This window comes from Haliaeetus leucocephalus, unplaced genomic scaffold, assembly GCF_000737465.1.
Source record: "Haliaeetus leucocephalus isolate CR32 unplaced genomic scaffold, Haliaeetus_leucocephalus-4.0 Scaffold819, whole genome shotgun sequence".
In the NCBI taxonomy this organism is placed as follows: domain Eukaryota; kingdom Metazoa; phylum Chordata; class Aves; order Accipitriformes; family Accipitridae; genus Haliaeetus; species Haliaeetus leucocephalus.
Window position 1 is genome coordinate 658,930 of NW_010973255.1, and position 122,518 is coordinate 781,447.

Sequence of the window (122,518 nt, forward strand, 5' to 3'; positions counted from 1 at the left end):
GTAAGATAAAGTATTAACAAGTTGTAATTTTTAGGCCTGTACACGTGTTTAGTTTGCACACAGTCATGGTGAATCATATAACGGGCTCCATGCAGCACCCCTGCTCTTATTTTCCTCATAACATATATGCAATGCATCTCTCACTGTGCTGGTGCTATTAACAACTTGTTGCTCTGTATTTCAGTGGAAAGACACTAAATTAAAGACTTTGAGGCTACCTCTTTAAACTTACGTTGCTTTACATTCCCACTAACACTGGTGACCACAGACAAGTATCAGTTTGCAGGAACATGATACTGTTCATATGGGACTAGATAAAATCCAACACACTATGCCTTGTTTCTGTTTTCTCTAATGTAATCTGATGTTCTTGCCTTACAGCAGTGAGAGAAATGCATATCTTTAAGACATTTTATGTATATATTCTAATCAGTGCTGTGCTCCTTAATTACCCTTGAAATACATGTTAGTAAAATTCTGTAGGATGCTATTGTCATTAGAGCCAGTGGAAACACATAGGAAGAAGAAATGCAACCATCAGTGTCAAAACATGAATCCATTCCTCAGGCATCAGGATCGCTAATTATTATGTCAGTTGCTCTGATCTTACATTCTTGACTATTGAGTGGATAGGAGAGGAACAAAACTTGCCATAATTCAGAAACAACATAAAGAGTTAAAATAATACATACTTTAATCTCTTCAAATAGATTTGCATAAATGAAAACAAAGCCTTACCAGCAGAAACCGTCTCTTTATAATAATTCATGTTAAGGTTCATGAAGTGATAGAACTCAATAGAAAGTGATATGTACAAGAAATGAGACCCTAAGATTTCTGGACAACAGGCTGTGAGAGTCAGTGGGTAGCTTATGGAGGTATGTGATGCTACTGAAAGCACATCCCTGAGTTGCACGTTCGTCTTCTATTTGACAAAATTCTAGGAGCATTTTCTGGGCGCATTGTTAATGACTTCCTCATTTAAGAATTATTTTTTATATTTTTAAGAAACATGTCCCATAAAGTCACAAAAGCTAATTTTGACAGATTACTAGGTATTTTGGTACTTTTAAAAGAAAAAATAAAAATAAGGAAGAGCGAATACAACTTTTTTGGGAAATCTATCTACGGTTCTAACTGCTTTCACAAGTAGTGAGCTTAATATGCATAGATTGCTGTAGCAAGACATTTGGTACTGATGACCTGATGTCCACCCTCTATGTGTTTTAAGGACAGAAACTCTGGACTAGCTCCAGTCTGTTCTTGTTAACATTTGGATCGCATTAGGTATGCCGCTGGAATGTATCTTCTGGTTTATTTTTTATTTAAAAGAAGTCTAGTTCATATTACAAGAGTGTTCCATAATATGAACTGAAGTGCTAAGCAGAGATAACAGGAAAATTAATTTCAAAAGTGCATTAAATTACTAATGTGGATACATAGAGAACCAAAGGCCAGAAGAAATTCAGTCCCAGGCATTTAGTCAAAAATTTCTGGATATAAGTCTTCTCACTCGCTCCTCTCCCACATATACCTTTACCATAACATATTTTAGCCTGTCAATGCAAATTTTTAATAACTTTTTCAGCCTGGTTTCCTATGCATGTGTATGGCCAGTGTGTGACTCTGTATCCAGGCCGCTAAATAAGAATGTATTTCAATCAAATTATATAAAGGGGAGGGCTCTTGAAAATACAAAAATCTTGTGCTTTTCATGAAAACAAGCAACTGAGAAACTCGTCCTGTTCCTGTGTGCCTCCCACGCCCTCCAGAAAAACTCCCTGCCGAGCTCAATGACAGTATTAACTCCAAGAGCATCCCCACGTGAAAAAGCAGTAGGAAGCTGGGCTTGTTTTGCTGCAGACTGAGGGTTTCTCAGGAGCCACCGAAGTAAGGGAAGGGAAGCTGCGTACCAGGCTGCGGGGTAAGCGCACAGAGGGCTGGTGTGACTACGGGGGTAAAGGCCCAGTCAGACGCATCTGTCTGCCAGACCGGAGCATCCTGAGCTCGTTTGCCCCAAGATTATCTGAGGAGGTGAGGAAACAGGAGGATGGAAGGGAAAAGATACCCTAAAATGGAAGATATGAATTTTCTCTGCCTCTCTTTGATATCAGAATCTGGAATCTAGAGCAAGTCATCTCATATCAACTGCCTTAATTCTATTACTATTGTGCAGTAAAGTCTCGTGACACAAGTACTAAAAAATAGTGTGGGTTTGGTTTTGTTTTGTTTTTTTTCCGATTTGTCTAAACTGTTTTTAGTATTCCTGACTTATCCTATCAGAAGTTTGATTATTAAATAATTAAAAAAACAAGGTACAATGTGTTACAGAACATTGATTTAGGGGCAGAGAGGATTTTAATCTTTGATATGAAAGAAAAAATATTCAAGAGTAAGACAAGAATATTAGAAACAGCTGCTACTTATGTAATTATGGAATAAAGCATTTAATCTTGTTTTCTTCTTCAAATGTAACTATAATAAAAGTGAGACATTGTGAATATCAAAACAGCAGGACTCTGACATGTTGTCATTTCAGTAGAGATGAAAAGTCATATAGGTAATAAATTAAATACTAAATACCTAAACTTACTATTTATTTCAAGATTAAACACCATTTATGTTCCAAAAGGTTTTTCAAATTGAAGTTTTCAGAATCTGTGGAAACTTTTCAGGACCTTGTTTTTCCTTTCAATTTAGAAAGAAAACTAAGTACACAAAAATATTAGGTATTTTCTGCATGCTAGAAACTTAGCTGGTTAGTCAGCACTACTGAGCATACTTTTAATTTTCTGTGACCTACCTAGAAGGAAACTTAACACTTTGGAAAAAAAAAAAAAAAAAAAAGAAAAGAAAAGAAAGCTTGTCTAGCTGTAGTTTCTGGCAGGAACTCTGCCCTTCCTATTCCAGCCAAAAAACCACAATCAACTGATGCACTACAACAAGGCACGTAGCAGGGTAGAGAAATTAGAAATCCTATAACCAATTTTCTGTTTATTGCAACAAAGCTGTGGTTCAGCTGCAAAACCATGCAATAACTACACATGCTTACACTGAACTAAGCTAACACTCTCACATATAAGTCGCTTTTTTTTTTTTTTTTTTTTTTAAACAGAGAAATGAACTTTCCTGGTGACAAACTGTGTGAACCCATTGTGCACCAGTGCGCTCTCTCCTGACAGCGTAGGAGACTCAGGAAACAGGCCACAGGGTTTTTAACACCATTGCTACCAAAACCCTCATGCTTAGCGAACACATATGCAACAGGAATCACTTACTCGTACCCTTCACAGGAACACTGCTTTAACAACAGTGCCACCACCTTGACTGAACTTTTTCACCATTCTTTTAAGTTCACTCCCTAACAAGTACGACACCTAAATAGTCCACCTTACAACGGGCAGTCCCCAGCGCCATCAGATCCCTGCAGATTGCTATGGACAGACTACAGAGCATAACACTAAAGTTAAATACTTTTGAGCCTGCTAAATTCACATCCTCTTCTCAATTGCATATGGTGCTTTCAAAAGGAGCCCAAGAAAGGCTCCAAGAGTTCTCCTCACACCACAGATCACTCAGACAAGTTGCTTTAAGGTGGTCCCTTCGTGTCTTTTCCATAACCACAGCTAAATCCCAGCAGCTGTTACCGGTGAGATTTAATTATAGTGGGGTTAAACTTAGTTTTGTTTTTCCAAGTTTTCAGAAGAGGCAACGTAGCTGAAGTTGGGAAGGGCATAAAATACATCAGGGTTAACACTGGCATTAACATTTTGTTGCCAGTGGAACCAACTTCAGTATATACTGCAAAGTAAATATCTCTGTGGGACAGCACTTTTTGGTTTGTAAACCACAAAGTTTATCTAGCCTGTAGTCTTAATTCCTATTTGCACACTAGTCACAGAAACTCCGACTGAGTTCCAGGTTTCATCTCCAATTGGCGAGACTACTGCTTAGGAAAACACTTTTTCTTGTGCAGTGACACTTCTGGTATGGAAATATAGAATGCTAAAACAGTTCTCAGTATGGAAATGCAAAATGCTAAAGCAATTACCATTTTTAGCATGGTCAATGTCTTAAACTTCCCATCAACTTCAAAGGGACAAAGATTTCACCTGTTTTTATATTTACAGATGTATTTTTAAAACAGAAGTAGGAAAAGATATTAGGGGAGAGGAGCTTGAGGGCAGATCAACTCGCGTTTTTCTCATCATCTTCCTACAGTTGCTTTCTCTCAAAAGTCTGACCTTATTTCTCTTAATTTTTTTTTCCAGAATGATTTTTAAGAAATTCCTCATGAAAATATTGTTTGATTAATATTGACAGCTGTCACCTTTTTTTTACCTATGTGGCTTTTTTGTTTATACCCCCTTCCCTCTCCTTCCACAGCTTACAGGTAATTCCTCTTTTCCTCCATGTCACCCGCTAATCTTCTTTGTTCTGCTTTCACTCAGTCTTTTCCCTTTCATCTTCTTATTCTTGTCCTCTCTGACCTACCTTAGAAACAAACTCCTATATTATCTGTTCATAACATCCAAAAGTTGTTCTCCTCCCCACCCTGCATTGTTTGTGGTGAACTTTCAAATTCTATAGTTGAATGTTAACAGAGAGTTGCCTTCTGGTGATGGAATTGAATTGCTGCATCAACTCAGAATTAATCTAGATTTGCACAGGTTTAAATAGCTCACCTTAATCCCATGAGTCTTTTGGAAGTCCAGGCAGTGCACTTAGCCAGATATCAAATTACAATGTCTTTGCAGGCAGACAATCAAAACCAGGAAGCCCTGACCGAGACGGATCCTGAAAACTGGGACAGTTCTAGTTTAAATGAACTAAATCTATACGCGAACTGTCTAAAACACATGCCATTCATATTTTGGGCCTAAGAATATTTGAAAGTGTGTTGGAAGCGTACTACCTCATTTCACTTCAGCCCTTAAAACAATCATTTAGGCAGTAACTGATTTTTAAAACAGAGTCAGGCTGGCCCACGGTCGAACGCACCATGTTCATCTTCAGGGTACAACTGCTGATAAGAAAGGGAAGGGAAAAAAAATAATAACCAATAAATATGTGATGACAGTCCCTACATATAATTTAAACCAGGAGAGAACTAAAGTGAGGATTGATAACATTGCTGAGTTGTTCTTCAAGCTGTATTGAATTTGGGAACTGAAAGACAAACAGAAGCTCAGTTTTGTTAGTTCTGCAGAGATGCTCCTTCATTTAGTATTTTGAACATTAGGCAATAATTTACTTACAGTGAACTATTATACTCACTGTAGAGATTTAAACAAATACAAAATCTGCAATACCACAAGTTGGTCATCCCCCTTGTAGCACATGTTGCTAACCCATAGGTCTTTGGGTTTATGAGATCAGTTTTCTACTTCCAGGATCATTCACTAGGATCAACTGCAAAACAACTAATCTTCCATCTATAAGATTATTTTTAATGCATGCGTTAACCACTTTATGCAGAAATACATCTACCTGTACTATCAGTTAACATGAACAGATGAAAAGTTGATAAAGGATGCACTATAATACAAAACCAGAATAATATTTTGACATTATATTACTATTTAACTGATAGGAATAAAAAACTCCCTTTTAAAATAGAAATGTCTTTGAGAAATCAAAAGAAAAAAGAGCCTTTAAAAACATTTTATGAAGCGTTGTATTTCATTCTACATAGAATATTATATAGCCACCTAGAATGGAAAAATGTTATTAAAAAAACAAAGCAGAATAAATATTTATCAGATAAACTAACCAGTTTTACACATTCAAAGATTTTAGATTTTTAAGGAAAAAAATATTTACTTTTCTGAAAACATCAACTTTCACTTCAATTCTACATTTATAAATCAGATGAACATGGAAAGACCTATTTAATATTAGTATACTAATTGTCAAAGAAAAAAACATAGAAAAAACCCTGTGCAGTATTCACTAGGATTATCATTTTGGATCTCTAGGGCGCATGGTCTGTAATCACAGTTCAAAGTAAAAAAAAAATAAAAATCTGTAGAGTAGGTGATGAATAGTTACTTTGCTGACTCATTCCAGATGTATATACAAGTTCCAACGAAGTGAGTGCCCACAACTGAAGACAACTCTGATGGAGGTGAGGGGAACAGACCAAAAACCCTGTTAGACGTACCTCTTAGATCAACCTGCTGTTAAATCACTGCCTGCTGTCAATCAGACTGCAATTACCCGCACCATATGGGTGACTTAGTTCCGAAATCTTCCAGCAGATGTCCTCACAAGGCAGTCGTGTCAGGGAGATTAGAGATGTCACCATTTAAAGACTGAGATGGGAAGGAAAATAGACTTAAAATAAGGGTGATATAGAGATAGACATATTCAAAGTATTTAATTTATTCTCAAATGCCAAACTTAAAAACATAGGCAGCGTGTTAAAAAAATAAGGCTGTCATCTTAAAAACTAAAAGGAGAAAAAAAGTCACCTGAACAAGTACATAGCTAGCAGATCTGTTTGAAGTAGCACATCTGCTTCCAATTTGTTAAGTAATTCTTACACCTCACTTATAAACAAAACAGAAGATTCAAAAAATGATGGTGAAAAGCATGGGCACAAGGAAAACAGCATAAAGACTCTAATCCTATCCTTATCCCTTCTGTTTCATGTTAAAACTGACACTAATTTCATTGTGTGCACAGAGCTGAAGTGCAGCTTTCTGCACCACTCCCTCGTGGCAATGACATACAAACATTGTCACGACGTTGGTATTCTTGGAAGCATAAAATCCCTCGAGTATTTCAGGGGGACTTAAAAAGAACAATTTCCTTAAAATAGTGTTCCTCATCATTACTGCTACAACTGGAAAGTTTTGATACCACATTAAAAATAATTGACTTGTCCTTCTGTGTAGCAATGAATGCATCCACAGTTAAGTACCCACAGACACCTATGATACAATGTCAGTCAAGTACTGCTCTACAAACTCAAAGCTGGGATTCTTTACCCAGGTCTATGTGACCAGTCTCTCCAGCCCTCAGCCCGTTACCTGCTTTAATGCAGATGTTCATGGCTTCATACATGAGATGCCACATCATGGAATGATGAAATCAAGAAGATGAGCATCACTGACTCTTCTTCGAGAGCAGACACAGAAATAAGTGCTGATACTTGGGGCTTTTTGGGAAACCAGCCAACTGGGACATACACGTCAGTCACTACAGTCTGGCTGGTAGAAAGAACTGGAGACTGTCCCAGCTTCAGGAAAATGCTGGGAGGGTGGCTCCAATAGCTGGGACAGACTTGTCTGCCAGAGGTTCTTTGGTGGACCCATTACGGCAGTTATAGACAGAAAGCGTTGCTATGTTCTACGTGCTGAATTAGGTCAAAGCTAGCATCATCAATTATACAAACAGATTTCTTATGAAGTCTTAGAGGAGTACGGTTTTTGTCAGTATCTTGTCTGATGCTTCAATAGCATGGGTGACTCTTTTCTGCAGGCTGCTTGTCCTCAATTTCAACAATGGAAGTAAAAACAAAAAGATTTTTAGTTTGGTGTCAGTCAATGACCATGGTGAACAATACAGAACTGTCACATTTCTTAACTGGTGAACAGTTTCATGCCACAGAACATCAGATGAAGTACATTCTGCACTTAGTTTGTCCTGAGAAAAGAAGAATCCAGGTTCCACATCCTAAAAAGCATGGTAAATACAGTATTAAAGCTATTAAACTTTCTCAGCTGTCATGAAAAATTATAAAAATCTCTTTAACCTTTTAGTTGTTCTTTACTTAAATAATAAAAAAAAAAGCACAGAAGGATATTCTATGAAATCAAGACTTCCATCTAAAATAATAAAGGACAAATACAAATGAAAGATGATGGCCGGGGGTGGCTACAGTCAATTGTTACCCATTTAAGATTACTTCACTAAGCTGCCTGTCTTTGTCTTGAATCTTAAGCCCCTCACCCTTTAGCCATATGATAACGAACACAGAATTACAGTCCAAGCAGAGGCTTACTCTGCTGTTTCCAAATAAAGACTTCTTATGGGAACAAATACACATCTCAAACAAAACCATAAAAGATGCTGAAGCAATTGTAACCAGCTCTTCCTCCATAGCTCTAGTTTCATTGTGTAAACATATTCCAGTCAAATCTTTACAAACTATGTCAACAAGTCATGATTTCCCCCTCTTACCCCAGGAAAACTGTGCAAGGATAACTGTACACATGTCCAAGAAATAGAGGATGTCATTTTATTGGAGGTCCACAGGTAATTGTATCACATTAGGGAGTGGAAGAATCTCGTGGTATGGCACAACACAATACTTCACTCTAAACACTTAAACAGAAGGTTAAATGATATGCAACATGATCAAATCAGTAATTCTCCATCTTCTAGGCACCACTGATTAATTTAAAATAAACTTTAATAAATTGAAAAAATAATATAGTCCATTAATTTGTTTGTTGCACTGTCTTTAAATGAAACAGCACTTTGAAAGTCACAAATAAAAAAGCAGCACTTTCTCTTAATACCAACACCACTGTAACACATACTGTAGCGTGGCATGCAAATCCATACCTGCAGTCTTTTTTTTTTTTGTATTAACAAATGGAATGGTAATTTTCTATCTCAAATATTAGTAGCATAACATGTAAGTGCAGATCATTCTGGCCACAAGTGTGGTAAGCCTTAACAAGTGTGTATTACAAGAGCATAGAACACAGAGCATGACACTTACATCCAAGCATCTCTCTCTTTTGTACTGTACATGGTGTTTGTAACAGGCTGACTTCCAACTTGCTGTACCCCAAGCTTCAGGAAACAAGATTATTGACCGTTTCTGGTTTTGTTTAAAAATAAAATGCAGTTACCATCAAAGCATAACCATTAACAATCTGGTCAGAAAAATGCCATAGCTCCATTGAAAAAATAACTTGTCTTTTTAGTAGACTCCATTACGCGTTAAAGTTTCCATTATAGGCATGTTACGAAGTCTTTAAGTGGTACTGCAGTGTCATTCCTGTTAAGCAGAGATTTGTATAGACACCAAGAAACGGTGCAATGTTCAAAAAAGCTGTTCAAACTGAGCTAAGCTTCACGAGACCACGTACTGAGTCTTCATGCAGTGAATCCTGGCTGGCTAGACTCAGGATGTGCATTGTATGGCTGTGTGTAATAGGACTTCCACTTGGCAGCATCCCAGGGGGTGATGGAGCTTCTTCAGGAGTGAGAAACTGATGACCTTCGTGTTCCTCTTTTAATGGTATCATGTCTGTCAAACCTGTATCTGATGTGAGATTTGGCATAGAAGATGGTGGTGTTGGTTGCCCTAGAGTTAGAGTTGCACAAGGCCCACTGATAGTAGTCTTTCCTGGTAAAGGTAGCTCTTCACTAGTTATGCTTGGCTCACTCTGTAGCAGGGGGGTGGCAGCGGCCTGCAAAACGAATTTAGTGCTCTGAATGCACTGATCTTGGTCACACTGTAGAATGGAAGGGTGTCAAAATCATATAAGGCAAACAAAACAGAGAAAAAAAGGGAGAAAATGGACAAAAAGGTATGGAAAAGAATGGGATGTGAAGAGAAAAAAAAGAAAGCCATTAGTATCATTCCATGGTTAGCCACCCAAAAATCCCATTGCATGCTGCCCAGGGAAAAAAAAAAAAAAGCATGCATAACTGAGCCAGTGCTTCATATTACTACTGAAGTAAATTATGATAAACATTTAGTGTTCACTTGAGGGTTTTGGTAACCTTTAATATAATATTTTGTGAGTACTGTAATTCAAATGCTTTGCTTACTCTTGTTAGAAGCCATTTGGAAAGCCTAGCTGCACAGTCCATGTGTAACTAACTGCATCAGGCACCTCAAAACCTCTCCAGTTCCGGGTGACCTGAATCACTTCCACGCTACTCATTCTACCCTAGAGTAGCTAGCAGTTCGGACCCAGGCCCAAAAGCATAATCTAAGCATCTTTCCAAATTCAAAAACGCTAGGCAAGTGTCTTTTTTAAATTGGTCTTCACATGTAGGAATTAAGGTGCTACAGAAGATTTCCAGAACAAGAATTCCTTTGATGCAGGTGATTTTATAAAGATATAGCTGACAATACAGCCTCTATGAGCAAAAATCCACCCCCACCCCCCATTTAATACATTATATATACACTCTAGAGAATATTCGCAACATTATTCGCAATACTCTAGAGGATGTGTAGAAATTAGACAGCACTGCAGATGCATTAATTTGATATCAACTTTCATGATTTTTAGGCTGTTTCTTGATTAATTTGACAATGTGAAGAATCAAGGTACAAAACACAAGTTTTCTGGCAAGCACTTTCACAATAACAAGCCAAATTCAGAATTATATAAATCCAATTAAGTTCAGTGAGTATTACCGGGAATGCTTTTGCTCTACATCATTCCTAAGAACTGTTTATACAAAATTATCATTCATTCCTTGAGATGACAAGACAGGCAGGTGTTTATTGTCCAGCTAGCTAAGTGGGTAGTATCCCTACTGCCAAATTAAGTTTCTTTAACACAAACTGGCATGATTTTTGAGAGCTTCCAAGGACAATATATATTTAATTCATAGCCTGATCAGTTATAACACCTAGAGATTTTAAAAATCCTGTTAGATTCATTTGCCATATTACTGTTCTGCTGTGCAAGAGAAACACTACAGTCAATGAATACAACTCTATATCCAATGCAGCTAAGAAAATTTGAAAGCAAGCAAGCAGAATAAAAAGAAATATGTCCAGAGGTAAGACATGCCTATTCACTGTTGTTATTTCAAGGATTCTGTTAAAGCAATATGTTCTGCTTTATGACTGACTTCTTTGATCTATTATCAAATTACTGAAAGACATTACAAATCCAACATCTGTTCAAGATATTCCCGATCATAACCACTGCTACTAACATTACAACAATTCCCTAAAATGCCCATTTGAGTTTAATAAGCCACTGTGATATACTCTATGCAAACTCACAGAGACTTTTGCTTCCTTTAGTGTAGATGAAAACCATCACTATGAATGCTTTCTCTGATATTTTCAAGTCCTCCAATTCCACCACTCAATAGCTTAATGATGGATGCACACACATTACATGCAGCAAGTGTGCAAGCAGACTACTTGGTCACAGTAGAGAGGCAGTATTTTAAACATGTCTAAGTGGTTTAGGACTCCTAGACCAACTACTTTTTGACAGGCAGAAGTCTGATCCTTACTCAGTTACATATTTTCCAACACACACACTTTCAGAAAGATAAATGCACCAACTTCCTGTTACGTAAATTGAGTTCATATATGTTGGAAGCAATTTTTTCCCCCACAAAATGATGAAAAGCCCCAGCCAAACAACTGAAGTGGTCCCATATCATTTCAAAGGGATTACTCACAGGATTAAAGCTAAAACCTTGTGTAAGTACCTTACTAAGAAGAAAACTGTCAGCATCTTTTAAAGTCAAGCTTTCAATTAGTAATTCAGTGTGAATAACTCATTCTTGATTAATACACTGTTATTCACACCTGCTTATTTCAATTAAACTACAGCCTTTCAAACAGCCTTACTATGCAGACCTTAAAAATCTGCTAAATGAATTTTCAAACTTCAGAAAGACCAACAAAATCCATCTTATCTGAAAAGTGATAGCCAAAGAGCATGTTACATAATAAAGGAATGCCTATAACCACTGGGGTACACTGAAAACAAATAGTGTTAGCAGCTGACTTATTGCTTTTGTGAAGCTTCAGGACTGATCTTCAAAAGGAAATCATTAATGTGTTCCAGGCAATACAAGTACACAGCTTTAAATTAGCTGAAGGTAATTTACTTGAACTCGTTGTATAGCCTGAATTCATTTTCTTCTTACTGAACTCCAGTGCATTTCAACTGAATCAATATCAAAAAGGTAAAGTAGCCTCATAAAGCTCTATTAAACAGAGTGTTATAAAACTTTTCCAGGTGCTGTATATCTCTCCTTCATTTTCATGCACTTCTGAGTTCCCTGAAGCCTCTCCTTTTATTCAGATACATTTCAGGTTTTCTTTTTTTTGTTCTATTTAACAGTGATCAACATGAAATATCTTAGGAAAATACAGGCTGTCAACAGTTTTCAAAAGTGAACTAGAGTGGGGTCTATACTAGAAAAGGTAGATGTGTTCAATGAAGCTCTCAAAAACACCTGATAAAAACAACACGTACTATAGAGGTAGACCATTCTTGAGTCTAAACAGCCAACACAAAACTAAACAAGAATATCAGATTTGTTTATAGGGCTGGCATGGTGGTTTTTCCTTGATTCCATATTTCACTCTTAACTAAATGAAATGTAGGGCCAAAAGTCTTAACAGCTATTAATCACATGAATTATTCAATGCCAGCATTTGAAATGAAATAAAAAAGCCTATGATTGTAACAAAAAAGGAAGCCAAGCACTGAAATCTAAATAGCTAAAAAATCTACTGTAGAAATTATTCCACCAGTACCTTCTTACTTCAGATCTACTGATTTTCTTTCCCACTTACAATTTCTACTGTTTCAGAGCAACAGCAGATTCTGAAGGTAAGACAAGTTTAATAAGTTCTACAAGTACAGAAGTTCAATTACATATGTGCATAGAATTTTTTAGCCATCTCTGTATTTATTTGCACATCAAAAGGCACAAATTAAAGCAAATTAGACAAAACCTAAAATTCTGTGTTTATTTCACAAACAATAAATACAAACAACTAAGGAAACAATATTTTTCATTTTTTTTCTGAATAAAATCTTATTTTCTTCTAAGCTACACAAAACATACATGTTAACATAGTTGTTGTACACGGCAATATATTTTTCACATTTCAAATGCCAAAGCCAGAAATTATTTACTTTGAATTAACTTTGTTAAAAATTTTCTAAACACTAGTAACATTGAAGAATTGTTACAGTTCTCAGAAGATGGAGAAAAGCAAGTCGAATTATCTCAGCATCTCTGAATGAAGTACAAACAAGAAGTTCGGATGAGACTGACAGCACTGAATGACAGTTCTATAAGTAACAGAAAGGATGCTGAAATACCATAGTAGATGGATACAATAGATGGGTAAAGAGTGGAGGGATGGAGCTGTATAACTGTTCCCAACAGCTGTAGGATTTCACATGCAAAATCATGGTATTGCAGATACTGTGCAACAACTGAGCCACAAACCCCACCAAGTCAATGGCTCCACTAGCAAGTAGTGCAGTGCATCAGGAGTAATCTATGAAGAGAAACGCTTCTGAAGCCAAAGGGGAAACTATACCTGTCCCAGGGATTTTACTTCAGACTAGCTACTGTTTGTTTTCATGGACTGAATGTCCGTGAATGGTTAGTGCATACTGGGTGCATTCCGGGAGCACACCTTCTGAAAGATATCTAGTTCATGTGCTCTGATAGTGCTCTGCGATGTGAACAAAAATAGGGTAAATATGCGCAATCAAAAGAATTTCGTCTAAAACTTATCTCAACCCAAAGCAAAATGCTGAAGTTGATTTACTGCATGTGCCCTTAACCCATTTTAACAATGAAGTAAAATGCTTTAATGAAAAACTTCTATCAACCTTGACTGTGGTCATGTTGACTCAGTAAGAGCCCTAAGTTACTTTTCAGGCAATGATAAATTATACTTGTGAAGTATGACAGTGAATAGACAAGGAAACACACTTGTAAAACTCCCAGCGAAGTGGGGCTCCTGTTCTTGCTGATCGTTTTACTGTCATGATAGAAATACTTACTCCTAATAATGAGAATATGAAAAGCAAAGGATAAAGTATGCTAGGATGCTCAGAGTTAATATTCCCTGGATAAGCTGGATTCCTGTTTCCAGATCAGTGCTAGAAATACACATGTGAACATTTGGGAGAGGACTTTCCCGCATGTCTCGCTGTTAATGAATGTTGCGCATGCACTATTATGGTTCCTACAATTTTAAGTGGTACGTATCAGAAGAAAACAAACATTCTAACTAAAGAATTTGCATCCAGGAAAGGAAAGGAAAGGGAGAACTGGAAATAAGGGAATTTGGCACACAAGGAACTACCTAAGCACTGAAGAAGAGATGCCTAGATATGGAAGAGTACAAGCGAATTTTTTAAAAACAAAGAAATAAACCTGTCCTGACACAAAGGCAGACAGAAGTAAAATCTATCACTTTATAAGGCATTAGAGAATTCTTAGAGACATCATAGTAAAAATAAACAAAACTAATTCCTCTAAAAAAAAAGTGCATGGAGTGAGATACATTCTGTGTTTCTTCATAATGGATTACTACAGAATAAAATACCCTACGTCAAAACCCAAGAACTAACTCAGGCTTTTAAGAGAAAGCTAAGTACTACAGAAGTGCAGATCTAGGTAATGGTAGCTGATGGGTTTATGGTGAAATAAGAACTTTTTTCAGAATACAAAGAAAATAAACCTTAAAGAGAAAGAATGAAATACAGACAAAATTATGATTTCATAATGGGTGAGATACTGTGTTTCATAAAAAAAAATTCTTAAGAATGAGAAGAGAGATACTTGGGCAATCAAACTAATGAAGAGCTTGTAAAAATAATCAGCAATAAAATGCAATAGGGAAATACTTCAGAAATACCACCTCTACAGATCATGATCTCCATGTGACCATGCTTGTCACATGGATAAGGATATTAAGAAGCTGGCTAATGAATTTAGCAGATTAATTTCAAATTATATTGGAAAAGAGATTAAAAACACTGGGAATGTACCAGGAAAAAAATAATTACATGTGCTTCCAGCCTTCAAAAAAGTAAACACAACTTCAGCTCCTAGTAAAATAAGGGAGGTACTAAGGAGAGAACAGGAGAAAAAGCTCTTCTGTAAGATCGAGAAAAAAATAAAATCATAGTATGGGTCTGTGAAGCACTGATTACAGCAACAACACTGACTTTCTGAGATTGTGACAAACCGAGTCACTAGCACGAGTAGGGTAGCTCCTATATGAAATATTCAAAGTCTCAAAGGCAAAACTACCACAAATGCTGTTAAATACAAAAATAGTGCCCCACAAATGGTATCCTGAATAAGAGATAATGTATTGCACTGATAACAAGTGTCTGGCAAGTTTCAACTTAGCCTGATATTTATTTTGAGCTTAAATGCAAAAATGATGCTATGCTAAAAGATGTATTAAAATAAATGAAAGCAGAATATAATACTAAGCAACCCAGAAAGATTTAAAGAATGATGAGAGGCTAGTTGGGTGAGGCACAAGGATTGTATTTAGAAAGACACAAGTCACTGAGTAAAAGATTTGAGGGAAGGGAAAAGAAAGAAAGGAAAGAAGGAAGGGAAGGAATAAGAGAAGACAAGTGTGAGAGAAGATGCTCATTAAAATCTTCCTTTTAATATCAATGGGCAGGAGAGACATTTTAGCACGCTATATGGATTAAGTAGTATAACATCTAGACATAAAGATTCAATGTAGAGACAAGAAGATGTAAAGCATTCTGGAATAAAAGCCAAGGAGACACAACATAAAGGTGTACTGCACTTCAGATTTCTAATAAGTTACTTCCTGTACTCAAAAGTGTTAAACTTGCTAAAATAGTGTAATTATCTCTGATGACATATAAATGGCTAAACCTCTGCCTTTTAAAAAGCATTTATGGACTAAGAGTATGACCTACACACACTCTTAAGTCAAGGAATTTCACTTTGTCTGTCCTTATCTGAAACCACAATAATGCAAGCTGCAGTACCAGATACATCCCCTTCAAGCTTGCCAGTTCTTTGTGGTCCACCTGCCTCAGCTCCAAGAAAGCGTTTTTCATTTTATGCCTTTGGCTTTTTCCCAAGAGGTGTGTAACCTTCCAGAAGGGAAGACTGAATCATATTCCATCTTTTGCCTAACCTTTGTCAGTGATGACACAAGGTAAAAAGGAAACCTTTTCTTCCACAAAGACCTTCCCTTTACTGTCTTGCTTCCACTGGAGTCTTGGGCTTGAGCTAGTCTATTATTTAAACCATCAATCACCAAAGGAAATCTTGATGTTTGTGTCTGAACTTACAGCAAGAGGGATTCAGGAGAATCTTGCAGAAATTCTTCCTCTAAAAAAAAACCCAACCAAAAAAAACCAGACAATGGGATGCCACATGCCTTGTTTTACTTCTGCCATAAAATGTACTCCACTGCCTTTCACTCAAGAATCTTCCACCATCCTTTTCAGCAGAGAACAAGTGAATGGCTGGTGTTCCCAGTGCTCCTGTTCCCAAACTTCTTCAGAAAAATCTAATATTGTGTACTGGGAAAAAAAGCTGAGAGAAACGGATACTGTAAAGCCTGGAAAAGTACTAGGGGTCACTTCATGGGAAAAAGGTTTAAATAGAATGATGACTTGATTATTTCTGTCTACATTTAAATTGGAACAGGAAATCTGGTAACTGAACAGAATGGCTGAAAACAACTAAGCTAGCAGTAAGGTGAATTAATTTTGGTAGGAAAAAAGAAAGTCTGTTATGTGGATGAGACTGAGATCTTAACTGTGAAATAGGGAAATCAGTTTTGTTGTTTGCTGCTTTATGAGATAGAAGAGATGAGAACCTTAAAGTAGGCAGAGAGTCTACTGAGAAGAGCAAAAATGTTGACCTCAGAACACTGAAAAAGGGAGATGTGAAACAAGAACAAATCAGAGGCAAAGTTATGTCCCACTGCATTGTTGCCAGCACGAAATGAATTTATAATTTCTTATGCTTCAAACAACTCAGGAAAGAATGCAAGATTTTAAACAGGGAAGAGAAAATAGTGCTAGAGAGACTGGGAAACTAAGCAGGTCTTTAACAGTTTGCAACAAAGCTCAAGGGAGAAATTTTAATGCTGATAGCCAGCTGCCACTGGAAGCCAATTGGTCTTGAACATAGACCAGCAATAATACCCTGAGAAAAGTAGCATCACAGTCTTAAAGATATTCTTCCATAGCAAATATGACGTATTACTTTTTCCAAGCTTTTTCTGAGACATCATTTTCAGGAATGAAAGCTACACATTTCCAAGTGACTCTGATAACTGTTAAAGAACCCAAGCCTTTCCCAGCTAGAGTAGCATGATGTTCTAGGATATAAGAAGTTCAAATCCTTAAAGAATTTGCATAATTACAGGTATTAAACTCTAAAATCATAACAGTTAGCTGCTTGACTTAAAGTAATACCATAACAGATCTCTCCATTTCTAGAGACAAATTTAGTCAATTTTCTATCAAACTGGCACAAGATTTTCTCATTAATATCTAGTAATAATGATAGTGTCTTCTTATAATGCAAGTATAACTCTTGTAAAGTTAAGATAATTTAATGCCAGGGACTTACTGTGGGTTAATGATCCTCACAAATTAGAAGCCTTGACAGAGTCAGAAAGTTTGGGTAATCCCTGAAAGACTTTAGGCTATTTCTAAGGTTTGCTTTCTCATTCTTTCTCTCTCTCTTTAAAAAACCTTTTCTCTTCAGAGTTACATTTTCTTTGAGTAAAATTTGCATGGAGCATTACCTTGTTCTGCACAACTGCACCTCATGAAAGATTCAGAGTTAATACTGTGTCTCTAATACATTTTCTCATTAAGGAATCTAACCAATCTTCTATTTAATCCTCAAAATAGTAGGTAAAACCAGCTTAGGAACTACAGCAAAATTTTTATGCCAGTTTATCAGTGACACTAAAACTAATCTGTCTGGGAAGAGTGAGTCTTTTCTTCTTTTGTTCAAAAGCAAGGCTGAATTACGTCAGAAGGCCTTGTGGCCGCCTCTTTTTTGGCAGAGGGAGAGCGTCCATAACTCATGGCTTCTTTGACAAAGTCTTAGAACCCACATAATATGAAGATATGTGGATAACAATTCAGAAATAGGCACATATGTAAGATGCTTGCCTTTGGAAAAAGATCTCTTTCCAGTTACTCTCTTCTTCTTGGCACTGGAAATCTTATCTTCCATTATGATAGCCAATGCTACCAGCAAAAAAACACAGTAAAAACTATTGGCACAGTTTCAAAGATGTTTAAAAGCTTTTGTTGTGACAATCCAGTTGCCATTTTTTGTTCATTGGAAGTTCAGTGTCCTCCTGCTCTTTCTTCAACATACTTCTCCCCTAGAAACTCCTCCTTGTTCATCTTTGCTTTTTAAAACACATTAGTCTATGCAAAACTGAAGTGTACAAGCAAAGAAGGAAATAGAGTATGAAGAAAGTGCCATACAAATAACAATTAGCTGGAAAATGATGAACCAGAGCAAGTCCATGATACTTGAATATTCCAGTTCAAAACACAGCAGGTGTCAACAGTACAAGCCAAAATGCCAGTATATTCAATAAATCAACAGTGTAGAAAAGCCTCTCTTTTTTTAGAATCCATGAGCAACAACTATTACACTGTGTGAAACAAACATTTAAAAGAGCCTTGGGGTTTTTTTTTCCTTTACTGTTAATAAACAAGTCATTCCACCCAGAGTGTCAGCTGTATCCAGTTAGTTATTACTTGATTAGTTCACATGAAAGTGGAGAAGGAAAACATTCACAGGAATCTTGATGAACAACACTATGGGATGATTCCTACCATGTTGCTCTGAGATTGTGTGGCCCCGTACATAGTAATGCCATTTGATGGTCCTGCTAATTGCGGTGTATCTGGTTGAATAAATCCTCTTCTATCAATTAAGCTAAGGAATAATCAAAATAAAGAAAAAGTGTTAGAGATATTTCTGATCAATAACTACCTCCTCTGGATAAAATGAAAGAGGAAAATTTTCTGTCATACAACAGACCTTAATACCTTGCCAATACCTTCAAATGTCCGCTTTTATTCAACTGAAGTACAAGACTTCATTTTTACTCATCAGCAAGGTAATTGTTTCCTTGTAATACTACCCGCCACACAGTCATATGTACTGCTACTTTTCTAGATTTTTGTCATAGGCAAAAGATTTAGAAGCTTACCAGCAGGTACCACAAAACCCAAGAGTTTTAAACCACAGGTGTGAGAACAAATTACAAAACTCTGTAGTGCACTCTGAATCACTATCTATTTTGAAGGTTCTTTTGTTATCAGTTTCCACACCTCTAAGTTAAAGCTACTTTATCACAAAATTTAGAAAGAAAGAGGAGCTTTGTTTCAGACAACTTACTTGCCAGGTGTTTCATGACAGCTACTTAACACTGCTTATAGTGCTCCACTATTCTTAAAGTGATGCACTCATAAAATTTCCATATAAGAAAATGTTTTGTGGAGAAATTAATAAAAATAAGTAAAAATCTACATAAGATTATAAAAAAAATAGAATGGAATAATCTGACCTAGCTGAAGATTTTGCTAAAATTCCACATACAATTTTACTCTCAATCTGAGAACTATAAACCTCACTTAGGTTCTGCTAGTTAATACTCACAAAAAGCTGAAGGTACAGACCCAAGTACTATATTCTACCTGTGTATTAGCTTATATCACTTCCATACAAAAAAAACCCCCAAACTTTTCAACTGTTTATGCTTCAACGCATTCAAAGTTTTTGGTGGTGGTGGTGGGTTTTTTGGGTTTTGTTTGTTTGTTTGTTTTTTAATTAGATATAAGTTTCAATTATAGTTCCATACATTTTGAATCACAGGCCAAAATGTTTTTTTCCTGTGTCCTGAACAATGTTACTTCCCATCTGGAAAACTACAAATTTTACCACAGGATATCAAATTTTAACTGTAGAGTTTATAGTTCCAGTTACTAAGATATAATGACAGGAATGCCTTAAGACACCTGAGAGCTGAAGTCAGCACCGAACTGATTTTATTTGCTGATTTATAGGACCTCTAAATTCACTAAGGGTCAAGACGGCTTCAATTTTAAAAGATAAGAACAGGATGCATAGAAAAATCTAAGGCATTTCCCTTCTCCAAAGTCAATGAGGTTTCCATGATTTGGAGACCAGTTTAAGCTTTACTTGTGAACGTCTGCAGAACAGGTTTTTATGTACATTCAAAACACTTAGAAAACCACTGAGATTACAATCTGCCATGTGGAAAGCACTCCTTAAAAATCAGATTCTTAAAGTTGTATGATTTATTACACCAGAACACTAGTTAGACCTATGCTGACAGCTATGGATTAATTGAAGATCTGAAAGTTACTGTTGAGGACATGTAAAATGCATTCTGAATTTGCTAGCATAGGTTTAAAAATGAGAAACATGTTCTTTTACAGAAGTGAGAAAAGTTTGGATTATTTACAGATCCTCTCTTAATCTGCATTCCATTCTCAAAAGCAATTGAACATTTTGAATTTTAAGCTCTAATTGCTGCTAAGCCACTTTACCAGAATTTAAGGGAAAAAACCTAATATTTAGTGACTTGGGACACAGCTGAGATTAAAAGTAAAAAAAAGCAATGTTATAATTTACATTTTACAGTTAGTAAATTTTTACCATTCGTCACAAAATATCTCCCTGCAGAAACTCTACATATACTTCAGCTTCTAAATAAATTATGTTGCTACATGGAATTTAGGAAAAAATGTACAAACTCTGTTAAAACAAACATGTTAAAAAGCCTGTGTGCTGCTACTTGTATCAGCCTAAACTGCTATTTCAAATACTGTTAATAAAGATTTCCATTTGGAGTCAAACAAAAGAATTTGAAGCATGGCAATGAGATTTTCTGTCACATACTTTTATGAAAAGCAAAATGGCAAAATTAAAGGGTTGGCTTCAGGCACCATCCATATAGGCAGGAAGCAGAGACAGGGTTACTCTTGCTCACCACAGGGATTACAGTCTTAACCCAGTATGTGGAAATCTTAACCCAGTTAAGTCTCCTCCTTAGGAAAAGATGTCAGTCTCTCCTGTTGACCTTTGACTGCTCATAGAAGAACCACCTCTGATATTCATAATAGCAAAGACAGAAATCCCACTTCCAATGAAACACCTTAGCCACTGGACTATAAAGTCACTTACTTTCTTCTTCTCAATAGTTCAGATTTGTAACTACATAATTCCAGACAAAGCAAAACAGCTTCTATTGATGAGTATGCCACAAAAATAATCTACAAGATGTCAGCCACTGTCTACAGAGGAACTGGGCCTCTATTGTACATGTAGTACACCAACTATCTAACCACTTAGCATTGGAATAAGAAGAGAATTAAGTCCTTCCAGCTGCCAGTTTTATTTCTCTAGTCTCAGCTCTGTATTATATTTTGTTCAAGCTGAAAAACCATCAGCAACGTTGAATATACAAATAATTTGAATTTCAAAAGTGAAAATGTATGCAGCAAAAATTAATCCATTAATCTTTCTCTGGAATTGCTTCAGTGTAAGACCACCAAATTCAGCTCAATGTATATATGTTAACAGTAGCATAAATAAAGAAGAATTACCGTCCATTTAAATAAAGCGGTTCAGAGTGAAAAGACAAAAATGAACAATTATCAGGCTAGTTGTAGAATTAAGGTTCCTAAACTCTCCTAAACTCATGTCACATTTGTTAGATATGTAAGAGCTTAATAAACTTTCAAATCACCCATCATGCAACAGCTAACTAGTAGAAATCCTTTACTGCTAGAAGTTTTTAACTGCAGTGGCAAAAGTTCAAACAACAGATAAGCAAGTTTATTTTCATTTCAGATGTCAACCTTAAATACATTTTACTGGATCTGATGACTAACTTAGTTTAACCACAATTTGCCAACTTATCACTTTACTACTGAAGAAAAACTTAATTAAAGCTTCTAATGGACAGTAAAACAAAGTTTTATTTTTGTTGAGTAAACTCAAGCAATAAGAATATTTTTTTCATAAATAATCACATGGCTTCATTTCTACTAACAATATTTTTGATACTCTTACCTTGGAGAGAGGGGCCCACAGAGTGCAGCACAGCAATTAGTAAAGATGTTGCCATAACTGTATGGATTATAGTTTTCTTTACCTCTTTTATTTGACCATGATCCTTTAATCTGAAGAGATATGAAAAAGATGTATCACGCATAATACAATACAGAAAATGGCTGAGGCAAATTAAGGGTTACCAAAGCAGCAACATGCTACTTATATCAGAGGCAGACCAGAGAAAACCCATGATCACACTTTCCAAACAGCTTAGAGCTTTGGGCTGTTATGAAATGCTGGACCCTAAAATCTTACAAGGAACCACATGCTTTACCTCCATAGATTTAGACAACCCAAAATCTCAAAGGATCAATATAGTCACAGTAGGAATTTTAGCATCTAAACATAATGGTCTAAGCTTAATTTTACAAGTATTACAGCATGTTCTACAGGAGAGGTTCAATTGCAACATACTATTAAAGCCAGCAATAGAGCACTTCTTTTCCATACTCTTGGGTAAGTTCTCAAGCTGTGCAATACCACACAACATTATCTGCCCTAAAGTTCACAAATGGCTCTAAAATATTGTGAAGCAACTCCACTCATTTCTACCTTTTAGAACATATTGCATTTTCTTTTAGCTAGTCTTGCTTTTCTGTTTGTGAGATACTTGAGAGCCTGAGTAAAATTGTCTTACTGTATCCAACTGGAAATGTATGCTTTAAATGAAATTACTGAATAGTTTACTTGAAATTCAGACATGTTACACTGCTGCAGTTCCCTGTTATCTGACTTTCAACAATCCACAAGAGCCATTTGAGGGAAGGGGAGATAGTGAAAGCATGCTGGGTCCATCTAGAAAGACAATGTTGGCCTAAACCTAATAACTGAGCAATATCAGAGCATCTCAACTGTTTTACTGACAAGGTAGATTTCTTCAAAGTCAGGCTACATGCTCGGATACTTGATGCTGAGGCACAATTCATTGTGAGCCTGCTTGTTAAGTTTTTTCTGGTTGATTGGTATTTATTGTAAAATTTATAATTTTAACTGTGACCTTAAACAATAGCAAAACATGTGCTTGACAGTCCCAAAGATGCTACTATTATATTTTCCAGACACCTACGAAAAAAGGTGCAACAGAAAATTACAATAAAATAATTTTAAGCTTGCAGTAATTTGTTAGATTACTTGCTAAATTCCAATGAGCTTTCTATACCCTTAGCTACCTATTTTTATTTTCTCCTTTCATTCATTTTGTATTTTTCCTTTTAGTTAGGGGGACACACATGAAGCCTCCACACACAGTTAAACATAATTCCACACCAAAACAATGGAAAACTATGTGCAAAATACTACAACTGTAGAAATGAGAAAGTTGACATTTAAATTAATGATATACTCCTTGTCAGAGGTTTTAGATCTCAGACTGGAAAAGAAATTTCAAAGGAAAAGAAAATAAAGGATGAAAATTTTGTGTTGAGAATTCAACACACTTTGCAATTTTTACAGTAAGCAATTTTTGAGTCAAAGAATATTTAGGACTCCCAGTGAAAAACAGATACTGAAAATTATTTAGTAATTTTTCTACTGTATAAAATACACTTGTTTTTTTGTCTCTCCTCTTCTACATTTTCCTATTTCAAGACACTGGTCCTGTGGGTGTAAATCATAATGGACACACTATGTAACAGCACATCTACAAGCCACAACAAATATAGTCCAAAAGATCTCTTCTGATATTTTAAATCAAGCATGATCAGGTTACTTCCTTCTTTCCTACTGAGGCATTCACAAAATTATGCAGGCAGGTATGACTTCTCTCAGAATAACAGAGAAAAACCTCCTCATTACTATTTAGAAACATATATGTAGAAATACACTATGAACTTACATCCTCATTTGTTGTTTGATTGGAGCTGATCAAATACGTGTGAAAACCTGAGAGGCCAACAATGGACCATACCGAGAAAAAACACACCACAGCTTCCAGCACAGTAACTGAAAGTCAAGGAAATATATGCAAATGGAAAAAAAAAATATATCCCATAACAAGTAGTTATAATCACAAAATTCAGGGTTGTCAGCTTACGGTCCACAAGTCCCTTGAGATCTTTGGGGTACTTCAAAGGGGTCAGCAAAAATTAAACTCAGAAAAGCAAGCCTCTTGTCAAGTAGGCTTTAGTGTACAGGCCACTGAATAGCATCTACAGTAGCAAATATTTAAGGGTCTGCAGATTGAAAAAGTCTAGAAACTACTGATGAGTGGTTCTGATCTTAATTGCTGAAATTCATATTTTCATGTTCACCCTGTAAAAGTCATCATGCTTGTATTAAGACAGGCAAATTGATAAGTAACAGTAAATAACAGTTCTGATGGGCTGAGGGGAAGATCAAACACAAGAGAGGTACCCCAAGGCTAGCTGAATAGCAAAGACTGAACAGATAAGTTTGTACAAATATTTAGTGCACAATGGGAGTCCTGAGCCAGGACTAAGGGTTCTAGATCTGTGCTTATACGTATAGCAACAACAACAACCGAGTAAACTGCATCTCAGTCATATGTTCTAACTGCTAGACACTCCTGTCTTTCTTCTGTTCCTGAAGTTAAGATGCTGATAGGGATCCTAACACTAGCAAAGTACACTAGTCCAGGTAAAAAATAAAGCCCACTTGCTCTCTCAAGTCCCTCTAATAACTGGATATATTCTACATTACAACTGTGGGGGTGCCTGAATGGCCCAGCCTTGGCAAATGGCCTAGATAACAACTCCTGTTAAGCCTGTGAGTGTAAATAGTTGGGGTGGGGTTGAATACTCAAAACTCAGCAGCATTTGCCCAAAACTTACCATGTGAAAGAGAAAGACTGTCAACTCCCAACTCACTGTGCTGCTATTAAACAGTAGCAGGAGGAGGCATCAGCCCGAATTGCAAGAAAATCACAAAAAATGGCAAAAGAGAACTTGAAGTAGGAACAGCAGCAGGCAAAACTTCGTTTGGTACAGCCACAAGACTCTGCTGGCATCTGCCTAGCCCAGTCAGAGCACCCTCCCTGTCAAATGCTGTTGGTAATGTGTATCCAGAGAGCAGACTGCCAGTACGGGGTCTGACATACAGGGACTTGCACCTGAGGTACACGTATGTGAGCTCATGGGGTGCTTTTTCACCTGTGTATTGTAGGGAGCAGCACAGGTACACATAAAGCAAGAGCACCCACACCTCCAAGAGGGTAGCGACAGTTGTGCATATGCACGCGTGTGCGCACCACTAGAACTGTTCAAACTGCCTGTGTTTTCACTCCTTAGAAACTGCATAACCCAAATGTCATAAAGCAGTAACCAGGGTTTAAAAGTGAGATTGGTATACTAGGAAAGTCAGTCAGCACTCAGTGTTGCATAGTTACTACAGTTTACATCATTTCTTTACCTCTAAAGGAGTCATCATCTCAGAAATAAGACAATAAAGCTGCTTCTAAACTTTATATAACCAAGCATAAAGAGCAACTTTCTACAGAAGGCTTTCTGCCATAGTTTTTTATTTACACACAATAGCCATGGACTCAGAATACATCTGCTTTGAGAATGATATTTACTACAACACTTCAATAGTGAATTTTTTTTAGAGAATGTGAATCAACATCAGAAAAGGCTTTGGTTCCTAGAAAAACAGATAGAACAAAACAGTAGGAACAAGAAAATGGGAAAAGAATAGGATAAAAATTATCTGTATATTAACCATATATCAACCTTTAGTGAAGTCAGTTTCCAAGACAACATCAACTCAAAATATTCCAGAACAAGGACAGAGCCTTAAAACATACAAAAACATCCTTATTGCTGAACCTGCCAATAGAAGAGAAATATGACAGCTCCTCACCATTATACAGACACACAGACTGGAAAAATGCATGAATGGATGTAAGTATTTGCAATAAATGATCCTAATATTAGTTAACAGTGAAGAGTTTTGTATTGCAGGTCTGCTTTCACCTAATGAATTGGGAAATACCTGAACTGTCTGTATAACTTCCTCTAGAATCTACTTCACTCAGAGTGGTTTAAAAGCCAGAAAAAAGCCATTTGCATTCTGAGCAAATCTGCCTCAAAAGCAGCAGGATGACCAAAGTGCATTGCTGAGCAGCATGTTCACTACTCTCTCCCTCTCATCTCTTCCTCAAACTATGTGGAGTCAAACCAACACAAGATAGGAATTCAGTCTCAGCTGACTGTGCAACAGCCACAACTAAAGCAAGGAGAATGAGGGAGAATGGATAAGGAAGTAGACTCTTGTTATCAGAGGGTTCAGAAAGGTGTAAGAGAAGGGAACAGCCCAAACACAAACTGGGCTTTGAGAGGGTAGAAACCATAAGGAAGGCTGTAGATGAGCAGTGTTGGGTAGAGTCTATACACCAAGACTAATAGGAAGAATCACCAGATCAGAAAAGGGGAACCTTAGAGGGAGAAGGGCTCCCTGCAACCTCATCAGATGACAGAGCACACCACTAACAGGATGTTCCTTGCCATGATTACACTCAAAAGAGTCCTGAAAAGTGAGTTTCTCCCCCCCCCGCGTAATTCCTACCGACAAAAAAAGGGCATTTCTTTCAGTTCAAGACCTCTTTTGGTTCCCCACTGAAAGGGACTTCTTTCCCCAAGAAAGAGACTTCTTTTGGTTCTCCAAGATCCAAAAAGACCTCTAGAACAGCAGGGGTGGTTTATGTTAGATTAACATGACTCCATAAATTAAACATGAGTCCATTAATGAAAAGCCAAACACAAAAAATTCTCAATATAAAATATAACCTACTAGCATAATATGGTATAACACTCCCCTGGTATCTCACAGGGGGTTATTAGCAAGATAGAAATGGCCATGTTCTCTGTGCCTGAATTGACTGGCTTGCTCCAAAGTAGCATTCCCAATACTATTTGGACAATTTAATTTTTTACTGTCAGGAACTGTAGCCAAGCTATTAAATTGTCCAACTTATCACAATCAAACCAGGCCATTTCTACAAGATGCACTACTGAGCCTTTCAAAGCAGCACATCTCTGAATACAAATTATGAATAAGCAGCCCATTGTTCCTGTACAAGGATCCTCAAATGCATAATCAATTACCTTTTGATTTAAAGACAATTGAAAGCTATTCTCAGTTTGAAAATAGTTTGAAAGAATGATTTTTTGTAAGAAGTGACTGTAATTGTTTTAATTGGAAGCTATTGTTTCGCTATTTAGAACTGTTTGTTTGTGCTTTGTAAAATTATTTGTAAAAAAAAACCTGAACAGTGGCTTTGTTTAAAAAGGGAGTTTACAGCTCAGTGACTCTACCTGATGAAAACACACACACACACACACAAAATTGTATCTGCAGAATTTAGAGAATTTGACAGTTGGGAAAAACTACTTGGAAAGAGAGGTCTGTCCTTATGCACGACTATGAATGACAGAGTTTTTGCTTCCTACTCTTCTGTGGAAAAGAGCAAACTGTGTGAGGCACAATGGACAAAAGACTTTTCCTCGGCACAAGTATGAGAAAGAATTTTTTTTTATAGTATCTTTGTGAGAGGTGCAAACTGTTTACTGAGACACAAACCATTCAAAATGTACACATAAGGAGTGGGAAGCTTACAGTCCATACAGAAATGTAAGGGAGAAACTAAACAGTAGTTATGTCAGCTTCACATTATGTTAGCTGCTTTCAGACAGAAGGAGCCTTTTCCATTCTCACCAAGCTGTAAACATACAGAAAGCTGCCGTGAAGTGATAAAAAGAACATGGAGTATTTACAGAATAGAACCACAGAATGGTTTGGGTCAGAAGGGACCTTTAAAGATCACCTAGTTCCAACTCCCCTGCCATGGGCAGGGACACCTTCCACTAGACCAGGTTGCTCAAAGCCCCATCCAACCTGGCCTTGAACACTGCCAGGGATGGGGCATCCACAGCTTCTCTGGGCAACCTCTTCCAGTGTCTCACCACTCTCACTGTAAAAATTTTCTTCAGCCAACCTAAATCTACCCTCTTTCAGTTTAAAAACATTGTCTCTCGTTCTGTCACTACAGGCCCTGCTGAAAAGTCTATGTGTTTCTTATGAGCCCCCTTTATATATCAAAAGACCATAATGAAATCTCCCCAGACTCTTCTCCAGGCTGAACAATAGTAGTCCCTGTGTATGCATGTGTATACTTCTAAGTAACTTAACAGAAGTTGATACTTGAAAATAACTTCTCTAAAAACAGTAAATCAACATAAGAATACATTCAGGAATTGAACTCTTCAGGGACAGCTTATCGTTTCAGTTGTTCCACAATCTACTTTTTCTATTCTGACAAGAATCAGCCATTTTGGATGCTTTCTGTTGTAAAAGCAGAAGAATTACTGAATATTTTTAATGAAACCACAGCATGAGTATAGTGTGAGATATATTTAAGAATTCCATCACAAATATATGGAGCATATTTCCATCACACATAGAAACTACAGACCTTTGTCAAGAGTACTACTCTGCAAAAGATGAAGAATAAAAACCACCCCAGGCTATAGTCTCTTTCCTACCTCCAACATGTGGTGAGAAATCCTATTGTGCAGGAAGTGATGAAATCATTAACTGATAAAGTCCCAAATGCACATATCCAACAATAGCAAGAAAACAAGCAAAAACACATCTCAGATGTTATTTTGCAACAAGATCTACAATTTGTTTCAGTGAAAGGATATCTTGCAGGACTGTCCTTCAGGGCATTGAGGAACCCTGTTTGTTGAGAACCTGTAGAAATAGAACCCAAAATTACCAGCCGAGTAAGAAATTGGACTACAAGCTGTTTTCACTATAGTTAACACAATTAATATTTGAAGATCAACCAAATAATCATAGAATAGTTTTACTAATATGAATCTGAGAATATGTTGCTCAGCAGCAACAACATGGAAAAAACTTTGGGTAAGTTATCAGGTCTAACATCTGCAGGATATTTTCTCAGTCATACCAAATTGATACATGCATACTTTCCCATGAACAAGATTTCTGATCATCCCTGTTCTTTTCAGACCTAATATGGAAACTAAAAATTATAAGCTACTTTTTTGTTTTGAAATACTATTTTTCAAAGTAACTCTTTGACTTGGAAAATTTATTCTATAAACCCAGATTCTGAACTTTCCCTCCTTTGTTCTGGAAGCAGCCAAAGTTGTCTAGACTGTAATCCTGCTCCTATTGCACCTGCACAGAAGGTTTTTCTACTAGGTGCTTGTTGCCTCTAGGCAAGTAAGAGAATATCTACTACTGAAAAGCGCTCAAGAGCAGCATGATCCAATGAACTAGAGATACAGAAGCATCCACTTGGGTTCCACAACCATGAAATATTAATCAAAAAGGGTAATTTGACAATTTGCTGATTGCAACAAAAGAATTAGTTTGTAGAAACTGACTTAATGTCATATAGCTATAGGCAATTAGTTTGCATTTTACTGTATAACTTAAGTGATTTAAATGCCATCAGACTGAAATTAGCAAAAATTTTCCTCTTAGCTGAATTCATCTGAAGATTTTTATGAAGAAAGAGGAATCTTGTCTTTAAAACAAATAAGAAAAAAAAATATATGTGTGCGCATATACACATATATATTCTCTAGACCTGCCTGGTCAATTTTACTGTTTGCCATTAAAAAGGGAAAGTTACTTACCTTGTATTTCTGACCCTTTTCAGACTCTTATAACTGGTTCTTAGCCTCATGACACAAAACTAATGGAACTTCCCCTACCTTCTTACTATTTTTAGGATCCTTAATGGCAATGGCAGCAGGTAGGTGTGATCTCTATTCCCTACTGCTGGTCATACTTTTCCAAGCAGTTCCCAATACATCAGAAGGGGAAGGCTCCTCACTGCAACAAACAGTTAAAATACTGATGCCTCAAACAGAGCTGAGCAACTGTGAAGACAGACACTACTACTGAAAAAGTGTTCAGCTTGGGGAGATGGAAGGAAATCTTGCAAGACAAGACCTTTAAAGTATCTGATTTACAAATTCATTTTACCATCTTCAGTAATACCATGTGCACATATTCATAATCCTGAAAAGGGCAAATTTCTAGTGAATGCCTCAGAAAGCCACAGAAAAAAAAAAGTTAAGATGTATCTCATAACTCATCACTACTTAGGCCCACCAAAATTATAAAAATGCCAGCTGGCAAGATGTATTAAAAAAGACACAAATTTCCAAAATTTGTCTAAATCAAGAGACATTTAAAAAAACAAAACCAAAATAGGTTTCCTATGTAATCAACAATGTCAGAGAAGGAACTTCCCTATGAGGATGAACCAAAAGGGATTTTTTTTTTTTTTTTTTTTTAACGTCAATGCCTACAAATTGCTCTAAATATCCCCCAGTCCTTCCTAAAAGAATATTGTCAGAAGACATTCAGTCTAACACAGGGCATCTAGAATAAAGTGTTGCTGAAGGTAATCCTCCTAGGATTATCTTCAGAAAAGCTAAGAACAGGATTTGACTAAGTCAGCAGGACTTCCTCTAGAATCAAGAATTTTGCCAGGACTTATGGAACCACATATGGATGACTGATATGAAATACATAAGGAAGATCATAGACCCAGGTCTAAAAACTGGGACTTAATTCAGACACACTAACACGCTTCACTCTATGCCAAGCGCAAAGGTTCAGATTAAGTAACTGAGAATCCTGCTTACTGGTTAGCTGAAGAATGGCAGGACTGCAAAACAGAATAAAAATAGTTGAGTAACTATTAGAAAGGTAGATATGAGGACTTCTAGAAGCACGGTAGGCACAGAGAGAGTGGAGTGATTGATATAAGAAAACCTTATTTGTAAAGAACGCTTTTTTGGACACAGTCAAGAATATGGTAGATAAATTTGAAAGCTGGGCTTGAAGCTCAAATGTAGTAAATAAACATTGAGGAACTAATCACAATTCATACCTGCTCCCATTGCCTTTGAGGACCAACCAATCTTTAGAACTAAAGAGTTTTTTCCTGTCTCATCCAAGGTAGATAAACCTCCACAGTGAGAACATTCTACAGCTGATATACTTAGACAATTCAGCATTTAACATTTCCTATACATTATCTGTAACACCTACACAATACTAAAGTGCTTCTCAACCACATAGAGGCACAATTAATTTCTCTGCTCTTTGTCTAATTCATACTTAGAATTAGGCATGGACACTTTAAAGTCCACTGGATAAATCTACTTGACATACAGAATGCGAAATAGTGGCATAATATTATTTTTCAGCATATGAATTACCAAAGAAAAAAAAGCACTGTAGTCTTTGTGAAATAAAGGTAGGCTAGCTTCAAAAGTAGCTTTACATTGTCAGACTGGTAATGTTTTCAACTACTGAATTCTAGCAAAGTAAGATGACAGAAAAAAACCCATGCTTCCTTCTTCTTAAATGTCAAAAGTGTGCATGTGTAAGCCCACATAAATGTAAAGGATTTAACTATTAATGGAAAGTGTTCTTTTTGCGATAATTACATTTCCCTTTTTAAACAATATGTACATCTTATCTCTGCTCTTTCAACAGGTATAAGAAATGCTGTATCTGGCAGTGAGAACAGCTTGTTGATCCAGACTCCCTCAAAATTAGGTGCCCCTAGTTCTAGCTTATGTGCTAGATTTCTGAGCTAAAGGAGAGCCGCTCAGTGCTCGTATCCCTCTCTTTTGTGAGGCACAAATAACAGCAGGAGTTCTGCTTTTTAAAATACAAATTTTCCCTGCACAGTATAAGCAATTTAGGAAACTGAGCACAATCTGGCATATTTTTCAGTAAAACATTCTCTAAATATTGCCGTTATCAAGTTAGCTTTATAAACGTGTTATAAACTGAAATTATTACTTCTATCAGGTTTCCTTTTTAATACAGAATACAAAGAAATAAAAAGATCACATTTCCAAAATGATTAAAGAAATACTCTTCAAGGCAATAGCCTATATAATTAGTGAAAAGATAGAAGAGTCTTAAGCTTCTGAGTGATAGTGGGTTAAAAAACCCACACAACATACAAAAGATCTTTAAAGACAAGTCATATAACCTATCATCATAAATTAGAACATCATCATGATATAGAAGCTACCAAAATTTGCTAGGTGTGTGGAAAAAAAGACAGTACCCAAAAGAGTGTTGACCTCAAACCCAATCCAGAATACAAATAAAAATCAATCTCAAGCTCATGAATATTCATCTTCCTATAGCTTATCTGATTCACTCCATTATGAATTGGTTATTCTCACAATGTCTATGCAAATGAAAGTAACTTGTGTTTAAAAATAGGGTAGAGAAAGATGTAAAACTAAACAGCAAACAACAAAAAGCGTAAAATAGCTCCAACCTATTTCCTAGTAATTTACCTGTTTTGATGGCAAGTGACCCATGCTTACAGTTAAAAAAGCACACAAAAGTTCTTTGGGAAAATGAGACTATCTGTATACTTAGACATGCAGTATGTGTGCTGCTTTTCCAATAAATCATCCATAAAAGGACAAAAAAATTAAGAAAATTAACACTGTATTAAGATAAAGCCAGCACTAGGTCAATGACTACCATGACCAGGGTCTACTACAGACCAGAATGGTACTCACTGGGATTGTGAAGCTTCAGAGAAAAGGCAAATAAATAAATAAATAAATAAATAAACCCTGAATGATCAAAAGATTAACTTAAAAATAAAAAACTCAAGCAAATGGTTACATACGTAATCTGATTTCACCAGCATACTTACGAAGGATGACGTGGGTGATAACGAATGCAAATATAAAGACTGTCAGAAAGGACAGAGATAAAATAAACATATAAAAAAATCTGTAGTTTCTTTTCCCCACACAGTTGCCTACCCAGGGACAGTGGTGATCAAACCGTTCTGAAATGAGAGGCAGAAGAAAAAAAAATGGAAAACAATTAATAAAATGCTGTTTATTTGAAAAAAAGCTCTCTGAATACTATATTAAAACTCATGATTTAACTGGCATTTGCAAATTAGCCACAGAGAAATTCTTATTTAGAGAGGAAAAAATAGAAAAGAAAAAAAAGGAGTACTTTAATGAAACCTTACAGCTTTTAAAGAAATCAAAGGATGACTGAGGTGAACTCCTCTTAAACTAACAGCATTATTGTGATAAATCATGCAGTCAGACCAATAAGCATGTATTTATCCACTGTCACATGGAATGGTACCACCTCAATTGTATTTTATTTTTTCAATATAAGGTTTTTTTTCTTCCAGTGACTCTTACACTAAAAACTGGTGGGTTTGATGTTGTTTTATTTATGTCTGTGTCATGACTACACCTCTGACTTATGTCTACTATCATCTCATCCGTCCATTATGGTACATGAAATATTTACACGCTCTCACTTCCTTTTATTGCTTCACTCAAAATATTCTCCGTTCCAGACCACCTATTTTTCCACTTAAGAGTTGACACTGCCATACAAAATCATTAAAAATAGCAAAATCCTTCAAATAAACCATTTTTCAAATGTTAAAATTCAGACAATCTTGTAAAATTTGCTTATGCTTCTTCTGGTTTTAGGGTTGGGTTTTTTTTTTTAATAATATATTCAATCTTGCAGGAATTTATTGTAAGCCACATGGTATAAAAATTGGTAGATGTCATCTGAATGCCCTGTTACCCTTTGCAGTATAGGCTCCCTCTTCTTTTTACTAAACCAAACCTTCTCCCTTTATTTCCCCGAGAGTTTAACTCATTCAAGAGATAGGAAGGAAAAGGCCAGGGCGGGTCAGAAACAAGTGTCCCCAACATGGGGGAAATGCTCCAGTGCTGGAAAGCAGCATAGGGAACAGTTCGCTCTGTTTCTCCCCAGGCAGTCTGGACCTCCCATTCCCCTCCCAGTATGCCGGGTAATGGAAACAGAGTGGTTGTCAGGAAACAAACTGGCATTTCCGAACTTTGCTTTGGAGAGATTATACTGACAGAATTTAAAATTTTCTAATCAAATCCAAGATCGTAACATAAGACAGATGCTCTCATGCTGACTCTCTCTCATTCTCTGACCCTTGTCCAAATCCTGTTTTGTTTTCTGTGACTTTTATGCACCCATTGACGTACAATATCAAACTATTTGTAATTCCACAGGAAAGGCGAGCTATAAATTTGAAGTCCTTAAGCCCTATGTTAAAAAGGCACATCTGTCCAAGCACACCAGTTTATTTTAGCTATGGCTTTATGTAAAAGACCCACATTAGAGGTTTTCCTTGAAGGATGTATTTAGTATTACCTTCATTTAAAAAAAATAAAAAAGTCGAAACAACATTCACAACAGATTTCTGAGTTCACCAGACTTCCAGGGTTTTTTTTAAATGGTTTTGCATGACAGCTGTTTGGACCACATGTTTCTGCCATAAATCTGTTTCAAATTCCAATGGGGCTATTCAAGGTGAAGTTACTGAACTTTCTTAAGATAAGGCTTCAGAAATACTTTGATTTAGTGAGTACTGCTACAAATACCAAGAACTAAACACTCTGGTATCTAAAAGGGTAGGCAATACTACCTTCATTCAGTGCAATACAGTTGTATTCCCAAAATAAGTTCACATTGCATATGAACAGTGCTTATTTTTACATTTGTGTTTCTGAATGAGTCCTTATGTTCTGATGAGCATTTTACTTCATTTAATGGGTACCTAATACAACACATGAGCAAATAATAACACAAAGAAAAAAACAGTTACGGAGCCTTTTGAAGAGCATAATCCTAGGGTACTTTTGTACCCTACTGCTTCAGGAAAAAAAAGAAAAATCATGATATGTCTTTCACAGATGAATCCTGTATATACATATTCAATTCATTCTCTTCTATGCTGACACAGTAGAAATCAACAAATTATATTGACATAAAGCTCAGTTTCTAGCCATGAAACAATATTTAGATATACGTAGACACCTATTTGATAGATTCAGATAAATGCTGAAAAACATAACAACACACACATACACACACGCTCCTATCTATAAGCACACATACATATATATACACACATATATATTCCTTACTAAAGAGTGACTTGATTTTTAACCTACTTGTCATTCCTCTCCAATTTCTGTCTTCAAACTTTCTTGGCAAACTGAAAGGCTCTGCTTTCTCAATAAATACCTTGCCAATTATTGCGAAGCTAAGTAACTATCCAAGATGTTTGTAAAGCAGATATGGACACAAGTGGCTAGTTGGATATGAAAAACACTGCTACAGTGTTAAATCTGAATCAACTCAAATGAAAAAGGAGAAGTATTGAAGGGTTTACATGAATGTTATGAATGAATAAACTGGGCCTCATTTCTCTCAGTCATAAAATAGAAAGGCATGTGACATTTATGCTATATGCCACAAAACAGTATATTAAAAAGCAAGAGATTATTCTACTCAGCAGAGCACAAATATGTAAATCCAAGTTAAAGATAATAGCCTTTACAGCTTGTGAGCTGCTCTGCTTAGCTGTTAATGCAAGAGAAAACAGCCAATCCTGGCAAAATGAACAGACGCATACTAAGCGGAAATTTCTAATGCTGTTAAGAAATATAAACTCTCTTAAATCTACAGCTGTTTCTTCTTCTTACAAAAAGACATGGTTTAATAAGTATTAATGAAGAAATAACACAGTATCTTAAGGTTCACCTCTGGCACTCCAGATGTCTGCAAACTGAACAACCAACTTGGCTTGGACAATGTTGGCAGCAAAATTAAGATTTACCTCCACTGAGAAATTAAAAACTACCGATGCTGAAAAAAACTAGGAATTCTGGCCCTCGTAAACTTAAAATGCAGAGCAAATACAAATGCAACTGATTGTTATGAAGAATAACAGACTGTTTAGAGGTCATGGCTGTTCTGGTTTAAATTTATAGGGTATAGTTAATGTGCTGCTGTATTCGATCATACATTTGTGACAAGGTTAATGTAAAAATATTTGAGGCAAATGAAGAGAATCAAAACATTGCTAATACAAACTCTTGTTAATAAAGTGTATTAGAACTCCTAATGAGGGAGGAAGAAAGCTGCAAGGGCTGAAAAGTTTGTCTATAGAAGCATCCCACGGAGAAAAAAGTTGTGATAGATCATCCTCCTTGCACTTAATTTTAAGCAAAAGCAGCAAGGTATTTGCCTTCAGGATGTGGAATGACATTGCAGTCATACCTACCTAATCGAGAACTACTGCTAAAACAGATGGCCCAGCTTCTCCCCTTTTAGCAGTCCTGTGAACCATCTCCTGCCTGTGTGTTTATGGCTCTCCATCCTTAGGCCAAGCCTGGTGTTCATTTTACCCTGTGGGGAGCTGGTTGACAGAGCCAGATGAACTTAAATCTATGGGTAAAGTTCTGTTGCCTAGCTCCCCAGACCAGCTCATCACAGTATCAAACACCAAAGTTGGCCCAAGTGAAGCAGTGAGAACAGACTGCCAGAGAAGGGATGAAATGACCCTTTCAGAAGAAGCTAAGTGTTAATTCAGCTTAGCTGTAGCACCAACCTTACTACAGGTTAACACTTACCAGGACTGCAGGAGAAATCCAGTTTTGATTAATTTTTCAGGGTCTGAGAACAAAAGCTGAAGAAAATAAAGGAGACCAAGAAGATGTGTGAACACTTCATAAGGTGAGGTGTCAATGGAAAGAGGAGATGGGTAAATGGAGACCAAAAACGCTGCTCTAAAGACCACAAAAAACCAAAGAGGTAAGAAACCTCAAGAGCTGTCACAGTAAACCTGCAACAGTGACTTTATTTTCCTAGTCTTTCCCAAGTGATCAGCAGCTTCAAATTTGGATAATAACTTCTGAGATAGCCAGCACCACTATAACCAAATCCTAAGAGTGAGGCTTCACAAGGTAACTAAGCCAATCTAAAAGCTTAGCAGCAGTGAAAAAGTGCCTGATGAGTCAGGTCAGTTCCCTGAACTGGCAGGAAAGAAAAAATGGAATTATTTTGTTCATTGCTTAGTGAGAAAAACTGACTTACCAATGGCTGCATGTTACTAAGGGCTGTGTGAACAGGCACAAAGGAGAGAATCACACAAGTGGGGGGGAAAAAAAAAAAAAAAAAAAAGAGAGGATGAAGTTCAGATACTGTCCCTTTGGAAGCAGCAAGCTGTCAGCATGACTCAGTGCTCTCATTAACACTCGCCTAATAATATATGCTAACTGGATGACAGAAGAACATACAAATTATGTCATACTTCTAGACATCTCTCAGTTTTTACCTTCCCTGAAACATTTACATTTGAAAAGTTGCTTAAGAAACATTAACTGCTGGATATCTCAGATAAAAACAAAACTGAGAACGCTTCCCATTTTAATAAGCAACAGTCTTATACATGGAGAGTGTTTCCTTCAGAAGCCACACCAAAGCATGTTCCTTGCTGCTCAGAACCAAAGACTCAAGTCTCTACTTTTCCACAGCACAGCATGTAGACTCTTAAATCCTTAAAATTTGTTCAGCTTCCATTTTTCAATCACTACACTCTGGAAACCACATACAAAATGACCCCAATGCTTTCCTTCCTCTTTCAAAACTTTTAATAAAAGCTTCATAAATTTACAAGGAACAAAAAAAAGCATTTTTACATGGAACATTTGTAGGCCAGCTTGGCCCTTCAGTTTGCAGCTTTTCTCATCTGTTCACATTGTGATCTCAGAAATATTTATTATTATTTATGAACTGCTTCCTTTTTCCTTTGCTCAACTGGATCACTGCACACCAACATACATTTTCTAAAGCTTAATATGAAGGCAGGTCTCAAAGACAAAAAAGTCTACAGGTGCAAAAATATCTAGGTCGCATTACTAGGGGATTCCAATAAGCACAAGTTAGAATTTACTTGCTAGTTCTTCCATCCCATTCAAGTAAAGCATTGTAAGGTAAAGACACAAACCTAAAGGCATTAATTGTATGTTACCATCTTTATTTAACACATGCAAACACGCATCCAGGACTAGGAAGAGTCAACAGCCTGGTATTGACAACTTGCCTCAGTCAAAAAAATCACATTACAACTCAACCAACTGGGCCAGCATTACTCAAAATTACTTTTGATAGTAGCAGTACAACATAGGACTACAAAGTCCATTGTCGTGGATGGACACTGAGCAATTATGTAGAGATACCGACACATCTGCACATATTTATAATGATGACAATTACAGCTTTTTGTAGGACTATGATGTCATGATATGACCACATCTACTCAGGCTTCTTGACTTGATATTTTGTACGACAAATGGTACTTTCAGAATTTGGTTGCTCTTGAAACGTTTATGAAAAGAAATGAGGTTTTTAAAAGTCCATAAAAGGAATACTTTTTATTATAAAAAGTATTTATTTTCTTCTAAGATACAGCAGTCCAATCCCGTACACAAAAAGCAAATATAACTGTGGCATTAAATCCTTTACAATCAGTTCAGAATGTCTGATAATTTAACATAATTAATAAAAAAAATCTTGTATCTGATATTCATAGCATATTCATAAAAACTATCCTTAGTTCAGATGTTCAGTTCCACTGACTGAATTCATCACTCCTAAGAAAATTGTTTATTTAATAATATTAAAAAAACCCCACTGATGGGACTTGCCATCAATTGGCAACAGCAATCAAATAAATACATGGAACAATTTAACTTACACAACATTCACCTGTGTGACAGTCATTCCCCCAACAATGCCTTTGCTGTTACTTTTGTGGAATGAAATCAGAGTAGAAATTTATGTGAAAAAAATGGTGAATAACAAAAGATCAATTGCAAGTTACATTTATATGCATGCTGATGTTATTTTAGAACATCTGTTATGGACAATACACAATGGATCCTTTAAATCACTGAGCTTCAGTACTTTTGTACTCTGATCCCAAATCAAAACACCCCAAAAAAACCAAATGGAACAGAAAGAGCTGTCTAGCCTCAAGTTTACATTTGGGAAATACTCACCAAAGGTTTACTCTAGATTACATTCTGGACACTAATTTCTACAAAGTGATACAAACTGAAACAGCAATGCAACACTGGGAAAGATGGGCCTCTATTAATGAAATTAATTAATAATGTGCATGGATATCTATGACAAAAAGTCTATCAGAAACACAAACACATGGGCTACTCAACAAATACTTCGCTCCCACAATTGTTTAAATACTGTCTCAGACAGCTAAGCTATTCGGGTGTTTTTTTTTAAAGAAAATCAGTTGCAATGTCAACTTTTTCCATGCTAATCAACTTCAATAGTGTCAGACTAATGTTACTCAAAAAGAAAATAAATATGCTTAATTTTTTAAATAAAAATAGCAATTGATTTCTTAGGAAAATATACAGCTATTGCCCTAGGATAGCTCATAGTAATTAAACTATATTGTCACATAGCTCACTTCACTGCTACCTGCAATAATAAATGTTGACTAATTAACAACAAGCCCCTTTGACTGCATGCACATTAATGGTGGCATTTTAAAGGCAGCAGCAGTTTAGAATGACTGTTCTTTGATAGGTACAAAGAGTGCACAGCAAAGGACCTCATTGCTTAACAATCTCTCCTTACATACCTATTCTTGCCAATACAGTACCTTCACACACTGGAAACCAAACAAGTGCCAGATACACACCCAACCACAGAGGAAGAGTTAAAAACCCCAACTTGTCCCTAAGGGAAGCGTAATAATCCTTACCAGGTATCAGCATCCACAGAGTTCATGGATTTGTTCCTCTCTTTTCTACATGAAAGCACATTTTTTACACACTTCTGTTGCTACCTTGTATCTGCCTTTGAATTCCTTAACCATCTTTCAAATTGTTATTGCACTAAATGTAAATATTTGTTTATTTTCTTAGGTTCCTAATATTTTTTTTTCCCCTGGTAATTTCTCTCTTTAATTTTTACTCTGACATCTGAGGTTTACCACATCATTTACACAGTTGGGTATTAAGATCATCTCTGCTTTTTTTATATGCAGACCAATACATAAGCCACAACCTCTCTCTGAAGTAACCCATAAATACTATTATCTTTTTTAAAGAGACTTTGCCATATTTCCCAGGGCTTTGGCTTAGACTTAAAAACTGACACACATGCCATGCTCCCTGAATTTCTAAAGTACATCTAGTATATATATAGCACAATCATAAACAAATAATATATCACTTCTCTAAGTGCTGGTGTGTACCCTGGCAGCTTCTTGAGTGCCCCAAAAAGGTAGCACAAACAAGAAGAACCAAAGCCATTTCTCACATGTAAGAACTAGGAAGAGAAGAGGAGAGAAAAGACAGGAGAGAAAAGAGGACATAGCAGCCAACTTTGTAGTTTTAACTGTTCAGCTAGAGAGTCACTTCAAGAGACCCAGAGCTAAGGTTTAACACATTCAAAAATCAGGCCCCAAAATGAAGTGAAAATTGTACTCCATTGCAGGAAATGCAGGGAAAGAAATAGGTAAAGCTCATGAAAATGAACTGAAAGCAAGAAGGGAGTTCATAGGGTAATGAAGGAGGAATGCTACAGAATGGAATTAAACCCAAGCAAAACAAAGTCCTGACATCAAACAAATCCACGCTGATTATAAAGGACCACAAAGTCCTTGGAAAATTACTCTCAGACACAGTGTCAGTGTTAAAAAACCAAACTGTTACAATGCCACCTCTCAGCCTGTTTTTGAAGTAATTTGTGTTCTCCAGGTTGGAAGGTGGTGGTATCTGGAGCGACTACAGGGAAAGGCTTCTCCCAGAACACACTGGTAATTCTCAATCTTTGTCTTACATTGCGTGTGTTATATGTGTGTTTTAATAATTAATTCCCCATTTTAAGAAAGTAAATTTACAGCACTGGTGCCTAGTCTGGAAAATTACTTTTAAAAACAATTATTTTATCCAAATTCTGCTGTTTGGCATACTGCTGGGTACATAACACATTGCATTTTCAAAACAATAAATTAATGTAGCCTGGTCAAGACCAAAAACAAAAGGCAATGCCTACAATTGCCTGGCAGAAGTGTTTTACAGAAGCAAAGATTTAAGCAGAAAGGGGGTGCCTATTAGCTTCTAATATAGCATAGTTTCTCTCAAAATCTTGACACTTGGTCTAATGTTTAGGATCTGTATAAAAGCAATCAGACTTACAAGTGAGAGGAATCCTATCTATCTCCTACTAAAACAGAAACATCGATAGAAAATGCCAGTGTGGTATGTGCACCTTCAGCACTACTGGCATCCTGGTTCCCCATCTCAAAAAGTTTTTATTAGGTACAAGGAAGGCCAACTAGGATCCATAAAGAGCTACTGAAAAAAAAGGGAAAACCTCCAGGGTTCAAGAAGGCCTGTGCTGAAAATTTCTGAGAGCGTGAGAATATTCAGCAGGAAGAATCCCCGTGTGGTCGCCCTCTTCTCCCATTCTTCCCCAGGGATCCACTCCGGCCATGGCGGGAAATGGGCTACTGCACGAACTGAAACTTTGGTCTAACTTAGAATACCATTCTCAGGTTCATCAGTGATTTCTGAAAAATCAAACTAAATGTTTCAAAGTTAAGTTCTGACATCCAGTTTGAAAAATTTGAGCTTTGAAACCTCTGTGGAAAAGAAAAAAAAAATCACTTGTTGAAAGAAACACAGTGGAACTGGAAAAGATAAGCTATCTTTATCCATCAGTCACACAGAAATTTACGATGTACAGATTCTGAAACAAATAAAAAGGCTATATTCTCTTAGATTAATATAAATGGTGGATCTCTTCTTCCACCATACTGGATTTTTGCCTTAATCTAAATCAGTTACTTTGCTTGATAAGCAAAACTGTAGCATGTGAATGCAAGGAAGGCTTTAGACATTTAGATTATTGGACTAAGTTGATTTACTGCTTGCTAATCATTATTCACTCTTTCTTGTTAGTTATTCAGTAGTATATTTAAATAAATTGTTTGGAAACAGTCAGGTCTTCTTGTTCAGCTTTTATTATAGAAATCAAATTAAACAAGACAAAAATTATTTATTAAAACCAAACAATAAAAGGATATTACACAGTTGATGTTGAAATGACCAAAAATAAATTTTAAAAAAGTCATTTGGTCATTTCATAAGAAAGCCCAACCACTGGCTTCTTACTAGCATCACACAGTGCAACCAAAACCTCTTGTCAAAACCCAGCAATAACTAGCTTGAGCTCAGAATTTATGCCTGCTGTGGTTATTCTTTTTTTTATTTAACCTTTATCTCTTGTATTTATGTTTACATTATTTTCAATTCATTTATAATTTTTAAGCAACATAATGGTACACAAAAAACCCTTGAGGGGATAATTTCCAACTGCCATTTGCAAAGGCAGTTAAAGAAAGCAAGTCAGGAATACACCCAAGATATTTCCCTCAGGGAACACTTATTCAACCAAATTTTTGAAGGTATTACATAAATGCAACCAACTACATCTATATGAAAATCCAGATTTTTTCCAGAGACTACTATGAAAATATTGTAAAGCTAAAGGAGTTTTAAGTATTATTATGGGTAGAACTCAAATTAGTTTGTTCGTTTTTTTTAAAACTATTTCTTCACATTTTTATCTAAATATACTACGTAGCCATTTATAAAAAAATCAGTGATGAAAATCAGAAACAAGATCAAGTAACAGATATGCCGATTAGACAACTAGAAAGTTAAGATTAATTCAAAAGAGGGAAAAAACCAACAATGAATAAATTTTTGTATGTACTTACACATTTAAAATGCTGCTAAGGATTCCTTACACAATGAAAAGCTTCAACAGAAAATACAGAATGAAAGAACCTCTCTTTCACACTGCATTCATTTGCCCAGTATCATAAAACACCTTTAGGTAAAAGTAGCATACTGTTTTTTCTGAGCAGTGAGTGTTGGTTTGAAGAAAGACTCCATTCCTGTATCACATAGTCTCTGTAGTTAGTTTATAACTACACAGCAAAAGCTTCAGGAAGTGTATGGTAAAAAGGAATGCATAGCTATATTGGTAGTGAGTTGCAATCGTGAGTTACGTAAATATCCATGTGTGTGTGAAATAGGAATATTTTTGCATTGGTTTAGTTACATCAGTGAGGAACTAGCAAATGATAGTGGCACAAGAACACTCATTGCTATTACAAGATTTATTCACAAACTAAAATTAAATAAAAGCACCATCGTATAGACAATCCTACCTTAAGAGTGGTGGTAAACTGCATAACATATTCTGATTAAGTGTACGCTCTTAGACTACCTAGTTTTCCACAAGTACATGAGCAATCCGATTCTCCTGACACCTATTTTTCACAGAAGATTAGTTGCAGGTACTTGCAGATTTCACTTTTTGCATTCAGTACACCTGAATATTTATATGCCAAATACCTATACCTAATCAGGAAACAAAAGTACTATGCAATGTACCCCGAAAAAGTCATAGATTATTGTAATTCCCATTATAAATGCTGAGGAGAAAAACCACAGGAAATTCATTCCAATAAATGGATGGAATTATTTTAAAACAACTAACTTCAAATTAAAAATTGTGCAAGAGGAAATTACAATGATCACACCTCTTTTATGAGCAGAAAAGACTAATCTTGGATACAATTATCACTTATATGAGCCATTTGCTCAGACTCTTTTCTGATATACATTCATAATAATTCAAATTTGTTGCTTCATTACAGGCATAATCAGAAGACAAAGATTAAGTTGTTTCCCTGCCATCACTAATTGTATGTTTCACAGAGTAGGTTGTCGAAATTTAGTATGAAAAGGACACCACTGGATTACAGAATAACCTGTAGAAAAATCCTTCATACCAGTTTATTAAAAAACCTGAAACATGGCTTTGAAATAAGCTTCAGGATGTGTGTGTGGGAGTTGCTCTTATTTATGCACTCTCAGTAAAGACAACAGCCTTTATCTTTTATTTACTGCACTGGTCAACAACCACATTTTCATATTATCAGGTTTGCTGAGCAATACCACAACACTGTAATGTCCAGGTTACACATTTGATACATTTTTCTGAAAATGTGTCAACTGCAATTCATAAACATCCCTACTTGCCAAGCTCAATAGCTTTTACAACACTTACAAAATTCTAACACATTAGAAAATCTTATTTACTGAAGGAACCATCTACAGATACCAATCAATTGTATAGGGCCAAAAGGCTAAACTTTTCACTCTGATGTAAGTGTAGTCCCTAAATGAATATCATCTAAACATGAAACTGTAATTCTTCCAGTGACTGCTTTATATCTAAAAATATCACTGCTGAATGCTGCAATTACATTTCTCAGCTGGAGACATCTTTCTACATTATTTTCTTGAATGCATAAGATCCAGGCTCAACAGTGTGCTAATCAGCTGCACTAAACTCTAAATGTGATCTAATTAACTAGAAACTACTCAGATTTGATTGGTGGGTTTTTTTGGTTTGCTTTTAAATCCAAGCATATCTTAATCACCTTGTCTGCCCTCCAAAGAAAACAGTCATGAAAAAAGACAAGATGTTCAGGGAAAAAAACCCCCTATCATTACAAAATACCCTTAGGACCTGACAACATCTACTTACTCTCAAAATAGCATGCTTGCCCAGTAATTTCTTATGGATTCTGACTTTAAAATTTCTAGTCTTAAAACTGTTCAAAGGTAAGAATCACCAACAGTATGTATTCTGGTCACAGTGCAAGCCCTAACCATTCGAACCATGTCTTACAGTTAGTCTGTAAGGAACTGGAGAAGCAGGTCCTTGCCCTCAGTTTAGTTTGGTGAAGGAAACAATTCTGAGACTCCCATAGAACTTGGTTCTCTGCACTGGAAAGTTCATCGCACATACTATGCAGCCCTATTCAAGTTGGGTGTGTTCTTTGTCTTGCAAAGCAGGTTAGGAAAGATGTATGCATCAGAAGATATTTTTCCTTCTTAGATTAGCAACAACTATCTGTTAGGCCAAATCTCCTCTTCTGCCTCCTCTAAAATTCTTAACATTTAACAGAGCCTGTAGGAAAGAAGGGTGAACGCAGCAAGTGACCTCATGAGTTATCTTGTCACTAACTGATTCTCTTCTCTCTTGTATCACAAGTATTCATAACAATATATAAGCTACTAAATTGAACATATGCCATGTCTTTTTTTACTCACCTACGCAGTTATCACAAAGGCTGCAATGTGAGGCACGAGGTGGGCGGAAAATCTTGCAAGTAAAACAGTATTTTAATTTCACTGTCTGTCCATTGATGATCACTTCTTTTGTTCTGGGAGGGGGACGGTATCCTCCTGAACTGGAGCCATTTGCAATATCTAAACATGGAAATACAACGCATTAAATTTTTCACGTGAGCTATGGAGTATGCACAGAACTGTCCTTGATAGCAATCTATAGCAAGTTTCAAATTTATATTAACACACTTAAAATAAACAATTTTTTCCCTTCTCATTTTTCTAAAATAAGATGTAGCAAAGATAATAAATTACAAATAGCATCCATAGCCAATCAATTTGAGTTAAAGAAAACACCCAAACCCAATTCTAAAATGCTGACAGCTACCTTGATCCCAAAACTCTTACACTCATACACCCTAACAGTTTGTAGAGAATACATTAAAGACAACTATGACTATTGGTGCAGGATGGTAAAACTTGGACAAGTTCTCTTTAGGATTTTCCTGAATTTTTTAGAATTTCTGTAATAACAAAAAGTCTCTCCACAAGTGCTGCAGAAATTCTACAGCCTAATACAGAATCTGCACATTTACTTAAGCAACAGCAGCTCTGTCATTAGAGCTTGGAATATGGTAGAAATAAAATCAGTCATCACTTTGAGATCTCTTAAATGCTGTGATACAATGGAGCACATTCAGAGTAGTATTTCTCGTCTCTTGCTATTACTAAGTTTGAAAATCTAACTCCTGGTGTTACTTTTACACATCTTGGAGTTTGTTGCATAAAAAAAGTTTCCAACTACCTCATTTGGTACAAGTGGTGGGGTTTTCTTTGTTTGCTTGCTTTTATGTTAGGATATCAGCATTCATTTTTCCAGCAACTAAAAGACTGATCAGGCTAAATCATTAAAGTTCAACTTAATGTGCCCAGCCTGAGCTATACTCTGAAAGCTGAACATGTAAAAGTGGTACCTTTTTCTCAGTTTATCTGTTCTTGTGTAATCACAATCAAATCAAACCACAGAAGAGAAAAAACCCTGAATTATTACTCTTGGACAGGCAGAACAGCAAGAACAATAGGAAAGTAAAATAAATTATTTTCCAATATATGAATGAAACTACATTTCAAGGTCACAGTCACCTGCATAACTGTGCTTTAAGTTGTCCCCCTCACTTTCATGTTGGACAAGCGTGGGGCTGGATGACCGGTTACTAAAAGATCCATGACTTGTATTTGAGCTCAAATTGTTAGAAATATCACTCTCAATTACAATTTCTGCCAGCTCTGCAGTCATATTTACACAGGCTTCAAACTACACATTTTCCAAGGGGGCAACCAGAAAGCCTTTTACCTAGCACGGTATTCAAATTAGTGACAGCATAGCTGTGCTAGCAAAGGTATAATTATACAATATGCTAGATTTGACAGCAAATCTAGCTTAAGAAGTTCCCATCTGCAACGTGCTCACCCACTCCATAAATATGCATCAATAAAAGTATTTGTGGGACACCACTGTAAACTTGACCATTGAAACAACTGGACTTCAGAAAACTCTCTGGGAGAAGAAGGTGGAAGGAGGGGAGCAATAGCTAAGAATGATGGAATCAGGGTGTGAAGCTCCCAAGCATCCCTTATGAGAATGAAGTGTTGAATACTGAAGAAACAGCAGCTTAGAAGCAGCCTACTAGACCCTGATGTGGTATAGACATTTGCTTGTGTTTGATCTAAACCAACTCCTGCAAAGTCCTGTGATGCTGGGCCAGGTCCTATGATCTGTACGTGGAAGCACAGATTACCGTGTGGCTCCCATAACAATCAATAACACTGATTTTGACCTCAAGGACAATGCTACTTGACACAGCATTTTTGATTAAATAAGTATTGCGTTTTACAAGCTACTAGCGTATTTACATGTTGATGCATAACTAGACAATAAAAATTGTTTAATGTGCAATATGGACATCAGCTTGTTTCCTTTTTTGTTGTTTTTTACAGTTGTGTTGTTTAAAAGAAACCATTAATTAAATGACTGTGATTTTCAAGCACCCTAGCAGATACAAGAATTTTATGAGGTCAATAGAAATAAATTGATTTCTTCAGGTTATAGTAAAAAACATTTTATTTACTTGCATAATAGTTTATTTGTCCTCATGACACATCAGTTTGAGTTATGTAATTTTTTTATTTTTACATTTTAATTCAGAACTAAGCTGAAAAGATGTTCTTTTGAGGGCATAGCACAACTGTGCTTATACTATTTAAAGCTTTACAGAGACATGCATGATTCCTAAATCCAGAAAACAGGGAAGAAATTCTTATAATTCAGAGATTACATAAAAAAAGCTTCCACATCTACAATGAAAACTTCTTTTGTGTAGAACAAGTTACCAGAGGCTGCACAAAATGCTGAAATAACTAACTTGTAGTACTAGTACAGATCTACATAAGACAATACTTTTTAGGGGAGAAAAACACCGTAGTATGTTTTTGTTATTAGAAATCCCCTATAGCTGATTTTAGTTACTACCACTGAAAAATATAAATACATTTTAACACACTGTACTTTCAGTAACATAACACCAGCAGGCTTGTAATATTCTTAGTCCTATAAATCCATGAACCTTACAAAACACAGTGTTATGCCATTTCTGACCATAGCCTGGTCAAGATAGACTTAAATTGTGAACAAAAATGTATGTTATTAGCCCTAATTAGCTTTTTATCCAATAAAGCATTTAACATGTGCATGTGTAACAAGTTCATTAATAAACCAATGATTTCCATTTGACACTCATACTCAAATTTAGGTGCATAACTGTCAAAAATACTAACAAAGCCTGAATTTCATATAAGTGTAGCTTTCTATACTGCTAGAAATGTTGATGCATTGAACTTCCTGAAGTAACACTAATATTTCAGATTTTCTTCTTTTACAAAATCTTATTATTCCTGAATATGTACATAATCATTGAAAGGAAATTACTTAAACCAGTCGAGGTGAATTGTTTAGAAGAAAAATTATCTTTTTTCTAATGAAACATTTATGCATAAAAATGCACACTGACTAAAACTTTCCACCCACCTTTCAAGAAGTTCAAAAAGTGCACTGTATTTATTTTATTTTAAAATGGGCTCTGGCAGAATCTCGAAGGCAACTTCCCTCTTCTCTGGTAGAGAGGGGAGACTGCTGGCCAGCCCATTATACTTACAACGCTGGTTTTCTAAGAGGATTTCCTTCCAACCCTTTGCAGGGAAGTTCAAGTTCACAGGGACAGCAAATCCTAGCTCTCTGAGAAAAATTAATCTCAAAATCCAAGGGTGAAAGCTGATGCAAATGAAATTAATGAAAACAGTCTTGCTGACTTTCCATGGAGTCAGGATTTTACGCACAATCCTAAATTGCATAATCAAACCAGAAAGTCCCAGTCTTTCTGTTTATTAACAATTTTTTTTCTGGAAACATGCAGCAGGGCAAGGTCAAATGTGCTTGGATTTAATCAGATTTATCTAACCTAAATGTGCTAAACATGTCCTGATCTCACAGTGATTTTTCAGACTGTAACTAGCCTTCAATTGGACTGCTCATACTTGGGTTCTAACACAGTTAAATCTTTTAATATATGCAGTCCCTTTAAGGCACAATAAGATTAACCTTTACAGAATCACCTTCCCCAAATAAACCTGCATTTAACCAGTACTTTTTACATTTTCTCTTCCAATCCGTTACTGATGTAGTAATGCAAGTTATTTCACAGAAAGGGTAACATTTTCCCACTAATGGGATTGCCTTCCATCCTCTCTGCTCTTACACATTTTATAACTTCTCTAGCAGCATTAAATGTTCATGCACTAGGTGGGGCTCCAGCATTTTTAGTACCCTATTAGAAAAAGCCCAAACATACAATCCATATCCTTGCAGGAGCAAGGTACCCAAACTGCTGCAAGGAAGTCACTCCAAGTATTTAATGGAGGTACAGCACAGTCTAGCAACCTTCTAATGTGACAACAAACTCCACTTAGATCTCTCAAATTATTATGATGAAAACAAGTGGGAGGTGCTGTTTAGATGAGACACAGAGGCTGGAATTTTGTATACATATCGCCAGGATTCTCCTGCTCAATCAAGCATTTGCTTTTTTGGTCAATTTTCCTAAGATCCTAGGACAAACATTCTCAAGAAGGTCTCTCCACCTTGTCTCTACACAAACTTCATAATCATATCACACAAGGTTTGCCGTCAACTTTAAAGGGACACAATTTCAATCTTCAAACAAAATCATTAGAAAAGTTAGTAACTTGAAGTAGTTGTAATGTTTCCTGCTAAGAAAAACAGATAATGCAATGAAAAAAAAATCTTTATGTATGACCTATAACATCTGGAGAACAAAATGAAAAAATGTAAATCTCTAAGAAACATCTTCCTCTGTGTTTAACCACTTAAGCCTAAGCTACATGCTTAACAACAGTGGGCTACAAGAGGAAAGAGTAATTTATTTTTTTTAGGGAAAAGAACTTAAATAAAATTTTCTTGTTTCCAGACAGTAATCTCAAGGACAAACAATACTGGGAACCTGGCTTAGACTGAAACCAGCAGCTGCTAACTGCATTCTTCACATAATTCTTCATCTGATAGCCAACAAGAGATACCGAGAAATATTCCTCCTGACTTTAGATAAAAGACTTACTGCCTTGATTTCAGAAGAACCTATGTATTATTTTCTTAAGAGCAGAATTGCATCATCTTCTTGAAGACTAAAACTTTATGCGAAAGTTATTCTTGCTCCCAGAAAGAAAGAAGACTCTTTAGTGATTTGCTGAGGGAAAGAAGCATAGAGAGTAAGAGCTTTCTGAAATACTTACCTGATGCACAAAGTAATTTTGCTAGATTTATTTTAAGAATGTTGTTTAAAACATGCAATATTAGGTATGATTATAAGCCTATCAAGCTGGTATCCTATCTTTGGAGTGAAAGCAAAAACATACCCACGTTGTACCCATAAGCAGTATGTATTTGTTCAGACTATTGTCAACTCTATGAAATGCCTATGCTGTAGCACAGATTTAGTTTTATAAGGCTCTAAGGAAACCAAACTGTGCATTTCAAAACAACTGAAAGACAGGCAAGGAATTGTAGAGAAGTCTCAAATGTAGTCTTGAATATCAATGAAAATTAGACCGCCAAGACAAAAAACAACTTCCAGAGATGGCATGCTGATGTAGCTGATATACTGAGTTCAGAGCTTTTGAAAACGCAAAAGCAAGCCAACAGAAACTGTGAACTGGTCTGAGATGGTTGTAGCTCTTGTAGGAAGATATACATAAGTTAAGACAGTTAACCTGAAGAAAAATCCAAAGCATTTCCTCGCTATAGATGGACCTTTTTACAGCTGGAAGGATAAATTACAATGATCATCTTTTTATTTATCTGCATCACCTATCCAATGCAAAAAAGACGGATATTGTGGAAGAATTGTTAATCTTATATACCTCACACGGACAAACACTCTCCCATTTGTGAAACCCATTCTCCTGGGTTTGGTTATCCTTTTAAGCCTTATATTTAGAATTTTATTATCCTATAAACATTTTTCCAGTTGAGGTGACTTCACACTAAACTAACTACAAGAGACACATATCATAACTGCAAAGAGGTTACAAAATAAGGCTGCTTCTAGTTTTCATGTTCCCATAGGAAAAACAGCCCCTCTCAATACGGTATATTGTGTGATTGCAGAACCTATGCTTATATGCACCATGAAAGGATGCAACTACCATTGGGGAATGACTTTTCAGCTTCCATAAAAGTTACAATCGAAGTAAATCAACAAGTTTAATTTCCCATATGGGGGGGGGGGGGGGGGCCCTGCTGCATTTAACTGAGATTATAGCACTTTTACAGAAAATAATCCTACGTTATCTTCAGTGATTTTGCATTATACAAGCCTCATGCATCTAGTTGCTTTTGTTCTATTATGTTATATGAGAAAACACTACAGTATTTTAAGACTTATGCTCCTCCCCTCTCTTAGGCCAAATAGATATATTTCTTAAATATTTTCTTACAGGTCATGGTTTCCAGACTTCTCTGTTTTGCTGCCTTGCTCTTGAGTTTCCACACATGGTGTCAAAAACTAGACAGTGAACTGAGCTGTCATCATCACTAAGTATTGCAGAATGTCACTTCTCCTGGTTTATGTAATGACTTTTCTTCTCAAGCATCCCCAAAAGAATTTCCCTTTTTTCTCATGCTATTATGATGCTGACTCAATCTGTTTGTGGACAATACTCAAGTCCCCTTTTGCTGTACCGTTCACTACTTAGCTCCCTTTTTGTTAGTATTTGATTTCCATTTGTAACCATGCAGTTTGCATTTGTTCCCTATATTTGCTAAGACTATTTAGAGTATATTTATTAAAAAAAAAAAAAATCAAGCCAAGTGCTTGCAAATTCCCTCAACTCAGCATCAACTTCAGAGTTAAGCATACCCCCTTTTTCTTGAGCCCACAGTCAGCCTCTGCAAGATCCTACTTGATCACTTACTGTTTGCCACTAGACTGTCTTTCCAGAAAGCTGCTCACTGACTTTGTGGTAATTTCATCTAGACCTTATTTCCAAAATTTATATAGAAAGAATCCTATGCAGAACAGCATCAAGAACTCTGTTACAGTCAAAATTCAGCACATCTGCTTCTTGTTCTCCACCAAGACAGTTACTTCGCTCTTGAAATACTTTGTTGCTTGTTTTGAGTCTTAACTGGCCATAAACCCCACGCCCTGCCAGCCCCAATTCTTACAATTTGACCATTTAGCAGTTTGCTCCCTATCTTTCCAGACAGAGAATAGTGTCTACCGATAGAATAGACAGATTTCTATTAGAGTAAAATATTAGATAGACAGATATAGATGCAGTATAGTAGATTGACAGATTTTTCTTTTTCTTTTAACTACTACTACTGTCCCTCTTCTGACCTGCACTTCCTATCAGCTGGCAAGAAGCGTGCAAGTTCTCTTCTGAGATCAAAGCAGCGTTGAATCCTTCAGACTGCCCTCTGTTATTTCTCATTTCCCAATTACACATCATGCCTTCAGCTTCTCTTTCTTCCTCTGACCTCTAACATAACCGGTCCTGTTGTCTTCTACTGTTACTTGCTGGTTATAAATGACTTTATTCCCCTTTTGCCTTTCCAACATTTTCCCTATAGGTCGGTGCCACCTCTTTATACTCAGCTTTAGAAACTGTCTCCATTTCTGATACAAGTATCTTTCTGACTGCAATCTTCATAAAACTAGAAATACAGGCAGAACCGCCTCTTCCTACACTTCCCAACCTTCCTCTGTATGAGGATAGCTTGATGATGTGCACTTAATATACTATTTTTCAATAGAGGTCCCTTTTGCTTTGTGGACATCCTTTTTTTTCCTCTCAATTCCTTTCACTTTTTGTTTATGAACACAGATGGTGGCTGGGCTACTACCACCTCACCAAATCCTCAAGAAACAACTGCTTTCCATTCCTGTACCCTGGCGGTGGAAACAGTAGCATCACAGCTCTGTTAGTCCTTCATCTTCACCTGGAAAAAGGTGATAGCCTAGGTGGAAACATTTCACACTGTCAGCATGACCACCCTATTTCCAAAAAGTCACTTGAATGAAGTACCAGAAGTTTCTTTAGAAGGTCTTATTTTGAGAACTATTCTCCTTACTCAGCTCATCCTGTTATACGCTTTCTGGCATGCAAAAATAAAGTTTAATAAGCTTTAAAAGGACTTCAAATTAGCATTCTTAAATCAGAATTCCTCCTCTTGGGACATAACAGTTTCTCACCCCATCTGTAATAATTTCTGTGAGGCTCCTTCCCAAAGAAACAGGTAGGGCAGAGTAAGACTCAAGTTTATCTCAGAATAAAGTAAAAGCCACAGATTGGACATGTTACACGCACAAATTTTAGAAAAGAAACAATTCAGTGAAGGCATTATTTTTAGGTGATTTATCTGAAAAATCTCTTGCCTCGAAGTATATTACTGTTAACCTTGCACCCCATCTTTAGAAGGCACCTCAAGTTCAAAGGTACAGCAAGTTCCACAGCAATCAAACCAGAATGATAGTTTTGGAGCATGTAGAAGTTATCTTTTGAACTGCTGGAGCCATCCAGCTTTTCCTGCTGCACAGATGCCACTCCACTAAGATACATCTTTTTAGGCACATTAAAAAATATATTTTAATAGTACAAAGATGTTTTTTTCCATTTCCATTGCTGATTCCACAATCAGTTTTAGGGCAGAAGGATTTGTTATAGATACCTAGCTTGTTCCTCTCCATTAGACTTGCCATAAGCCCTCATGCTTGGGAATTTGAGCCCCGAACTCCACATTTGGTGGCAATATAGTTCCTCACTTCCTCCCCTCCATTGGCCCTTTTTGGAAGACTACTGGTTTTGCTACTGCTGAAGAAATGACAGAGGTTTTAATCAGCTCAGCAGTCAGAACCTGTGAAGCAAGTCTTGTGCTACCATTTTTAAAAAAGATTTGTAAATACAAGTTCTGAAACAGTCCCACATGGAAACTTTTTGACTCTCCTAATCAAATTTTTAATGCAATCTTTGTCTTTTTTTCAGTATCCAACTTGTATTTTTCATTTTGTTTAGCCAAAACTTCTTATCTGACAGACTCTTTCTTTAAGGAAAAATTATATTGTCTGCTGCTTATTTGAAATAAATTATTTCCTGACTTAGATTAATGTTCCTTTGAATACAGGGTAAATAATCAATTCCTTGAACAGGAACCTGTGCCTGTATTTTGGGCTAAAGCTGGTACCTTATTCTAAGAAAAGGATTTCTTAAAAGAGATGAATGAAACTAGACCGTAACACTGATTAGGAAAAGGTGCTAAATAAATGCTTCATTATATTTTTCCGTATTTTTATGCTTAAAAAAAAAAACCCAAAACCCAAACCCAAAACCAAACCAAAAAAACCCCCAAGCCCCCCAACAAAACAACTTGGTGAGTTTTGTAGCCTAAGCTATACACCTTATTCAGATGCTTAAGCAAGATGATTCAACCACTTTGGAAACTCAGATGAACAGCAAACATTTTAATACCTCTATCATATTGCAGAATTTGAAGAAAGGAGCTGAAACCTAGCATGTGCTGTAGCCTTTGAGCTTAGCATGCAACTTCTGAACAAAGTTTGGCAGAAGAATGATGGGCGGGGGAGAGGGGAGGTCACAGTTCACATATCCTCAGCAGCAGCTTGTTAAGAGCTATAGAGTTAACTTCCGGATTTCTTTACTGCAGAGCACATGTTAACTCTGTTTCTGAACTGATTATGAACACTCCATCACTGCAGAGAGGATGTCACGTCCCAGCAGAACTGGGCTTATCGGAGACTGCTACAGTCAAGCACATAGGGCAAGGAACCTGGCTCTCCCTCTTACCACCTCCACAACAAAGAGGAGGCACCTGCCCAGCCCAGAGAAAGGAAAAGCTTTCAGGAAATCCCAGCACAGAAACACAAGGTGAGTAAAAAGCAGAGTGGAAAGAAGGATCAGAAAAACAGGAAGTAGTGACAGACAACAAAAGATGCAACCAAGTAGGATCCAGGGCTGAAGAGAAGTACAGGAAAGACAGGGCAGAACTCGGGGTGTACGTACCTAACAGATGCAATATATGTAAGAGGCAGAAAAGAGCCCCAGAGCGGACTCTAAACACCAGAAAGCACAGGATTCTCCAGAAACAGGAACCAAAACCCAAAGAACTTTTTGGAACAAACTGCGGTAACTTGTTTTTGTGTCAAGGCCCTAATAACAAGAAGTGCATTGTTATACTGCTGCCTTCTGCCTTCTCTGTCTAGGTTTTCATTACTTAAGGAACAACTTACTGCTCCTTTTGGTTTTTTGTGTGTGTGTGTCTTTATAACCACTGGATTATGAAAATAATGTATCTAAACCACTTTCTATGCCAATTAGAAAGCATTCAAAATACCTCATCCTTCAAATGGAGCCAAGAACACATTCAGTTAATATTTATAGCTTGTTTATACATCTGCCATTCTATAAGAATAGAGAATTAAACTATACATCACAAAAACTCTGACGTGACTATTACACCATGTCCATTTCAAAATCATAGATACAATTAAATATTGCATATATGGGTACTTGATTTAAAAACTGAGGAATTAATTTGCTGTGGTTAAGTTGGGAAAAATCCTTTAATAAAAGCATATTTAAAACATCATTTAAGGAACACTAAAGATTTCACCAAATAGCTGGATATAGCAGTGAAAAATATCTGTCATAGCAAGATAACTAAATCCTAATACCTACTCTACAACAACTCACTTGCAATCTCATTTAGCAGACCGTCATCATTATCATCTTTATACATAATTACTGAAAAGGTAAATTTCCATTAGAAAGCCCATCTGTTTTACATAAAAAGAATAGGTTATACAAGTTTTTGTTCTGAAAACATTTTCCCTTACTACACCATCATTATTACTGGTAGATAATCAGCAAGTTAATTTCAGTAGCAGCTTCATTAATGGATTTTAATTTCATTTTCTGCCTAAGGGACTCAAGAAATTCAAAGAAACAGACACAGAAATGGAAAAGTACTGACAGAGATGACAGGGAACGTAGGACAGTACCTAGATGGATACTACTGTTCTTTTCAGCATCTTACACTCCTCTCTGTTCCTTTCTCAAATGCAGGTGTGAAATCCTCCCACTGTTTAGGAAGATTTTATTTCATTAATTTTCAAACACTTTGAGGAATTAGGACTATCATTTTTCTATAGCGGAACTATCAGCCAGCAGTGGTACAATTCAAAACACCATACCTATCTTTCTCTTCTAAAATTGACAACCATTTGTTTTCACTCAGCAAGCTGCTCTCAGTAAGGGAAGCAACATCCTTACTTTAACCAGAGTTAAGATAACTTCCCTCAAATACGTTTTTCTTCACATACAGTTACGCTCCAGCTTTTCCTTAGTGATCTCACATTGTAGTAGGAATAAATTATTCTCTCAATCATCAATACTTGCCTCATTACAGAGAAAAAGCAACAAAACAAAACAGAACATCAGTAGTAAGAAGCCCAACGATTTGTCTGCAGATCTTGCTTCTAGCCAGCTTTGAAATCCTATCCTTAGCCAAAAACAGGTTTAAAGAAATCTGTTAATACAGTAAGTGAAAGAAAGATGGCTGGTCAACAGGCTTGGATACAAACATCTCCCCTTCTAGTTCTGGTTTAAATATGCTTCATGAGTGCAGACTTCCATACAGTGTTCTCCTATGGTGGTCCAGTTTTTTGCTAATGAGAACCTCTTCTGATTAGGTACAGCAGTGCCCCACACAATGCTGCTTTTCTGACAAGGTAAAAGGCCAGCTAACACAAATGGGTTGGTCGTATGCGTATAAGTAATATGGTACATGTGTTGTTCAGTAGAAATAGGTGAAAATTTAAAAACAAGCTTGGTGTTCATCTAACAATTGTTAAGCTTTCATTTTTAAACTACCTTTAAATGCCAAATTTCATAAAGGTGAAATTTAACTAAAACATACAACTTTTTTTTCTTAATTTAAACTTTTAAAAGTATCATTCATGTTTTATTTTATTTAGAAAGCAGGACTGCTTCCTTTATTAAATGTCTTAAGTAACTCATACCAGATATGATAAAGATCTACACTTATTCTTTGGAAACAGCTTAGATTCTGTTATTTATCATTAGGACAGCAGAGAGCAGGATGATGACTGGCAAATTAAGACTACTTGTGCTTCACCACAAGAAGAGAGAAAAATAGGAGTGCTGGGATTGCTGAAGTGAAACATCTAGGAGAGGTCACAGTGGCAGACTTATGAAGTGTAAAGGTTTAATAGAAATCTAAGTTCTTCAGTTAAGTCCTATGGAAGGTTATTCAATTAGAAAGATATTCTTATGATTGCAAATATCTAATAAATATATTTACTTTCTAATCATAAGACATTTTACTGGGAACTCCAGTATTGAAACAGGCAAAAAATGTCTGCTTTTCCCCAAACACTGCATTAATAAAACTGAAGAAAAACTCCATTTAAAAAAAACCACAAAATACTCGCAAGCCGTCATAGTAATGACGGCAGTAATAAAACTGTTAGATGGGAAGCTCTATTTCAAAATGGCTCTTTCCGGAAAACTCTGAATTTTAAACATTTTTTTATCTCCAAATTAGAACACAATTTTATGATGTAAAGGGGCATTCTTTTTTGGCAACACTAAGGAATGCACCTGCCTGAATACCATCCTCCTCCCACATGTTATTCCTAAAGAGAGGATAATTTTTTTTGAGAAGAAGTAGGGGCAAAAAAGAGAAAGGAGGGGGAAATTATAACTTTTCCCACATTTCCCTTAACAGTTTTGAGATGCTTCTTTTCCCCACTCTCCATCCTTTCCTTCCCAGCTATAAAAATAATCCCATTACCCATTATAGCAACTTACACACTTCTGTGCAGCACATCACATACTCAATATTTGATTCTGAAAAATGTTTGCAGTGACAGCACTGGCAAAAGCTAAAAAATAAGCTCTAAAATCAGTCTTCCTAAGAAATCTGTTAGCTTTCCCAACAATATAGATTTGAACTTTGGCATCTGTTTTCCACATATCTGGATTCTGTGAATATTTGGCATCTGTTTTCTACATACCTGGATTCTGTGAATATTAGGAATTCTTCTATTACACAAGCAAAGACTGAAATGACTGTGTTTGAAGAAAATTCCAGTTCCTCAGTATAAGAACATTTTTAATGTTTTTTTTTAGAGTGTAGAGAGAATACAGTTCCATAATGCTCCTCCATTTCTGATTTAATTTCTTTATGGCATGTAAGGGCAGGCTGACTGAACATTTTCTTTTTAAATAATCCGGAGTCCCATATCCAAAAGTAAGCAAACAGAAAAAATTTATATAAATTTAAATACATCCATCTGGGATGGATCTATCTGGGTCATCTAGGACCTAACAGTTTTGTTCCCTGTATACTATGTACAGTATGGTCCTTGCCCAAAGCTAAGTTCTGACTGGCTAAATGTAACCTTCCTGTCATGGCAATGACAGCTGGCTCCTGGCTCTGCACAATTAGATCATACAATGTATAAAAGTAATGTATGTTTTCTTCCTGAAATGTGAATGCCAGCAGAATACATTGTTTTTGGAAAGCTATACCAGGTCTATAAAATTCGGTGAACTACACATCTCAGACTTCACACACACCCGTGAGAAAAGATTTCCTTCCCACAAGGTTCAATGACCGTGTTACATGATCATACAGTTCCAAAAGTTGCAAACCTACACAAAGAGCATAGAGAGTAAGTACAATTAGCTGCTGCACATAGCATGCTGCAAATGTGTTGATTCCACTTCAGAACTCAAATCCAAACACTCTGAAATACACAAAATGCTTTTTATTACACAGACACCTTTTTATCTTAACGTGTAACATAGTATAACAGCTGTGGTCAGGACCTTCCAAACCTGATGAAAGAAAGTGATCTCACTGTAGCAACAATCAATGAACTCATCACTATATTTTGAAATCCTGCTTCTTCTTAAAATAATCCATACCAAAGATAACGTGTGTTTCCAGAAAATAAAACAATCCTTCCTCCTCCAACAGCAGTTTTCTGAAACTGAGCCCTTCAGACAAGACTTTTTAATCGCAATGAAACCATTAGATTCAAACAACCACTGAAGTATGTACGTATTTAAAAACAAACTTGTTACCTTTCCTCTGCTAAAGGCTCATGAGAACCTAAAATAGTAAATACAAGTCATTACTTTTTTTGTTTTACCTTAAACAGTATCATTTCTTTGTCTGACAGATCTCTTAAGTGGAAGATATAGCTGCATGATGTGCTTACTGTCTCTTAACAGCTAAGTAGTAAGAGGAAACTAATGCCCTATTGTTGTTAACATTTTGCTATTTTGACATGAATTCTCCTATCATTCCCACTTATGTGGGCATGGTTCACAGCATGATTTTGGTGTGTACAAACTACATTTGATTTCTGAGGAAACTAAACCAGAACTTCTGCTCCATGTGTATACCAAATGAACTCTACCTCGCAACATGGTGTTAGAGTCTACACCAATGGCTTAGCTCCTCAGACATTTTCACTAGTGCTTTGTGGAAGACACATAGTCTAGAGAACCAGACAAAACCTAGTCTGAAGTAAACCCCTCAAATTCACACTCTACAGATGCAGAAGCATCTGCAACAACAGCTTTAGTGCACTCATTTGCTTCTACTGCATTAAATTATTTGTCACAGTAAACAAAGCCTAAGACTGTACCTTAGTATTAAACATCAAGGACCCTGCAGGTATTTTCTCCTGTGCTTGCATAAAACTGTTTTCTGTTTTTCCAATTATATGAGCAAGTGTTCCTCTGAAATTGCTTCAGTAAATGGTATTTCCATTGACTATCATATCAAAGCAGATATAGTAGCCTTCAGTAAGCTTCAGTAGCTTACTAAAACTGAGCAAATAAAACCACTGTTTATGAAGCAGCTCTGCAAACTCATCCTGTGCTTTCTTATCTAGGTAGCACATTTTAGCTATTGAGCCTATTCGTAGCTGTAAAATCTAGTTCACTCTCCTTTAATTGTGCTGGCTTTACACAGATGAAAAATAGTAACATTTTATTGCTGTTACTGAAAAAAAATCTTCCCAAGACTGCATCAACTTACAAGACTGTATATTAACAGAGACTTATCTGGCTCTTTCACAATATAAACAACATAAGTAAATTCAGTTAAACTCTGAGGTTACATTACTTTAAAAGACACACAATTGTAGAACCTTTGCAATATCAGCTTTCTTGCCAAAACCACTTTAGAAAGCATTCTCTTGTGTACCACAGAGAGACTTCTACCAGACTTGCCGAAAAGTATTTACAGTAATAACTATCACTCTCCAAGGCCAGGATTTTGTTTACTATCTTTCTTGGTGAAGAACTGATCAACCATCTTTCCACAGGAATCACTGTAATGTCATCAGACATTACAACTCCAGAACAATTACTCTGGCAAGATAGGAGTAACTCCTCCCATAAGCAGAGCAGCACACTGCCTTCACACAGTACATGCACCCTTGGGAGGAAAGTGAAGAGACAACAGACCTTCAGTGTTACCTATTTGTCTCTCTAGATCTGCTGCTTCATCTGGTGTTGCGCGTGGAAGGACACCAGGATCACTGAAACTAGTACGCAGCAGGGTCCCCATCACGAAAAAGAAAAGAATCCCACCAATTGCAGGTATAGCAGGTGTAATCTTCTCCGACAAATATGGACAACTGGAAAAAGAAAAAAGATTAAACATAATCAATAACACATAGTGCAACTTGCTCTCAAAAATTGTTTACCATTATAAATGCATATGAAGAGTTCACTTCTATCAAGACATTACTTATCTTGGAACGTTTACTGAAGTTGAAATTTCTGTTTATGTGTTCATGACACTTCTGAAATTTCTCATAATCTGTTTAATATAATAAAGGTCCAAATGGCATAATAATGACCTCACTAATATGCAGTACTCATTTACATAAGAAAAAATTTTTATTACAGGATATAAGTTCATCTATTTGTTCATCTACTGCCCAATTACATAAAGTAGACTGGAGGGGGGGATAACCTGAAGATATTCAGCAATAAAAAGCAAAGCACAAAACATGATGAAATAAGCCACACTGAAAAATGTAATTAAGTCCATAAAATGAATTTATTGTCCATCACAAAGATGGTGTTCAAGAGCTTACACCAGTGACACATTCCTTTAATAGCCTTGGTATATATCAGTATTACAACACCACCATTGATTCTCTTTCTTAATCCATTTCTTGTAGATGAGTAAACAAGCTTACCAAGTTACAAAGTAAGACCAGTGCAAATGACAGTGCAACACACCTGAAAACAAATAACCCATGGGGGTCTAGGGCAACATCAACAGCCCTTTACCAGCACAAAAAAAGGCTCTGGTTACCAGATTTACAATATACATGCAGGGCTTAAGACTGGATCACAGTTTTAGCAAATTTTCCTCTATGCTTCACATGTCATAAAATCAAAATGGACAGAAGCACTGGAATCTAAACAACACACAAATATAAATATCTCCTTACAGTTGCGCAAAAAGAAGGGATATGAACACTTAGACATTACACAGTATACCATTCCCGTTAGAGTCATACAATAAGCACTGCAGGATCATCTTAGAAAACACACAGGCTGAAGACTCTCCTCATAGCTCTTATATTAAATAGAGGTGGGCAAAACAGAGATGGCTTCATGCATTTCTCATGTCTGCATGAGAAGTCAAAAAATAAGCCTAAAACCAACATAAGCCAAAACCCAACAAGTTCTAGGCCTTATGGCTCATCTAAAACTTCCAGGTATCAATCAAGTTCAATTAACATAGTCTTCCCTGTTTCTGCTGACTGCCTTAAATGATGATTCAGACATGCAAGCTTTTGCACTGCAAGTCAGTTAACCTCACAGGAATGTTAACTCTGAGCAAGTGATGACAACGTCAGCTTCACTGTCCATCACTTCTGCCAACAGGATGGGCAGAGAATGGAACCGCTTTTCGTAACAGCTACCATGTACCAAGCATTTATCTCCCTGCATAATTCTATTAAATGTACTTGGCTGTTTCATTGAATGCCGTGGTTGCACAGACGCAGTGAGTCCAAATGCATTACACGGTGCATCATACCATCACTATGAGTGGAATTCATCTTTTGCCCTACATGAATGTAATGTTACAGGTGTAACAAGTTACAAAAGATTAAAAAGACAACTGGGTATAAAAAAAGAGGTGAGGAGCAAGAGATACTGTAGTTTCATATGATGAATAGACTGTTTAAATACTAGGAAACGTACTTCAAATGCACACTTTTAGAAAATCTGCTTCAAAGCCCCAGATTTATGAAATCAGTGCTAACTAAAGGAAGCAGCAGCAGGACAGCTGGTAGATATAAGCCTTGCTCCATTCATGTCAGAGAAGTCAGCCAGAACGAACAACCGAAGAGAATCTTTCATACCACATAAATGTCCTACTGCTCAATTTATTTCTTGCCACAAAGGATTACTGAAATCAAAACTACTGTAATATGCTCAGACAAATAGGCTGCAAAAACGTATTTTTAAAAGGATTAGAGGGAACATGTACATTAATGAACTCTAAATATAGCACAGTGCTATTATTCTTCTGTTGCATTATTCATTACACATACCAAAGAAATTGCAACTGTGATGAAGTCTGTTGACCAAACAAGAGTTGTATGTGTGTGAAAGGTACCATGAGATAATCTCAGGGCAGCACAGTAGGTGCAATACAATTTAGACAGGTACCAATGCAAAAACAGCAATGGTGTCTACCTACACAAATTCTCAGTGATACTAAACAGCATGAAAATGAGTAGCTGTGTCTTGCTGAACCAAGTCCATCTGCAGTGAAAAAAAACCCAAACAAAAACCCCCAAACATTCTCAAAGCACTGCACACTCTTCATCATAGGCAAGTGTAAGTTAATCTGCTTTGCCTAAAGGTGTTTCCAGGATTTAACAACCTGTATTTTATCAACTTTCACTTGCAATTACTTCAGCAATAATGTAGAAAAGACCGAAGATGTCATCTTTAGCAATAATAACCCACTAATGCTCCATCAATTCAGAAATTATTTCAAGCTGAGAAACCAGTCCTTACAGAGATTCAGATAGTAAGCCTAGGCAGAACCATTCAATCTGTCTGACTTACGTACAAACAGACCCTATAATATTACATGGGCCTGCAGAGAGCTCAATGATATCTATCCTTTAAAAAGGCCCAATTAATGTTTCAAATTCCTATCAATTAATTTTAAAAAAATAAATAAATCAGATACCATATAGACCATTTTTTTCATGTCTGTATAAAAAAAGGGAAAAAAATGTCTTCATATCTCCTGCATTATTAAAAAAACCACTACAAGTGGCTTCAAATTAAAAATGCAGATTTCAGCTCAAAATTGTCAATACATCTGTAGAAAAACACTTACATATTTATATAATTTATATTTGCATGCTTATATAATGAATCTATTTGTACTGCTACATTAAGTCAACATTATTTTAAACAATTTGTTTTAGTGTTACTGCTTTTAGAATTGCCAAATACTGTACACAGAAAAAGATTATTCCCAATATTTGTTCAAATTCCTTAATTAATTTGCTGCAATTAAGTTTGCATCCCTTCAGGCATCAGCTTTCCTCAGATATTACAAGAAATATCTTTTCTGGATGGTATGTTCATTGAGTTTTTAAAGTAAACTTTAGCAGGTACTTCCTGACAGCAAACTTCAGAACTTTCATGCAAAGGGACTCCCCACACAGAGGACTGCCCACCTGCAGCACCACTTACGATAAAGCAGCACAGAGCTCCAGAACAAATCTCTGTCCTACCACAGAGCAAATAGTGACAAACCTTTTTAAATCAGCACTTGGTAACTACTAGACATGAACTGACATCCTCAGTTTACATTTTAGACACAGTAAAACAATTGTTTTTAATCAGTATCTGTAATGATAGCAAGTACTGACTAGGTCCATCACAGAAAACACATTTTTAGGAAGTATTACTTGGCCACAGATCCCACTAGCAATTGTTATTCTGGAAATAGCTTCTTCAGGGAACAGTGTTTGGATTTGCACACAGTAACCAGTAACACAACCTGAAGTTTTGACTTAATTAATAGAGGAGCTTTATGCAAATCAGCCCTGCTTTTTGCTTGGCTTCTCAGCTGCTTTTCTGAAGCATCATGTGAAAGTTTGCATGCATGTAGGAGGGAAATAAAATCTGCTGGACAACTAGTCTGTCACAGCTAGATAAAAATAAAAACACACTAGTATTTAAGTGATAATTATCAAGTATCATCCCTGTGAACAAAGGATGCAGGAGAACAACAAAAGTAATTCTTACCATCCAGCAGCCCTCTTAACTGTGTAACCATGTTCCCTGTGGCTACCAAGATCAGCAAAAAAAATACACATAGTAACTCCACTGAAGAGCACACACTGTGAGAGTCCTCAACTTTCAAGCTCTTTCGTTAGAAAAGAGGAGGAAAGAAAAGAAGCCTCCTTAAGGCCTTTCCTGGAAAGATGAAGGCTTTCCTGAACAGTTCACTGACAATTATTTTTATTCACTGATGGGGAGATACAATAAATGACAAATCTTTCCAGTAGGGTAATGGATATTTGGAGATAGTCTAACTTGGAGAGAGGCTAACCCTGTAGTTACAAAAAAACATTTGTAACAAACACAACCACTTACTAAAGAGCATAAAACCCACAGGGTTTTATACCTGTGAGAAATTGGAGATCTCGCTTAATACTTGCTAACCTGGCAGGCAGAAAACAATAAAAGTACAGATTTTATGCAAAGATATAGTAGTCATCACACTTAATTACACCAATTAAAAAAAAAAAAAAAAAAGACCCCTACAAGCGTGGCTAGCAAGACTGATAATAGGATACTATATGTCAAGCTTTTCATCAACATAAAACCTCTTTGAAGCAGATATAAAAAAAAAAGTACTCTAGGAAAAGCATAAGTATAGTTGAACCAAGTAACATACAGAAAGAAATTACTGTTCATCTTCCTACATCATCAATTTATGTTTCTGCATGTACCACCTATTTAATATACCAGTAGCTATTGGTGTGCAGGTGGTGTCCAATGCTAAGAAAGAAGGCTTGCGCTGCAAACGCTGGGTTTGGTTCCACATGTTATAAGTTAACGTCTGAATGAAACTGTGCTGCTTTCCCTAAACTAACGCAAAGGTTTTGTTGTTTGTCCTTTCACTCTTTTTTATGGCTCCTCTCAGCTTCCCCTTCCTTTCAACTCCACTGCATCATTGCTACAAGCCACTCGGTCCCAAACTTCTGCCCTTCATCAGCTTCTCTTGTGAGCTAAGTTAGTTTACTAAAATGTACAAAACTGACACCATTTTGTTGACTTCTCTTTCTGCCTCTTTAACAAATCAAATACATGCTTGGAAAGAAGCATTGATACTAGCACAACAAAAAAGAGACAGAAGCACACACAAAAACTAAAGCGAGAGGGAACATGGGACAGATGGAGGAGACCTCCATTTCAGCAACGGTCAGTAAGGTTTTCATTCAGACCACTGCCTCTTGTGAAACCACATTCTAACCTTGACCTGCTTCAATTTAAAGACAGCAACAGAATACCCATATAGATAGATTAAAGGCAAATCAAGACTCTGGGCTAGAAGAACAAAAATGGCTTATAATTTACTTTTCAAATGACAAGTTACCAGTTTAAAGAAAGCAGCCAAAGACATGCACGTAGACCACAACACAGACAGTGGAAGATGCAAGGATGGGCAAAACATGAGGGCACAGGAAGAACCTGGGAGGCTGCTGGCTGACAAAGACAGTAGGATAAATGGGACAAAGAAAATGATCAGAGTGAAACAATTTCACTGTTGTAGGGTTTGGAGGGTTGCCTCTTTTTACTTGTTTTCCAACAGAATCTCAACTAGAGAACACTACATTTCATACTGCTATTAGGAAAAGTGTTGGCAGAGTATAAGGAGGTATAAAAAGAATCACAGAAACACTTTTAAAGACTGCACCGTGGATTGCCACATATAATGCAGGCTTCAACCTGCTACAGATGACTTCAAAGGTACTGCACCTATGATATTAAAACAGTTTTAACACACTCAGAATTGTAAGAAGAATGGTATAAAATTTTCCCATTGTATAGCCATAGCTACAGCAGAAAACAATGCCACAGAAAAGAATACATACTTAATTTAAAGGCTAGAAGAAAAATAAGATCAAAGAATGTTTGAATGTATCAGTTATTCAGTCAGTACTTTCCACCTCCACCCCCACCACCAAATCCCAGCATCCTACAACTACCTCTTTGAAAGGACCTTATTTTAAAGGTAAGTTGAAGAAACCTCATAACTAAAAGACCTACAGAAAGGTCTGACGCAAGAGAAAAATTATAATAGGAAACAACTTGCAGTGCATCAACCAGTTAATGGTTAATTCTTCACAAGCATGCTGTTGGCACACAAAAAATGTGATGTAATTTGAGTATAGATTAGTCCAAGTAATGTTACATGAATGCCTAACAGGATTAGCTAGGGAAGTTCTGCATTAGTTTCCTACATCTGCCTGATTCTTTTGTACAGCCTTTAAAATTCCTACTAAAATTTTCAAGAGATATTAAGGAAACCACAGACTAATTTCAATAGGATCTGAAATTTGCTTAAAAAAAAAGTTTATTTTGTTATTCTTTTTTTTGTGTTTTGAATTATTTTTTAAAATCATACACTCTCATTTCAGAATGGTCAATCAGTTTGGATAACTTATTTGATAAAATAGAAGACAAAAAACCACTGTTCTAATACTTGCTTCATTTCAAATCCAGGAAATTCGAAATGCTGCAAACATGAGAAGACTATGGAAAACACAGCAGCTAACAAACAAAAGGCAGAATGACAGCAGGAAGGGAAGAAACAGGCAGAATATTACCTCCTCCTCAATGTAGTAATCTAAAATGCTATACCCTAATCATAAATGCAGATTTATGGGATGGTTTCAGACAAGAAGCCTTTAACCTTGCTTGAATGTTTTACTAGTTTATTCTATATTTTATGGTACTAGAGACATCTTATTTTTTTTCTGTTATATTTGTTATATTGCTTGGGTGTAACTCCACTTAAAATTAATTCTAATTAAAAATAATTTTTAAGTGGGAACACATACAGAATAATAGTAATTATATTGTGTACATAAGTGTCCCAGCCTCTACCAGTCCTTAGAAATTACTACATCAACCAAAGAAGATTAATATGATGAAATCACACAGATTACAGAACAGCATGATCCTTAAACCTAATAAATTAAGTACTTAGAAGTTCTCTCAAACCTAGTACAAAATAAAATTAGCTTAATGTTACCCTGAACAGCAAAAGCTCAACAACTGGTCTTCAAAGTTTCATGTGAAAACCCGACCCAGTTTGGTCTTTAAAGCTGATGTCAAAACACATGAGCAATTACCAAGAATGAAAGACTGCAGGGACCTCTCTCTCCCCTGCTCAAACCAGCAAGTGTTCAGTAGAACTCCCTGCAGCACAGACTTCATTAAATTGTAGCACGTTACCATTGAAATCAGATTTGCACTGGCTGGATTTGGATGTAGGAGTTTAGATGAAGCCAAGCCAGCAGTGTTGATTATGAAATTATGTAAGATAACCACAAACTCCCTTCTACAAATAAAGATCTTAAGGGTTTAATGCAGCAGATAGGCAACTATCAAAGTAATAGCCTTGCGCGACCTCCCAATTTTTATTGCTGCGTGAATTAACTCTAACAATCCACTGTCAAACTTCAAAGCTGGGATAGATAAAATGCATAATGCAAAACCAACCTGTCTGCAAAACAGATGTGGTTACTGAAGCTCCTACAAGGGCATCTAAATATTGCTTTGTTACACAGAGAAGGAACTTCTTTGTGTTACAAAACACACTTTCTAAAATTTTGATTGCATCAACTGTTGGCCAGAAATTTCCAAGCAAGTTAGTAAGGAAATAGGGAATATCTAGCAAACTATACATCAAGAGCCTGAGCCTTGCCAAATAATCAGTTTCTTTATGAAAGGCCAACACAAGTACGACATATCTTCAAAAGACAAACTCAGAAAAGGGAATGGCTTCCAACCATGCAGCAAATCAAAGTCTTGCTTTATTATTGCAATTTCTGTTCGCTGACTAATTACTTACTTGAAAAGCTAAAAATATATTTGTACTGTAATTCTCTGGTTTTGCATACAGTGAAGGCCTGGTTTCCATAGTAAAAGACTACCAATTAATGAATTCCACTAAATGCACAAACTTACTATTTCTCTTAAACAGCTCATATAGAACACTTTCTTTCCTGTTATGCTTCATATTACTTCCTTATTATTTCTTATCATTTCCTGTTATGTGATTTTATAACTAAACCATCAGGTTAATCCCTAGTACTTATGAACAGAAATGAAAACAGGGACAAAAAAAGCGGAAATGCCTTATGCCACAAAAAAGTCCCTGAAGGAGTACAAGCTTCTAGGTGATTTTCCACAGGATTCTCTGGAAATTGAAACGTATGCAAGTAAGCTGCTGCCAGATAGCGGACTCTGAGCTTTCAGTGAGCAGTATTTTGTGTTGATGCTGCACAATTTATAAGGTCTAAAGGCTAGATGTAAAGCCTAGCTCCTGCTAAAGGGCAAAGGCCTGTCAATGCAATCCCTACCACTGGCTGGCCACACTCTACTATCACTTCCCTTGCATAAGCACAAGTGAGCTGGCTACCACCGAGTTAAAATGGAGGAATTGCTCTCAATCTGTTCCCTTTTCTGAAAAACACATGCATTTTCTGTTTGATCAGCTTCCTGAACAACTTCACTCACTGTATGATGTAATGAGTGCCAGTGAACAGGTAGGAACACACAGAGGGCAGGACCAAGTTGAACTGTCATTTCCAGAGGCATTCAACTGCTATGTGGACTTAGCCACAAAATGAAAACCCACCCACAGTCATAACAGCTTAAGAATAACAGATCCAGTGCCTTATAGGGATTTATTTTTTTTACTGTGTCTTTTTCCCTCCACAATTCTCCATATTGCAAGTCTTTTGCATAAAACACACAGATTAACTTTAATGTAAAATACAGGGGAAAAATATTAAAACCTTAACTTCTCAGTGGAACCCACTACAATACAAGCCTTTGCTCTTTCATTGAAAAACAGAGCTGAGCTTCACAGATACAGCACTTCCTGGGGCTCCTTTACTTATAAAGAAGTGGAGAACTGATGATCCTGCCCACACTACATATCAAAAGTGTACATCACATTGTTATAAATAAAGCACCTGGGAACATAAAGCAAGGAGGAGCATAAAAGCAAGCGAGTTTAACCTCCTCTTCCCCAAAAGAAGCAGGGCTGAGCAGTAGCAATTCAGCGACTTGATCATCCTTCTCAAAGACCTGAGAGGCCTGTTAGTATGAACTTCACAAGCGTGGGTCTCCACAGCCGTTGGGAGAGTTTTACCTGAAATGGCATCCTTTGGTTTTTCCTACTGCCTCCTCACAGTATCACAGGAATTCTCTTATCCCAGACTAAGCATTCAGTGGACAAACAGACTGGCATACCGCAGGCTACTTCAGATCAAAAAAACCCCAGCAACTAATTGGCACACATCATGCCAAATCAGTGCCAACTCTCCATATCTAAAAGTGAGTCAGTTTAAATATAAACAAATTGCAAGACCAGCTTGAGGTGAATCTTTTATTTCATGGAAAAAAATAAAGCACACAGTGCTTTAGACAGAAAGCATTACCACTACAAATATTCTGGTTAGCAATGTAATTTAAACAACTAGGAATAGCCTTTTACTGTTTTGCATTAGAACTGAGATTTGGGTGCAAGTCATGCAAGCCCAGGCATTAAAAGTTTAAGAAATACCCTACATTGAAAAATTGCTTCTGAATCGCCAGAGTTAACAATGTCATAGCATTTAATTATCTTCAGGGATGTGTGCAGAAAAGATTGCACTGTTTGAATATTGAAATACTTTTGTCTGAATTTTTTGGTGGTTTTTTTTTTTTTTTTGGAAGACATCTAAAATGCTCTGTATATACTTTTATATTAAATACTTATCAAACCTAGATAAGCACATTCAAATTGAAAATCAGTGGCTTTATTGTATTATGCTTTTCTCTGTAGTTCCACAAATATATCACAAACAGGCACTTTCCTCTCAAGAAAGGCCACTGACTGAAATTATTAATTCTATATTCCCTTTCTTAACACCTGTATAATTCAAGAAAAGTTATTTCTACCATACATCAATTCTATGATTTAAATAACGTGTTTAAATAAGGGAAACAAATTCCAGCATATTTTTTCCTAAGCCATCTACATCAAGAAATATCTATTACAGAAAAATACAATTAAAGGAAGTTATAAAAGAAACTAAAATTAAAAGCTAAGGATGAAAATCATCCATATTAATGGTTAAAAGTTGAGAGTATCACAGAAGGTTCTGTAGCAAGTTCAACAGCAAAAAAATTTCCACATTTAAGAAAATTATCTTCTTCACACAAATGTCAGTCACTTAAGAACCACAGTTACTTTACAGTTAGCTGCTATACAGTAACTAAATATTTTGACTGCTAATGTATAAACAAGACGTGAATGGAAGATGAACAAAGAAATGCCCAGTTTTTACATTGTTCCTTAAAAATATTTTATTTAAAATTCCCACTCAGTTTTAAATTTTTTTCATATGCAAATTTCGCTTTCTACTATTTCATTAAAATTTGCAAGCCTTTTCCCAGTTGAGTTGCTGCTGCAATTTTGTTCAGTAATTACCACAAACCCCAAATCTTAATGTAAATTGAACATTTACATTTCAGGATTTCAGGTAGGGGAGAATAACGAACACAGGGTATTACTGCTACCCTTCTTCAAAAGTGTAATTTACTTCTTCAATGCAACATCTGTCTCTTTTTGTCAGACTGCCAAAAGCTTTTTAAAAAGAAGCGTCACAAGAAGGTGAAGCAAAGCAAAAAAGGTCTTTATTACATCCATTGCAACTGTAAATTTCAAACTTTTTTGTTCTAACATTTTAATTATGCAACCTGTTATCACCTATATAATACGATTCCAAGCCCCTCTGAAAACGCATTTCTTTTGCCACTATTTATACGGGCACCTAGTAGATGATTTTGCAAGTGGAATAACATGATCTCTCTCCCTAAGGCAAGCCAGCTGTGAAAATCAGAGCAAAGCTCAGTTACTTCATTGTTCCCAGAATATACTCTAAGGAATTGCAACACAAGACTTGCTCTCCTTCTTTCCATTGTCAAACATGTTCTGCTGTCCTCCTCCCAGTTTCAGATGCTGACATGTAAACAGTTCTCCCAGACACACTCAACCATGCAAATACTGCTCCAACCGTTGGTCTGCACTTTGGCACTTTTGCACAAACAGGAAACTAGCAGCTAGTTAAATAGAAATGGAAATCTTTTGAATACATAAAACAATTGCACAGAAGCTAAAATAAAACCAGGATTGCAGCAACAAACAAAACACCACTGTGGGACCACTATCTTACAAAAAAAACCCCAAACAACTGGCTGTATAAAACGGCATAACATGCTACATCCTGTATCTCCATAGTGCACCATCTCCAAACGTAAATTAGTGATGTGTAACCTGTTCCACCGAGTCCTTCAAGCACCAATATCACAAGCCCCACCATTTGCCCTAGTGTTTTGTCTTTAACCAGGTCTACTGCTGCCTTTGGCCAGTCCCTCCCCAGTTCCACAGGCTCTCTCCTGGCTGGACTCTGATCACCAGGGAACAGAGGCTGCCCAAGCCCTTCTGCCAGCTCCAAATGCACATGCTCCTGGTGCTACAGGACCAGAGGGGAGCTGCAGCCTTTACAACACTCCACCAGTGTCCTGATTTATCTGCAACTGAACTTGAAGAGAAGCTGCTACCCTGGACTAATCAGCGGATTTGCACACGGCAACAGGAACAGACCCTAATCAAGAGGAAGATACAGCATTTGGTAATTCTGCAGCCTTTGCTCTTTTCTTCTAGCCTGTCCTCTGATTAAGTCCATTCTCTATGGAAAAGCTTGCCTTTCAGGTTTGCAGAACATACTACATTCAAAGAGATGAGCTACATGTAACTATAAGAAGTGTGCTGGTTATGTTACTTCAAATAGTTGCACTAAATGAAACGATTAGTGCCCAGCATGTTCCTCCTCCTTTCTTTCTGTGCCCTTACAAACATGACAACAAAGTTCAGGAGATATCAAGTATGTGCTTCATTTTTCAATAGCTTTCTTATGTAAAGGTGCAATGTAGCGGGAATTTATAGCATTTTCTGCCTACATGTGTTCAGAAAGGAGACACCTTGGTGCATCTTGCTCCTAGTTATAAACATTAAGCTAATGCCCATAATGAATAAGTAAAAAAGCAAAGTGTATGAAAGACACATGCAACACTGCAGCAGAGTAAGTAATTTCTCTTTACAAATAAAAGGCAGACCAGAAGCACAACATTCTGTTTCTTCACAGGTATAGAAAAATCCTTTTCATCTCAAAGCACAGGAGACTACTCTGCTTTACAATTAAGTATAGAATTCTTTATTGTCTGAAGGAAAAAAAAAGCAAAGTAGAATGGACAGTCAATCAAGCAATCTTAAATCAAAATACACCTGTAAATCTGATTTCAGGTCCATTGAACTTTACATTATAAGCTTAATGACATTATGTGCACTTATTCCTCCAACAGCAATTATTTTGTCCTCTTACACTCCAAAACAAAACTTCATTTTCACATCCATTAAACAATAACATACTACCTAGTGTTTCATTAGCCTGAAGAAGATCAAACCCTCAAAGTTTCACTGGTATGAAGAACACACCAAATAATTTACTGTATCACTGTGAATAAGTTCACAAATTGAAGTCCAGAAGCACTGCCAGGGAACTGAACTTCTTGATGAACTGAATACTCAACTCATGCTTGTTTATTTTTTAAAGACCTTCTTAAAGTAATAAACCAAATTATTCTTACTACTGGACCACTTCCATTCTTTTCTCATATTTGACACTTTGTCAGATACATTTCCATTCTGTCTGTAAAATTAAAGCTTCCCACTAGCAGACAGAAGATTCTAGTAAGATTTTGCTGAAAAGATGAAAAACGGACTGAAGACTACACAGCTTATAAATAACAGACAAGATCCTAACCCACAGTCTGTAATCTAGAGAGAAATCCACATTTCAAATGTATGTTAATTAAAATTGTAAACATTGCATTTTGTCCTGGACTGCAAAACAACATTAATATCCTCTACGTCCCAAATACATATTAACCACCTATTAAATTGTTTAAGACATGCAGAAAATACTGGGGCTGGAGAGGAATAGAAGCAAATATGCAAGAGTACAGAGTGCAGTTTTTCTATTCAGAAAACCTACAAACCTCAAAATAGCAAGCAGCATGGCAAATGCCAAGTTGTTAGTGTAACTGCATCCATTCTCCAAAAAGATTTTTAATGCAACTATCTTTGAATTAAAATTCATAGCTATGAATGCATATGAGCCCTGTTATTGGTGTCCAACTCCTCACAGATACTGAGAAATACTAAGATACGAGCTCTCTACAATTTTTCAGTCTATTAGAACAGTGAACAGCCATTAAAATGTAACAGTCCACATCTGCCAGCCACAAGTTCCAGGCTTGTGCTTTAGGCTCATGCACTGTGCAGAGGGTATTATCAACTCACTGTGAACATCCTTAGGACAGCACAAATCTCCCTCTTCGAATGTGAACACACTCTGCTGTTTCTCAACAGCAGTGATAATTATTCATAGCATCCTAAGCTGTATTTTGATCTGTAACCTAAAAAAATGTAAATGCTTGTGCTGCATGCCTGTCCTACACTAGGATAAGGTCCCAGAAAAAAAACAGCATTCAGGATCATGATCAGCATTGACTATAATAGGACCTAGGTGCCAATATAAATCTAATCTGTGAGAGGGTTTTATTAATTTATTCTCTATTAACCCCTTCTCTCCCTTTTCTGGAAACATACATACATACGCATGACAAAAATAATTAAAACACCCATAGGAATGAATCTACAATTTGGTGTTCCAAAACTTGTCATATCTAGCAAGATATTAAGAGAAACAAAAGGGAACACCTTATACAATGGAGGCCTATAAACTGAATGATCTGTGTTCCTACTGTTAGCTTTTAAGCAGGAGTTTCCTTGAAGCCCAGTCCCTATTGTCACAGTCAAGAACATCAGTGCATGAAGAATAATATTCACAGAAAAGCATGTTAATGACAGCTATATTAAAAACTACAACAGAGCAATAAATGAAACAATTTTAAAATAGAAGAGTCAAAAGTGACAAAAAAATTGTTGATGTTTTTAAGAAGGAAAGTTGAACAGCAGCAAATACTTTATTATTTTATTTTTACTATTTTTCTTCACTGATTACTTGATGTTCAAAGCAAAGGATTTAAGTTCTTTCCTTTGTTTTTCCTTACAGTTCTCCTTGAAAAGCTGGCACACTGCTCGTCAAAAACCTCTCAAGGTGCTTCTCACATGGTACTGAAGAGCTAAATTAAACCTTAAATCTATAAACACAATTTAAAGATTCGTAACTTGAAGGAGTATTTCTACTTTACTAAAGGCTAAAGTGAAAAAAAGAAATCTCCATGATAAGGAAGTCAACAAGTGTAAGTGAAGTGTAAAGAAAGGCCCTGGCAGCATTACTGGCCAGAGGTGACCTATTACAGTCAAACTGGTACAATAAAGTGTCTACATTACCAAAAAAAAAGTATTGAAAATATTCTGAAAATACATGGCTTAAAACCCCCAGTTGTTAATGTGCTACATTGCAACCCTACATTGCAATCATCTCTATTTTGTATATGACATTATACTACTCATGCTAAAATTAGCTAAAACTATGTATTCTTTCAAAACAACAAAGCAACATTCCTTATTTTTTGACCTACTCTGCACTCAGATGCTTGTAGCTTAGCCAGCCCTCTGCAGCTGCTTCAACATCATGCCAATGCCTCCACTTCCTCAGCCTTTCTATGCTTAGGAAAGAATCTCTGGAGACCTAAAGAATATTGCACAAACAATACCGTGTCCTCCAACTGTTGCTAAATACAATATCCATCTTTGCTTCTTTTGTCTCTCTTGAAGGACAGTGAACGTGTGCTTTGGACTTAATTTTTAGTTGATGAAATAATATTTTATTTTCTCTCAAAAAGGGCATGGATTAACCTAAGAGAAGCCCATTACAACAGAGGTCAGAAACAGTTCAGTGGACAGGATAGGACAGGAGACCAGGAATTGGTAAGGTTGTCTTCCTGGAGCAGCCAGGAATCTGTTGTGTGACCTTGAGCAAAGGCAATTCACCTCTCCATTATCCCTCTGCTTTTTTGGAGCATATACCTATCCAGGACACAAGCACGACAGAACAATTATATGCCAAACTCTGTAGGACTATAAAAATCCCCCCCAGTTATTTATTTTTATTGGGGTTTTTTTCCTGCCAATAAACACTGATGATGGTCTTGGACTCTACTGTACAAAAACACTGTCTAAGCAGCAAGCAAATCAGCTGGAATCTCTAGGCAATACTGAAATACAAATAATTACTAACAGGATACACAGATTGGCTTACACAATACAATAGGAAAAAAAAAAAAGGAAGATGACAAAATAGTAAATCCATATGTTACTATGCTGATTATTAGTTCTCATAAAAAAAAATACTGCAGTTACAAGAAATTAAGAAAATATACAGAACCAGAAGTGTTCCAGCCCCTCCTACAGAGGCAGGGTGTTTGTCTTTTATAAATTTAAATCTTGTTTTATAAAATGATACCATTCAGGTTTAGACAAGAACTTAACTAGTTTTCAAAAACATTTAATAGGAACCTGATGTTGACAGTTATGTTAGCAATAGTTTCTTTCCAAATATAGTCAGCGCATGTCTGTCCAACTTTTTAGACAATAACTTTGAGGAAATTACTTCGAAGTTCTGGGGGAAAAAAAAAGTTTCTTGAGATTATAGCAAAAAGGAGAATTCAGGTAAGTGAATGATATTGAGAAACATGCATGTTCCAAGAAAGTATCGTCATTTTAAAAAAGCCCTAGACTTTCAGAATGACAGTATCTGAGCCTTGAGACAATCCGATATTAACTGTTTGCCACTGTGAAGAGTAACAGTAGTCCGTACAGACCAAAGGAATTTCCTCCACCAACATGCTGAGAGGGAGTAACTTTTTGTTGATGGTGCCAATTGAAGCTCCTCTTCCTCTCAGCCAGTCCAGTCATTTCCACCCCTGCCTTGTGCTGACACAAATGTTCCGGGCAATGAGGAAACAGACCAGACTGATGCCCTCCCCAGGAAAAAAATGAAGAGCAGAAAATGTGCTAGAGTGAGAAGTGAGATGATTGGTTATTTTTAAAACTGTTGGTTTTCATTGTTTAGATTTGTCTGTCTCTTATTTTAGACTGTTAATGAATAGTCAATCACCAGCCTTCAAATATCTGAAATCATCTTCAGTTAAACTGTAAACACAGCTACAACAGAGAAAAACATCAAAATATTTTTAGGGAAAATCAGACACCTCCATTTAATTTGAGGCACATCATAGGACTAACTCCAGCCTGACAATATAGTAAGTATATTACATTATAAGTTACATCTGTAATCCCAGGAGTATTCTACATAAACACTGTACCTGCAAAAAAAATATCAATCTAATAACAAACTTTAAAGGAAAGCAACAGACTTTTCTAGATAATATGAATAGGCATTATTAAGCAATAGTTACTGCACTTTATAATCAGGATGACTGATGAAGGAAACAATCCAAAGCACTTAAAAATACCTAACCCTTTGAATGTTTTACTCTTGAACTCCAGAGAATTTTACAGACAAAACTTTTTCAAATAGAAGCCTCAATTCCACTCAGGCTCTTCAAAACATAATTATTCAAGTGAGGTCAGGTCATCTGCAGAGATGTGAACTACACTGATAAAGCAAATTTTACCATTAACATCATAACAAAACAAGGGAAATCTTGCTTTGCTCCTTACTTTCTTTTGTTGTTGATTTTGTTATATAGAAGTCCTCTGATTCCTAGATAATGAAAAAAATGTTGGTGTTATATGGAAGTTGTTGCTACTGAATATAAAATTAGTTTACTCTGCAATTTTCTTCTGTGTCAAGCAAAAATATTTGCTGCACGATGAGTTTACTGAGTAGAACTGAAACCTTCTTGGGACAGAATGACAGTCAAATTGTTGGAATTGATACATACTCTGCATATTACAGTATATTATTATTGCTAATACTTCAATAACTAGACAATTTCTAGGCTTAAGTAAATTATAAAATAATCCTATGATTCCATGGTTAACAATTCCCTACCTTGTCAAACTTCCTTTATTTTTTGCTTTCTTTAAATCTTGAATACAGACATCAGGCATTCTGCACCTTCTATTTGCAAGAAAAGCACATCTCCAAGTCAGTCTCTCTGGCATTTACTATTAGAAATCTTTACTTAAGAAACTGGACAAATCTGTATTTGTTCCCAATGCCTGTATCAGTTGATCAAATCAACTCCAGCAAACACAGAATAAATCACACGATCCTAATTCAAAAGCCAAATGTTCAGTGTCATGTTTAAGATGACACAAACACCTCTAAATTGGAAAAGGATTAACAGTGCAGCACTGGAGGGGGACTACAAATGGAGTAAGTAGTGAAGCTTACTGATCATCTGAGCTGGGAAGCACCAAAATGCCTTCCCCCAAAACCAACTGTTGGATAATAGCTTTCCTTAGTTCACAGCCCTTTCCTGTGAACAGATCAATCCCCGTGACCACTGTTCAAGAGTCCCGAGTGTTGCCATTCTACCTCCCATGCATGTCAGTCATGAGACATGGATAGCAGCCGTAACAACAGTGCCTTGTGTTCAGGGTGAAATGCATCTTTTAGAAGACAGCAACAATACAGCTGTCCAGGGAAGCATCCTGATAATCAATTCTTACAAATAAAAATGTAAACTTTTTTTCCTCCTAGTTAGGCAACAAGCCTCTCCCAGCACTTCAGTGCTCCAACACTGCAGACTCCAGCCAGGGGACCATTCCCTTTGCTCAACAGAGGAACAACTACAGAGACTACTACACCTGAGAGGCCCTTTATACAGAAGAATGTTGTAACTCAGCAGTTTTAATGATCTCAATCTGGCAGGAAAGAACGATATCCCAGTGTTATAAACCTATAATGAAGAGAGAAAAATCATTTTGGGAGGTAAGGCATTTTCAATGCAGCACTGAATGCTTCATTTTTGTTCCTTTCAGCACTGCTTCTTTCTCCAACAAAAGCAAATTCTGAGTGACAGAAAAGTACATTTCCCTCTCTGCCCTGCAGCTCACTCCGTGACTCTGCAATCAATGGCAAAGTCTGAAATGGGGAGGGGAAGGGGGAAGAAAAAGAAAAAAAAAGTGCAGTGAATGATGAATACCATACAAAAATGTATGTCCTTGTATGGCCTCAAGCTTCAAAACAAGGAAAGTAAGATCTCTGAAGAAATGCAAACATTCAAGAGACAGACAATCCTTTGTTACCAAGATTCTTCTTTTCTGTTAGGTATCCCTGGCAACTATCTGCACACTACCACTACCATTTTATTAAGTGACATGATACTGAGTAAATTGGATCAACACAATGAAAATGACCAGCAAGTGTCATCTTCTTGATAAAGTCTACAAAAATATGCTTCTTTAAAAAAGTATATTCAGATTATGACTCTTATATGTCATACAGGTGACACTCAGACTAGCTTTTAAATTATTTCAACTTTAGTAACAATTCTTCTGGAGCTCATTTTTCCCTCGGTCTAACAATGCAGAATGGAAAGACACTGTCAACTGCACTTTGGATTTTAATCAGGCCTCATCCGCACTCAGAGTTGCATCATCTTAATTAAAGGCAGAATTTTAAGCAAGTTGAAGTGGCTTTATACCCTATAGGTAAATCACACAATCCACTTAGGCTAATTTATGTGTAATTCTGCAGACCAAAGCAAAAATGTCTGAGTGCACCATTAGGTAGAAATATGGAAACTCCCTGTGCGTACAAGCTTAAACTTAAACCTGTTTTCACATGAAGTCAGTACCCTGGAAGATCTTGAATCCTTGGAATCTAAGAGAGTCATAGCGGAGTTTTGGTTTCCGCACCCAAGCGAGGTTGGGGATACACAAACACAGCAGAGGATTAAAGAATTCTCCAGCTATAAGGACAGCAGAGGGTCTGATACGGATGGGAGCTGTAGTCACTGCAGTAGTTCATGAAAGAACTGAAGCTGAACTGGCTCTTTCAGGAGAGGTTAGAGAGCACAACAGACATTTGCACTTGAATATATGAAGCCTGGAAGACACAATGTGAAAAATTAGAAATACTGGTTCAGGACATTAAATTCAGCATGTTAAAAAAGACTACAGGAAAAGATAGTGGAATATCCACATCAAAGCTGAAGAGTAGATGGTATTCAGTAAAGTAAAACAGAAGTAAAGCCAGTTGGATATGGAAGTGCATTAGTAACATCTTGCCAATTAGAAATACAGATTCCTTAGATAACGGAGAATTGGCTTTGCTCAGTCATTTAGGGAAATGATAGTTTGAAAAGGTTGTATTTACAGTACTACTAAGGGTTTGCAATAATTGGGCTGGGAGATGAACAAACATTAATGGAACAAAAATTTCCTCATCTTGGAAAGACTATCTTCACAATCCAAACACCAAAAATCCAACAGTAGCTTAGAGACAAAGACTTCTTCAATCAAAAAGCACTGCTCTAGGAAGCAATGCTAATTAAAATCTGGTTTTGGATAGTAGAAAGGAATTTACAGATGAACAGGTCATAGAAAATAAACTGATAATAAAGTGATTCAGCTTTTTAAATACTGAAGTTAGATGAAAGGATAAAACAGTCAGTAAATAGGTATTTCCCCACGCCTTCCTTCCCACAACTCAGAAGGACAAAGACAGTAGAACTGGAGAACACAAGAACCTGGATCTGAAGGAGGCTTTGTCATTTCTTAAGTCAAAAAGCACAAAAACTGTCCAGCTGGGGGTAGGGGCACAGAGAGAAACAGGTGCCCAAAATCCAAAATTAGCTGTACAAATAAGCATCTCAAGAAAGTTACCAGGACTGAACAGAAAGTCAACAGAAATGCTGAGGGAAGACATACTGATACAAGACATTTACATCCTGGAAGTCAAGAATTGTTTGCTTAAAAAGAGAACTGCTCAAATAAACATTTGAATTAGGAAATTGGAAAAAAAAAAGTACAATTTTGTCACTCTTCTTTAACTGGGGGGTGAGGTGGGGTGGAGGGGGCATAACAACCCCAGACAAGAGAAGAAGCGTGCATTCATGCTATATAGAGATCAAAGATAACTTAAGGTGAGCATCCAAACAGATGTCTTGCCTCTGTTTCCAAGAAACAATAGATCAACAAAAATAGAGGCATGGAAAGAAGGCTAACAAGACTGAGTGGAGAGACATGCAAAGGCCCACATCTTATGTGAAAGAAACCTAGAGAGCATGCCATGCTCCACTGTGGGAATGATAATCCAGAAAACTGAAACAAGAGGCATATTAAAGTAGAAATTAAGTAGAAAGATTTTTTTTAATGGGACTATGAAATTAGCTATATGTTACCATATAACTAGCAAGCAGCAAATAACTGCATTTGTGAAAACAATTCAGGCAAATATAGAACTCTGAATTTGCCTTAAGTACCATAAAAAAAAGCTTTAGAATGCATTTTGAAAGAAAGAAGAAATAGAAAGTAAACAAAGATAAACTACAAAGTTTTATTCAATATCTACCTTTGATGAACTGAAAAAAGATAAGCAAACGTAGTCCATCTAGTCTATCTGGATTTCAGTAAAAAAATTTTGAAGATCGAACTCCAGCTTATCTGAATCTTTTACTTTTCATTTTAAATGTTTCCTTTAACACAATTTTATAATAACGATTCCCCACAGTTGGAAGCAATTTGCCCTAGACAGAGTCTGAGTATTAATTAAACCTAAGAATGGTATTTGTATGACTCTGAAACCAGAAAAAGAAAGCTAACTTGATAGTTTTATCTATCTGATTGAGAAATCCTATTGTATTATTTCAGTCATGGGCTCACCAAATTCTGTACCTGGAATGTCTAACATGCAGCTTTTTAAAAGTGAATCTTTTGCCTCAGGAGACATGGAATATCTTTTAAAAAAATGCAGCCCATTTCCCAAAATCTGGAGACAGAAGATTCTGAAACCATAACTCAGGTTATGGTTTGATTCAGTGCTCAAACATTGATTGTAACAGAACCAGAACTAAAAAGTAGATATAAACTTACAAAATCATATGCTCCAGTTGCTTTTGGTATATTTCAGTGCCTTGTGTCTGTGTTTGTTTTCAGGTGTGTGTGTAACTGTTTACATCTTTAATCCAGCATACTACCATGGTCATACGCTACTCTGGAAAGAATGGTGTTTTTGTCATTCTCTGCTTAACAGAAAAGTGCTACTCACATTTTTTAAATTGCTGAGAGTTCACAAAGTTCAGCTACAGATACAGAGATATCAAAATGTAAATGATGTATTTGAGGAAGTTGGCAGAAGGAATACATCCCTCTTATTTCAAGTAACCCAACCAGCAAAAACAGTGTTTTCCTTCTTTTGCTGAGAGATGGTCGGACCATTCAGCTGACACCTAACAAAAGATGAGCTATTTGTCTTTGAGAGAACCTTTCAGTTAAGAACTTCATAAACATTGAGGGTAAACAGACATCAACAATACCATTAAAGTAACTGTTGGTTTTAATATTCCTTTATGGAATACAAAGACAGGCCTACAAACTGCAGAAATTCAAAATGCAAGGCTACAAGCAAAGAGGCTCTTGTTTTTATTTCTATCCACAAGATTTTAAATATTCAGATGCTCAGTAACAGCGGCAGATACAGAACAAGGACTTAGAGCTGAAACAAAGATTGCCAAATACTCAAAATGGCACTAGCTAGTGTGTAATGCACCCACAACAGCAATGGGACAATGAAAGTCTCATGTCCCACCATTATTCTTTCCACATTTAGTCATCAACTGAGGTGAACAAATGATAATTAAGTAAACGTAAAATAAATTACATTGAAGTGACATACTTATTAACTTGGATTCCTTCACCATTAAAACTACCAAAGAAATTCCTGTGCCTTGTCATATCCAGATTTACAGTTCATGTTGTCTAGTTCAAGATCCCATACCCTTTGCAAAGACCTGCGCAGTATCCCAAAGCCTTATTCTGCTCAGGCTTGCCAAAAATCTCTATCTCGCCTAAATCATACAGGAGCTCACAATAGCAGAATGACCTATTAAAATTAAAAGACAAAGTTTACTTGTTAGAGAAGAACAGAATGAGAAGGAGACATTTCTGAAGAACATAATCCATTACTTTTGCCAACACAATCATGTTTTGATCATAGTTGCTTTTGTAATTTTGACTTTCCATGCATAAGTCAAAAAGCCAATGTAAAGTGCTGACCCTGTATTTGACAGTGCTCCAATGATTCTTTCTCAAATTAGCACGCTTTTAAAAAGCGGATTACTGATCCTAGATTACTGCTACGCTAAAGAACCCTAATTTATTAAGAGGACTGTTATGAAGCAAAGTTGATTTAAACAGACATATAAATTAGCATCACTGGAAACAGCTGTTTAAATCCAATTCTATGCAGAAGAAAAAATAGAAATAAAAATATTTTCTCAGACTACTGATTCATAATACATATGCACAATATAAACCAAGCCATACACAAACCAAAACACACACAATAATAAACCAAGCTATAGACTACAGAAAGTGACGGATCGTGTAAATTACCCCCAAACCAACAAATATAAAAGTCAGTATCTGACATATAGTAAATAAAGTGGGGTAGGGAAAGTCTAGACTTGATTAGTTATTTAGATTTACACTTTTTTGCTAAGAGATAAAAATATATTCTTGATGAACTCCTGAAAACCTGGGAAAAAAAACACATATTAAATAGTAATCTTCTTAATAATGATTAACTTGTATAAAAATAGTAAAATTCTGTCTGTAAGAAACATTCAATAATAATGTAAAGCTTCAGATTTTCATACTTTTAGCCAAAAGAACTATCCTTATCTAAATTGTTTCATTTATAGGAAACCAATAGGAAACCAATACTAATCCCTAGATTAATTTAGGCACATGATTAAAAAAAAAAAAAAAGTTCAACCAGGAGCTGAGGCAGAAAATTATGTTAACATTTTGTACTGAAAGCTTCACAAGAAACGATTTCTGCAGCTTGTTAGAAACTCATTCAGAGGATTTAGAAGTTACAATAAGCATATTGATAAGGTATTATGCAAAATATGAAGGCTAAGAAGTCCAACTCCAGTAAGAAAAATTTTAAGTCACTGAAATGTGCAGGTGGGAAGATACACGTTTAAAAGGTGAGGTCTAAAATCTGCAGGTCCTTAAAGAAAAAAAAAAGCCCATGGGGCCAGAGGTCAAGGACAGATGCACCTGATCTCTTGCAAAGCAGCTTTGGAAGGAGAGACTAGCAATATGGTTTTGAAATAGGCAAAATCAGAACTTGAATGTAGGGTGTATTTGAAAAATGACTGCTCTGTAGTATGAAAAAGCACAGAGATGTACTCAAGTCTGTTACAGACAAAGGTAAGACTCCATGTGATGGGAAGAGTCAGTTGGTGCTGCTCTGCCCCCACACCCTGCAGCTGTACAGCCCCATGGCTTACCCTGCGCCAGCACTCCCTAGGAGCCCGTGCAACTCCCCCACCCAGCAAAGGCTTGGGGAAGGGCACCTTCCGCTGCATTAGCAAACTGGAGCAAATCAGGGACTAGTCCACGAAGCATCAGAACTGGAGCATGGGAGACAGAAGTACCATACCCACAGCTGTGGGAGTGGATTAGAAAGAAGATCTCTTTATTTTAGTAACAGTAAACTAGTATCAGACTGTCTCAGCTATTAAGAGACTGCTGTATTACTCTTCCAAACCAAGATCTTACATTCCCCCAAACCTAGTTTGTTTACTATTCTTTCAATACCTGTTTTCATATTCAATCTTTGCCAAGGCTTTGCAAGTGGTTTTACAGCCACTCATTTTGATATTCTCTCACTGAGCATGAAATTCATCCCCAGTAGACAGCCAACACAAAACACAAACAACATTTAAGTTTTTTTTCCTAGTACTGCATTTGCTTGATGCTGTCTCACTCCTATTTGAAGAAATCCAGCTATAATAGTAGCCACTATTTTAAAGCAGTAAGCCATTAAATATTCATTTCTCCTCAATATTTCATTTTGCTTCCTCAAATCCACTTCAAAATGTTATTTTTTACTCATGGTATTGCCAGATAAAACTACTAAGAGCTTAGAAAAAGTGTTAATTATAAATAACACTAATTTCACTCTCAACACTACATTACATCATGCTACAACCAAAACAATCAGAAAAGTTGGCAATCACATACCAGATACAGTAACAGCATACACCAAATACAGCACAACACAGTATGTTAACCTAACTATCATCCAACCTTGAAGAACTTCTTAGCTACAGAAGTGTTAAGATCGGTCTTCCATTAAGGTTTCCAAAGGCGATGGCCAAGATTACAGGACTTCCAACTGTGATTAGATACCCAAATTGTGTATAAGAAATGATAAGCATCTTGATTGCTCTCCATAACAGGCCAGCTGCCTTGGCAAAATAGGGAATCAAAACAGATGTTCAGCACTAAAACCCATCCCCTCATGCAAAGCATGAATTAAAGCCATCTCTAAACTCTAAAATAGTTGCACATGTAAATATCACAAGCCCCAAGTAGTTTGCTAGACTTCTTTATGCCTTCTGTGTCTTGTACAAAATTTGTATTTTTCAGAATCAAACATCATATACACATATGTATAGATGTATATGTACACATGCACAATTATTCATATGCATACATGCTTATATACATGAGTGTACACACACATATGTACACATACACACACATGTGTTCTGAACCTCACGGTCCCAAGAAACTTTAAAGTGTTTCCACAGTAACTATATTTGTGGTGGGTTGACCCTGGCAGGATGCCAGGTGCCCACCAAAGCCAAAGCTGCTCTATCACTCCCCACCTCAGCTGGACAGGGGAGAGTAAATATAACGAAAGACTCATGGTGCAAGATAAGGACAGGGAGAGATCACTCAGCAATTACCATCATGGGCAAAATAGACTCAACTTGGGGAAATAAATTTATTACCAATCAAATCAGAGTAGGATAATAAGAAATAAACCCAAATCTTAAAAAATCTTCCCCCACCCCTCCCTTCTTCCCAGGCTCAACTTCACTCCTGATTTTCTCTACCTCCTCCCCGCAGCAGCACAGGGGGACAGGGAAGGGGGGTTGGGGTCAGTTCATCACACATCATCTCTGCCGCTCCTTCCTCCTCAGGGGGAGGACTCTTCACTCTTCCCCTGCTCCAGCGTGGGGTCCCTCCCACGGAAGACAGTCCTTCACAAACTTCTCCAGCGTGGGTTCCTCCCACAGGGTGCAGTCCTTCAGGCACAGACTGCTCCAGTGTGGGTCTCCAGGGGGGTCACAAGTCCTGCCAGAAAACCTGGTCCAGCGTGGGCTCCTCTCTCCACGGGGCCATGGGTCCTGCCAGGAGCCTGCTCCAGCGCAGGCTTCCCACGGGGCCACAGCCTCCTTTGGGCACCCACCTGCTCCGGCGTGGGGTCCTCCCCGGGTTGCAGGTGGATATCTGCTCCACTGTGGACCTCCATGGGCTGCAGGGCGACAGCCTGCCTCACCATGGTCTTCCCCAGGGGCTGCAGGAGCCTCCCTGCTCCGGCACCTGGAGCACCTCCTCCCCTCCTTCTGCACTGACCTGGGGGTCTGCAGGGTTGTTTCTCTCACATATTCTCACTCTTCTCTTCAGCTGCAGTTGCTGTTGCACAGGGTCTTTTTCCCCTTCTTAAATACGTTATCCCAGAGGTGCTACTGCCGTCACTGACGGACTCGGCCTTGGCCAGCAGTGGGTCCATCTTGGAGCCGGCTGGCATTGGTTCTATCAGACATGGGGGAAGCTTCTAGCAGCTTCTCACAGAAGCCGCCTCTGTAGCACCCGCCCCCAAACCTTGCCATGCAAGCCCAATACAATAACTATGGAGCAATCCAAAAGCTAATTCAAAGTTTTAGCTCTGAGGAACTAAAAAGAATTTGAGAGATCGGTGGAAGAAAGAAAAGGATTAAAGCAAAGATTTGGTGCTAGCAGTGCCACAGTCAAGCTGCTTTTTTTTTTTTTTAAACCAACTATATAGAGCTGACCAAACCCTCTACAAGAGGGAATCTGACAGAAAGGCACTGAACAAAATAATATATGAAAAGTCAATATAAAAAACCTTGCAACTTCTGACATTTGTTAGCGGTAAGTCTGAATATCAGTGGGAGTCCTTTCTGACAGAGGGTTGTACAGTCCCAACTTCATACTATGCTCCTACTAATCATAATCCAAATGGGCATTCTGAGGAACAAAAAAGATATTTGGCCTGAGCATAGCAAAGCTGGAATTCTCTTCTCTCCCAGGACATCTGATAAAGAAAACTCATTAGAAACATTTCTGAAATTGTTTTCTCTCACCAGAACTAACTATTCCAAATCTGCAGTTGGTTTAAAATGAGCACGTTTGTGGCATAGTGGCACTGATACAAGTAAGAGGAAGTAAAACTGACAGTGCAACTCCACAAGTTGTAAAAGTAATATTATTCCTTGGCCTGAAAGAATCCATTAAAAATAAAATGTTCTACCATAATATAAAGTAAGTCCATCTTCAGAAAAGGTAAAATTTAGAATTGAATTATTAAAAAGACCAAATGTATAAAAAGAAATTCTGAAACACATTTCCTCTTTGGAATAGGAGTGATGCATTCCAGAACCAATCTTTTTATTTCTTTCAGTTTTTCAAAATACCACCAGGTTGTGAAGTATTTTTTTTTTTTATGTTTTTTTCTTGGCTAAAAATAAATGTGCTGTGAATCATCAAGAAAACCATTACACAGCACTTCCTGGGCTCTGCTAATTCCTTTCAGCCAGAGAACTGCAGTTTTCATCCTTTCTGGAGCCACTTTCAATAGAGTCAAGGCACATAAAACATCATTACAATTAAAGCTGCTCTGTATGTATACTTACACAGCATTAACATACGACTGTAAATTCAAACTCCTCTATAAAGCAATTCTCCAGATCAGGCTTTGCTAAATTTGTGCCAATCTTTTACTACAAAGTATCAGATATCAGAAACAAAGCACTACATAGGAAGAACAAAATTGCCACGCTACACTCTAGATTATGAAAACAGAAAGGGAAAAACTGCACAGAGTATGACACAGAAGATGAAACTGGATGCAGACATATTAAATGGTTGCCAAAACAGGCATAATTTAAAACATTAATGCAACACTAGGTATTATTAAAAAAAACAAACAAACCCCACACTTTAACCCATATAGAAACATGAAATTTTTCTTCATTGTGATAATTATCTCAAAATGCTTGAAACTAAAATTTTAACTCTTAAAACCTCTATCTTTTCTGAAAGCTTCACATTTTTGCATGAACAGCCTCCAATCATGGATGAGAGCATATTTTAAGAACCTTGTTACATGCTGGTTCTTTTCCAACAGTGAAAACAGTGAGGAAAGACCCTAAGATGTTCCTGAATTGCCTCTGCTCTCTGCCTACCTTGTTACATCACCTATCAACAAGGTCTTATCCAAAAAGCTAATTAAAAAAACGGGCAGGAAGAGACCCACACAGTGCTGATCTGGAATTTGTTAAGAGGATTTATTTATGGCAGTATTGCCTATTGCAATCAAACACTTCCCTAAAAGATTTACATTGGTCTACCAATTATGTAGCAAGTGTTCCTTTATCTGACATTGCGCACACATTACTCTATGGACCTGTACGCAACACAGACATAAAAAAAGGAAGGGGGAAAAATACAGGGAATTTTTGCAAGCAGCTTTTTTCTGTAAAGTGAATCTTGTCCACAAACACTTCAACATCAAACCACTTTGGTCCAATTATGCCATATCTTTTTCTATTTTAAAATGTCACATACTTTGCTTTTAAAGAAAAGAAACTAAAGTTATTCCCATTACTATTCTTTTAGAAAGAACATTTATATTCTTTGCTAGTACCTGCATTAATACTGATCACGGAGATTAGTTAAACTCTTGAGGGAGTGGAGAAAAGACTGAGCAAAAAGGGAATAATATTGATTCCTCATACTAATCTTTCTGAAAGTAGAATTTTCCAAGGGCAGTTCACAGATGTCTACAATGAGCAGCTGAATTATTTTGCATCTTGATATACTTAATCCAGGAAAAAAAAAAAATCTCTGAAATCTACTTCCTTTTCTTACCTGCAGTCATAGGATGTGAACAGTTTAAGAGTCAGAACTTGAAAACAAGATACTAGGAAAACCATTTTGACATAGAACATGCATTTAGGAATAAGGACAATTAGGGGCCATGAGAAAACTGAGCAGAGGTAGAAAATATTTGGAGCTACAAAATGGACTTATTTTACATAGTTCAGTCTGTGTACTGAATGGAGAAAAATAATAACAAACAGGCTGATGAATACCTTGCTACTCTGACGTTTTAGATATGCAGAGCCTTCACAGAGAGCACAGCATGTTACAGCAGCGGCCTCTGTATGAGAGCTCTGTTTTAAATCTTCCCAACTCAAAAATCTCCTACTGGGAAAAATTTATCTGAGGAACTTAATTAACAGCACGTTTAATATAGGGTCTCTAAAGCATACTGTTGGGTTTCACACAGAGTAGCAAAATAAAAATAAGACAGACATAAGCAGCAAAGGGAATGAACTCTGCTTGTCACACACAAAATATATGCTTATTACCTCCCCCTTTCTTCCCACAGGGTGGAAGGGAGGGGTATGTGAAAACATACAGCTCTGCTGAACAGAACATCCGTCACACAGAGCCGATCCACCCTGCCGCAGGATGGTATCAGATACACTATGGGTTCTTTCCTAAACACTCAAGTTTCTTTTTGGATGCCGAAGGGGTTATTTCTGGAATTACGAAAATTTTACAAATCTCTTCCCATGACCTTTCTGACATCCAAACTTTGATGAATAGCTCCCACACTAGATTGCTCATTCTGAGAAGGAAATTTCATGTTCCTTTTCCTTAGTGCCAGATAAATTATGGATTGTCCACAGCAATGATTAAACACAGTTTACAAATACACTGGCATAGCAGGCATTTGTTCTTAATTCAAAAACACCTGACCTTTTTTCTGGCATGACCCTTTTCTTTTAAACCCAACAATGGACCTTGCAAAAATAAACTTTTAAAAGCTGTTCTGTACCATATCTCACTCATGTCATAGGTTCTGCAGGCTATTCCTAGAGTTACACAGTTATGAACAGGAACTAGGCCCACAGAATATCAAGTTGCAAAATCAAGCACTCCAAAGTCAGCAAATGTCAAAGACATTGCCAGAAACAACAGGCAAAATGCCTGGGAGCCTTAATTTGCCCTTGTCCTGTGTGTAAGCATTATGGTTAAGTTTTTAGTTATAGGATCACATCCTAACCCCCCACAATGCTGTTCCCTGATCCAGTTAAAAAGAAACAACACACATTTATGGAGTAACTACTCAATATTTTGTTTTCTTTTCAGTATCTGAAATATAGCCTGAGGCCTTCTATGCTGAGCACTACTTAAGTACTTCTATTAAGGCAGACTCCTCAGTTTCCTGGTGTGGTATTCCACAAGGCTCATTATTATATCAACTGAGTGTCTTACAAAACACTGGCCTCAAAATACACCCCTAAAATCTATAAAGCATTACCCCAAGACTTGAGATGGAAGAATTGAGGCACAGAAAGGCAAAAAATGTTCAAGATTTGTAGAACTGAAACATCTAGCAGCATGTTTTCTAGGCGAGGCAGTTTTGCATGGTATTTTTATTATATATAAAAGTTGTATTTTATATTTACTTAACACAAAATTACCATGAATTCAATTGCACCTGAGAGCTCACAGCACTTTTGCAAGTCAAATTCCAGGTTCTTAAGTTGAACCAAAAGAAAAATACAAGTAGTGACTACCTACAGAAATTCTGATTTTAAGTGAATCACCATAGGAAACCTGGGAAAGGTAGGAACACAGTCCAGCTCTCAACACAACACTAAGTTGTACTCTATAATTAAATTCTAAAATAAAGTCAATGATATGGCTAGTAGTCCCAAGCTTCTCAAATATATACTTGGACAAAAAATGTAGGTCACCATACTAAAAATAAGAGGATTACATACGAAGGGCTGAAATTTTGTTATGGAGGGCAGGAGGGGCACATGACATGACCAAAACCAAACCAAACAACACAGAAAACTAGTCTCATGTATACCAAAACATACATCCTGAAAGATGCAATAGCATGCCAAACAGCAACCTAATGAAGGAGAATGGAAAATAACGCCATATTTGAAGGTCTATTAATACTATGTGGGGCAGATTCCAGTAACCCAAAACCCAAGGAAAAGAACACTCTCACAGGAAGCTGCAAAGCAATTAGGAACTTTGGCCAGTGCAATGCTTTTTCAGTACACATACAGCATGGGAAATGATGAGTACTATACGCACATACACCTGAGACATAAAACCTTAATAAATATAAAAATACTACTTTCGTAGAACATTGTGGAAAAACTTAATCTATAACAGTTCTAGATATAACTAGCACGTGCTGAAAGATAAATACCAAAGTTATTAAAATCTAATGGCAGATGTCTGTGCAATCCAGTCCTGATACAGTTTAACAGAAGCTCTGTGCTGCAAATGGTTTCAGAGGCAAAGGTAATTAATAAAAAGCTGAAAGAATCATGTTAGTATTATTACATTCATTTACAGAATTTTCTAAAATGTTTGTACAAGATAAAACTACAATAAAATCTTTTATGTTAATTCCTATCAATCTGTGATTTTTGTACTGTATCCACACACCATATGTAAATGCCAAAGAGCATAGCAGAATTCCCCAAAACAAAAAAATATTAAATGGAATTAAGACCATGAGTATGGACCTATGTATATACCATGTGTGTATACACATTTATTATACAGATACAACTGTAAAACATGTTACCAACCCAGGAAGTCAGGATCAATTTTAAATCAATGACATAATGCAGAAATACTTTTTTTTTTTTCATCAAACAAGGAAGTGAAGTAATCATCAGAACAAAACTAGCACAAAAAATAGTGTCTTCTGTAACCCTTAATGCCTTTAAATTAAGAGTGGATATCCTTCTAGTAAATGTGCTTTAGCTAAGCATAAACTGCATTGTGGTCAGATAAGTCAAAAGGTTCATTATCAGGAGAACTGGATGAAATATAGGATGTAAAGGATGGCAGACTAGATGATTTAATGGTCCCTTCTAGCCACAAACACTATCAAGAACTGTCCCAAAGGAAATCATGCAATAAACACATCATTATAGTCAACTAAATCATGCCCATACCCACTAACCCAAAAGTCCCTCACTATCCTCTTTGCCAGAGGTAAAGACCACCTTTGGAAGCATTACCCACAAGGCAGAATAGCAAAATGAATTCCCTACACATCCTCCTTTCTTATTCCTTATATTCAAATACAATTTGCTATGTACTTGAACATATTTACCCCTTCATCCTAGTCTCTCTCACACACACTGCTCTTTAAAAAAAAAAAAAAAAAGTTAAATAAATTAAGGATGAGCAGGTTTGAGGTTTTTTAAATTACTTTCTTAATTAGAATATTTTCTGTCAGTAGGCAGCTTAATCTAATAGGCAAACCATGGATAGTTACCAAAACAGTAACTGTCTCTCACAGCTCCTAAACCAAAGTCAAGTTACCCTTAAAGAAGAGAACATCACCTTTGCAGCAAGTAAAGAAAACGGAATTCACATCTATATAATCATTTTAAAATACTTTTATTCTTGATGGTATTCTCTGTGCTACATAGTATTATATAAGTATCTCTTGCAAAAAAAGACCTACACTTCTAAAGAATAAAGTGATCACTTTAAAGAAAAGTTATCATTAGGCCTAAAAAGCATTTAAAGTACTTGTGGCCAGGTTCAGAAATGTATTTAAGATGTCTCTCTGAAATTCTACTGATTCCAGCAGGAAGCTAGGTATCTAAATATCTCTGTGGACCAGAGTCTACTTGTACACTAATCCCATATAAATAAATTTTATTATGAGAAAGAATATAACAGTTTATTTTTGTTGCTATATAAAAGCAAAGTAGATAACAGTAGTATGATTTAAAAGATTATTTCTTTCAAATAAAAATCGTATTAATACATCAAAACCAGGAGCTTAACATATCTGAAGTTACCAGAAGGATAGTCAATTATGCTAAAAATTCGTACAAGCATCCTGTTTAGGCCAAGTGGATAACATGTATTTGCTGAAAACAAACTCACCAATTCCTCTGTCCTCTACAGAACTCAATACTAAATCCAAGCAGTGGGGAAAAACAACAACAAAGATCTGTATGATACTGCTTAGCTACTACTTAAATCAAATTTTAACTACACGTTATGCATGCAAGTTCAGAGAGGTCTTGTGGTCCCCTCAAACCAAAAATGTGGTAGTTGGAAGGCATGTATCTTGGTCACACATGAAAGCATATGCTGCAGACTGCACAACTCCTGTAAGAGGAAAAGGAAAAACAGGTAACAATATTAATTCCAAGAAAACACTCTGCACTAGTCAGCTGCAATAGTTACTGTCTCTGGTCACAGATCCAGTCTTTGCAACTGCCACAGAATTCCTTGGCCAAGCAGGACAGGCAATTATGTAGTTCTCTGACACACTTTCCAATAATTTAGATTATAAACAAAACAACATCCCAAAGCTTACATAGATCTTTTTGAGAAAGAGGCAGATATTAACTATTACATATAGCCTACTGCTGAGATTTTAACCAATTGCCTCAAAGTATCCCAGTAATTACTTTTGCTAGTCAAAAAAAAAAAAAAAAGACACATGATTTTGGGAACAAAGACATGATGAAAAACCAACTACTGCATTTGGCATATCAGTTTTATAAGGGGAAAAAAAAGTCTTTTCAAGACAGTATCACTCTTTCACTTGGATTACATTTCTTTGTTTGCGGTCTGCACTTCTAAGATTTTGTGCACATTTTCTTTCCACTCAGGCCTAAATTGAGGGAGCATATTTGGGCTCTCAGTTTTCAAAAATCCTTTTTAAAGTATCAACTCATTATCTGCTTCCATTTAAAAGAATTCAAGAAAGAGAAATTAAGGAAAACATGCAAAAGCACATTAGTTACTTGTTACAGTAAATATTACTTGTGCATTTTCACCTCACTTTGAAACATCTGGTACAGTATGCACATGTATACAAAAATCACTCAAAATCCTCTGGTGGCTGTTTCACCACTGTCCTGGTTTCAGCTGGGATGTAGTTAGCTGTCTTCCTAGTAGCTGGTACAGTGCTATGTTTTGAGTTCAGTATGTGAAGAATGTTGATAACACTGATGTTTTCAGTTGTTGCTCAGTAGTGTTTAGACTAGAGTCAAGGATTTTTCAGCTTCTCATGCCCAGCCAGGGCACCTGACCCAAACTGGCCAACAGTGTATTCCATACCATGTGACGTCCCATCTAGTTTAGGAACTGGGAAGTGGGGGGGGCAGGGATTCGCCGCTCGGGGACTGGCTGGGGGTCGGTCGGCGGGGGGTGAGCAATTGCCCTGCGCATCATTTGTACATTTCAATCCTTTTATTACTACTGTTGTCATTTTATTAGTGTTATCATTATCATTATTAGTCTCTTCTTTTCTATTAAATCGTTCTTATCTCAACCCAGGAGTTTTACTTCTTTTCCCGATTTTCTCCCCCATCCCACTGGATGGGGGGGAGTGAGTGAGCAGCTGCGTGGTGCTTAGTTGCTGGCTGGGGTTAAACCACGACAACCACACAAAGAAGGTAAAGAAGAACTGAAACAAAGTTCAACCATTTTATTTTCATCTTGGACATTCTAAGGACCAGAGCGCACATGGTCATGCTGTCCATCTACTCTTCCAGCTTCTTTCCATAACTTCCAAAAAACCAGGACAAACCTTCCACCCAATTCTGACAAAGTATAAAGGAGTAAAAGCTTGTTTGTTCTAATTAAAATCAAAACGTAGAGGTGAAAAAGAAATTAGTACTCCACTAAAGCAGCAGCTGTTGCCAATAGTTATCTTTTATACTGGAGATACTGTGGGAAGGAGGATAAGAGGGTGTTGGGGGCAGGTATTATATCTGAGGGTTCACCAAAGAACTCAGGGTACGGCATTTTCATGGAGAGGAGATGCAGTTATTTTAAAAGGATTTTTTAGATGATGCAGAAAAAAAGCTTCACTACTTCTCCCTTATAAAGAGCCAGTTGTTAAACAAAAATAACTTAAAACACTTGGGTTCTAGAACCAAGAGAAAAATGTGTCTTGGGATAAGTAGCAAAATTAAGTCTAGTTTGCTCCACTGCCTTCTTGACAGCATAACTGTTTCTCATATGCAAACCCTAGTTTTTCACAGTTTCTTTCCCCTACAACTAAAGGGCATCAAAAGGTTACAAACTTAACCTCTTTAAACACCGGTTTATTTCTTCAGCAGTCAATGCAAATTTTACAATGCTTTATCTTCTATAAGCAATGAGGAAACTGGAACCAAAGCCAAAACTGTATTGTAACTCTCAATAGTTATCATATGTTTTCATCTGTACATTTTAATACTAAAAAGCAGAAAGATCTTAAAAAGCTACCTTAAGAATTATTTAATGTTGGTATCTATATTCATTCTTTAGTCAGCAGGGGAACCGTGTGCCTGGTTAAGTCACTACCATCATGTTGAAAAGCAGCGAAGATTGTTTCCATGCTTAAGCTAGAACTCACAAGTACTATTTACAAAAACACATTAATGTTTTTGTTCATTTCATTGAACAGTCAGCCAAAAGGTACAGTTAATGAAAGAGAGAGGGGGGAAAAAACCAGATCCTAATTCGTCTAGTTACTTTGTTTTAATCTCAAAAGGGAAAAACATAATAGAAAATGCTGTCAATTCCAGTAAGAAAGCCATCAATTTTTAAATCACTAGCAATATCACCAGAACTGCATTTTTCTTCTGGCTACTGCAAATCTTTCAAACATTATGTTTGTTATATCCTGCAACTGGTCTGTCTTGTTAACAAAACTGAAAGAGTAAGCGTAACTTAGAGAATAGCTTACCGCCTGAACAATCAACACAGCTCTCAAAAATGAGGTTAAACTTTATCTCCAGGCAGCTGTCAATAAAGAAGGCAGGGCACATACTCCTATCCCAAAATGGTATGAATATTTAAGTCCAAGTTTAAATCACAAAATACATCATACTTGCTATTTAAATTGCATACTTACAAGTCGTTAGGTGGCCACCATTTCATTTGTTTGGATTTTACCATTCTAAGTTAGACAGGATCTTAATGAAAAAGGAACTGCTTCATGTAGGCAAACGTGCTTATACAGAAAAATGCATTTCCAGTATTTGTATTAAATGAACTCTGAAAATTAATATAATCCATGTAGACCATCCCTTAACTAATAAGACTTTGTCTAATCTCTTCTACAAATAATTCCATTAAAAATATACAGTAATTAACATTATTCCTTTCAATAGGCCGAAGACAAAAGTTATCATCTTTGCTTAAAAAAAAAATTAATAAACAAACCCAAACACAACACCCCACCTCAAAAAATCGACAGCAAAACAAAACAAAAAAAAACACCACCAAAAGAAAACACCTTCTTGGAAGAAATGCTTCTTCAGAGTATACTTTATAAGCAATGAAAATGCATATTGACAGGTAAGAAAAGAAGAGTTGATTAAATATATAAAGGTAAAATAAATCTGTTTATTGTGAAATTTAGGAAATAAGATTATATTTTCTGCTGCATTTCTGTTAAGTATGATTTAACATAATTCCTTGCACTGGAAGGAGGGAGGAAACCAATTTTAATAACAAGGCTAAATTTATGAAATAAAAAACTGTGCCAAACCAGGCCACTCTTCACTTACTCTGTAGAAATGACTGACACACCCCCAAAAATATTTTGGAGTAATTCTTACTTTGACAGGAATTGTTCACATTTCTGCTGACTGTAACAAAGAAAAACATTTGCTTTCCCATGTAAGCAACTATCCAAAAGCAGATTTTAATAATTATGGTATCCAGAAGAACCCCTGGATTTGGACTCCTGCTCTCTAAAAAACAGCACTAATGCTTGCTCTGTTTACAAAAACTGAAAAAATTACAACTGTTCCACAAAATTGCTTTACCCACTTCTCAATCTTTAACTAAACTTTGCTTTAATGTCCTTCAGTCTCCTGACTATGCACTACTGATTAAGTCAGGACTGGACTCCACAACCAGATGTCAGGTTCTACAGACAGCAGTTAAATAAAATAGCACAAAATTAGTTTTCTTTCATGTTCAAAGGTAGGCTTTACACCCTTAGAGTCAAACTCTCAAAAAATACAGTATCATCTACAAACATTTCTACAAATATATAGAATGTCTTCTATGAAGGTGTTTCCTGTATACCTTTCCATGAGTTTACAGAAAGCATTTTACAAACCCTTGTTCCTCTGTAAATGTCTAAACCCCAGGGGGCTTCTGGCAGGCCACCAGAAGTAAACCACTGTGCAAATAGCAAGACAGCTACGGGCTATATGTACAAAGCGCTCACGCAACTGAGTATGTGTCCCTGCATATACACAAGACCAAAACCTCCTGCTGTTACTGACATCACAGATGAGAAAAGGCAAGTTGGAGAAGCACATTTGTGACATCGGATGTCCAGTGGCCATCACACAATGCCAACAAGCCAAAAATCTGTAGGAAGTAGATTTACTGCTACTACTGATCAAAGAGAAAGTAGGAAAAGGAGATAGTGCTTTGTTTCAGTCACGCTAAGCCTGAGTTGACAGTTAGATATTCGTAAGAAAATGTCAGAGAAAGAGGCTGAGACATCAGTTTAGGCACCGGAGGTCAAGATTTGCACAGGCAGATGTATCTGAATTGCCAACACAAAGATGACAGTGGGCTTTAGGTTACTCTGTGTCTTCCATGACTATATTTACATCTAGTTGTCTCTAACTCATGATTGTTCTGTCCAGGTTTAAAAAGGAATTGTTCTTGTAGTTGTTGTCTGTCCCTCCAGCCCCCACCCTTTTATCTTTGGATAATCTCATCCATAAACAAAAATTGAAAGCAGTGTGGATAGCAACATTAAAAGCTGCTGACAAGGTAGACAAAACAGTTCTGCGAGATTTTTTTTTTTTTTTTTGGGGGCCTCTTCCTAGAAACTTTTAAAAAGAGGCATGGTGGAAATGGAAGAATAATTCCATGTATGGTGCTTATGTTGTAAACAGTTTGCATCAAAATATAAATCAGTCTGACAAACTAACCTACTTTCCACTGGCAAGGAAGTTAGACGCTAGGACATTTGCAAATGAGGTTTTATGGCCAATTGAATATGATCCTCATTATCTGCTAGAAAGTAAGACCGAGATCTATTTAAATAATATCTATACAATATAATCTTGCTCAGCTAGCCAAGATCCAAAGTACAAGATCTCCTCAAACCCCAACTATAACACATACAAGACATGATAACAATCCATATTGCAAAAGACAGCAAAGTTTGATTCAGATTTACAGAATACTCTGCAGGTACCCATTCTGTTTCATTTCAAAGTCTTCCAGGTCACTCTTAAATGCATACAAGAAAACAGAGTTATACAAGAGAAATCCTTGAGTTGAACTGTCTGGCATTTTGTTGCATGAAATCGGCAGCAAATTAGTAGACAACAAACCCCAAAGAAAAACCTGGAAGAAAGTTTTACTTTGTACTTGCATTCATTAACTTGGGAAAAGCAGGGAAAGAAAATCCATGGCCTCTGCAGCAGCATTTTTACTAAGTTAGAAAAATGATCAGAAGTATTTTAATATGCACTTTTCAGATACTGAGAGAGGACTACATTACAGATCAATATCAGAAAAAAGTTTTGCATAAAAAAAATCTTTGGTAACATACAGAAGTGTAGAATAATGCAACACATTTAAAGTTAGAAAAGATGCACATAAGATTTCAAAAGAAGGCAAGAATAGGCAGCATGGGATGAACTAATAAACTTCCTCAACAAAAAGTCCATGTTTCTGCCTTGAATATGCCAGCAATTACTCAGTGTAAACCTAATCAAAAACTTAAAAGTTGCAATGATAAAATATAAAAAAATCAACCACCAAATATTGTCAGTTTCATAACAGTCTGTCTTATATCAAAGGAGTTAATAGTTCTTTTTTTGCAAAACTCTATGACTGATAATACTCAGGGAAATATTTTATATTTTTCAATGGGAATGAAACTGGCTATTATTCAAGTGATGTTCTATTTTATCTTTCACAAGAATGCAGGAACTATAAGGGTTTTTTTTTTAAATCAATGCTTTAGGAAACACGGAACAATCTAGTGCTACTCACTCTGCATAATGAAACTATGTGCTGTTGGTAAAACTCACGCCCCAAATCCAAGTATGTTAAGAGCTGTCAAGCAAGGAGGATAAAATAAGTACTCTGGTGACTACATTTTTGATCTAAAATAACAAAGACGTAATTCTATCATTACGAAATGACACAGAAGAAGCAGATTTTCCAATGAATTTTCCCAATCATGCTATACACACCCAAAACAGGGACTAAATTTAACATAAATCTGTGTGAAAACACAGTTACCAAAGGAGAATAAATGAAGCAGACTTGAAGTGTACCCTAAAGAATGTGCTCTAAATCACATGCTAGTGAGAGCTATGATGGTTATTTAAATCTCACATTACAAAAAAAGCAGAATATATGAATTAACAGGTTTTTACAAACAATTGCCGACTGGTTTAAAGGCACTGAGATACCTAGGTCTCTTTAATATAGGGAGTTTTCATCTAGTCTGAAGTTATGTACCTTAAAACACCTGCCTAGAATAAAGACTACTATATAACTTTGTCAATCAAAATGAAATATTGTAAGGGGTTTTTTTTTATGTACTTCATAGGTATTTTTTTAGGTATCCTTAATATTTACAAATATTTTCATTTTTTTAATCTATAACTAAATATCCCTAGATTCACAGAAAATTGAAGTGCTTTCTGTTAAGAATTTGAACACATTAAGATATTTTCAAATAGCTAACAGAAAAAATATGTTCTTGATAAGCACACACAAACTTAATGTACGCACGACTATTAATTTAGAAACAAACCACCACGAGTAATTTACAAAGAAAACAAGTTTTATATTTTTCTTCTCTATGTTACATTATTTTCTGATCTTTGTGATACAAATCATTCTTTGTTAGTTAATATTAAAGGTTCAGAAAAATATATCTTTCTCAGCAAACTGAAGCAGAAGAAAGATGGCTGGAGAACTATGGCACTATCCCTTCCATTTGCTAATTCTCAAATACATCCAAGTGGTAATTACAGTATTGATCTGAATTATATTTGTTAGAAAAAAAATTATAAACTTTTGGAAGGACCCAGCTGAAGAAGGTCATGGTAACACCAAGTACTAATCGATTTGTCTAGCATTACACAGCAGTATGTTCCTGTTTCTACACATTACCTCAGTAAAGCCTACAATCAATTACACTAACAAATCTGAAAACAGAAAACAGGTAACATTAGTTACTTTAAATTTTTGTCTTTACTACAGTATGTCAGACTTAAAAAACAAAAAAAACCCCAAAAAAACAAAGGAAGAAAAACAACAAACAAACAGGACAAAGATGATATTAGTTGCAAAGTCCCAGTGTTAGGACTCAAGGGAGGCCTAAAAAGTAACTTGTATAGAGTTCTCATACAGTTAAGAGAATGCCTCAAAAGCAGTATTCTTAATAGGCATGTGGTGAAGTTGGGGGAAGGAGGATTATATATACTTGAACATAGACTCTACAGCTAGCCTTTTTCCCTACTCAGGCAGAAGCACAATTACTGTGTCAGCACAGAGTGGGAATATGATACCAGGCAGTTATGATCCATTCCTATCCCACAGATTTTTAACATTCAACTATGAAAGCTTTACAGTTTGAAACTTCTGTTCCCCACAATTCCCATATAGTTCCTTTAACATTAAATATTATTCTTTTTGCATAATACAAAACATTACAGCCACAAAGTAATAGAAGCATATACAGACTAAAGTAGTTTGATATCCACTCATCCAGAGACCTCTTCTCTCCCCTTTGTAATGAACCACCACAGCTGGGGTCACAGAGATAGAGATGCAAGAGCTGAAACTCCATTACCACTCCAGATGAGAGGGTAACTAATAGGATGCTCTTCATAAAGGATTAAAACTCAGTCAAGTCTGGCCTGTACGAACTAGCTTGTTTGCAATATATTCTGAAGCCATGTACAGCTTTGTCTTTTGCTAACTAAGGAAGAGATAAATAGTATGGCTGAGTGGCAGGAGGGCAGGATTCCACATGTTGGTAAACAACTTACAAGTTAACTCTAATCAAATAGACCAGGTTAGCTGTTTGCTTATTAACTGTGGAAGAGACTATCAACAGTAGTGAGTGAGAAAACCTAGCTAAAGCAGACAAACGAGACCTCAAAGATCTGCAAAACAACAGGTCCTGAGGTGGTTATCTATCCAAATTACTTATTAGAACACTCAAATTAAGCATAGCAATTACAGCCATGCCACAAGATCCAAAAGTGTTCTCTCACTGTCAAATTGCTCCCACACCAATTTAAGAGGTTATTTCCCACGAAAACCCTGACAACTTGTCCCAGATACACTTCAACAGTTTGAAAGAAGCAAACTCCCCTCCACTTGCCATTGTGGACCAGTCTATTGTTCCTCCAGTCAATTCAGGACCATTCTGGCAATTTGTTTGCCAATGCTTTCATCACTTCTCCTTGTCTACCTCAAAGTTACCTTGTTAAACTGAGGTTTTCATTACTCATTCCAATTCCAAGGCTAACACTGGACAGGTAAACCTGCTTAGACATGTTAAAAAAAATCATAAGTACTAGTTCATTAAAACTCAGTCATTTAGTAATGCAAACAGTAAGAATGGATTGCATGAGTATTTATTTTATGTAGGCCAAAACAAACATTCATGTTTTCACACACTATGAATTTTTAATATATCTCTCACCAATGCTACTGAAACTCACTGGAAGGTCATAATACATATTGCAATTTAGAAATTCACGTGTTTCAGTGTATCACATGAAAGTGCTTTGAAAGTTTTGCAAGCTTCATATCCTACCTTTGATTTTTAGTTCAATATGTTTAAGATGCCGGACCACACCATTTCTAATAAGGTGACTGTATAAGCTTCTCCAGTGGCACAAGATGGCTGCGGGCAATAGACCTTTCCGTGTTATATGACAAGACAGTTGGTAACTGTACATACTACAACTCTGGGGCTTCCTAGACACTACGCATACACTACCTGAAAAATCAGATAGGCAGGAGTTAAACAGCACTCCTGATTACTTGGTCCAGTCTACCTCTAACCATCAAAGAAGCTGTGGGCATCAGCAAGCTGTTCCCATCTGCCATTTTTCTTCAAGGGGGAATAAAGCGGCCCAACTCTTCCCTATTACAGCAAGATACATATCATAGGTGACATCTTCTGGAAAAATGATGCCCAGGAGTACAGTACTATTTGTTTCCAAAGAGCCCTCAGGCTTTGCAAGAGATGGACTGAGGAACTGCCTTTGTAGGCAATAAGAAAATTGTATGTTTACTAGTGGAGTATGATTTTTTTCCTACTAACAAGAAAATACATTTATAACTAGCTGATTAATATGAACACAAAAAAAGAACATGCTTTGTAATAAAATTAGATTTTTTTCTTTGTATGCAGTAGGACTGGAAAACACCATCTGGTCAATTTGGTAACCTACTAAATTTTTCATGTCAGAGTTCATTAATTACCTTTCCTAAGACATCAGTGAATATTCAGATTGATTTCTTCCTGCATTAATACTCTACTATGATAACTGTAAACTCTAGATTGTAGGTTCCTTTTAAAACTTTTTTTATTGAGTCACCAATAGCCTTCCCCTTTTCAAAAGTTCAGAAGTCCTTTCTCGTATCACCTCTACATAGTAATAGTTACAATGAGTTAAGTAACCGACATAATTACATCCTACTCAATATACAGTACACTCCTTTCTCTCCCCACTCCCAGAAGTGTTGTATTATTAATGAAGATAAGAAAAATAACAGTTTCAGCTAAAATCCTTTTAGTATTTTATAGACATATTCCTGAATAATGGTAGTGGAACCATCTTTGGAAGTTACTCTTCTCCAAGAAGAGATCAGCTATACATGAACCAGTTCAGATAAACCTTTGTCTAGCCTACTTTGCAAAAAACCTCTAATGATGACAATTCCACAATCTTCCTAGGAAATTTATTTCAGTCCTTATCCATCCTTGTGCTTGGAAAGGGCTCTTTTCCTCTAATGTCTACTAACCTCTAACCTGAATACTTCCTGCTGCAACTTAAAGTCAGAACTTCCTGTTACATAAATGCTTCTCCACATTGTTTCTTATTATCATCCTTTTACATATCCAAAGGCAATCACCATAACTCTCTCAGCATCATCCTCTCTGGGTAAAAGAAATCCCAACCTTTTTTAAGGGACCTGGGGTGGTGAGAGGGAAGGGGAAGACAAGGAAGAAATTCTTGTGATAGAAACTGCCAGTTTTACTGATAGGTCCTCTAATTCTGAGAGAAATAAAAGGGAAGAAGTTCAGAAAATTGAAATAAAAAAATTCTAGACATTTATCAATTTAACAACCTAACATATCTATTGTTAGGAAAGCCATACCCAAGGGAAGACAACATCTTTCATTACACTGCCCTTACACATCACCCCAAGCACAAACAGGACTATAAAGGAGACAGCATTCTCCAGTAAAAGCAGCAGAAAAAACACATGTTTAAGTAATTAAACACATGCCAGTTCTGATCTACAGTAACAGTTTACACTGACACTAACAGCATTTAAAATTTTTTTTGTACACATCATAAGCATTACCTGTGATCCCTTCCAAACATGCTAAGATTTCACTTCATAGAAATCGTCATTTAAGTCTGAAAAGAACTGAATCTGATCTAATCTGGTCTCTGCATGGATTCTTAATGCCATACTTGTCATCAGTGCCACTGAAAGAGAACTCCACTCATCCCCAACAGATTTCTCTTTACAGAATTTTTTTATTGTTGTTTTGCACAACACAGAGCACACAGAATTTGTTGAATTGCTATCCTGCATCTAACCAAGCAATGCTGCAAGGAGAAATGTACTATTCTGAGGAGTTTCCCTTGACTAGGTTAGTCCTACTAGTAGAGTACAAACTGAAAACAGAGTCTCTGAAGAACAATTTAAAGCATATACATGTGAAAGAAAAAAAAAGTCTGAAGAAAAAAATTGGGAAGATAACATTTTAAAATTCAGCACATTCCAAAAGATATTTTTGGCTGTAATAAACAAGACCTTAGAGTTGGCCTTCAATTTGTAGTATGAATTGTGCTACAAACCACATTTCTAGAACACAACTACATTTCAGATACTTCTTAGGAAAGGATGTAGTAAGTTTGTCCCAAGCCAAAAAGGGAAAAAAAAAAAAAAAAAGAAAAGAGTAAATATATTACCGGCGTTGCATCCATCAGTGGTCATCATCTCCTTTGGAAAGATTCTACCATGTGCCAAACTCCACTCTGCAGGTATACCTTTGTTAAACTGGTACCACAGTTGTGTTCACAAATGTAACATGAGATCAAAAGAAACAGATGCAGATGACTGGATTCAAGCTCGCCCAGAAGCCAGCATGCCGTATCAAAGTCAGTCACAAACAGTACTAAAATTTAATTGATGTCTTACCATAAGAATAAGACAATCCCTTTAAAATTCTGCTTTCATCAAATAAAGAAAAAGCTTGGTTTGTGGATGATTTTTTGCTTAAAGAAAATTCCAGTGGAACCTGCCAGTACAAAAGTAGATTGCATTCAGCTACCTTAAGGGGACATCCTCCTCATTCATTTCCACAACTGCTGAAATCCCCTCAGAGTCCTGAGGGGCCTTGCTTTAAATGAGAGCAGCCAGTGGCACAATATTATATATGAAGGGTCAGTAGTTCTGAAATGCATTCACTGCCATTGCTCAGAAAGACAGCTGGACATAGTGACCTTCAGAACAAGGTTCATCTTTTTTCCCAGGTTTTGTGCAACAAAAATAAACTCAAGATGGCAGGGAGCCTTGATAACCAGCTGAGGAAGCAGACAGTGCCAATCTTACTGCAAAAAACCTACCCCAAGCCATAGTGTAATAATGTAATAATAAATAATAGCAAACAGCAGAGCAAAAGAAGTTTTGCTTCTCCATCTTGCCAGCTATTTAGTATTAACTCATTTTTGCACCTGTTGATCAACACAGCTGAGGAAAATCTGTACTGAAGCAAAAATTATTACCCAGCATGTCTGTCACACACATGCAGAGACCTTTGAGTTGCCTGTAGTCTGATCAGCCCCCGGTCCTTTTATAACTACCACATACAGCTAAATACTACTTTGAGTTAGTTATACTTTTTTCCACGCATACTAGACCAATGCTGTCACTGGGGAACCAAGCTGATCTCAGTTTCCTCCACCAGTAAATAAACTTTAGTCCACTTGAGTCAACACAACTATCAGAAGGTGGAATCATCTTAGAAACTGAAAATAAATTTAGAACTATAATGTATGATCAAAGCTGAAGCAACAATAAGTTTCCTGCACCTTCAAAACAAACAATATTTAATATTTAATGCTAACATATAAAAAGCAAAAATGAAAGCTGGTTGTCAGATTTAGAATACAAAAATTAAGTTGGAAGTCATTACAAAAAAATAACAATAGTAAAAAAGTAGGTTCTGAAGCACTACAATAGAGAAATTATAAACAGTCAATATAGGGCTGGTATGCCTAATTACCAAACTATCTGCAGTGCGTTACCTTATAAAGAGTAGTGCCTTAAGCATTAAAAGATTGTTCTTTTGCAAATATAAAGAAAGCCCATGTATAAAACAGTCACAAAATGAAAATTGTCTGCATTAAATACTATTACACCATGGACTCTGCCAAGCTAAATTTGCTATGAATTTCCATTTCACCTAGACCCAGGCAGTTTCGCCAGTCACTTTGCTATTCCATAAGTTTGACTATTGACATGTACATAAATAGCTCCCCTTATGCAACTTGCTTAGAACGTTAACTGGAAAGCAAAATGAGTATTTAGCATTACAAAGTGGTTTTGCTTGCAGCAATTCCTATACAAGCAACATTTAGACCCACTTAATCAACTACTCTCTACAACATATTATGTACCATGTTAAAGACAGATTATGTATAAAGCCACCTTGTTTTATATAGCAGAGCAGTAGCCCTCCCCATGCAGAAATATTTGCATCATGTCCTGGGCTGTCCGATTCTACTCATTCCCCACTGTACTTTGTTGCCTGCAAAGAGCATCTCTGAACCTTCCCCAGTTTCTTCTAGTCACCCACACCACGAGCACTGTGGAAAAAAAAGTCGAGTGGCAAACAAGTGCCACCTGAACAGCCAAATGCCTCCCTCTGTAAAAGCACACAACACAGCACCTCTTCATTTCTAGTACTCTCACTATCTATAGTGCTTCCCTCCTCAATTAGAGGAGCATAGAAAAACAAAAGCAACTTTAAGAGACTTACCTGCAAGACTTGCAGAAATGAGAAGAAAATAGGGCAAGACTACTACACCACTACAAAACGAATTAAGCCCCTTGCCTTTACCTTCTCATCCCTACAACAAGTTCAAGAGCTGTCCTGAGCAGAAGAGGCAGTGCTGCCCCTTATGGCTCTCCGAAAAGTGCTGGAGGAAGAAGCATCAGTCCACAGAACACAACAGTAAAGAGCAAGCACGTACAAGGTATTTAGAGAGAGAGGAGGAGGGGAGGAGGGGAGGAGGGGGAAGAGGAGGAGGAGGAGAGGAAGAGGAGGAGAGGAAGAGGAGGAGGAGGAGAGGAGAGGAGGAGGAGGAGGAGAGGAGAGGAGGAGGAGAGGAGAGGAGGAGGAGAGGAGAGGAGGAGACGAGACATTGATTTGGGAGTCTATGAAAAAGAACAGAAGTAGTGCCTGGTTGGGAACTTATTGGTCTAATAATTACACACAGAAAAACTATGCTAAAACAAACTGCAAGATTGCTACATTCAAAACTGCCAAAATGAAATAAAATGCCAGCACGACTGTAGAAGTTAAATGATACCCTTCTGCCAGACTCTCCTTCCCCTGTCATATGCCTTATCACAGAGCTTTTAGTTTCAAGACCCCAGCCCCTTGAGGAGCCCTGCTGCACTTAAAGCTGTGGGTGGGACTATTCTGGAGATGAACTGGGGTTTAAGTGAAGATTACTTTTGTGTAATATTAATACACAGAACTGGAGACTGCAGAAACTGGAAGATGTGTGGTGAGTGAAGACATTTCACTGTTTCTTCATTTATGCTGCCTGTAGCCACAGGTGAAAGCAGCCCCACAGAGCAGAGCTTAGCTCTCAAAAACAGTTGTGCTACCAAACTCATGAGTAGGCTGGCATTGCTCAAAACTGTAATTTCAGTGAAAGTTCTGCCATGCCCTCAGAGAAACATGCCCAGCATAAGCACAGGTTTCAAAGATTTTACTTGATAAAAATCAAGTTCTTAGCACACACAAAAGACTCAAGCTTGGGCAGATGCCAGTACTGGACTTCTGTGAAGACAATGTAACATACACCTTTGAGAGATCGTCACACTTGCAGACTCCTGCCTATGTATAACAAAGGCTCAGAATAACCCACTATCTCTTCTATACATAACCTGCAAGCCTGTCTCCCGAGTCCGTCCCTCACCATCATGGCACCAGAAGTAAAAAAAGAAAAACTTTGGCCAGAGCCACAGAGATTCCCTGTCATGAAAGATTAGCACAAGAGAAATTAGGAACATTAAGGAAAGGGAAAGGTATTTCTGGACTGAAAAAAACACAAAAAGGTTTTGAAACCTTAAAGCACTACTGGTATTACTGTCCTTAACAGCTCTCTTTTCTGACCTGCTCTTAAAACAAACACATAAATAACCAAACCCCCAAAGGAGCTGAATAACGAAGATCTGTGTATGCACCATGCTGTCATTCCCAGCATTCTTAATTCTGCACTGATGAACTAGGACTGCCAGTGTATCTCTGTGAACCACTTCAACATCTCATATCTACTCACAACTATTTTTCATATGTTTTTCACTTTCAGCCTCTGAAGTGAAAGATGTAGGTAGGACACAACATGCATGAGCAACTTAAGAGTGCAGTCCAACTCTCTCTACAGAAATGGATTCAATAATAACTCAAAAACCCAGCATGTATATCAAAAGTTATTACTAGCTTACTTACAGGTACTAACTAAACATGGACACAAAACAACTGTCCCTCAAGTAACTGAAATTAATTTCCAGAAGCAAATACTACAGCAGATACTTCAGTTCCTCCTCACTCCTTATTCCCTCCCAACTCTTCTGCATGCATTGAACAATCTTCCAAAACTGTCAGTCTTTTCATCATTCAGAATGTGAAGGCAAGCAGAGCTGGCCTAGGGATGCATTCATTCTGGATGAATAACGTAACTACGCAACTCTTATCTGTAGGGATCAACTTCAGTGACAAGTTGTACGCTCCCTAAATCTTTGAGCTTTATTTTGCAGTCAGAAAGAATACTTGTAATAAAGCTCAAATTAAAAGCTTACTTCAGTGACAGTGTTATTTCAATAACAGTGAATTACCTTTGCAACAAATGTGCTTCTTTTGTATTGAACCAAGAAGCAACAAACCTATGTTCTCCTTTCACAAATGCCACTCCTTTGTTGCAAAAGCAAGGGCTAGTGCCAACAACTGCTTAAAAAAAAGTTACAGAACAGCAAATAAACTTACTTTTTCCAAGAACAGTCAACTATTGGGTATAATACTGCACCTCCAGACAATCATTTAGCAACTTTAACTGTTGGTTGAACTTTTCTAGGATGCAATAATAGAAAGGTATGTGCATTGGGAAGGTCATGTTTACCGTTCAATCAAGCTGGATGTCAGCCCACAACAGTTTCACTTACTGGGATCCAAGCATGTCACTTGTTTTTCTCATACCAGACTGTTTTGATTTTCACATTCATAGCCAATTGCCTGCTTCCCAAACTCCTCTTGAATATGAGCTGACTAAAAAAGCAAAATTATTTTATCCCACCTAATCTTTATATGCTTTCCTCTGAAATGTCCTTCTGCCCCCAGCACACTTCTTTTGAAATACTCAAGTAGTGGAAATGAGATTCTGGCTTCCAGGGACTAGCATTAAAAAACAATGCACAGTGCAGCCTGATTCTAAAATGGTCTGGGGTTCATTACATTAGAGGAAAAACCCCATATTCTATTCCAAAGATGAACACTCACATCAGTGATGAGAAGTCTCAGAGCTTCCACAGCTCAAAGTAAAGAGAAGGGAGCCTTCTGAGCTTAGCGTCTTGTAAAAGAAGAATGATTATCCTTTCAAGGACTTATATTGAATTAGAATCATAGAGTCATTTAGGTTGGAAAAGACCTTCAAGACCATCGAGTCCAACCATCATCCATGCCCACTAAACCATGTTCTGGAGTACCCCGTCTACGCGCTTTTTGAATACCTCCAGGGATGGTGACTCAACCACTTCGCTGGGCAGCCTATTCCAATGTCTGACAACCCTCTCAGGAAAGAAATTTTTCCTAATATCTACCCTAAATCTCCCTTGCCGCAACATGAGGCCATTTCCTCCCATCCTATCTCCAGCCACCTGACAGAAGAGACCAGCACCCACCTCACTACAACGCCCCTTAGATTAATCTCTGTCAGATTTCAGTCCACAACTTCTTCCCCATCTTCTGCTCTACAGACAATTCCTTCTGCTCTGATTAGCTTTAGGTGTCTTATTTAACAAAATAATTTTAAAGGCCAATTCTTTTATTGCTCTGTGAATAGAACCATCCACTCCAACTGCCTCTTGCATGCAGGCTGCTCAATTTCCCATTAACTGCTCTATGATTCTTTCTTCATCCTCCTAAACTGAAACTTTCAACATTTACAATACCAAACAAACCAACAAAACAAAAAAACCCCACCCAAGTAGGCAGCTGAAAGGGACTGTGAAGAAACAGGCAATTTCCCTGGGTTGTTTTCTCTTTCAGCTGAAGCGTGGGAGAAATGGCAAGGATTGAGAATACTCCTTTCCTGGTTCAGTTTAACATCTTTTGAACTCACTCAGCTGTTTTTATACAAACTAAAGTGAAGAAGCATTCATGCAGCTTTTCCATAGGCTCTGCTATCAAATGCAGTACAATGCATTGGCTCTGCAGTCTGGATATGGGGAACACACACTACACAGGCAAGGATGTGTGAAGAATCGCTTCAGTTACTGCCCCTGTGTTGTGTTACAGAATTGAGTATAGTGTCTTTTCAAAAAAAATTACAGAAAACTCATAGGACATGAACAACTACAGAACACTTAATGTGTTACTCGAAAAATGCTGCAGTTCAAGTTCTGTAAACTACAATCCAGTTGCTTCAGAAATAAAATATGATTAAGAAGTCAGAACTCCGTAGATTCTCGTTAAGCAACTAAATAGTAAATCAGGTAAGCCTACAGATGTTCTGTTTGTGCCCTCACCAATGCCAAACAATGAACCAAGAGTACGTAACAAGTTTCCTCAAGTTGGGATACAATTTCAAATCACAACTAAGATGATCTGACAATCTCCTCCCTCTCGCTTCCTCCCTTGCACTAGTAATAACATTTTTCTGAATTTTCAGGGATTCAGCTCAGGGATCTAAAGCAACAGAAAGTTTTTCTTTGTGTGGGCAGAAGGGAAGGATAAGCTTTCTGCAGGAAGGGAACTCCCTGAAGTGGTTCACCACTGGGTGTGGAAAACAGCAGAGCCAGACAAAAGCAGCAAGATGTGAGGCCTGGGAGAAGGGAAGAGGTGGGTCCATCCCTTTCAGCAGCCTACGACCATCAGATTAATCTCGCTGCAACTGAGCCTGCTAAACAGAAAGGAAACTGGGATGCTCCCATGAAATACTCTAAAGTTTTGTTTGAATTCATGAGCAGTAAGAATCCAACCCCCATCCCCTCAGAAAAAACAGGCAGGTCTACAGGCATGAAGTTCACTCTGAAAGACCGTGCTTTGAATATGTGGTATCAGGAAATGCCCCTTTGGCTTCCACCAGCCTCAGGGAAACTTAGCAGTAATAGCTACAATAGGACATAGATATTCAGATATATTTCACTCAAATAAAATATGCTTAGTTTCATTTAAGTTTTCTCCTCCTACCATTTTATTTCCAATTTGTAATCCAGAACAGGAGACCTGCCTTACCGGAATTATTTACACTTTTTTTTTTTTTTTTTTAAAGCAAATCAATCTTTGAAGGGAGTCTGGATTAATCTGATGTATCTAGGGTGTTTTCCCTTCTCCAGAGTTAACAAATCTAGCTTTAGCAGCTGGATCCTTTATGTCTAGGAGTCCAAAAGCTGGAACATGCTATCTGTTAAGGTAGAAGAGTTGGTCTGAAGCTAGTATTGTCAAGTAGCAGGCTCAAGATCCTGCAGGATCTGAAAAACTTTTTGACCTGGCTCAAGCACTGGGAGACAGACCCCATGATTTCACATATATGCACTATGATACAGGCAAATACAATGTAGATTACAGGAAAAAATTGTACTCTTATGACTACAGAAAGGGGAAAACTAAGTCTTTCAACTTCACTTTTGCTGCCTCCCCATCCCTTCTACAGCAACAGTGCTCTTAGTCTATTAAAAGTGAACAAGCAGCTAGGAAGATTAGACAAGAAAAGCTCACAAAATTTAAGTGAGTCACGGACCAACTGATGAACACTTTACACTGCTGGAACAACTGTAAACAGAGACATTCTTCTGGATGAAACTGATTTTATTTAAACCTAATGCTGTTGTTTACATGATAATAAAAGAAAATACTAACTATAATTTAGCAAAAGCCAGATGGATAGTAGAGGGCAAAGCTCAGTGAGGAACAGCCAACAAGTGAAAGAAAGCAGGAAAAGAACTTCCAAGAAGTGTTGGAAAATGCACTTTGAACTGAGAAAGCCATATTGAAAGGTGACAAGAGAAGAGGGAACAAAAAGAACAGCTATGGCTATTTCACTTGCAAATTTTTAAGTTTTGTTGGACTGAGACTTTAGGTTCAGATCCAAAGATGAGATAAAACAGAAGTTCTCATGAAATATGCATGTAATAAATGGGTCACTAAAACAAGATTAAAATTATCTCACTAGATATACTTTTTGCTGTCTGATGGGATGAAGCTCTCTGATTTTCACAGATAACACAAAATGGCTGAGGTGGGATGGGACCTCTGGAGATCATCAAGTCCAACCCCCCAGCTCAAAGCAGGGTCAGCTAGAGGAGATTGCTCAGGTCTACATCTGGTTGGTTTTCAGTATGTCCATAGCCTCTCTGGGCAAGATGTGCTAGTGTTCAATCATCCTCACAGCAGAAAACCCCAAGCCAAACAGGCAAACAGAAAAAAAAAAAACCCAAACAAAAAAACCAAAACCACCACCAAAAAACTTTTGTCTTACATTTAAATGGTATTTAATTTTGTGTCCATTACATCTCGTCCTGTCACTGGGCACCACTGAAAAGAGTCCAGGGGTCCTTTTTTTTTTTTTTTTTTTTTTTTACTCCCCCTCCCCAGTCAGGTACTTACTTTAATAGGATCCCCCTGAGCCTTCTCATCTCCAGGCTAACTCACTGAGGCAAATCAGAAGTGACTATGCTCTTTACACAGTGCACTCCAATCTTTTATATCACACCATGCAACACATTTCATTTACCAGTCTGCTCAGACTAATCACAAAATTTACTTGGCTGTTTCCACACCCAATGCCTGTCCAGCCCTGGAAAGAGTTCAAATCAAGTTGAATGATAAAAGTATCTTAAAAGTTGTATTTTTTCACTATATAGAAGCACAATGTGCTTCAGCTCTGAAGAAATTACATTTATTAGAGAGTTGCAATACTGATGAGAGAGAGGTCACTGCTATTCTAGCTTTTACTTTTCTTCTTAGTGCTTTTAACTGCTTTACATAGTTCCAACTTAGGAAAATTTATAACTCTTCCATACTGTAATTCAACACTAGAAAGCCCTTTTTGCTAATAAAACAGTATTTACCAAGGAACATGCATAGATAGTTGTGCCATGAAAACCCACACCATGAGCACAAACAAGCATGCCAGCAAAATTTAAGTACTGGCTGGTCTGACACTTGCTTCTCTCTTGCCTGAAACACGGCATTCATAACACGTGGGATATCTAACAAGTGTACTGAACACGCAAGACCAAGACTGCAATTTCCTGATATCCAGACAGCTCAAAAAAGAGGGTACACAAAATTTATCACAAACAGAAAAAAAAGTTTTGTATTAGCACTCCTTTTCCTAGGGCAAGGAAAAGCTTGCGATCTCTGCCAATGTTGTTTAATCTACATTCATAACTTTCAGTAATATACTGAGTGTTTATGCTAAAATAGTAACAAATGCTTGTATATTTCTCTCTTGCTCTTGAGAACTAATATATAATATATCTTGGTCATATGTATAGGAAACATATACTAAAATGCACAAATTTTTCATAAATTCACTCAATGCAGCCAACGCAACAGTATTATCTCGCACTTAAACTATAACATGAAATTCACAAACTGCAGATTTTATGTACATCCTGACTTCTGAGTTCAGGTTCTCAATTTTCAATTTAATTCTCAGTATTCTATTTAATCTCTGTTTTGTACATTTTTCTTTTAAAAATAAGAGTAAAATTTAAAGAAGAAGCTGAACTGACTGCATATTCACCACAAAAAGCTCATGCTGCCAGTATTTATTGCAGTAAGAAACTTAAGAGGATGGCAGGAGTGGAAAAACAGAAAACAAAAACAGAAAACAAACCAGCTGTGATCTCACTACCCAAACTCATTATGTAAGACCTCATTAGCCACCATCCCACAATAATGTGAATAAACCCTATGGACACTGATGAAGAGGAAGTGATCAGGGATACAGAAGCTGAATAATCATATAGCACTACAGCACACTGTCAACTTCATAGTTAAAGTTCTGGAATGCAATTGGGTAAGATCTCCACTAATGCACACTGCAGAAAGCACATGGTCAGGCTTTGCACGTACAAAGCCCTCTTTGCCTGTTAACTGCAGGACGAACAGGAGTTTGAATATGAACATGTACAACAGGCTAATGGACAGGGTGTGTGTTACACAAAACCGAAACTCCAAAACACTTCAGCTTCCTTCCCCAGGTACATTTTATGTTAGTAACATTTAATACTTCTTCAATATGAGAAATATGAACAGAATTTTATTTTTGGCTATTACACATAGGCTTCATCTTGATTTCTTGATTTTAGTCTGTTTCTTCAGTTTGTAAAAAGTTTGACCACTTTACAGTTTTTGTATTAAGTTCTGAAAAAAATGGGCTGTAATTATATGAAGTTTAATAAACTTTGGTAGTTCCAGCTGACTTCGGGAGATTTTTCCCCTTTTCCATCAGCTTTGACAAATGAAAGATGAGCAGCATTGACATGTACAAACCTTTACTGGCAGCCTGGAACTTAAGTGATCATGAGCTACTACGGCCTCACTTAGAAGGATCATCAATCAGGATAACAGAATTCCTAGATAAAGTTGTTATAACATTTTAAGCAATTTTTCAAAGTGTTACAGTATTTTAAGTCAACAGGTTTTTTGACTGGGCTATTTTGAAACAATCACGCAGCTTAGAAAGTTAAAAATATTCTCAGGTTTCTCCTCTTCTGCAGTCATCTTCACTTTCTCATTAATTAGTTCACATCTGAATGTTACAACTAAAAGTTTAATGCTACACTAGAATGGAGAGATGGTTTCCACTAGAAATTTTGTTTTGCTGTTGTTTTCAAATACTCAAAAGGTATAACTTAGTTGTTAAAAGATAATTTATATATTTAATGTCCAGTTCAAATTTCAGCATTTCAGTTCCTACTGAATCTACAAATAAGCACAGATGTTTTTAATAAAATAGTTTTTCCGGTCCCAGGCCTCATCCCTGCCCCCCAAAAAAGAGGATAATGAACAGAACAGTTTGGTTCAAGTTCTGCACAGACTAATATTTTCTCTTTTTGTTCTAAAGGAAGATAATTTCGCAGTCATCCAGATCCACTGATATACTTTGTTTTGCATGAAATGGCATTTACAAAATAATAACGCAACACAGCTATGCCAGAAAATAAATCATGTAGGAACAAAGGCATTTTTTTCATCAGTAGTCCAAATTTGAACTTAAGTAAAAAGAATACTTTACATGAACCTAAACATATAACATGACTCCTGAGAAACTGACTTGAGAAAACATCTGAAAAAAAAAAATAATCTTTCTTTCAAACAAGGTATGAAAATCTCTGTGGGGTTGATATGAGAAAAGTCCCAGATATGGTCACATGACAATGCCAGTCTTCCAAGAAGAACTAATAGAAATTAGTTTTTCAACAGCATAAATCTATTTAATGTGACTCTCCCTACACTAGTCTCCAGAAGATACATTTTATACCTTTGACACACATCCATTCAGATAAAGGGGCAAGAGTACCTACTCAGGGAAAGACAAAACAAAACAGGCTTACTATACAGATTATATCACCAATAGAAACCTCAAACTTTTGAGTGATAAATTAAGATAGATTTTATCAAACTACTGCCATAAAATTACAAGTCTAACCTCACATTCTAAAGGCTGAGGATGTACAGATGTATTATCCATCAGCATTTGTAAATATTTGAAGACATTTATATAGGTAAGAATAACCAAACTTTTGAAATTACCTTTTTTCCCCACTCTGGAAGGGATATCAACTATCCCAGGTGAGAATTTACACCTATCTACAACAATCATGCTGAGCTATGATGAGTGTAGAAAACCACCCCACCACAGACTGTGATGGAATTCCCCCTCTTTCTCCAAGGGGTCGGGGTGACATCAGGAAAAGACCACCACAAACGTTCACATTTCACTCTGAAGACACACATGTATCAATGGTCCAAAGCTACACAGTGGTTTCCTCAAGGTCCTGAGAGGACATGATATCTGAGAAGCCAACATCACTTCTTACACTGTTATACTCCCTATTTTCATTGCCCTCCACCTCTGCAAAGAAAAGGTGGAAAGGTAAGTAGAAGTATAGGCAAGAGAGGAGTAAATTAAAAGACCAAAAACTATGTTCAAAACTTGTCTTCTCCACAAAACAGTACATAAAGGCCATCAGCTAAGCTGAATACCCCAAAAAAACCCAACAACCAAAAAAACTAAACCCACCAAAAAAAACCCAGCCTCAGAAAAAAAAGCAGTTTAACATTTATTTTGGAAAAGGCGTTAGTGTTAAAAAAAAACATAAAAAGCCTCTGCAGTTTCAGGGGAACTAAAGAAGGTACAACTTCCAAAAATAAGAGAGGTTATCCTTCTGTTATCCTCACAGAATTTTACTCTGAAAAATGAAGCATTTAATCATTATCCATTTCCACATAAACAGACCTAGCCTTGAAAAGTAGAGGTGCATGACCTTATATCACATGTTATTAGTATGTTTCTGGGTAAAAGGATTTAAATTTATATCATATAATTCATTCAAAGCAGGTTTAAAAGTTTAAACTGATGTACCTGCTCAGTGAAGTGCTGCTTTAAGATAGGGTAGTACAAAACTATATCCTTTCGGCCAGGGAGAAACTTCAGCAGGCATACTTGCACAGATCACTGGGAAACTTAGGAGAGATTAATTAAGTAAACTTTCTTGTCACCAAGGAAAGTCCCTTGTCAAGGAATAAAGTATTAGATATACTTTGTACCTGAAAGTTAACATTTCTGTATCTGACAGTTAACATTTTTAGGGTAATTTAAGTGCAAAGAATAAAAAACAGCTGGTTGGAATGCATACCATCCCTTAGGAATTTCCCATATCATTTGGCATATCTATATAAATTCAATACAAAGAGTACACCCTAAAGATTAGACTTACTGTATTCCATTACATTTCCACTAAGTTACAGATGCGTAATATGGCAAAATGAGAAACAGAAATATTGCTCTGGTTTAATTTTAATGACGGACTTTTTTTTTTTTTTTTTTCACCCAACAAAGAAAACTGGGGGGAAAAACACCTACTCATAGTCATCACTGCATTCACCTACGCCACTACGCACTCTTAGGTGGCTACTGCCTTCCATGTAGAAAAGGATGCAGTTCTCTGTTGAACAATCATTTTAGTTTATATACCACGATTTTTGCTTTAAAATCTGTTTTAACATCCTCAGCAGAAAATGCTCTACAAGTTTATAGCAGCCTTTAACAGCTGAAGTCAGATTGGTAGCACTTCCTTCTAAGGAACTTATAGTTTAAGGACATGGTCATCAAAAGACACAAGTAACCTAACTCAAGAGCAGAGGAAAAAAGTTAAAGGAGGTTATTAGATGAAGAACATTCCACCTACTTGGAATATGACCTCACACTAAGAATCCACCTCTTGCAAAAGCAGAAAACATTTGCCATAAGACGAAGATAATTGTTGATACCACAGTGAAAATGCTCAGCTTACTGACATCAGTGTTTACACATAAAGGTTTGTCACAGTAAGTAGCAAGTTACACCACTTTGCCATAGCACACACGCACTATAGAAGTTCAATATTGAACAATCTACACTGCATCAGAAAGCATGACTCATGAATGTCCTCCAGTCACACTGGTTTTCAAAGTGGGAGGCATGGAGCTGGTTGCCAGCAACAGCAAGAGCAGATAGAAAGCAATGATTTGTACATACATATGCACATAAACAGTCACAGTTTAAATAATTTTCCAGCATCCATCTTTTGAAAGACAGTGCAATGACACCAATGCTCAAAAATCAAATGTTAACTAGCTAAAAAAAACCCAAAACCAACCAAACAAAAAAAACAAACAAAAACCCCTCCAGTTTGTTGAATCAGTGCAAGTGTCAAATGGTATCAGAAGTGATTGGGCTCTGACTCACGTTTACAGAGAAAAAAGCTGCGCTACTTCAGCCCTTCTGGCATCCTACCATCTGCTCCAACCTTCTTCCAGAGCCACTCACCCTGCAAATGAGTTGACAGAAGAAAACATGACTGTGCCTGAGTCAATTCAGTTCAGTTGGCATCATCACTTCAACCCACCTTTTATGGGAAGTTTAATTTGCCTGCCTGAACTGAAGCAGCTCAGGTGCAGACATGTTCCCTCCTGCTACCTGCGCAGGGAGGTCCAAGAAGGAAGGGAGCTGGCACACAGGGGCAGCGTTAACTCACAGTAGCAAAGCAGCCAAGCTCGTTTACCGCTCTGAACTCGTGAAGCTTGTGCATCCATACAAGATTTGCCATTTAACAACAAGATGTCTGTTTTACATATCCTACTGTGTTAAATATGTCATACAGCCTTCATTTTGCTTTCCTGTAACCTACAAAAACAGTACACCAAATGATCATAGGCATAAAGGGTTCTTTTCTCTTTCGAGTATGTATACCGAGCTGAATAAAAGCAGTAAGTATGAAGTGCTTTAGTTTTGCCTCTCCTCATTGCACCAATAAAGGACTTTACATATATGTAAATACAGTGGTTGAACTCACTAGTTACAGCAGTGAGATCTGCCCTTCAGTTATGGATGTTACCTTTGCTAAGATTTTCATGCAGCTACTTTTACATGGGCACTGAATAGTTTAAAAAACCATATATGTCTGTGTAATGGGGCAAGGCAAAGGAAAAAAAAGGAAGTCCAACACAAAGCCAAATCTGCAAGAAGAAAAACAGCTAAACATCACAAGGTTAGAGTTAGGAAATATATTCCCATGACAAAATAACATACCCAAATTTTAAAGACAAATTAATTTGTGGTGCCTCAGCTTGAACATTTTAAAATAGGCATCATTTTTAAGAATACTTCAAGCACAGCATCCCTCTTGGGACCCAAAAGTGCTTGCGATAATTCACATTACATTTAATAGACAAGTTACATAAATAAAACTGCTTGTAATTTGCATTCACTTCCTTTGGAAGGGGAGGGAGGCAGGAATTATAAATATTTCACCTGCATGAAAGCTCATGGTTTATTGTTGCTTTTCTTTTAAGCAAATTCCAGCTTATCTCTTTGAAAACGAAAAAGAACAGTGAAATGATAAAAAGAAGAAGTGGTGATGTACTTGGAGTATATGAGAGACAAAAGTCAACAGAAAGGAATAAAACCAGCTGAAAGTAGGAGCTAGAAAAAGTAGGCAGGAAAAAGCACAGAAGCATAAATATGAAGAAACAAAGATTACAAAGGCATGGTTCAATGTCAAAAGCTATACAGGTGAAGATGTATGACATACGTTTGCTTTTGGAGGGCTAGGATTTGTTGATTCAGAGAAATGTATTTCTCCCCTGGAGAGGATTCCAAAGCACGTGAGATACAGCTCTGGATGAATGGCTGTCAAGAGTATAAAATAAAAGGAAGGGGGGAAAACCATGTTGGAGGAACAAACAAAGCCAAAAGGATAAAGGACAAGTGTTTACGTTAGCACAATGCTTTCCCTGGAATTAGCTGTCAAAGTCATCTCTTTCCTACTCCCCCTCTTCACTGCCTGCCACCAGGGAATGACTTGGAACATGAGTACCTATTTTCCAGCTACCAAAACCGAAGGGAACAAAATAATTTCTTCCAATTGTAGGAAAAAGACCAAACAATTCCAAGAACATACAGGGTATCTTCCTGTATGTTCTTCCTGACAGTTTGACCTTACAGTTCAGACACACATGGCACATGCCCATTTAAAAATCACTTTGCCTCACGTGTACACAAAGGACAAACACATTTCTGTCATATTCTGTAAACGGTTGGTTAATTAGGAGTGTCACAACCAAATCAGCCAAATAATGGAAGTGACACTCTAACAACTCAAGATGTTATCAACTGATCAATAAATAGTAACTTCAGACCACCAGGAAGAGATGCAATTAGAAACTGCTTCAAAGTAACACTTTTTAATCAAAGACACTCCCCTCTTTTCTTTGTAACATTAACAACCTTCTGCAGTTCAAACATCACAAACATGCTGAACACCATTCTCATAGTCTTAAGGTTTGTTTTTTAATTAGCCTTCAGAGGATGACTAATAATTTTCCAGTGTAAGTACTTTTTAAAGACCAAAATCTACCTTATTGTTATAAAAATGAAGTATCATTGCCACCCTCTACTTTGATTTTTCTTAGAAGGGAGAGTGCAAGTGATACAAGAATGACTCAAGACCAGTACACACACGCACAGAACTTGTGTAGTTATATAAAGCCCAAGATTTTTCCCTGCTTCAAGACTGCCAGTTAGAATAAACACCAAATACATATCAAAATGCTGTAGCTTGACTAAAAATGTTGTCCATCACATGCAGTTACACTCCAAATAAGCTCAAAGACATGACAGAAGTTGTAATGTTCGACTCTGGTAGAGGACATAACTCACAGTAGTAATGAAATCAGAAGGTGATGAACAGCTAGCAGCTTGTGCTGCTTTAGCAGTTCTGAACCATGCAGCTGCAGAGAACATCTATCTCTGAAGGATCAAAGTGTTAAAACGTATAAACAAACTGTAAATGGTGGCTTAATAAGTAAGTTTTACAATCACGATTATAAAACATTACAGTTTTGATCTTACATTTACATTCTGGTATTTGCAGGAAGTCCAGCACTTGCCTTCAGAGGCTCTGCTGAAGGTGATGAGACTGCACACAGATGCAAGCGTCAGCCCACAAGAGAAAAGCTTTCCAAAACCAGGCCTAATTGTGGTAAACAGAATAGAGTAGCACCCAGTCCCGATGCAATACTATCAGGCTACACCTTTAATACCTCTGTTGAGCTCACATATATATTTAGCCACTGGTTACCTGCTCAGGATTTTTACTTTCTTTACTGCTACCAGTATGTTAAGATGGACTACATTTAACTGGTACAATTTTGGGTTTGTTAATGTCACTATCTTCTTCCTTGAAGATGCCAAGTAATGAATGACCTTTGTTGTTCAACTGTATCACTTAGTAAACCAAGCAGAATTTTTGGAGGCACTGAAGCTTACTTATAAATAGCTCCTATTCAAGAAAACAGTAAGAGCTGTATATGTAATTGGAAGAATTTTTTCCTGCCACAGACCACAAATCAAATTCAAAACAGGTAAAGTAGTATTAATTCATTGAAAAGAATTAAATTATTACTATACCAAGTGTTTTAGCAGTGTGAGCACCTTTATACTTGGTGCTTTAAAAAAAATAAGTAAATAAAAGTCAAACTGTATTGTTCACATCAAGTGCCTAATTCTTTATTGTCACGCTTATTAATTTAACCACTTGAACCTAACTGCAAAAATCAGTATATTTGATTTGCTGTCACTGTGTGTTCACTTTATACAGATGAAAAGGACTCCTGAAGATTCAGGGTAACAGAGAAAAAAGCCCTAGGAGGACACCAGAAGCGTGCTTAAAAAAACCCCAAACCTGCAAACTAAACATAGCTTAAACTAAGACCAAACTCACATACAAGTTATCACAAACAGAAAGTAATGCTGTTACCTAGTGGTGAAAAGCTAGGTACATGCAAAATTGTACAGCTTTTTTTTTTTTTTTACTAACTTGGAATTGCCATCTATAAGCTACTAAATGACTTCAAGAGAAAAAAAAAAAAACAACAGGCCTAATTCATAAACTAATGAAAGATACTGCTTTTCTTGCATTCAGTTCTGCAACAAAGGGTGACTACTTTTGCACCTGCCAGTTTTATTCTCAGTGGAATAACTGACAGACAAGAAGCTACATCATTTCCTGACCATACCAAAACTGCTGTTTTACACTCCTCTCGCAACATCAGCAAGAGCTGGAAACCTGTGGTATAAAAGCACTACTACCTTAATCCTCAAACATCAGTTTTCCACAGAGTACGATAACCGAAACAGGATCGTACATCCCTCAGGATCTTATCAGGCCATATTTTCAATTACATAAACCAACATTAGCTGAACTCAGTCAGCATTCTCTACGGCATCTCGATAAACGTGTACTCTGCTTTCAGTCAAAAGATAAATACTAGAGGAAGAGCAGAAAGATATGAAGACTTTAATGTCACTTACTCAAATGCAAAGAAGAGTCCACTGGTGACCAAGATGAGAACAAGAGTCAGGTAGAAGACTCCAGTCTGTCGAGCCATCATGATCCTCCCATTGCAGAAGAATTTGTTTCTTCCAGGAAAAACCTCCCATTTTCTCCTGGGAGCCGATTTCTTTTTCTTATGGGGAGACTCCATGGGAGACGAAGAGCTGTGTGTACTGATCTGACTGTATTCACAGTCTTTCATGGGCCCACTACCACCTCCAGGAGTCATCAAGAGAGAGTAAAATGTGGGGAGAACCCCACCAAAAATATACACAATATATATGTGCAAATATTCTTCTGACCAAGATAACCCTCTCCACCAGCCCCAGTTAATAAAAAAAAGCAAATAAAAAGATGAAAAGTCTGCTACCAGACTAGCAATAGGTGTATCATGCAAACACCAGTTAACTCTTCAGAAACCAAAGCTGTCATATCAGAAATGCTTGAGAGGGATCCTTCCTTCCTTCCTCCACCAGTTACAAAACAACCATGGAGGACAATCCTTTTTAAAACAACTTATCATAAAACAAGACCCCCAAAAAAGTAATTATAAAGCAGTTCGGCTGTCCAAAAAAATTTAGTCTTTTTTTTCAAGTTTATTTTCGAATGGGAGGGTTGGTTTGGTTTTTTTTCCTTCCCACGCACACCCTGAGAAATCTCTCCGAGGGTCAGAAGGCTGGTCAAGGCAAGGTTTAGCAATCGAGTCTATCATTCATAGAGATTTGTTATAATCCTCCTTTGCGCAGCAGATTTCACCGCTAAAAATGACCGTTTCTAAAACGTTCCCTCAAGAGACACACGTAATAAATCATTAAGCCAAAAAAAAAAAAAAGAAAAATATATAAAAAGCAAGAAAGAAACCAGGCTGCAACTCCAGCTTCCGAGAAACACTTCAAGCTCTCTTCTTCCTGAAGCCGCAATTCAGCGGGAAGCGGCCGCCGCTCCGCGCAGACCTGCGGGCGCACGGCTCCCCGCGGGCCCTTCTCCCCGGTCACGACTCCACCGAAGGGGATTCTCCCGAGCCCGAGGCAGCCCGGGGCAGGGCCGGTCCCCGACAGACACCAGCTCCTGGGGAGCAGCTCCTCATCCTCCCTCCCCGCCTCACGCCCCGCGCCCCGGGCGGCGCCGCCGCCGCGCTTAACCCCCGCCTCCCCCTACACAACAGGTCCCCGCCGCCGCCTCATGCTCCCCAGCGCCTCAGCCCCGCGGGGCGGGCGGCCGTGCGGAAGGGAGGGGAGAGGAGAGAGGAGAAGGAGGCTTCGCCGCCGGTGGGAGATCTCTGCCGGGACTTCTCCCTCCCTTCACCATCCTC

General features: G+C 36.9%; 1 protein-coding gene across 3 annotated transcripts; it reads right to left on the minus strand.

The window, feature by feature from the left end:
- Positions 1-8,208: 8,208 nt before the first annotated feature.
- On the minus strand, positions 8,209-121,696 carry ZDHHC14 (zinc finger, DHHC-type containing 14). 3 transcript variants are annotated; one of them, XM_010581851.1, is made up of 9 exons: positions 121,185-121,696; positions 60,171-60,331; positions 44,985-45,143; positions 32,600-32,737; positions 28,560-28,608; positions 23,735-23,837; positions 21,859-21,968; positions 18,588-18,690; positions 8,209-9,431 (listed from the first exon to the last, which is right to left on the minus strand). In XM_010581851.1, exons 1-9 carry the CDS (start codon positions 121,433-121,435, stop codon positions 9,075-9,077), a joined length of 1,431 nt encoding a protein of 476 aa, XP_010580153.1. In that variant the 5' UTR covers positions 121,436-121,696; the 3' UTR covers positions 8,209-9,074. The 3 variants fall into 3 exon arrangements, with proteins under 3 accessions (XP_010580153.1, XP_010580152.1, XP_010580151.1); XM_010581850.1 differs by having other exon boundaries at positions 8,209-9,476; XM_010581849.1 differs by having other exon boundaries at positions 8,209-9,476; positions 60,159-60,331; positions 121,185-121,435.
- Between the last annotated feature and the right edge of the window lie 822 nt (positions 121,697-122,518).

Coding starts and splice junctions, on each gene's coding strand:
- ZDHHC14 (XM_010581849.1), bottom strand. CDS start 121,435: ATGACTCCTGGAGGTGGTAGTGGGCCCATGAAAGACTGTGAATACAGT. Junction 45,144..60,158: donor ACAAATAGGTAACACTGAAG/GTCTGTTGTCTC, acceptor TTCCATGTTTAG/ATATTGCAAATGGCTCCAGT. Junction 32,738..44,984: donor CCTTTGTGATAACTGCGTAG/GTGAGTAAAAAA, acceptor CTCTCATTTCAG/AACGGTTTGATCACCACTGT.